The sequence below is a fragment of the Engystomops pustulosus genome, chromosome 7, assembly GCF_040894005.1.
Source record: "Engystomops pustulosus chromosome 7, aEngPut4.maternal, whole genome shotgun sequence".
Taxonomy (NCBI): domain Eukaryota; kingdom Metazoa; phylum Chordata; class Amphibia; order Anura; family Leptodactylidae; genus Engystomops; species Engystomops pustulosus.
Window position 1 is genome coordinate 118,121,351 of NC_092417.1, and position 144,179 is coordinate 118,265,529.

At 42.8% G+C, this 144,179-nt stretch overlaps 1 protein-coding gene across 3 annotated transcripts; it reads left to right on the plus strand.

The window, feature by feature from the left end:
* Nucleotides 1-40,031: 40,031 nt before the first annotated feature.
* CYLD (CYLD lysine 63 deubiquitinase) lies at nt 40,032-97,603 on the plus strand. Of its 3 annotated transcripts, XM_072117695.1 has the most exons (19): nt 40,032-40,297; nt 50,581-51,190; nt 52,615-52,917; nt 55,870-55,975; nt 63,179-63,277; nt 63,591-63,710; nt 64,564-64,623; nt 65,262-65,644; nt 66,933-67,098; nt 71,062-71,203; nt 71,293-71,415; nt 73,431-73,522; nt 74,999-75,065; nt 84,884-85,016; nt 85,941-86,049; nt 87,482-87,600; nt 92,233-92,449; nt 95,190-95,262; nt 97,085-97,225. In XM_072117695.1, the coding sequence occupies exons 2-18, from the start codon at nt 50,690-50,692 to the stop codon at nt 95,213-95,215; spliced, it is 2,766 nt and encodes a 921-aa protein (XP_071973796.1). In that variant the 5' UTR covers nt 40,032-40,297; nt 50,581-50,689; the 3' UTR covers nt 95,216-95,262; nt 97,085-97,225. The 3 variants fall into 3 exon arrangements, with proteins under 3 accessions (XP_071973796.1, XP_071973794.1, XP_071973795.1); XM_072117693.1 differs by lacking the exon at nt 95,190-95,262 and having other exon boundaries at nt 40,033-40,297; nt 97,085-97,603; XM_072117694.1 differs by lacking the exon at nt 95,190-95,262 and having other exon boundaries at nt 40,033-40,297; nt 63,594-63,710; nt 97,085-97,603.
* The last annotated feature ends 46,576 nt before the right edge of the window (nt 97,604-144,179 follow it).

Consider the following 144,179-nt stretch of genomic DNA (forward strand, 5'->3'; position numbering starts at 1 on the left):
CTGATACATGTAGAAACCCCCCAAAAGAGTGGAGAGAGTGTCGGCAGTAATTTTGCACCAACGTCACTGATCATTTTGCCCTTCTTTTCATCCGTCAGTGTTCACTTTCAATCGGTCATTAATCCATCAGTATTGCTAAAGCCAAAAACAAACAGGAGTGGATCCAGAACAGAGATGACCAGTAAATGCAATATTCGCATGTCCTTTGTGCTCTGTATCCACTCCTGATTTTGGCTTCTTAATCCTGAAGCTTTTCATTCCTTCTGACAGATGAAATGAAGGGGAAAACCAAACATAGTGGCAAAGTCATAGAGTGGTGGAGGGTGAAAACAGCATTATAAAAATCACAGTGTTCAGTTGGCAGCAGCATGAGTAGGTCGCAAAGTGGCTCAATGACACAGAGTGACACAATGAATTTGAAGTTTGAAATGAATTTGAAGCTGAAATTTTTAATTTAAAGTTGAAGATTAGAAATGCCACATGCATCATCCATTACAATTTCCTTGAAAATATTAAGTCTTTGCCTAAAAAAGAACTTCAAAGGTGGCAGTAGCAGTGGCAGCAGCAGCAGTGGCATAAGGTCAGAGAGTGGCACGCTGACAAATTCTTTAGGTGGCAGCAACATGGTAGGCCACAGTGTGGCACAATGAATTTGAAGTTTGAAGTGAATTTGAAGTTTGAAGTGAATTTGAAGTTGAAATTTTTTATTTAAATTTGAAGATTTGAGACGGCATATGTATCATCCATTACAATTTTCCTGAAAATATTATGTCTTTGCCAAAAATGAACTTAAAAGGTGGCAGTGGCAGCAGCGGCGGCATGAGGCCAGAGAGTGGCACGATGACAAATTGTTTAAGTGGCAGCAACAGGGTAGGCCACAGTGTGGCACAATGTTAGATCGTAGAGGCGGCAGTGGCAGCAGCAGCATGAGGTCAGAAAGTAGAACAGTGAAAAATTTAGGAGGTGGCGGCAACATGGTAGGCCACAGTTTAGCACAATGTTAGAGTGTGAAGGTGGCAGCAGCATGAGGTCAGAGAGTGGCACAATGAAAAATTCTGTAGGTGGCAGCAACATGGTAGGCCATAGTGTGGCACAATGAATTCGAAGTTTGAAGTGAATTCAAAGTTTGAAGTGAATTCAAAGTTTGAAGTGAATTCAAAGTTTGAAGTGAATTCAAAGTTTGAAGTGAATTCAAAGTTTGAAGTGAATTCAAAGTTGAGATTTATTATTTAAATTTGAAGATTTGAGATGGCACATGCATCATCCATTACAATTTCCCTGAAAATATTATTTTTGCCAAAAAAGAACTTAAAAGGTGGCAGTGGCAGCAGCGGCGGCATGAGGCCAGAGAGTGGCACAATGACAAATTGTTTAAGTGGCAGCATCAGGGTAGGCCACAGTGTGGCACAATGTTAGATTGTAGAGGCGGCAGCAGCAGCAGCAGCAGCATGAGGTCAGAGAGTGGCATAATGAAAAATTTCTAGGTGGAAGCAACATGGTAGGCCACAGTGTGGCACAATGTTAGATCGTAGAGGCGGCAGTGGCAGCAGCAGCATGAGGTCAGAAAGTACAACAGTGAAAAATTTGGGAGGTGGCGGCAACATGGTAGGCCACAGTTTGGCACAATGTTAGAGTGTGGAGGTGGCAGCAGCAGCAGCATGAGGTCAGAAAGTGGCACAATGAAAAATTTTGGAGGTGGCAGCAACATGGTAGGCCACAGTGTGGGACAATGTTAGAGCGTGGAGGCGGCAGCAGCAGCATGAGGTCAGGGAGTGGCACAATGAAAAATTCTGGAGGCAGCAGCAACATGGGAGGCCACAGTGTCGGACAATGTTAGAGCGTGGAGGCGCAGTGGCAGTAGCAGCAGCAGCATGAGGTCAAAGATTGGCACAATGAAAAATCCGGGAGGTGGCAGCAACACGGTAGGCCACAGTGTGGCATAATGTTAGAGCGTGAAGGTGGCAGAAGTAGCAGGAGGTCAGGGAGTGTCACAATGACAAATTCTGGAGATGGCAGCAACATGGTAGGCCACAGAATGACACAATGATAGAGCGTGAAGGTGCCAGCAGCATTAGGTCTTAAAGTGGTACAAGGACAGAGTGTGGAGGTGGGTGACAATTCCAGTTCCTGGTAAAGATGGTGGGAGGCAGATGGAGCAACAAGGAAGTATGGAAAAATGCATTATACAGATACCCCACAAGGGACACCCTATAATTGGAGCAAAAATCACTCTATAAACTACGTGGAATTGAAACTGATTTCTGCCTCTCAACTTTAGCAACAAAAAAGTATTGGAATTTACGTTATACAGATACCCCACAACGGACACCCTGTAATTGGAGCAAAAATCACTCTATGAACTACGTGGATTTGCCAGTGCCAATTATCGGCACGCTGGCCCTTTAAATCTCAGGATCTGAGAGGCAGGAGGCAATAGAAAGATACTTAAAGTCAAATGTGGGAGTTCTGGCTTAATAGATCAAAGTTAGAATAGTTCCTAAATAAAGATGTTATTTTAATATTGGTCTCTTTCTTTTTCTTATGGTATTTATGAAAACTGTCAACCATCAGTGGAAGGTAAGGATGGGGGTATTGAACAAACAAAAAGTTGTTCGATTTTATAAATTGATAATAAGGCTATTGTCAAGATAATTGTCATGTTTGTATATGTATTTTGCACTTTATTACAATAAAAGGCGGATACAAAGTCATTAAAGTGCCAGATTACATAGAAGCTTGATGAAAAAGTACTGTGTAAGGCTACATTCACATATATACGGCCGACATATATACGCCCTACATACACTTCTATGCGACACCATACCGCTCCATAGCCTGTAGAAAGGACATATCCTATCTTTCTACATAATACGGCACCGTGCACTGTGTATTCCTATGGAGAGGGGCGGGGGTGAGCAGCACTCATCCCCTGCTCCTCTCCACAGAGCCAATGTATGCTGCCATACTACGGTACAGCGGGCATACATCGTGTGAATGTAGCCGAAGAGTGAGTCACAGCAACTATGTCTTCGCGTCTGAGAAAACAGCAAATTACAGAAAGAAGCATCCAAGAGGAAAACTATTCAAAATGATAAAAACCTTTGTTTCTTTTTCATGTACACACACTGGACTAGTGATTTTTTTCAAAACTTTTCTTAGGTTACCTGTAGAGGTGATAGCCAAGGGGGTGTGAGTTTAAATTTTAACTAAAATCTCTTATTTTCATAGATTAGAGCACTAAAAATGAAACCTAAAGATCCTTCTAATACATTTGTTCCCAGTCTCACAGTGAAAACAATAAGCAGTTGAGACTTCCTGACATGTACCAGACTTCCTCTTTTGTGCCCTGAAATCTTATTCTGAATAACTGAAGTGAAACATGTGTAATAGGTATTGGCTAATAACTACAGGATTTCTAATATGCATATTTGATGCATGCATTTAAAGGGAACCTGTCACCAGGAGACCCATTTTTAGCACTCCCCCAGTCCCCACAGAGCATAGTACATACACTGCCAAAGTGTTTTTACAGAAAAAAAGATGTTATATTGTACCTTTCATTAGCATCTGCTGTGTGACTAGGCAGTTGCCAATTGGGAGGGGCTGGAAAGGAGCAGTCCCCCCCACCCTTGGGAAACATGTGACCTTTTCAAATATATGAATAACTCCCCTCACTCGGGATTGGCTGTAGAGGAGCAGGGGGCGTCGCTAAGCCCAGTGATGGGTGTTTTCATATATTTGCAAAGGTCACATGGAGAAGCTGTTCCCCAAGGGTGGGGGGGAATTGCTCCTTTCCAGCCCCTCCCAAAAGGCAACTGCCACAGCAGATGCTAAAGGTACAATATAACATATATTTTTTCTGTAAAACCAATTTTTAATACTAAAACACTTTGGCAATGTATGTACTATGCTCTGTGGGGACTGGGGGAGTGTTAAAAATGGGTCTCCTAGTGACAGGTTCCCTTTAAAAGTAAAAGTTTAGGTAGAAAAGCATTATTTAGAAGTGGTGTAGAAATATGTTTCTTAAAGTGTAACCGTCATTTCCAAAAACTTTTGATATGTTGTAGGGAAGGTAATTTTAAACCCTTTTGCAATTGGATTAGTTACCCGAATCTTGCTCCTTTCTCTTATATTCTGCAGACTTCCCCTAGATGGCGGTGATCTCTCATATGGCTGTTACTATGGACATTCCGTGTTCATAAAGAAGCTGAGACTACGGAGGAGGAGACACCCCCCCATCCCCCTCCCTGCTCACAGTTGATTACCTCATGGCTCAGTGTTGCAGCAGTCATGTGCAGAGAGAAACCCTCACTAATGTAGTAACCAAACACCTAAACCTAAACTCTCTCCCTCAGCTTCCCCTTCACTTGTGTATAAGCAAATAATCCACACAGACAGAAACTGCAGCCTCCCCTCCCCCCACACAAGGAAGTGGCAGGAGACAAGTCTGCAAGCTGTGCCCTCATGTACTGTACTGGAGTGTTAGATAGATAGATAGATAGATAGATATTACATAGATAGCTATGGTGTCACTGGTCGGCAGCAGGCGCTTGTGATGAGGTGTAGTTTTTTGAGAGCTGGAAACCCTGGTTGCTATAGGCCAAAAAAGGTACTAAATGAGGACCGAGAGGCAAAATACTTTGAGGAATGATTCCCAGGGACACCTGGAGCAGAATTATGTATTTTAGGATTTTTTTGTTCAGAATGACGGTTACACTTTAAATCCCGCACTCAGTCCAACGGCACTCCCCCGATTTCTAATGCATGAAAGCCTGCACCACAATCCGATTGCGTGCGACACAATCCCAGTGCAAACCCCTGTTAAATACCTGTCAAAGCTGCGCATATTCCGAAACCGCGATCCGCAACCCTTAGTAAATAAGCCCCAATATCTCTGGAAAAGCTTTACATAACAATTTTTACTTAGTTTTTTTCCATGACGTGCAACTTTAACTTGATAGGAAAGTTTTATTAATTACATTTTTTTTCATTATAAAATTTGTCAATAATTGACTACAGATGTGAAAAAATAAGCTTATCTATCATTTTTCCATTTAAAATTTTTTCAGTAGTGACAAGTAACTTTTACTAAAATATGTTATAAATATGTACAGCATTATTCCATCACCCTTTCCCAGGTTCAGCTACAGATGCGGAGGGTGAATGTACTTCTGCAAAGTGAAAGTGAAAGTCTCCTGCAGCTTCTTCTATATTCTGCCTTCAGCTGACAGCCTGGAGGGGGGCACACTTCAAACGCCTATATCTCCTGAACCCTGGCACAATTGATGTTTCATATTAAAGGGAAACTGTCACCAGGGACCTCATTTTCACTAAAGAGAGATTGTGAAAGGCCATGACAACTGCAGTGCAAAAATGCCTCCCTGCTTTTCTAAGCATTTTCATTACAATATAATTGTGTTATAACTTATTCTTGAATCCTAACAAAATCCTGGGGTAGTGACAGGGACTGGGCTTTGGTTTGGATGCATTTTAAAAAACAACATGTGACTTGTCTGAGCTGCAGGAGGCCTCCATCTTTGTGCTCCTGTACAGAATTATTTTATACTGGGGGGCAGGGCCGCATCTGCCATGAGGCGAGATGAAAATCTCGCCTCAGGCGGCAGAATGCGGGTCCATGTAAAGGGCGGCGAAATTTGCCACTCTAAAGTGGGCGATTCGGGCGTCCATTAACGCCCGAATCGCCCACCAGCTAAATAAATTGCGCCTGTCTCTTTAAGACACAGTCGCGATTTATATGCGGAGCGACGCAGCGCCTTTCCGGCAGCTGCGCGCTCCGTCCTAAGCAGTGACACAGGCGTCATGACGTCATGCGCCTGTGTCACTGTGTGGAGCCGTGGTTCACAGGAGAGCCGCGTGAAGACCGGAGCCGCGCGCCGAGGGAGCAGCTGCCTGCAGGTGAGTATGATTTTTTATTATTTTTTATGTACTTTAATTAAATGTGGGGAGGTTTCATGTTATGCTGGGAGGGGGGTACTATATAGGGCTAGAAAATGTTTAATACTGGGGGAAGGGGGGACGCTATAGATATCATATGGGGCCATAATTATTTTATACTAGGGGGGGGGATGCTATATGTATTATTTGGGGCCATAATTATTTTATACTAGGGGGGGGGATGCTATATATATTATTTGGGGCCATAATTATTTTATACTAGGGGGGGGGGGATGCTATATATATTATTTGGGGCCATAATTATTTTATACTAGGCGGGGGGGATGCTATATATATTATTTGGGGCCATAATTATTTTATACTAGGGGGGGGGGGATGCTATATATATTATTTGGGGCCATAATTATTTTATACTAGGGGGAGGGGATGCTATATTTTATTTGGGGATTTGGGGCTATAATTATTTTATACTGGGGGGGATGCTATATATTATATATCACTAAGCTGGGGGCTGTATATGGGATACAGTATATTACTAAGCTGGGGGGATGTATATGGGATACATATATTACTAAGCTGGGGGATGTATATGGGATACAGTATATTACTAAGCTGGGGGATGTATATGGGATACAGTATATTACTAAGCTGGGAGGCTGTATATGGGATACAGTATATTACTAAGCTGGGGGGCTGTATATGGGATACAGTATATTACTAAGCTGGGGGGGATGTATATGGGGTACAGTATATTACTAAGCTGGGGGGGATGTATATGGGATACAGTATATTACTAAGCTGGAGAGCTGTATATGGGGTACAGTCTATTACTAAGCTGGGGGGCTGTATATGGGATACAGTATATTACTAAGCTGGGGGGCTGTATATGGGATACAGTATATTACTAAGCTGGGGGATGTATATGGGATACAGTATATTACTAAGCTGGGAGGCTGTATATGGGATACAGTATATTACTAAGCTGGGGGGCTGTATATGGGATACAGTATATTACTAAGCTGGGGGGCTGTATATGGGGTACAGTATATTACTAGGGGGGGATGCAATATATATTATTTGGGGCCATAATTATTTTATACTAGGGGGGGGATGCTATATATATTATTTGGGGCCATAATTATTTTATACTAGGGGGGGGGGTGCTATATATATTATTTGGGGCCATAATTATTTTATACTAGGGGGGGGGATGCTATATATATTATTTGGGGCCATAATTATTTTATACTAGGGGGGGGATGCTATATATATTATTTGGGGCCATAATTATTTTATACTAGGGGGAGGGGATGCTATATTTTATTTGGGGAATTGGGGCTATAATTATTTTATACTGGGGGGGATGCTATATATTATATATCACTAAGCTGGGGTCTGTATATGGGATACAGTATATTACTAAGCTGGGGGATGTATATGGGATACAGTATATTACTAAGCTGGGAGGCTGTATATGGGATACAGTATATTACTAAGCTGGGGGGCTGTATATGGGATACAGTATATAACTAAGCTGGGGGGCTGTATATGGGGTACAGTATATTACTAAGCTGGAGAGCTGTATATGGGGTACAGTATATTACTAAGCTGGGGGGCTGTATATGGGATACAGTATATTACTAAGCTGGGGGGCTGTATATGGGATACAGTATATTACTAAGCTGGGGGATGTATATGGGATACAGTATATTACTAAGCTGGGGGATGTATATGGGATACAGTATATTACTAAGCTGGGAGGCTGTATATGGGATACAGTATATTACTAAGCTGGGGGGCTGTATATGGGATACAGTATATTACTAAGCTGGGGGGCTGTATATGGGGTACAGTATATTACTAAGCTGGGGGGGATGTATATGGGATACAGTATATTACTAAGCTGGAGAGCTGTATATGGGGTACAGTATATTACTAAGCTGGGGGGCTGTATATGGGATACAGTATATTACTAAGCTGGGGGGCTGTATATGGGATACAGTATATTACTAAGCTGGGGGATGTATATGGGATACAGTATATTACTAAGCTGGGAGGCTGTATATGGGATACAGTATATTACTACGCTGGGGGGCTGTATATGGGATACAGTATATTACTAAGCTGGGGGGCTGTATATGGGGTACAGTATATTACTAAGCTGGGGGGGATGTATATGGGATACAGTATATTACTAAGCTGGAGAGCTGTATATGGGGTACAGTATATTACTAAGCTGGGGGGCTGTATATGGGATACAGTATATTACTAAGCTGGGGGGCTGTATATGGGATACAGTATATTACTAAGCTGGGAGGGGCTGTATATGGGATACAGTATATTACTAAGCTGGGAGGGGCTGTATATGGGGTACAGTATATTACTAAGCTGGGGGGCTGTATATGGGGTACAGTATATTACTAAGCTGGGGGGCTGTATATGGGATACAGTATATTACAAAGCTGGGGGATGTATATGGGATACAGTATATTACTAAGCTGGGGGGCTGTATATGTGGGGCAAGATTTTATTTAAGCTGTGGGGGATCTGTATATGGGAGCTGTATATAATTTAATTGGGTGGTGAATAACGAGGCCTTTAAATATATGAGAGCAGGGGTAATGAAGGGATGTGTTATATGTGGGGAGAGTGCGGTCAGTTGTGTTGTGAGGGGTATATATTATTTAGGAGCACAGTGTTGTTATCCAGGAGACTTCATACTGTAAGTGACTGTGGTATTTTTAGGGACGCCGGGTGGAGATGCTGCACGGAGCTGAAGATATCCGGCCGTGAACTCAGCAGTGATACGTCATGGATTGGAGAACCCGGAATAAAGTCCTCCTGATGGAAGAGATTGTCATCTATAAGGTACTAGATGCCACTAATGCCTCTCAGAACCTGTAGTCAGTCACACAGTGTCAGGGAGCTTTCTGTAGGGTTGTTAATTGTTAGTAAAGTTTAAGGATTTACTTAACAGGGAGCGGGGGGGTGGGGGGGCAGCATTTTAATATTCGCCTCAGGCAGCAAATATGCTAGAATCGGCCCTGCTGGGGGGGTTGCTATATACACTCACCGGCCACTTTATTAGGTACACCTGTCCAACTGCTTGTTAACACTTAATTTCTAATCAGCCAATCACATGGCGGCAACTCAGTGCATTTAGGCATGTAGACATGGTCAAGACAATCTCCTGCAGTTCAGACCGAGCATCAGTATGGGGAAGAAAGGTGATTTGAGTGCCTTTGAACGTGGCATGGTTGTTGGTGACAGAAGGGCTTGTCTGAGTATTTCAGAAACTGTTGATCTACTGGGATTTTCACGCACAACCATCTCTAGGGTTTACAGAGAATGGTCCAAAAAAGAAAAAACATCCAGTGAGCGGCAGTTCTGTGGGCGGAAATGCCTTGTTGATGCCAGAGGTCAGAGGAGAATGGGCAGACTGGTTCGAGCTGATAGAAAGGCAACAGTGACTCAAATCGCCACCCGTTACAACCAAGGTAGGCAGAAGAGCATCTCTGAACACACAGTACGTCGAACTTTGAGGCAGATGGGCTACAGCAGCAGAAGACCACACCGGGTGCCACTCCTTTCAGCTAAGAACAGGAAACTGAGGCTACAATTTGCACAAGCTCATTGAAATTGGACAGTAGAAGATTGGAAAAATGTTGCCTGGTCTGATGAGTCTCGATTTCTGCTGCGACATTCGGATGATAGGGTCAGAATTTGGCGTCAACAACATGAAAGCATGGATCCATCCTGCCTTGTATCAACGGTTCAGGCTGGTGGTGGTGGTGTCATGGTGTGGGGAATATTTTCTTGGCACTCTTTGGGCCCCTTGGTACCAATTGAGCATCGTTGCAACGCCACAGCCTACCTGAGTATTGTTGCTGACCATGTCCATCCCTTTATGACCACAATGTACCCAACATCTGATGGCTACTTTCAGCAGGATAATGCACCATGTCATGAAGCTGGAATCATCTCAGACTGGTTTCTTGAACATGACAATGAGGTCACTGTACTCAAATGGCCTCCACAGTCAACAGATCTCAATCCAATAGAGCATCTTTGGGATGTGGTGGAACGGGAGATTCGCATCATGGATGTGCAGCCGACAAATCTGCGGCAACTGTGTGATGCCATCATGTCAATATGGACCAAAATCTGAGGAATGCTTCCAGCACCTTGTTGAATCTATGCCACGAAGAATTGAGGCAGTTCTGAAGGCAAAAGGGGGTCCAACCCGTTACTAGCATGGTGTACCTAATAAAGTGGCCGGTGAGTGTATGTATAGTATAAATTCATTAGGGGGTGCTACATATTTGATCAGGGGAGCACTGTATGTAAAATCATGTAACATAATAACGGTAGGATATATTGGATTTATTAGTTATAAGATACAATACATTACGTTGCATCATCTAAACCAAATGTTGGGGGGGGACTGTATTATATATATATTGTATATATATATATATTGAAGGGATGTTTATATGTGTGGATCATGTGGTCACTTGTGTTGTGAGAGGTATATATTATTTAGGAGCACAGTGTTGTTATCCAGGAGACCTTATACCGTAAGGGACTGTGGTATTTTTAAGGATGCCGGGTGGAGATGCTGCATGGAGATGAAGATAACCGGCTGTGAACTCAGCAGTGATACTTCATGGATTGTAGAACCCGGAATAAAGTCCTATTGATGGAAGAGATTGTCATCTATAAGGTACTACCTGCCACTAATGACTCCCAGAACCTGTAGTCAGTGTCAGTGCGTTGTCTGTAGGGATGTTAATTGTTAGTAAAGTTTCAGGACTTACTTAACAGGGAGCGGGGGGGGGGGGCAGCATTTTAATATTCGCCTCAGGCAACAAATATGCTAGAATCGGCCCTGATCGTACCGACCCAAGGAATAAAGTTGACATGTTATTTGGGGTGCACAGTGAAAGCCGTAAAATTCAAGCCACAAGAAAACGATGCAAATGCGTTTTTCACTGCATTTGGAATTTCCTGCTTCCTAGTACATTGCATGGAATATTCAATACTATCAATATGAAGTGCAATTTGTTTTGAAGAAAAAAAGCCGTCACAGAGCTCTTTATGTTGAAAAAATAAAAAAGTTATAGATTTTTGAAGGTGGGGAGTGAAAAATGGAAATGAAAAAACAAAAAAGGGCCTGGTCATTAAGGGGGAGAACCAGAGTTACTTAAAGTTACAATCGGGAATAGAAAGCTGTACATAAAAAGTATTTTTTTGTAGTACAACTTTAAAGAAGACCTGTCACCCTGAAATACGGCACTAGGAGCTGCTTACTAAAGTCCGCTTACTAAAGCTCGCTCCATAGCTCGGGGGCAGGGGCGAACTGGGAAGTGGCCCCATTCTATGGGCGGGGTGAAAACAAGTAGGCGTGATCATGTGATGTGGGTGGAGCTACTTAACTCCACACAAACTGTTGATAGATGGTCTAAATCAATTTGTACAGCACAGAGAAAGACTCACACTGCCTCCCTTATACAGGAATAACGCTTCTTTTTAAAAAGAACACAACTTAATACTGCCTTATATATACAAAAAAAACTACTACAATTTAACTCTGTTAAAAAAGAATATAATTACTATAATACTGCCCACTATGTACAAGAATATAACTACTATAATGAAATGGAAACAGGTATAAGCGCTCACAAACCTGGACATGTAGTCTGTAATCCAGTCTCCACTTCTCTAGGATGCAAGAGAGCCTAGTCCGCCAGTCACGGACACAAATAGTGAAAATTCAAATGCAAGGAATAGCTCAGCATCAGTAGTGAAAATCCATTCTTTATTTTATTTAGATTAAAAAGTCCATAGCAACTATAACTACTATAATAGTGCCCCCTATGTACAACACTATAACTACTATCATACTGCCCCATATACAGGAATATAACTACTATATATTGCCAGCCAGCCCCCCCCCCAGTAGACAGCCAGCCCCACAGTATATAGCCAGAAAGGCCCCTCCCCCCGCAGTATATGGCCAGCCAACCCCCCCAGTCTACAGTCAACCAGCCGCCCCAGTATGCAGCCAGCTCCCTGTGTATAGTCAGCCAGCCCCCCTGTGTATATAGCCAGCCAGCCCCACTGTACATAGCCAGCCCTCCTGTGTATAGCCAGCCAGCCCCCCCCTGTGTTTAGTCTGCCAGTACCCCTGTATACAGCCAGCCAGCCCCCCAGTATACAGCCAACCAGTTCCCACTGTATACAGCCAGCCACCCCCCATGTATACAGCCAGCCAGCCCCCATGTATACAGCCAGCCCCCATGTAGCATACAGCCAGCCAGCCCCCCCTGTATACAGCCAGCCCACCCAGTATACCACCAACCAGTTCCCACAGTATACAGCCAGCCCCCATGTAGTTTACAGCCAGCCAGCCCCCATGTATGCAGTCAGCCAGCCCCCATGTATACAGCCAGCCAGCCCCAATGTAGTATACAGCCAGCCTGCCGGCGAAAGTGCGGTCTGCGACCCTTAGTAAATAAGCCCAATTATGTATTGATATACAATGGAAATTCTCAAAGCAGAGTCAATAATTTAATTTTTTGCAGAAACTGAGACTTATGCAATATAAATATATTTTCTTAATTGTCATGCAGCTGTGCCACGCCAACCTGTTACAATATATGAAGTTGAATATATCATATTTATTTATTTGAAAATTATTTGGTGCCCTATGGGCGTGGCCAGAGGGAGAGCAGGATACTGACAATAAAGCTTTGAAGGAATATCCTGGGCAGGGAAACAAGTGAAGGTGAACCAAAACTCATGCTCATGGGTGCAGATTCTCAAGAATGGTATGTTTATTATATAGATGACCAGCCAGATGAGAGATGCCATTTGATGGGAATCAGTCATCACAATTTATCGCAAATCTACCTTCAAAATTAGGCATGATTAACCAAAGGCACTTACTCATACATCCAGGCACGGTGACTGTGGTAATCTTGTTATATGTGTTAGGCCATTTATGCTGTAGCTTCATAGGCTTTTACACTGAATAGGTACACTACCCCCCCCACCACACTTTGTGCTGAAACTTCCTCTGTGGGAGGGGGGGGGGGGGGAGCTGAGGGAGCAAGAAAGAGAAGGAGACGTGTACATCTGCAACACTGTGAATCTGCACCAGGGAGGGGATTTCTTTTAATGTCCCAGTTTAACAGGGCTATTCCCACACATGCCACGCAGCCGCTCTTTCTTTGTCAAAGGCTGAAGTGCTTTGGGTGCAGTTAGCTGGGCAGTGGGTCCACAGCAATAACAACATTTACCACTACACTTCCAGTACCTTCCCTCGTCCTTCCCCCCCTCAGATACATCACTCCTGGGTCCAGTGGGACATTTAGTTTTATAATATAGAATGTTAGTCTATAACCTTTAGTGCGTCGAAGTAGCTACTGAAGGTCCTAACCCACCAGTTTAAAGAAGACCAGGGGCGTCGCTAGGTCAAAAGATACGGGGCCCATGCCCCGGATCTTTTGTCCTGTGCCCCGGATGTCTGTGGATCAATAGGGCACTTCTGCTGTCTGGCACATTTCTACATTCTCAACTTTATTTGTACTCTCTGGACACAGACAGAGGTGAGTAGTCAGGGCCAGCATTAGGGACTAGGCTAATAACAGGGTCAAGGAGTGCATTTGTGCATCTTAGCAGCATGTGAAAGCCAGCGGCAGCAGCTTACTGCTTTCAGTGGAAGACGCTTTCACTTAGCAGCTGTGTGTAGCCTCTGTGCTGCACTGTTCTGCTATTAACTCCAGCTCCTTCTATATCTGTATACCCCCATCCCCCACCACTGCTCCATGTGCTATCCAGCCCCCACCACAGCATCAGCTAATCACTAGCCGGCACTTGCTGTGATTCATTATCAGATCGTCGGGACAGAGAGACTGGGGAGGATACATACAGCAAGTGTGAGTCTCCATGTCCTGCTTACTGATTCCTCTGAAGTTACAGGCTTACCATGCAAATGTGTTGTGTGAAGTATGAATAGAATCTTTTGCAATGTACATGGATAAACACATGCTATGAAAAGTGCTAAGGTGTGTTTATATGTATATTTGAGTTGGATGTTTACCTGTGTATATTGTACACTTTTACACTGACCATTAAGTTTCATGATTTTCTCAGTCAAGAAAAATCATAACTATTATTCATCTGTGAACTGACAAAAATCAGTAATAAATTCAAATATGCACTGAACATTGCACTTGAATTGATGCTGTGCTCACAATATCATTACTTCTATTGTTCTGATGCCTCAGATAATCACAACAGACATTGAAGTTAGGCTGCATTCACATTCACGTATGCTCGTATACAATGGCGCACTGGAGAGTAGAAGGGGTGAGCAGCTCTCCATAGGAAATGGAGCACCCCAGCCATATGCATGGGGAGAGATAGAGGATGTTCTATCTTTTTCCCATGTACAGTACCACTGCCGGGTTACCATAGCTGTCTATAGGGACGAATATCCAGCCGCATAACTGTGAATGCAGCCTTTCTTTCAGGACCAGGTTTTTACAGGATTTAGCATTTTTGTCCTTTACTACATATTTTTTTAGATTTTTCTGTATACATAACTCTATGAGGGCTTGTTATCTGTTGGACACATTATACTCTACTGAAATCATTTATATTCTATGTCGTACTGGGAACTGGAAAAACAATACAGGAAAAAAAGGTTTGTTTACACTGTACGGTCCAGATGACATCTCCCTTTCATTCATTGACTTAGTACAATCACAGAGATATTACATTTATATAGTTTTGTTACGTCTTACCACCTATGACATTCACATTTTCATGGGTGGGAAAATGGTGAAGAAGTGCCAATTTGGAAATTTATTCTTCTTTTCTGTCCCAGCATTCATATTGTGGGATAATTATTTTTATATTTTGATAGATCAGGTTTTTTTAAAACACAGTGATACCTGTCATGTTCATGATTTTATTTTTATTTGTGTTATATGGAAAAAGGATTTTTTAAAAACTTTTTCTTTTAACTTTTATTTCAGACCCCCGTAGGTAGGAGTAGTCAGTACTTAAAATATTAAAATAAAAATAAAGAGTTGCCTTCTGCCATCCGCTCCGTACCCCACTAGAGTGCACAGGAAACTGGGTGACATCACTGCATCGCATCTCCTGATTCCTGCAGCTCAGTACAGTGGCCAGGTGCAGGAGACGTGGTATAATCATATCAACGCACCTTCTCCTTTAATGAAGAGAGGTATGTGACTGGCATGGGGCCATAACTTGTGTGGGGTTGTTACCTGGTTGGTGACATTACTAGTGTGGAGCATTACTAGGATGGGAGCATTACTGGCCTTATAGCATAATTATTGTGAGGGTATTACTGGCGTGGTGGCATTGTGGCACAATTAGTGTGGGTCATTACAGGTTTTAAGCATTAATAGGTGGGTGTCACCCTAATTAGTGAGGGTCATATTGAAGGGATATTCAAGGGGAATTTGCATTTATAGTATTCAACTCTAATTGAGGGGCTATTAGGTGGTTGACACTTTGAGGCGCCAGAGGAAATAGGTAGCAATCTCACTTGTGGTTTCTGTAGCTGTATATGTACAGGTACTGTTGTTATTAGCCCAAGCACATGTGAATTGGGGCCCGTGCCCCGAATCTTTTATGACCCTAGCAACGCCCCTGAAGAAGACAATAAATAACTGATGGATGTTTCAGAGTGCAAAGTTTTTTTCAATGTGATGTACACTTCATACATATATCTAAATATAAATAAGCTCAGGTTGACTTGATTCTGAATGTCACAGACAATAGTGAGAGATAATACTTGAACTGTTCTGTACTCTGTTCTATGCATGGCATAAACACCCACATACACTGGTATATTTGGAAACAAAATAATGTGCCCTTTGTTTTGCCTTGCTGTAAATTGAATATGTGCCATGTAAGTCTTATAATTGCCAGTGTTCTGATTCTTGGTGGTCCTATGATTGTTCTTTCTTTTATTAACTCAATATGCATTTCTTCTACAGGGATCTGAACAGCCCAACTGTACCAAATATTTCTCTCTCCATATAGAACACAGCAACAAATGCTTTGAAATCTAACCATTAGAAGTATATCAATGTGCTGAGTAGTAACATGCTGTACACTTACTGGCATGATGGCTCCCATCTCTGAGTTTTGTTTAGCAGCTTCAAGCCAGACTTGTGACTATGTACTTAGACTATGTGACATGGGGGAAACACGGAGGGGACATCCCAGCACGATTCTTTTCCCCTCTAATATTATCATTATTTTGGATTATTATTATGATTTCCCGAACTGACCAATCACATATGCTGCAAATAATCAGTGTCTAAGTATGCTGCACATGGTTTTCAGGTACTGTGACTAGAGATGAGCGAGCACTAAAATGCTCGGGTACTCGTTATTCGAGACGAACTTTTCCCGATGCTCGAGTGCTCGTCTCGAATAACGAGCCCCATTGAAGTCAATGGGAGACTCGAGCATTTTTCAAGGGGACCAAGGCTCTGCACAGGGAAGCTTGGCCAAACACCTGGGAACCTCAGAAAAGGATGGAAACACCACGGAAATGGACAGGAAACAGCAGGGGCAGCATGCATGGATGCCTCTGAGGCTGCATAATCGCACCATAATGCCAAAATTATGGGCAACAGCATGGCCATGACAGAGTGACAGAATGAAGCTAGATAGCATCTAAAACATCCAATAATTGACCCTGACACTATAGGGGACGGCATGCAGAGGCAGCGGCAGCAGGCTAGAGAGTGGCATGGCGACATACCCTAAATGGACTCAGGCTTCAAACCAATGGGTGGCAGAGAGGAACCAAAGGAGGTGAGCAAGAAGCGCTCAAATAATATCGGTACATGATAAAAGTTTGCCAGTATATTTTGTGGATTACACAGCAGGGTGGCGACAAAGTTAACATGGAAGCCATGAAAACAACCCAAAATTCTGCCTGACACAGCTCGTTTGATAAGGGGACCATGTATGGAGTTAGTGAACTAGTAGTAGATTAAAGGTGCTGCAGTTAAAACTATGTTAGTTGGATCTTGGCATGGAGCTGGCGCTCCGCTGCCAGGCGAGCTTTCGCCAATCCAAGCCCCTGTCTCTAGGCTACTCCCCAAACAGCACTTCTAAGAACCTTTTGTATAAGATCAAGTGTAGTAGCGTTCTTATAAGTTTAGGATATGGCGGGTGAGGGGAATGTAAACAGATGCGCAAGAAGCGCTGAAATAATATCGGTAAATGATAAAAGTTTGCCAGTATTTTTTGTGGATTACACAGCAGGGTGGCGACAAAGTTAACAAGTTTGTTGTGGAAGCCATGAAAACAACCCAAAATTCTGCCTGACACAGCTCGTTTGATAAGGGGACCATGTATGCTTACAGTTCATGCCAGTCGCTGCACTGGCTGCCAGTCTCCTTTCGAATACAGTTTAAAATAATAACCCTCATCCATAAAGCTCTGTATAATGCTGCACCCCCCTACCTCTCCTCTCTTATCTCAGTCTATCGCCCAACCCGTGCTCTTAGATCCGCCAGTGATCTTAGATTAACCTCTACCCTAGTGCGGACCTCCCACTCGCGTCTCCAAGACTTCTCTAGAGCTGCACCAATTCTATGGAATGCTCTGCCCCGGACTATCAGACTAATACCTAACCTCCAAAGTTTCAAACGTGCTCTTAAAACCCATTTCTTTAGGCAAGCCTATAACACTCATTAACTGCATGAAGTTTTAACTCTTCTACTAACCCGTCCTGTGTCGTCCTCCCATCTGTTATCCAGCAACCAACAGGCACCAGACTTCTCTGCAGTCCCATTCACCCTGGACCTGGTATATAAGATGACGGCTGAGTGGTTCAAGCGACAGCAATTCCATTTATTATATTTTGTTCTATTCCCTAAGAAGAATGGCTTGACCATTAAATATTCTTTTACCTCGTGTTACCCCATCATCTTCATAAACCGTAAGCTCTGGCGAGCAGGGACCTCACTCCTGTTGTTCCATACAAATGTTGTGCTCTGTTACATTACATTTGTATTTGTTTCCTATGATTTGTAAAGTGCTACGGAATATGATGGCGCTATATAAATAAAGATTATTATTATTATTATTATGGAGGCAGTGAACTAGTAGTAGATTAAAGGTGCTGCAGTTAAAACTATGTTAGTTGGATCTTGGGATGGAGCTGGCGCTCCGCAGCCAGGCGAGCTTTCGCCAATCCAAGCCCCTGTCTCTAGGCTACTCCCCAAACAGCACTTCTAAGAACCTTTTGTATAAGATCAAGTGTAGTAGCGTTCTTATAAGTTTGGGATATGGCGGGTGAGGGGAATGTAAACAGATGCGCAAGAAGCGCTGAAATAATATCGGTAAATGATAAAAGTTTGCCAGTATATTTTGTGGATTACACAGCAGGGTGGCGACAAAGTTAACAAGTTTGATGTGGAATGCCCTGTAATAGCTCTTGGGCGGTGTGCCTTTTATCGCCTAGGCTCAGCAGTTTGAGCACCGCCTGCTGTCGCTTAGCGACGGCACTGCTGCTGTGCCTAGAGCTACCGACTGATGGCGCCATGGCCACGGATGGTAATTCAGAGGAGGAGGTGGAGGAGGGGTGGGAGGAGGAGGAGGTATAGTAGGCCTTTGAGACCTGGACCGAGGTAGGCCCCGCAATCCTCGGCGTCGGCAGTATATGACCAGCCCCAGGGTCAGACTCGGTCCCAGCCTGCACCAAGTTAAGTGTAGTAGCGTTCTTATAAGTTTGGGATATGGCGGGTGAGGGGAATGTAAACAGATGCGCAAGAAGCGCTGAAATAATATCGGTTAATCATAAAAGTTTGCCAGTATATTTTGTGGATAACACAGCAGGGTGGCGACAAAGTTAACAACTTTGATGTGGAATCCATGAAAACAACCCAAATTTCTGCCTGACACACCTCGTTTGATAAGGGGACGATGTATGGAGGCAGCTATATGGACGACTTTTGGAGATAGCAATGGAGACAACGTGTGGAGGCTGCTATGGAGACAATTTAATTTGGATAGTGCCTGTATGTGGCAGTCCAAAAAAGTTTTCAAACCAGAGGAGCAGGTAGGTGGCCCTCCAGAAAAATGGAATAGATTGAGTGCCTGTATGTGGCAGTCCAAAAAAGTTTTCAAACCAGAGGAGCAGGTAGGTGGCCCTCCAGAAAAATGGAATAGATTGAGTGCCTGTATGTGGCAGTCCAAAAAAGTTTTCAAACCAGAGGAGCAGGTAGGTGGCCCTCCAGAAAAATGGAATAGATTGAGTGCCTGTATGTGGCAGTCCAAAAAAGTTTTCAAACCAGAGGAGCAGGTAGGTGGCCCTCCAGAAAATTTGAATAGATTGAGTGCCTGTATGTGGCACTCCCAAAAATTGTTTAAAACAGAGGACCGGGTAGGTGGCCCTCCAGAAAAATTAAATGCATAAAGTACTATAGCTAGAGCCAGTGGGCCCTGTCAAAAAATAGCCAGTTTCCTCTGCTTTAGTGTACAAAGAGGAGGAGAAGGAGGAAAATGAGGAGGAGGAGGAGGAGGAGTGCATAAATTATTCAGGTTGAGCTTCCTTCACCTGGTGGAGATTGGAAATTATGAGAAATCCAGGCTTTATTCATCTTAATAAGCGTCAGCCTGTCAGCGCTGTCAGTCGACAGGCGTGTACGCTTATCGGTGATGATGCCACCAGCTGCACTGAAAACCCGCTCGGACAAGACGCTAGCGGCAGGGCAGGCAAGAACCTCCAAGGCGTACAGCGCCAGTTCGTGCCACATGTCCAGCTTTGAAACCCAGTAGTTGTAGGGAGCTGTGTGATCATTTAGGACGATGGTATGGTCAGCTACGTAATCCCTCACCATCTTTCTGTAAAGATCAGCCCTACTCTGCCGAGACTGGGGACAGGTGACAGTGTCTTGCTGGGGTGACATAAAGCTGGCAAAAGCCTTGTAAAGTGTACCCTTGCCAGTGCTGGACAAGCTGCCTGCTCACCTACTCTCCCTTGCTACTTGTCCCGCAGAACTACGCACTCTGCCGCTAGCGCTGTCAGAAGGGAAATACTGTTTCAGCTTGTGCACCAGGGCCTGCTGGTATTCATGCATTCTCACACTCCTTTCCTCTCCAGGGATGAGAGTGGAAAGATTTTGCTTGTACCGTGGGTCCAGGAGAGTGAATACCCAGTAATCGGAGCTGGAATAAATTCTTTGAACGCGAGGGTCACGGGATAGGCAGCCTAGCATGAAATCTGCCATATGCGCCAGAGTCCCAACGCGCAAGAATTCACTCCCCTCACTGGCCTGACTGCCCATTTCCTCCTCCTCCAACTCCTCCAACTCCTCTTCTTCTGCCCATACACGCTGAACAGTGAAGGTCTGAGCAATGCTCCCCTCTTGTGTCTCGCCAACATTCTCCTCCTCTTCCTCCTCATCCTCCTCCACCTCCTCCGATATGCGCTGAGAAACAGACCTGAGGGTGCTTTGGCTATCAACAAGGGAATCTTCTTCCCCCGTCTCTTGTGACGAGCGCAAAGCTTCCGACTTCATGCTGATCAGAGAGTTTTTCAACAGGCCAAGCAGCGGGATGGTGAGGCTGATGATGGCGGCATCGCCACTGACCATCTGTGTTGACTCCTCAAAGTTACTCAGCACCTGACAGATATCAGACATCCACGTCCACTCCTCATTGTAGACTTGAGGAAGCTGACTGACCTGACTACCAGTTCTGGTGGAAGTTGACATCTGGCAGTCTACAATGGCTCGGCGCTGCTGGTAAACTCTGGATAACATGGTTAATGTTGAATTCCACCTCGTGGGCACGTCGCACAACAGTCGGTGAGCGGGCAGTTGGAGGCGGCGCTGCGCTGCCCTGAGAGTGGCAGCATCTGTGCTGGACTTCCTGAAATGCGCACAGATGCGGCGCACCTTCGTGAGCAAATCTGACAGATTGGGGTATGTCTTGAGGAAACGCTGAACTATCAGATTTAACACATGGGCCAGGCATGGCACATGTGTCAGTCTGCCGAGTTGCAGAGCCGCCACCAGGTTACGGCCGTTGTCACACACAACCATGCCTGGCTTCAGGTTCAGCGGTGCCAGCCACAGATCAGTTTGCGCCGTGATGCCCTGTAATAGTTCTTGGGCGGTGTGCCTTTTATCGCCTAGGCTCAGCAGTTTGAGCACCGCCTGCTGTCGCTTAGCGACGGCACTGCTGCTGTGCCTAGAGCTAGCGACTGATGGCGCCATGCCCACGGATGGTAGTTCGGAGGAGGAGGTGGAGGAGGGGTGGGAGGAGGAGGAGGCATAGTAGGCCTTTGAGACCTGGACCGAGGTTGGCCCCGCAATCCTCGGCGTCGGCAGTATATGACCAGCCCCAGGGTCAGACTCGGTCCCAGCCTCCACCAAGTTAACCCAATGTGCCGTCAGCGATATATAGTGGCCCTGCCCGGCAGCACTCGTCCACGTGTCCGTGGTCAGGTGGACCTTGTCAGAAACGGCTTTGGTCAGGGCACGGATGATGTTGTCTGACACGTGCTGGTGCAGGGCTGGGACGGCACATCGGGAAAAGTAGTGGCGGCTGGGGACCGAATACCGAGGGGCGGCCGCCGCCATGAGGTTGCGAAAGGCCTCGGTCTCTACTAGCCTATAGGGCAGCATCTCCAGGCTAAGCAATCTGGAGATGTGGACATTAAGGGCTTGGGCGTGCGGGTGGGTTGCACTATATTTTCTTTTCTGCTCCAGCGTCTGGGGTATGGAGAGCTGAACGCTGGTGGATGCTGTGGAGGATCGTGGAGGCGACGATGGGGTTTTTGTGCCAGGGTCCTGGGCAGGGGGCTGACTATCAGCTGACACAGGGGAAGGAGCAGTGGTGTGCACGGCCGGAGGTGAACGGGCTTGGTGCCACTGATTCGGGTGTTTAGCATTCATATGCCTGCGCATACTGGTGGTAGTTAAGCTAGTAGTGGTGGAACCCCTGCTGATCCTGGTTTGGCAAAGGTTGCACACCACAGTCCGTCGGTCATCCGGTGTTTCCTTAAAGAACCTCCAGACTTCTGAAAATCTAGCCTTCGCCGCGGGAGCCCTCGCCACGGGAGCTTCACTACGTGACACATTTGGCGCTGATGCACCTGCTCTGGCCCTGCCTCTCCGTCTGGCCCCACCACTGCCTCTTCCAACCTGTTCTGCTATAGGACTCTCCTCCGTCTCAGAAGCACTGTGTTCACCCGGCCTCACAACCCAGCTTGGGTCTGTCACCTCATCATCCTCCGATCCCTCAGTCTGCTCCCCCCTCGGACTTCCTGCCCTGACAACAACTTCACCACTGTCTGACAACCGTGTCTCCTCATCGTCGGACACCTCTTTACACACTTCTTCCACTACGTCAAGAAGGTCATCATCACCCACAGACTGCGACTGGTGGAAAACCTGGGCATCGGAAAATTGCTCAGCAGCAACCGGACAAGTGGTTTGTGACTGTGGGAAGGGTCCAGAAAACAGTTCCTCAGAGTATGCCGGTTCAAATGCCAAATTTTCCTGGGAAAGGGCAGGCTGGGGGGGAGGAGGCTGAGGTGCAGGAGCTGGAGGAGTGCCGATTTCGGTGACATGGGTGGACTGCGTGGAAGACTGACTGGTGGACAAATTGCTCGAAGCATTGTCGGCAATCCACGACATCACCTGTTCGCACTGTTCTGGCCTCAACAGTGCTCTACCACGAGTCCCAGTAACTTCAGACATGAACCTAGGGAGTGTAGCTCTGCGGCGTTCCCCTGCTCCCTCATCAGCAGGTGGTGTCTCACCCCACCCAGGACCACGGCCTCTGACCCCTGCAGTAGATGGACGCCCACGTCCCCGCCCTCGTCCTCGTCCTCTACCCCTAGCCCTCGGGTTAAACATTTTGAAAATGAAAGTTATATAACTTTAATTTTTTTTTTACTTTTTTTTGTGTTTTTTTGTGTTTTTTAGTTTTTTTTTGTGTTTTTTAGTTTTTAAAACTAAACAATGCTATCCTATTGCTATGGCTATTTTCTAGCCAAGTATGAAAGCACACTGATGAGATGACGCTGAGTTATGAAAAAATAAAAGGAAAATAAAAAGGAAATGGCAGACTGTGCCTAATTGAAATCCAACCCCTAATAAATTTTCCCACTTCGGTCTTTGCGATGGATATGTGCGTCACTAAGCGCTAAACACAGCGGTCGCAAGTCTCACTCCAAATTCCTCACAATTGGCTAGTATATGCACTGCAGCAAGGACAGCCACCAGCAGATCAACCAGAAATAAAATATATATAACGCTATTGTAGGCGTAAGTAAGCCGTTTGGATTCTCCTTTGGCTATTTTCTAGCCAAGTATGAAAGCACACTGATGAGATGACGCTGAGTTATGAAAAAATAAAAGGAAAATAAAAAGGAAATGGCAGACTGTGCCTAATTGAAATCCAACCCCTAATAAATTTTCCCACTTTGGTGTTTGAGGTGGATATGTGTGTCACTAAGAGCTAAACACAACGGTAGCAAGTCCCCCTGCAAATTCCTCACAATATGGTACTAGCTGCACTACTAGTGCCAGCAAGCCCAGCCACAAGCAAACAAAAAAAAAAAAAGTATAACGTTATTGTAGCCCTAAGAAGGGCTGTTGGGTTCTTGTTGAATCACTCCCGCCTAACAGTAATCTACTAGCACCCTAACGCTGTCCCTGACCAGCAGCATCTCTCTCCCTAGCGGCATCCAGACACAGAATGATCCGAGCAGCGCGGGCAGCGGCTAGTCTATCCCAGGGTCACCTGATCTGGCCAGCCAACCACTGCTATCGACGTGTAAGGGTACCACGTCATGCTGGGTGGAGTGCAGAGTCTCCTGGCTTGTGATTGGCTCTGTTTCTGGCCGCCAAAAAGCAAAACGGCGGGAGCTGCCATTTTCTCGAGCGGGCGAAGTATTCGTCCGAGCAACGAGCAGTTTCGAGTACGCTAATGCTCGAACGAGCATCAAGCTCGGACGAGTATGTTCGCTCATCTCTAACTGTGACCCATAATATCTAATTTCACTGTGTAACTTGAAGAAACTTTGTACTCTCCTGTAGATAAATCATATGTTTTTGTTCCATTTTCTCTATTACCTGAATTCATTTTGGGAATGCTTAGTGATAAACAAAACCATACTATCCTCCAGCTTCCATAGAGTCCAGCCTAGCAACTGTTCAGGTATACTGGAAGGACTTGAATGTCTACATGATGTAATAGATTTACCTTTCAGGAAACTCAGAAACCTTGGTGACAAATCATATGTGATGTTTATTAGTAACTGTAATAGCTATTACCAAGCCATTCAGTAACTGGAATGGCATTTATGACAGAGAGGACAGACAACTTCAAAACCTAGAAAGCCTCCAGTTATAACTTCCACCATTATGTGTCTGAAAGGCCGGCCAGCATTCTGCGAGATAATATTTCTCAGCAGTTTTTGACTTTGCAGATGATGATTTTGTTGTGCTGTTCTGGCCTGAGCAGAGATGAAGCCTCTCATGTCATATTTAGATCTGGACACAAGCATTGCCATTTATATTTCATTAGTCAGTGAAACGGGAGATCAAGAAGAAAAGAAAATAGACTATGAATCATTCATGGGACACACGCATCTGTAGTGATTGTACCTCCACAGTTACTTGAGAGTGAGTTTCAGACCCTAGTCTTGATCACCAAAGTAATCTTCTTACACTAGAATTTGCTAGGGAACTTGTAGAGAATATTTTGTTCGATAACAATAAAGTGCAGTCAGCTGTAAATGTTTCTATTAAACTTTGTATAAAAGCACAGAAATACATTATACAAATTTTATTATGTTCTTATTTAAATGTCTAACATGTTAAATCTTTAGAGGACCTGTCAACCATAGCAAAAGCACAAGGAGCTTCTTGCTAAAGTAAGCAGCTCCTAGCACTATCTCCGATGCAGCAGTGTTACCCTGCTAGCATTATCGCCACCCTCCGATAACGCTAAAAACCGCTGCTGCGAAGTACAATAGGAACCCGGACCACGCTCAAAGCAGTCCGGCATATTCATGAGGGCGTGGTTCGAGGCGCTGCCTCTTCCCTAGACCGCCCCGCCCACTCCATAGGCCGCACTGCAGTCACCGCCCCTAGCCCTGCTCCATCATGAATACGCCTGACCGATACCGGTTCCGATAACGCTAGCAGGGTAACACTGCTGCATCGCAGATAGGGCTAGGAGCTGCTTTCTTTAGAGACATGGTCAAGCTTGGGCTAAAAGACAACCCTGCATTCCAATGCCTTATACTATTAGGGATAATTTTTATTTTATGTTTTATATTTATTCTATATATATTAAGCTATAGTTTTTATGGTATCCATTAAATTGTGTATGATGTTTACTTCATTTAGTACATTGCTACAGTTACACTACTAAATTTACATACTTTTTTCCTACTTTGTTTAAAATAAAAATCTTTATTCTATTCTGTTGTCTGTTATAACAACCATTATTTATGTTTTTTACAAAAATAGAAATAGCTTTATAACAGATTGTTTGCAGGATACCGTTTTAATTACTTTGCCAGTAGTAGTACTTTATTTTCACCATAACAAAACATTGGCCAACATTTAGTGTTTGCACCAGTTTTCTGTCCAACAAGACAGAAAAAATGTGCACCTAAAGGTGGTGTGTTAGTGCATAGTCGGACCGTGCACCAAAATTCTGCAGCGTGAACAAAGTGCACAAAATAAAAAATATAGTGCACATTTTCAGAGCAGTGCAGGAGGTGCCAGATTCATGAAGAATGTGCACCATAATTCATGAATCTGGCGCACCCTGTATACTTCACAAGCAACTTACACATAGTTTTTGATCATTGCGGGCCATTTAGTAATGACAAACGTTTTGAAAAGTTTTTATTTTTTTATATTAACTGTTATGAAAACTGTTTTTGTACACTTTATCTGATTTGATTAGTTTCCCGTCTCGTATGTTGATCCTGAGATTGGCTGTAAAATTCATAGAAGAAACAGCTCATGAGTTCACAGAATCCCTGCACCATACATCTTCAGCACTGTACTACATTCAGGCAGTACTATAAACAAGTTAGAGATTATCGGAACATGTGATACATTATGTTAAAGGTGCACCCAAAAAATGTGAGAGCAGTGCAGGGGGCTGCAGATTTATGAAGAACGTGCAACACAAACTGCACACAGCTCAGTTTTCACTATTTTTGATAAATGTGGGCCATAGTCTGCTATAGGCCTAGATTTCTCTTTAGATCCCTTAGAATCCTTTTAAGTGTAAACTGCTTGCACGTGTATTTAAGAAGTGTCCAAGACACACGTCACGCATTTGTGTCACGGCTGCACTATACCTGACGCAACACAAAATGCACATAAAGGGGTGTTCCTGTGCACAGTTTGACCGTGTGCCACATTTATCGTGCAGCATTAACAGAGTAACTCCAATGCCAGCTCGATATCAGCTGTTAGCCAAGAAACGTGTGCACGGCAGTCTCACTGGAGAGGCGGTCACATAGAAACACGGAAAAGGAATCCTCCAGCACTTTGTCTCTTGCGAATGATTAGTACTTTATTGGAGCCATAAAATCCACATATAAGTCACATAACAGAGTGACGCGTTTCGAGCTAACCGCTCTTAGTCATAGTCATAGACCAGGGGTCCCTAAACTTTATACATAGAGGGCCTGTCCCTCTCAGACCATTGGAGGGCCGGACTAAAGTTTAAAAATAAATAGCGGTACATGTGACCACATCCGTAATACACTGGGCCCCCCCCTCAATTAATTATTGAATATACTGGGACCCCTCTCCATTAATTATTGAATATACTGGGACCCCTCTCCATTAATTATTGAATATGCTGCCCTCCCCCCATTAATTACTATACTGGCCCTCATAATTAATTATTTCCTATGCTGCCCCTCCACCATTAATTATTTCCTATGCTTCCCCCCACCATTAATTATTTCATATGCTGCCTCCCACCATAAATTATTTCCTATGCTGCCCCCACCTACTCAGTCTCCCGCCGTGCGTCTTCTATCTTCTTGCCGCATCCTAGTTCATGGTGTGATGTGTGCCGGGGTTGTCTTCTGGCCACATCGCTCCAGTAATAGTGCTCGAGCGGCCATTTCCAGCCGCATCGAGCACTATACAGTGACGGGCAGGAGCTTCCTGATCGGACGGACGGAGGCTCCTGCCCGACTGCTGAAGGCCGCAGGGACCTGGCCCTGGCGTGCAAAGCGACGGGGGCCGAATAGAAACGGTCCGCGGGCCGCATATGGCCCGCGAGCCGTAGTTTGGGGGCCCACGTCATAGACTAAGAGCGGTTAGCTCGAAGCGCGTCTGTTATGAGACTTTTATGTCTGTTATGTGAATTTTATGGCTCCAATAAAGTACCAAACATTCACATTTATCATGCAGTGTCATACAGAATTGTGTCACATGCCCTATGTTAAAGGTTAAATCCAAAAAAACAGTGCAGGGGGCACCAGATTCATGAAGCATGAGTTCCACAATTCATGAATATGGTGCACCCTGCACACTCCACAGGCAAACTGCACATAGTACAGACTGCACTGTATCTGATAAATGTGGGCTAATGTATTGACTGGTAACATCATGCAGAGTCATTTGAAGTCAGTCCATAATCCCAAATATAGTAATACGCTTCTCTCAGAGATGTAATTCCAGACTTTGTTCAGAAATTGTTTATAGAGTGACATCACCAGTTCAGACATGTCATACAAATTCCTAAGTTACACTAAATGTTTATTTTTAAGGCTGCTGACAAATTGTATTGGATTTAAACAATATTCAAACAAATGTAGTTAGATATAGATTCTTTAATTATTGTATCTTCTGCCTGAGAAGCATAAGCAGAGCAGGTCCTATTCCTTCTCGTGTTTGAATCCAAGCCAGTCTTTTTCAATTGTCATTGGCACATGTTTACCTTTTGTAGAAAAATGGGAAATGGACCGTGAGTCAGGAAAGCTTATAAAGTGCCCTGCATATTTCTAGGTTTAGCTCATGAACTGTTAAATTTATATTTATTTTGCATTAATTGAAGAAAATATCTTTCCACATGTCAAGAAAAATTATTCCATATAGGCTATATATTATTTTATGATCCTGTCAAGGAGGAAAGAAGGTTTAAATGGGCGGCTGTTCCCTGTTTCTCATGTTTCCAATGTTTCGATCCATCATGACCTTCCTTTGCAGTATTGCTCAGTGGCTCACAGAATTTTTCAGTGACTTGCTGGTGTAGACTGACTAGATTTTTATACCTTTTTCTATTCTGGGTAAGATCATTGTGTTAGTACGTATATTAATAAAACATACGGGTGAGTAGAAAATGTTGAAGCCTTGTCCTATAGATTTTTTTTGTAATATTTCCCTGCACTGTCTAGTGTTGCTGCTGAAAACCCCTAATCATGTTAGCTGACATTTTCAGTAATACTTTGCATTGATTTGCTGTTATGTTACCTAATCAATAATGCATTACAATAATGTATAACTAATGCAGAAATTGGATGTTCATCTGCATGATTGTTGACTTCGTTTAATCTCAATTGGTCTTCTCTGGCAATTGTATGGTCTGGGGCTGAAATCAGTGTTTCTTCACTTCTCCTTTTTCTGTTATACATCTACAATAGATGAGCGATCACTAAAATGCTCGAGTGCTCGTTACTCGATTCGAACTTTTCCCGATGCTCGAGTGCTCGTATCAAATAACGAACTCCATTGAAGTCAATGGGAGACTCGAGCATTTTTCACTGAAAGAACACTGAAGAACACATTGCAGATGTTCTTCACTTAAATGTATTCTTTACTGTTCTTCACTGTGTTTCCTTAAGTAAATGCTCGATCTCGAGCAGGTGAGATACTCGTCCGAGCAACGAGCCGTTTCGAGTACGATAATACTCGAACGAGCATCAAGCTCAGATGAGTATACTCGCTCATCTCTAATCTACAATACTACAGGGTAATTTAAGCAAAAGCTTTGTTGGAATACTAAAGTTGATGGAAGGGTCTGGAAAATGTTTTCTGAAAGCATTTCTGCTTTGTTATGCTATCTTAGTTTTTCCTTAAATATTAAAGGAATGGGTCCTTTTTTCGATGCTTGAATGGGGCGTAGCTACTGAGGCCTCTGGACAGCTAAGCAGTGACATGAAACATGAACATGATACCACTGCTGGTTTGCCAGGGACCAGAAGTAATGTAGGACTAGACACACAGCGACAGATAGGCACAATACTGAAATGGAAGGCCTATTGAATATGGGTAATCATTTTTCTGTCTGTCAAGATTTGAAAAAGCTCAGAAACTACCAACCCCATAATGACGCAGCCCTTTTCCATTTTTGCATTTCCATTTTCCTCCCCTCCTTCCAAAAGCTATTACTTCTTAAAGTTTCATTTGAAGAGCCATATTAGGGCTTTTTTTCCTGTGGGATAAATTCTTATTCCTACTGTCACTATTTAATATAAAATACTTAGTGGCACTTATCTGACTTTTATAACCGTACTTATGTGCTTATGTGCTACCCTTAACCCGTACTTATGTGCTACCCTTGACCCTTAAACACCGAAAAGGGAAAAAAAGGAATTATTTCGTAAAAATTGATATATAGGTGGGCACTAATAAGAATCGGTTCCAGATTTCTTAATATGTTAATTTTAATTTATATAATCCAATGACATACAAATAGATACATATATATATATATAGTAAAAAAGAATATAGCAGCACTCAAAAATAGAAAAAATATAACTGAGGTGCACGTTCCCAGAACCTGGATCACAGTTCATCCAACGTATAAAATAAGAAAAAATGGCAGCACTCCGAGATTCAATGTGGTCAAAAACGTACTCAAAAACGTTTTTGACCACATTGAATCTCGGAGTGCTGCCATTTTTTCTTATTATATATATATATATATATATATATATATATATATATATATAAAAGTTAGACCTACAGACGTCTGTAAAGAAAAATTGGTCTTTATAACAAAACAACAGCTAGCTAAAAATAAAATAAAATTTTTTTGATCTAATGATACGTCAAATATATGTATTATAAAAAGAAGGATTTTCTGTCATAAAAGTATGTCATATGAAAAAAGGTAGGTATCCAGGAGGTATTCTTTAAAACTGACAGGATATAGGGCCCTATACCTGCAGTATATGTAGCTAAAAATAGGATCGGCCCATAAAAATAGCAGATAACATTATAAATAGAGATGAGCGAGCACTAAAATGCTCGGGTACTCGTTATTCGAGACGAACTTTTCCCGATGCTCGAGTGCTCGTCTCGAATAACGAGCCCCATTGAAGTCAATGGGAGACTCGAGCATTTTTCAAGGGGACCAAGGATCTGCACAGGAAAGCTTGGCCAAGCACCTGGGAACCTCAGAAAAGGATGGAAACACCACGGAAATGGACAGGAAACAGCAGGGGCAGCATGCATGGATGCCTCTGAGGCTGCTTAATCGCACCATTATGCCAAAACTATGGGCAACAGCATGGCAATGACAGAGTGACCGAATGAGGCTAGATAGCATCTAAAACATCCAATAATTGACCCTGACACTATAGGGGACTATGCAGAGGCAGCGGCAGCAGCGGCAGGCTAGAGAGTGTCTTGGCAACATACCCCAAATGGACTCAGGCTTAAAACCAATGGGTGGCAGAGAGGAACCAAAGGAGGTGAGCAAGAAGCGCACAAATAATATCGGTAAATGATAAAAGTTTGCCAGTATATTTTGTGGATTACACAGCAGGGTGGCGACAAAGTTAACAAGTTTGATGAGGAAGCCATGAAAACAACCCAAAATTCTGCCTGACACAGCTCGTTTGATAAGGGGACCATGTATGGAGGCAGTGAACTAGTAGTAGATTAAAGGTGCTGCAGTTAAAACTATGTTAGTTGGATCTTGGGATGGAGCTGGCGCTCCGCTGCCAGGCGAGCTTTCGCCAATCCAAGCCCCTGTCTCTAGGCTACTCCCCAAACAGCACTTCTAAGAACCTTTTGTATAAGATCAAGTGTAGTAGCGTTCTTATAAGTTTGGGTTCTGGCGGGTGAGGGGAATGTAAACAGATGCGCAAGAAGCGCTGAAATAATATTGGTAAATGATAAAAGTTTGCCAGTATATTTTGTGGATTACACAGCAGGGTGGCGACAAAGTTAACATGGAAGCCATGAAAATAATCCAAAATTCTGCCTGACACAACTCGTTTGATAAGGGGACCATGTATGGAGGCAGCTATATGGACTACTTTTGGAGGCAGCTATGGCGATGACGTGTGGAGGTAGCAATGGAGACAACGTGTGAAGGCAGCTAAAAAGACGACATGTGGAGGCTGCTATGGAGACAATTTAATTTGGATAGTGCCTGTATGTGATAGTCCAAAAAAGTTTTCAAACCAGAGGAGCAGGTAGCTGGTCCTCCAGAAAAATTACATAGATTGAGTGCCTGTATGTGGCAGTCCAAAAAAGTTTTCAAACCAGAGGAGCAGGTAGCTGGTCCTCCAAAAAGATTAAATAAATTGAGTGCCTGTATGTGGCAGTCCAAAAAAGTTTTCAAACCAGAGGAGCAGGTAGCTGGTCCTCCAGAAAAATTACATAGATTGAGTGCCTGTATGTGGCACTCCCAAAAATTGTTTAAAACAGAGGACAGGGTAGTTGGCCCTCCAGAAAAATTAAATACATAGAGTACTATAGCCAGAGCCAGTTGGCCCTGGCAAAAAAATAGCCAGTTTCCTCTGCTTTAGTGTACAAAGAGGAGGAGAAGGAGGACAATGAGGAGGAGGAGTGCATACATTATTCAGGTTCAGCTTCTTTCACCTGGTGGAGAATGGAAATGCGGAGAAATCCAGGCTTTATTCATCTTGATAAGCGTCAGCCTGTCAGCGCTGTCAGTCGACAGGCGTGTACGCTTATCGGTGATGATGCCACCAGCTGCACTGAAAACCCGCTCGGACAACACGCTAGCGGCAGGGCAGGCAAGAACCTCCAAGGCGTACAGCGCCAGTTCGCGCCACATGTCCAGCTTTGAAACCCAGTAGTTTTAGGGAGCTGTGTGATCATTTAGGACGATGGTATGGTCAGCTACGTACTGCCTCACCATCTTTCTGTAAAGATCAGCCCTACTCTGCCGAGACTGGGGACAGGTGACAGTGTCTTGCTGGGGTGACATAAAGCTGGCAAAAGCCTTGTAAAGCGTACCCTTGCCAGTGCTGGACAAGCTGCCTGCTCGCCTACTCTCCCTCGCTACTTGTCCCGCAGAACTACGCACTCTGCCGCTAGCGCTGCCAGAAGGGAAATACTGTTTCAGCTTGTGCACCAGGGCCTGCTGGTATTCATGCATTCTTACACTCCTTTCCTCTCCAGGGATGAGAGTGGAAAGATTTTGCTTGTACCATGGGTCCAGGAGAGTGAATACCCAGTAATCGGTGCTGGAATAAATTCTTTGAACGCGAGGGTCACGGGATAGGCAGCCTAGCATGAAATCTGCCATATGCGCCAGAGTCCCAACGCGCAAGAATTCACTCCCCTCACTGGCCTGACTGTCCATTTCCTCCTCCTCCAACTCCTCTTCTTCTGCCCATACACGCTGAACAGTGAAGGTCTGAGCAATGCTCCCCTCTTGTGTCTCGCCAACATTCTCCTCCTCTTCCTCCTCATCCTCCTCCACCTCCTCCGATATGCGCTGAGAAACAGACCTGAGGGTGCTTTGGCTATCAACAAGGGAATCTTCTTCCCCCGTCTCTTGTGACGAGCGCAAAGCTTCCGACTTCATGCTGATCAGAGAGGTTTTCATCAGGCCAAGCAGCGGGATGGTGAGGCTGATGATGGCGGCATCGCCACTGACCATCTGTGTTGACTCCTCAAAGTTACTCAGCACCTGACAGATATCAGACATCCACGTCCACTCCTCATTGTAGACTTGAGGAAGCTGACTGACCTGACTACCAGTTCTGGTGGAAGTTGACATCTGGCAGTCTACAATCGCTCGGCGCTGCTGGTAAACTCTGGATAACATGGTCAGTGTTGAATTCCACCTCGTGGGCACGTCGCACAACAGTCGGTGAGCGGGCAGTTGGAGGCGGCGCTGCGCTGCCCTGAGAGTGGCAGCATCTGTGCTGGACTTCCTGAAATGCGCACAGATGCGGCGCACCTTCGTGAGCAAATCAGACAGATTGGGGTATGTCTTGAGGAAACGCTGAACTATCAGATTTAACACATGGGCCAGGCATGGCACATGTGTCAGTCTGCTGAGTTGCAGAGCCGCCACCAGGTTACGGCCGTTGTCACACACAACCATGCCTGGCTTTAGGTTCAGCGGTGCCAGCCACAGATCAGTCTGCGCCGTGATGCCCTGTAATAGCTCTTGGGCGGTGTGCCTTTTATCGCCTAGGCTCAGCAGTTTGAGCACCGCCTGCTGTCGCTTAGCGACGGCACTGCTGCTGTGCCTAGAGCTACCGACTGATGGCGCCGTGCCCACGGATGGTAGTTCGGAGGAGGAGGTGGAGGAGGGGTGGGAGGAGGAGGAGGCATAGTAGGCCTGAAACACCTGGACCGAGGTAGGCCCCGCAATCCTCGGCGTCGGCAGTATATGACCAGCCGCAGGGTCAGACTCGCTCCCAGCCTCCACCAAGTTAACCCAATGTGCCGTCAGCGATATATAGTGGCCCTGCCCGGCAGCACTCGTCCACGTGTCCGTGGTCAGGTGGACCTTGTCAGAAACGGCGTTGGTCAGGGCACGGATGATGTTGTCTGACACGTGCTGGTGCAGGGCTGGGACGGCACATCGGGAAAAGTAGTGGCGGCTGGGGACCGAATACCGAGGGGCGGCCGCCGCCATGAGGTTGCGAAAGGCCTCGGTCTCTACTAGCCTATAGGGCAGCATCTCCAGGCTAAGCAATCTGGAGATGTGGACATTAAGGGCTTGGGCGTGCGGGTGGGTTGCACTTTTCTTTTCCGCTCCAGCGTCTGGGGTATGGAGAGCTGAACGCTGATGGATGCTGTGGAGGATCGTGGAGGCGACGATGGGGTTTTTGTGCCAGGGTCCTGGGCAGGGGGCTGACTATCAGCTGACACAGGGGAAGGAGCAGTGGTGTGCACGGCCGGAGGTGAACGGGCTTGGTGCCACTGATTCGGGTGTTTAGCATTCATATGCCTGCGCATACTGGTGGTAGTTAAGCTAGTAGTGGTGGAACCCCTGCTGATCCTGGTTTGGCAAAGGTTGCACACCACAGTCCGTCGGTCATCCGGTGTTTCCTTAAAGAACCTCCAGACTTCTGAAAATCTAGCCCTCGCCGCGGGAGCCCTCGCCACGGGAGCTTCACTACGTGACACATTAGGCGCTGATGCACCTGCTCTGGCCCTGCCTCTCTGTCTGGCCCCACCACTGCCTCTTCCAACCTGTTCTGCTATAGGACTCTCCTCCGTCTCAGAAGCACTGTGTTCACCCGGCCTCTCAACCCAGCTTGGGTCTGTCACCTCATCATCCTCCGATCCCTCAGTCTGCTCCCCCCTCGGACTTCCTGCCCTGACAACAACTTCACCACTGTCTGACAACCGTGTCTCCTCATCGTCGGACACCTCTTTACACACTTCTGCCACTACGTCAAGAAGGTCATCATCACCCACAGACTGCGACTGGTGGAAAACCTGGGCATCGGAAAATTGCTCAGCAGCAACCGGACAAGTGGTTTGTGACTGTGGGAAGGGTCCAGAAAACAGTTCCTCAGAGTATGCCGGTTCAAATGCCAAATTTTCCTGGGAGGGGGCAGACTGGGGGGGAGGAGGCTGAGGTGCAGGAGCTGGAGGAGTGGCGATTTCGGTGACATGGGTGGACTGCGTGGAAGACTGACTGGTGGACAAATTGCTCGAAGCATTGTCAGCAATCCACGACATCACCTGTTCGCACTGTTCTGGCCTCAACAGTGCTCTACCACGAGTCCCAGTAACTTGAGACATGATGAACCTAGGGAGTGTAGCTCTGCGGCGTTCCCCTGCTCCCTCATCAGCAGGTGGTGTCTCACCCCACCCAGGACCACGGCCTCTGACCCCTGCAGTAGATGGACGCCCACGTCCCCGCCCTCGTCCTCGTCCTCTACCCCTAGCCCTCGGGTTAAACATTTTGAAAATGAAAGTTATATAACTTTAATTTTTTTTTTAACTTTTTTTTGTGTTTTTTTGTGTTTTTTAGTTTTTTTTTGTGTTTTTTAGTTTTTAAAACCAAACAATGCAATCCTATTGCTATGGCTATTTTCTAGCCAAGTATGAAAGCACACTGCTATGCCAGATGAGATGACGCTGAGTTATGAAAAAATAAACGTAAAATAAAAAGGAAATGGCAGACTGTGCCTAATTGAAATCCAACCCCTAATAAATTATCCCACTTCGGTCTTTGCGATGGATATGTGCGTCACTAAGCGCTAAACACAGCGGTCGCAAGTCTCACTCCAAATTCCTCACAATTGGCTAGTATATGCACTGCAGCAAGGACAGCCACCAGCAGATCAACCAGAAATAAAATATATATAACGCTATTGTAGGCGTAAGTAAGCCGTTTGGATTCTCCTTTGGCTATTTTCTAGCCAAGTATGAAAGCACACTGATGAGATGACGCTGAGTTATGAAAAAATAAACGTAAAATAAAAAGGAAATGGCAGACTGTGCCTAATTGAAATCCAACCCCTAATAAATTTTCCCACTTCGGTCTTTGCGATGGATATGTGCGTCACTAAGCGCTAAACACAGCGGTCGCAAGTCTCACTCCAAATTCCTCACAATTGGCTAGTATATGCACTGCAGCAAGGACAGCCACCAGCAGATCAACCAGAAATAAAATATATATAACGCTATTGTAGGCGTAAGTAAGCCGTTTGGATTCTCCTTTGGCTATTTTCTAACCAAGTATGAAAGCACACTGATGAGATGACGCTGAGTTATGAAAAAATAAACGTAAAATAAAAAGAAACTGCCAGACTGTGCCTAATTGAAATCCAACCCCTAATAAATTATCCCACTTCGGTGTTTGCGATGGATATGTGCGTCACTAAGCGCTAAACACAGCGGTCGCAAGTCTCACTCCAAATTCCTCACAATTGGCTAGTATATGCACTGCAGCAAGGACAGCCACCAGCAGATCAACCAGAAATAAAATATATATAACGCTATTGTAGGCGTAAGTAAGCCGTTTGGATTCTCCTTTGGCTATTTTCTAACCAAGTATGAAAGCACACTGATGAGATGACGCTGAGTTATGAAAAAATAAACGTAAAATAAAAAGAAACTGCCAGACTGTGCCTAATTGAAATCCAACCCCTAATAAATTATCCCACTTCGGTGTTTGCGATGGATATGTGCGTCACTAAGCGCTAAACACAGCGGTCGCAAGTCTCACTCCAAATTCCTCACAATTGGCTAGTATATGCACTGCAGCAAGGACAGCCACCAGCAGATCAACCAGAAATAAAATATATATAACGCTATTGTAGGCGTAAGTAAGCCGTTTGGATTCTCCTTTGGCTATTTTCTAGCCAAGTATGAAAGCACACTGATGAGATGACGCTGAGTTATGAAAAAATAAACGTAAAATAAAAAGAAACTGCCAGACTGTGCCTAATTGAAATCAAACCCCTAATAAATTTTCCCACTTTGGTGTTTGAGGTGGATATGTGTATCACTAAGAGCTAAACACAACGGTAGCAAGTCCCCCTGCAAATTCCTCACAATATGGTACTAGCTGCACTACTAGTGCCAGCAAGCCCAGCCACAAGCAAACAAAAAAAAAAAAAGTATAACGTTATTGTAGCCCTAAGAAGGGCTGTTGGGTTCTTGGAGAATCACTCCTGCCTAACAGTAATCTACCTGCACACTAAGGCCCCTTCTCCACTGGCGTTTTTCACACGCGAGTTCTGCGCGTGCATTTGACGCTCAGAACTCGCATTGCACTCTGTCCCATTGTATTCAATGAGTCTTTCTCCATTAGCGTGGTTTTTAACGCGCGTGCTTGCGTTCGTTTGCACGCGCGTCAAAATCGCAGCATGCTCTATTTTTGCGGGTCACGCGCGTTTTTCACGCCCCATTCAAGTCTATGGAGATGCATCAAGAACGCATTGCACTCGCAATCATTGCAAGTGCAATGCGAGTGCAATGCCTTTTAAACGTAAGGGTTGCTAGGTGACCAGAATAACATTATTTCCCCTGCTCGCGATCGAGCATTTAATTAAAAAAACACAATGAAGAACAGTGAAGAATAGAATAAAAACATTGAACACAGTGACCACAGGATCATTTAAGATAAAAACACAGTGCAGAACACAGTGAAGAATAGATTACAGATGTTCGGCACATCTGCTTACTTGTCGGGAGATACGCGCGGAACGGCGCGAACAAAATAGCATGTGAAGAACAATATATATGTGTGAAGAACACATTGCAGATGTATTTAAACATCTGCAATGTGTTCTTCACACACATATATATTGTTCTTCACATGCTATTTTGTTCGCGCCGTTCCGCGCGTATCTCCCGACAAGTAAGCAGATGTGCCGAACATCTGTAATCTATTCTGCACTGTGTTCTGCACTGTGTTTTTATCTTAAATGATCCTGTGTTCACTGTGTACAATGTTTTTATTCTATTCTTCACTGTTCTTCACATCTGCTAAATTGTCGGGAGATAATATACGCGCGGAACAGTGAAGAATAGATCGCCGATGTTTGCAAATTATCAGAAGACATTATTTTTCAATTAAATAACACATTTTAATCCCAAACCATGGTCCCTTTGAAATATGCTCGAGTCTCCCATTGAATCGCGCGTCAAAAATGCACCGAAAACGCAAAAAAAACGCAAATTACTCCAAGGAAAAATGGAACAAAAACGCAGCCAAAACGTCAGTTTTTCACGCATTGCACCCTGACGTGAAACGCAACGCTAGTGTGCAAGAGGCCTCACGCTAACCCTGACCAGCAGCAGCTCTCTCCCTAGCGGCATCCAGACACAGAATGATCCGAGCAGCGCGGGCAGCGGCTAGTCTATCCCAGGGTCACCTGATCTGGCCAGCCAACCACTGCTATCGACGTGTAAGGGTACCACGTCATGCTGGGTGGAGTGCAGAGTCTCCTGGCTTGTGATTGGCTCTGTTTCTGGCCGCCAAAAAGCAAAACGGCGGGAGCTGCCATTTTCTCGAGCGGGCGAAGTATTCGTCCGAGCAACGAGCAGTTTCGAGTACGCTAATGCTCGAACGAGCATCAAGCTCGGACGAGCATGTTCGCTCATCTCTAATTATAAAGTCAGGCACTCACGGTTTGTCGGTTCTGGCTTATTCTTGTATTATACCAAAATTTCTCCGTGTCGGAGGACAACAAAAGGTTTTGTAAGTTATGTTTGCTCTGTCTTCTCCACCGCCACGTGTGTTGCGCAATGGCGTTCAAGATGCCTGCCTTGGCGCGAGTCCTGCGCCAGATGACAAGGTTTCTCCGTTTGGCCGTCCCGTCTCCTCTCCTCGCAGGCTGATGGCTCCTTTCACGTTAAGTCACGGTAAGTGTTTGTTACAGACAGCGGGATGCGTCCATCCCTTGGCGATGGAGTTTGCGGCAAAGAATAGTTTCGTTGCAGGTTTCTTGTTGTGAGAGCTATCTTTTCAGTCGCTTGTGAGCGCTTTCTTCGTGAGTGGCAGTCAAATGGGTCTCGATCCTGTAGTTTGTGGCTATTATGGCTAGACGCGGTTTTTTTTTATATACCTTTAAAAAAATTACTATATCACCACATTCTTTACTTTTCCTGTACATCATTTCCAACAATTTAGAAACTACCACATTTTTCCAGTTGACTTTCCAATGTAAGAAGCAGGGATTCTGCTAAAATGTGATATTGAACGTACACTCATTACGGATATGTGTCCAGTATGATAGGCAGTTATTAAGAAATTGCAATGTTTTATTTTGTTCTAATTTGCTATAATGTGTGATTTTTTTAATGTCAGAATGCACCGTTTCTGTACCATCCATACAAATGCTCTATGCTATTTTAACCATGCCTTTGGATACATGGGTGGGTGGTGTATTAAATGCACATGCTGACCGTGAGATAATAATTATAGCTTTGATAATAACTATCTTTTTTTGTGAGAAAATAGTCACTTTCCTTTGTTATAGTGCTGACAGCATATAATGTTGGATAAAATGTGGGGGCTGGCTTTCTTATTTGAACTCACGTTTTTCCAAAGTCATTAGTATTAGGTGAAACCCATAAGCTATTGTGTGTATAAGATCCTCCCAATACAGTGATAACATAACTTTTGGATTAATGTTTTCTCAGATAAATTGGCCCAGCATGAACAAGGTGCACCAGAAAAAAAAAAAAAATGATGCCCAAACCCAGAGCAGTGCAGAGCGCACCATATTTATAAAGACTGTGCGCCAGCAGGGGGTGGTTGGGGCGGTTGAGCGGGCTTCTACTGTGCCTCCCTGTAGAGGGATTAGCGGGTGGGTCAGGGAGGTAGCTGATGGGTGGGCGATCCAGGAGAGAGGTGGGCAGTAGCCGGGAGCACGATCCGGCAGTGCATCCCCGGACCACTTACCATGGGCCGTGGCAAAGCTCTGCAGGGACCGTGCACCCACGGGCCGCTGAACCTCATGGGCCCAGCAGCAGCCGCTACGGCAGTAGTTACGCCACTGATAACACACAATTATATTGTAAAGCAAATTCTTAGAGAAAGCAGAGAGGCGGATTTGCACTGCAGCTGTAATTGGCTTTTGCAACCTGTCTTTAGTGGAAATGAGATCCCCGGTGACAGGTTTCCTTTAAGGGGTTAATATACACAGCTTTGCTCACCACATAGTACACAATACACACATTCAGTGACATCATTGCGCGATGCATACACCGCATTACTACATAGAATAGTGATGACACAGACAGCTCTGCTATGTCCACACTCCGCAGAGAACAGCCCTCTGTGCTTATATGGTTGTAGCTCTGTAAACAAGTACTGTGACACACCCCTGCCATCACTCCGCCCACATGATCATGTGACCAATCATATGATCATGACATCATCGAAGGTCCTTCGGCTTCCTAGGACTTGGCTGGCATCTAACGTCGATCCGCAGCGATCTGCACCGGGCAGCTGTACTGTGATCACCGGAGCTCGGAGTGCGTCTCCTTCCGGAGCCCTGAGCCCATCCCCGGGCTGTGCCACTCCGGAGCCATCAGCTGTTCATCGTGATGTGCTGCTGTCTCATGTAATGCAGCCTGCTGTCCTCCCCCAGCCATTACTGAGGAGAAGTGCTGCCAGGCGCAGGGTGAGTACAGGGGCAGATGGATGAGGGGGTCACATGATACCTCCAGGTATGATCAGTACAGATACCCCACCTGTAACCACAGAGTCTGTGATGTCCTTATACACAGATCAGCTTGTGCTTCCTTATACAACTCCCCTGAACAATGTCTAACATATTGTATACATGTCTCATGTACCTAATGGCTTTCACTTTCATATCTATAAATCCTCATATGCATAGAACCATAAGTTCTCCGACAATCTCTTCTACTTTGTGTTCCAGTTCTTTACCAACAGAAAGTGTTGTCTGCTGATCAAAGGAAGTTCTGGTATATTTGTGTATGTATGTGTGTATATATATATATATATATATATGTATGTGTGTATATATATATATATATATATATGTGTGTGTATATATATATATATATATATATATATGTATGTATATATATATATATATATATATATATATATATATATATATATATATATATATATATAATATACGTCCTGTGGACATTGGAAGTACACTAATGCAGGTCAATCCTCTGTGAGTGGTAATAAAATTTTTATCACACTTGTACTGCACTGATGCATTGTAGCAGATCTTCAGGAGAGGAGAGATTTGTCGTGACTCCTGAGTTTAGTTCACAGTGGATTGTTTAAGCTTTAACAGGAGTAGTTTTTCTCACTCTGGTTTAGGACTGTTTTCATTCACTGACAGCAAGTCGAGATCTTGAAAGTTATGTGGACCTGAAGCACAATATGTAGGAAGTTCAGAAGCTGCAGCATTTTGAGGTTACACAAATAAAACTGGGAATCCCCTCTGTGTTCCTGTCACCTTTTCTTGTAGATTGGTTTTATTCTCCCTCTCAGACTTGTTGTGCTGCTTCCATCCCATGTACTAGATGTACAAGTTATTTTTTTTCGACAGTCCTTCTACTTTTTGCAGTCCTGCTTCCAATATCACCATCACCACCCCTGTCCTCCAACACACAGAGCTGGGAGAATACATTCCTCCAAGCACCGGTGCAACAGGTGGATTGTGGCAGGAAGGAAAGATGACATAAACCATGTTTTTGACAACAGGGCACATAGTTGGATTGCAGACAGGACAATTAGGACAGAGCTTTATAAACCAATTGTTTCCTATAATCTGGCCTTGGTGTTAAAGACGGGGATTTTGGTTCACAACAGAACTGGCCTGCAAGTTACAGGAAGACACCTGGTGGCTGGTACTTTTGATATTTTTTCATTCAGAAAACCTAATTTTCCATAAATTGAGCAAAAGACATTGAATGACATTACCGATTTAGGCATCACAAACATTATATAGCCCTGATGTATGGAAATGTTTCCAGAAATACCATTACCATTCTGTACTGCTCTTCAAGGGGTTTCCAAGGATCAGAATATTGATGGCCCCCATTAAATGGTTGGGGGTCCCATGCTGCTATATTTTTTGAATAGGACAAAGCTGTCTTACCCTGGACTTCCGCTATTGAGAAGAAAGACATGTGAACAATGTAGAGACTGCTGCTTCTCATCATCAGCTATCAGTATTCTGATCTCTGCAAACCACTTTATGTGGCATCATTTCAGCTGTAGAGGAGATAAGGCTTGTGTCATTTACTTTTTAGCTGTTGTCATGACCTGCATTGCCCCCAACACTGTCATTGAATAGAAGTGCCAATAGGATGTGTACGGATCGTACAGGTTTAATGCTGGATTGCAAGGAAATCTTGATTTACACTGAAATTCCTTTCCATCTGCATCATGGACCGTTCTGAGCCTGGAGACCAAGCAGAGAGCACTAATAAGGTCTGATGCTACACTGGTATTCAATTTCAGCATTCATTTTTCCATATATTTCTTCTTGATGGCTTAAATTCAGTTAATACCCTTTTAATTTAATTATAGCTGAGAAAATAACGCATCATTTACACTGAGGAGGGAGGGCAACTGCAGCCTCACAGATACAATGGGACATGCAGTAATAAAGAAGTTTTCACTGTGAACTTGTAACAGATCATTGCATTTAAAGGGACACCTTTACACAGCCTTTACACCACAACAATACCCGCACCAACCGGTAGGGTATGATATACACTCACTGGCCACTTTATTAGGTACACCATGCTAGTAACGGGTTGGACCCCCTTTTGCCTTCAGAACTGCCTCAATTCTTCGTGGCATAGATTCAACAAGGTGCTGGAAGCATTCCTCAGAGATTTTGGTCCATATTGACATGATGGAATCACACAGTTGCCGCAGATTTGTTGGCTGCACATCCATGATGCGAATCTCCCGTTCCACCTCATCCCAAAGATGCTCTATTGGATTGAGATCTGGTGACTGTGGAGGCCATTTGAGTACAGTGAACTCATTGTCATGTTCAAGAAACCAGTCTGAGATGATTCCAGCTTTATGACATGGCGCATTATCCTGCTGAAAGTAGCCATCAGATGTTGGGTACATTGTGGTCATAAAGGGATGGACATGGTCAGTAACAATACTCAGATAGGCTGTGGCATTGCAACGATGCTCAATTGGTACCAAGGGGCCCAAAGAGTGCCAAGAAAATATTCCCCACACCATGACACCACCACCACCAGCCTGAACCGTTGATACAAGGCAGGATGGATCCATGCTTTCATGTTGTTGACGCCAAATTCTGACCCTACCATCCGAATGTTGCAGCAGAAATCGAGACTCAGACCAGGCAACGTTTTTCCAATCTTCTACTGTCCAATTTCGATGAGCTTGTGCAAATTGTAGCCTCAGTTTCCTGTACTTAGCTGAAAGGAGTGGCACCCGGTGTGGTCTTCTGCTGCTGTAGCCCATCTGCCTCAAAGTTCGACATACTGTGCGTTCAGAAATGCTCTTCTGCCTACCTTGGTTGTAACAGGTGGCGATTTGAGTCACTGTTGCCTTTCTATCAGCTCGAACCAGTCTGCCCATTCTCCTCTGGCATCAACAAGGCATTTCCGCCCACAGAACTGCCGCTCACTGGATGTTTTTTCTTTTTCGGACCATTCTCTGTAAACCCTAGAGATGGTTGTGCGTGAAAATCCCAGTAGATCAGCAGTTTCTGAAATACTCAGACCAGCCCTTCTGGCACCAACAACCATGCCACGTTCAAAGGCACTCAAATCACCTTTCTTCCCCATACTGATGCTCGGTTTGAACTGCAGGAGATTGTATTGACCATGTCTACATGCCTAAATGCACTGAGTTGCCGCCATGTGATTGGCTGATTAGAAATTAAGTGTTAACGAGCAGTTGGACAGGTGTACCTAATAAAGTGGCCGGTGAGTGTATGTTTTCTAGAACCCCCTCTTTATGTATAAAAAAAAATCACCTCCATTTTATAACCTACCTGTGAGGGCTGGTAGTTTGGTGGGGTAAAAGCTGGTGATAGTGTCCCTATTTTGTGTTTTTACAGAGACATATTGTGGCTTGTTTTCTGCATTACAAATTGTATTTCCTAGTGGAACCATTTTTATGAGATACCTAATTAATTTAGGGTTTTATTATGTTTTAATACATTTAAAGGGAACCTGTCTCCACATATTCACATACAGACAGGTTCTAATAGAGTCCTATTAACTAATGGATCCTCTTCTTTTAGCTAAAAATGGTTTCCCTTACATCCAGTTAAATAACCTTTTATCTTATATTACCTGGCAGGAGGGGGGGGGGGGGGGGGGGGGCGTGATGGGAATTACGGCTCTTCTTAGTGAGCTGGCTCATTAAGCTCCACTCACTAAGAAGAGCTGGCTCCTGAATGTCTCCCTATTTAATATATAATAGGAAGCCGCATGCCAGTCAGTCACCCCACACCACTTTTAACCTGATTTTATTGGGTTAAAGGGGACATTGTGCGCTTTTTGTGCCATCTTGTTCATTAACGACCCATCACTAGCTGCTGTGATTTTATTTGATCATGCTCACTTTTGTCGGACTTTTCACCTTTTTCACGGCTTGGACAGGTATTTTAAAGGTGTCTGTGCTGGGACTGTGCCGCATGCGATCCATTTTTGTTGCGGCTGCGCTGGCTTCCATCCGACACAAATAAGGGGATGTGCCGTCGGAAGATCTGACTGATTTGGACTGAGCGCAGGATTTAACTCTCAAATTGTGTCGCAAGCTAATGCACTTACATACACCACTTAAAAGATGGTGAACTCTGTTGGACCTGAGCGGGAAAGCGACACATGCAGGATATTGGGCACACAATCTTAGTGATTCACGGCACAGGGCATTATTGTTAAGCAACACACTTTTGGTGAACTCCAGTGGACAGGTAAGTAAATGTGCCCCATGGTGTACAGTTTGCTATTGTTAGAAGGCTAAAGGACCTGCAATTATGTCACTCTTGTCACATGACATGAATGTAATACAAGGTACTGTGTAAAAAAATTGACACAATGGGGGTCATTTACTAAGGGCCCGAATCGCTATGTCTCATCAGGTTTCCGGAAAATTACCGTTTTGCGCCGAATTTCGTGGGTTTTTGGAGCACGCGATCGGATTGTGGCGCATCGGCGCCGGCCTGCACTTGACGGAAATCGGGGGCGTGGCCGTCGGAAAACCCGACGGATTTGGAAAAACTGCGGAATTTTTTTAAAAAAAAGTGTCGCTTAACACGCACTTACCTGCACCCAAGATAGGACGGTGAACTCCGACGGACTTCAGCGCAGCAGCGACACCTGGTGGACATCGGGCGCACTACCTTAGTGAATCGCCGGAAGACCCGAATCCTCGACTGAGAACGCGCCGCTGGATCGCGAATGGACCGGGGAAGTAAATCTGCCCCAGTATTTCCTATAAGTAAATAGAGCTTTATATGTCTGTAGTTGAATATTAGCAGACAGTCCCTAAGTACAAGTTGGCAGAACAATGGTTTGAAGAGACAAAGAGCTGACAGTCAAAATAATGGGGTGTGGTTCAGTGGCAGAATGAGAGAGAGAAGAGTCAGGCCCGTTCCACACTTGCGAGTGTGATGCGATGAACTCGCATCATACTCGCAACGCAAGCTGCCGGGAACGCACGGCCCGAACGCTGCACCGCGGGAGTGAACTGACATGCTGAGTTTACTCCCGCGGTGCAGTTTTCGGGCCGTGCGTTCCCGGCAGCTTGCGTTGCGAGTGTGATGCGAGTTCATCGCATCACACTCGCAAGTGTGGAACGGGCCTCAGAGATACCAGACATGTGTCAGAAAAGCTCATTTGCATATCAGAAAACCGTCTGTAATTAAGGTACAGTGCCCCACTGGCTGCTAAGTTTAGGAGATACGGGGAGGACTTGTAACCCTTTATCGGCAGGCATTGTTAGTCAGGGGGGAAAAAATCTGGTGACAGGTCCGTTTTAAAGGAAATATACCTTCAGATTTCCTGATAGTGGATAATTATTATTCATCTCCCCGTCCTGTCCCCCTTTGCAGTAATCTGATTTCATTATAGACATGAACGGGCGCATAAGAAAAAAAAAGTTTTTAAAATATTTAAATGAGCCTGAGGTGCTCTGCAGAGCACCTCCTATCTTGTTTGTCTTTATTCACTGCTTTGCTCTTGCAGAGAGAGGGGACATTTGCTCTCTGCACTAATGCAGGTGGGATGAAGCGAGAGGTAAGATGAGAGCAGTGAAAAAATTAGAAGCTCATTTGAATTTGTTACATAACTTTTTTACTTCCTAATGTAGTCGTTTCTGTCTATACTGAAATCAGACTACCGCAAGGGGGACAGGGCGGGGAGATGAGTCATAATCATCTACCATCATGGAATGTCTCCTTTTAAAAGAAAGAAAAATCTTTTGTTGAAAAAAAAATATTTCTTTGTTTCAATATTCTGATACTTTTTCGTGCATCAGTGCAAGGCGATGTCTAAGGTATCCTTTTCTTTTCTTTGGGAAGAGCTGATGTTTTTTTTATTGATCCCGTTTTGGGGACTGTGTGACCTTTTGTTCGCTTTTTATGTGTTATGAAATGGTGAAAATGTTGCGATCTGGATGTTATTTTCGTAAATAGCCCCATAGCAGAAATCTGAAGCCCCCATCTCATAGTGATCACCTGTAATGCTGAAAGGCTTCTAACGTCTGTTATTTTTTCTAATTTGTATGCACATATAGACCCTCATACAGTTACATTTATAGACTCGTATGTGGATATTTATACACGCCTCAATACACATACTGTATACACTCATAGATTCATGCACACAACTGCAATGAGGGCCTTAAAGGGAACCTACCACCACGAATCTACCTATAAAGGTAGATCGGGTGGTAGGTGGATGTATGGGACGTGAGGATAGCTCTTTTTAGAGCTAATCCTCACGTCCCCGCTAGCGTAGTATAAACTTTATTGCCCTAATATGTTAATTTAATTAAGCGGCTACCGGGGCGTGGAGTAGCCGAGCACGAGGCTACACAGCGCGGCTACTCCACGCCCCAGTAGCTGCTTTCCCCCGCCTACCCTGTGATCTTCGGCGCGCAGCTCCTGGCAGCTGCGCGCCCTCGTCCGAGAAGCCGGAGTTCTGCGCATGCGCAGTAACTCCGGCCTCGTTCCCGAGATCGCGCATCTTGACCGGAGTTACTGCGCATGCGCAGAACTCCGGCTTCTCGGACGAGGGCGCGCAGCTGCCAGGAGCTGCGCGCCGAAGATCACAGGGTAGGCGGGTGAAAGCAGCTACTGGGGCGTGGAGTAGCCGCGCTGTGTAGCCTCGTGCTCGGCTACTCCACGCCCCGGTAGCCGCTTAATTAAATTAACATATTAGGGCAATAAAGTTTATACTACGCTAGCGGGGACGTGAGGATTAGCTCTAAAAAGGGCTATCCTCACGTCCCATACATCCACCTACCACCCGATCTACCTTTATAGGTAGATTCGTGGTGGTAGGTTCCCTTTAATCTGGTCACACAATTTGTGGCCAGATCACAGTCCCCATAAAGGATCTATGGCTCCTGGTCACGCTGAGCGCTTGGATTTCTATGAAGGGGTGAGGATTGGTTCAAACCAGAAATTTACATACACTATATAAAAAGACACATGCCGGTATACATGCCTTTCTCACTTTCTGACATGAAATCATAATAAACCTTTTCCGTTTTAGGTCAATTAGGATTACCAAAATTATTTATATTTGCCAAATGCCAGAAAAATGATAAAGTATTTTTAAGGCATTTTGTCACTTTCTGCAAAGTCAATATTTACATTCATTTCATTATTATTTGGTACCATTTCCCTTATACTGTATGATTGGATCAAACTTTTTGGATATCCTTCCACAAGGTTCTCACAATAGTTGGTAGGTATTTGGGGCCCACTAAGCCATGTTTGTATGCCGCCTTGCTTGCACCTACCTTTTCAGTTTTGCCTATAAATTTTCAATAGGATGGAGCTCAGAGCTTTGTGATGGCCACTCTAAACACTTTAACAGTATGGCAGTAGCTTCCAGTCATTGTCTATTTGCCCATTTGCTCCCAAGCTGTAATAATAATACAAATTCTTTATTTATATAGCGCACACAGATTACGAAGTCTCCCCAATAGGGCTAATCTAACCTGCCAGTATGTTTTTGGAGTGTTGGAGGAAACCGGAGAAAATTTACGCAAACACAGAGAGAACATAAACACACCTTTCAGATGTTGACCTGGATGGGACCTGAACCCAGGACCCCAGCACTGAGATGTATCTTCCTCGCCGATGTCTTGAGTTGCTTGAGTTTGTCACAAAATGTTCTTTCCTTATGATGCATTTATTTTGCGAAGTTCACCAATCCCAACCACACAACATTCTCCGTTTCTCCCCCAAACATAACAATGATCATTTTGGCCAAACACTCAATTATAGATTTGGCAGACTACAGAACATGTTTCCAAAAAATTAAGATATTTTTCCTGTGTGCATTTGCAAACATTGATCTGTCTTGTTGTGTTTCTTTTGGAGTACCGTGATTGCTTCTTCCTGGCAGAGTGGTCTTTCAGCCCATGTAGATACAGAACTTGTTGCACTGTGTATAATGACACTCTTACCAGCTTCAGCCAGCATCTTCTCAAGGTCTTCTGCTTGTGTTTTTGGGTTGATAAGCACATTTCAGTCTAAAGCGGACTTGTACTTGCATTTAATTCTTTGTACAGATGAACAAGGGACCTTCATGTATCTAGAAATTGCACATAGCATGTCCACAATACAGAGCTGAGTTACAGACGCTGCTTAAATATGGAAGAAAGGCAGGGGGAAAAGGACATAGGAACATATTTCTTAAAAAAAATTGATATATTTCAAAATTGCAACTCAAAAAATTGTTTAAACTTTCAGCGCATCAATGCTCAGCCTAGATCCATTTTGCAGATAGACTATTACGTTGGTAAAGTCTCTACAGCTTTGAATGACTGACGATAACAGGGAAATTTGGAGACCAGTTCCCTATTATTTCCTGGTTTACCAGTTGCATAATGCTATTCTGTTGCTGGTTGCTCCCCTACTATTGTTAGCATGTGTGCAATTTCTCTGCAGTGCCAGGAAATGAAGTATTACCCAGCAATGTCCGTGACTTGTGTAGTATACCGTATTTTTCGGATTTGAGGCGCACCATCAATACATGCCTACTAAAACATCTGGGCTCATATATAAGGCGCACCTGATTATAAGGAGGAATGACCAGCAGGTGGCAGACCTGTGCACAGTTCAAGGCAGCTGTTGTCTGTAAGTACGGTTCATATATAAGGTGCACTGGACTATAGGGCACTCCTTTGATTTCCGGGAAAATCAAAGGATTTTTTTGTGCGCCTTATAGTCTGAAAAATACGTTAAGTATGTATTGGGTCAGTCTGATAGACAGAAACTATAAGTAGCTACTTTTTGCCTCTGTTATTAACCGGTTCACGACTGCCCGCCAGTCCCGGTGAATGGAGAGGGCTCACGGGCTGAGCCCTCTCCCTAGCCGGTAAGTCTTTGCTGCATATTGCTATTGTTATCCCAGCGATCACTGCCGGCAGCTTAAAAAAAGATGGTGGCGCATGGGCCCCGGCATCTTGCCTAGGATCGTCGCTCCCCGTGACGTCATCGAGGAGTGGCGATCCATGACAGCCTCAGGTCTTCCGAAGACCCGAGGCTGTCTCGTTTTAATCCCTTCATTACAATGTGCCATCAGCACATTATGATGAATGAGGAGGAAAATCCCCATATACTGCCATACTGTAGTATGGCAGTATATGATCGGATCGATCAGACAACCTAGGGTTAAAGTACCCTAGGGAGTCTGAAAAATAGTAAAAATAAAAAAATATATAGTAAAAAACCTAAAAATTCAAATCACCCCCCTGTCCCTAGAACTGATATAAATATAAATAAACAGTAAATATCATAAGCACATTAGGTATCAACGCGTCCGAAAATGCCCGATCTTTCAAAATATTTCACTGCATTTAACCCATAACAGAATATAGCGGCCAAAGTCGAAAATGGCACTTTCTTGCCATTTTGAAAAATATTTAAAAAATCTATAAAAAGTGATCAAAAGGTTGTACAGTCCTAAAAATGATATAATTGAAGATATTATCAAATGTTACAAAAAAATGACACCACCCACATCTCTGTAAAACAAAGTATAAAAAAGTTATTAGCGCCAGAAGATGGCAAAATCAAAAGAAAAAAAATTGTACAGGTGGTTTTAATTTATGTAAATGTATGAAAACATTATAAACCTATACAAATTTAGTATCCCCGTGATCGTACCGACCGAAAGAATAAAGTAGACATGTCATTTGAGGGGCACAGTGAAAGCTGCAAAATACATACCTCTCCAAAGGGGCCCTGAAGGCTCCAGTTCCTGGTTTCCAACGTCACATCCGAATGAATGGGCACAACAATCACATGCAGAATGGCCATGACATGAGCACTGGAGACCGATGGCTAACAATGGAGTTGCAGATTTTAAAGTAACCCTGTCCCTTTCATAAAAGCAGAAAACCCCTTTAAAATGCCAGTGTTCCTTGGGTTTGCAATTTTACTTTCCCATGCTCCTGAGTGTAATATAAAGTGCTACCCACCCAACCTTACTCCTATATTGCAGCATACAATGCTCAGTTACATTTAGGGTTGCAGACAAGTAATAAAGTGGTCTGCCCCTTAACAGGTGATATTTTTTATTTTTTAGAGTGAAATGCTGGTTTATTGTAATATTATAGTCCTATGTGTTGCAAACTGACTCTTTATTGAACAGCAATGACTAAATTGACAATAAAACATTTCCAGACATTCTTTCTAATGCTCATATACTATGTTAATGTTCCTTCTAGACTGGCTACTCATTCATCCTCTTGGATCATGGATTTACAGTATTGGACATATAACAACATCTAAGCCAAGAAACGTCTTAACTCCTGCATTGAATCCTGCCTTGTCACAATGAGTTCCAATCTCTGGGGTCAAGAGAAAAGCAGCTCCTCCTATTGGGAAGAACGGATTTTTTACCTACTGGTCCAGGAGTGCAGTTTACTTGACAAGCAGACCCAAAAACAGATAAAGGTTCCCCGGGGGAGTATTGGACAGTTTGTCCAGGAGCGGTCGGCGCACAGCAGGAGCATCCCATCCAAGAGCAAGAAAGTACAGATTGCCCTGAAGATCTTGGATCAGACCCATACACTTGTCTTTGTGGATGACAAAGATGTGATTGAGATTACGGAGAAGTTGGCTGAATTGCTGCTGGCTATTACAAACTGTGAGGAGCGATATAGTCTATTCCGAAATAAAGCCAGGCTCTCCAGGGCCTTACAGATTGAGACTGGGTCCGCAGTAAGGGTTTTCCTCAGGCCTGGAGATGGACATTACCCTGGCGTTGTGCGATATAGAGGACCATTGTTACCAGAAAGATCTCTCACTGGAATTTTCTTTGGGGTGGAGTTATTGGTAAGGTTACTTTTGCATTAAATTTTCCTGTATTTTCAACAGCATAGTGTATTTTCTGCCAATTTTTGAATGTTTTGTTATTTCTTCTGGAAATGCCTTGTATTTTACAGCTTACATTGCCTTCTGCACAATGCCCTATAATATGGCCAGTTACTCTGTGTCAGTCGGGAAAACGTGAGATGAGTAGTTATTGGCGGCACTGGGTTCTGACATTTTAGAGTGGACTGTGTTCCATATTAGCCATGTGATATTGGATAATGCAGGACACGCTTCCCTGTGCTAGAATCTGGATTAGATTGACCCCTATTTATATAAATATAAGGACTAAATAATACTGCCCTGGTACACCACCATACTGTACCGAACAACTCCACCAGGCCATGATTTCATTATCCTCTTTGTGTCAGTGGGTTATTGGTGCCTGAATGTCTGGGTCAATTTTTGCAGTTCTGCTCTTAATTGACAATATCTTTGGAACAGCTTCACATATCATAACAAAGTTACCTTGTTTTTTTACATGACATGAGACTAACTTGATAGAATCATTTTATTAATGGTAGATTTTTTTTCATATAATTAGCAAATAATGGAAAATGTGAAAAAAATGCCTTGTCATTTTTACGCATTACAATTTCATTAATAAGCTGTTAAATTGTTTAAAGTTTTACCAAAATATGTTATAAATATGTACAGTGTCAATTTCCAGTTTCAGAGAGAAGGCAGAGGGTGCGTGTACCTAGTGTATCTTCTGCAGTTCCTTATGTTTTCTGCCTCCCGCTGACTGGTTGGATGGTGGATTACTTCAAATGGTCATATGTCCTGGTGCTATGGTTCAGAAGATATGACTGTTTAAATTTAAATACAGGCGGTCCCCTACTTAAGAACACTCGACTTACATACAACCCCTAGTTACAAACGGACCTCTGGATATTGGTAATTTATTGTACTTTAGTCCTAGTCTACAATAAACAGCTGAAACAGTTATCACAGGTGTCTGTAATGAAGCTTTATTGTTAATCCTGGTTCTCATGACAACCCAACATTTTTAAAATCCAATTGTCACAGAGACCAAAAAAGTTCTGGCTGGGATTACAATGATAAAATATATAGTTCCAACTTGCATACAAATTCAACTTAAGAACAAACCTACAGACCCTATCTTGTATGTAACCCGGGGACTGCCTGTACTGTAATGGCCTGTATATACATGTTATCTGCAAGGGGCAGGTGCAAATAGGATGTATATATCCATATGGCAGTCATGAAGGGGCTAAAGGGGAATTCCAAGAGATGCCTTGAGCATAATATTTCTATAGTCATTGGGGAATGTCCTAACAATATAAAACAGAACTTTGCAGGAGGCCTATAGTAACTATAATAGTCAGTAGGTAACTTTTGGATGCTTTATTTTTGTCACACATCAGGAAGACGGCCGTGGTCAGGGATTCACAGAAGGATCCTACCAGGGAAAGCAGTTATTCCGCTGCGATGAGGAATGCGGTGTCTTTGTAGCTCTTGACAAATTAGAACTGTGCGAGGAAGATGATGATGAACTAGAAAGCGACTATGCATCTCCAGTAGATACCAACACCACAGAAATCCCTCCTTTGGAGATAAACTCGAGAGTCTCCCTAAAAATTGGCGAAAGTATGGAATTTGGAACTGTTATTTTCTGCGATGTGTTACCTGGGAAAGAAAGTCTTGGGTATTTTGTAGGTGTAGATATGGTAAGTTTTATTTTTTAAATCTATGATTGGTATTGTTTATTTGCACTTAAAGGGAACCTACCACCACAAATCTACCTATTGAGATAGATCGGGTGGTAGGTGGATCTGTAGGACGCACTTTTTTGATAACTTTTATTAACAGAATATGTAAATTTTCTAAAGCATCTAATGGGGCATGGAGTAGCCGGAGCTGAGGCTGCACGGCGCGGCTACTCCACGCCCCAGTAGCCTCTTTGTTCCTCCTACCCAAAATCTTTGGCGCGCAGCTCCTCGTAGCTGCCCATTTTCATCTGACAAACCTGCTGTCTGCGCATGCGCAGGGTATTTTGTAGGGCCTGCTGTTCTGCGCATGCGCAGACAGCAGGTTTGTCGGACGAGGATGCGAAGCTGTGAGGAGCTGCTCGCCGAAGATTTCGGGTAGGAGGAACAGAGAGGCTACTGGGGCGTGGAGTAGCCGCGCCAAGTAGCCTCAGCTCTCCATGCCCCAGTAGCTGCTTTAGAAAATTTACATATTCTGTTAATAAAAGTTATCAAAAAAGTGCTATCCTCACGTCCCATAGATCCACCTACCACTTGATCTACCTTTTTATAGGTAGATTCGTGGTGGTAGATTTCCTTTAATTCAGTATGTACCTGATAATTTTATGCTATTTTCAAAAGCATTGTCTCCCTTAAATGGCTTTTACTATGAATTTTTGTTATCCTTTATCCACAATCTAATAGTGACTACTACTGATCACAAGAACTGTTCTTACTAATTAATTTAGGCAGCAGGTCAAGTGTTCTGCTGCTATGGCTAGTATTGAATGGAGCAGCAGGACATATGCTTGACCTGCTGCCTAATTTTATTGGTAAGATCAGGACCCAGATTCTTGCGATGGGCGGGGGTCCCAGTAGTTGGACTACACTGTTCAGATTACTATCATGTGGAAAAAGGATAATAATATCTTGTAATAACTCCTCAGTCTCTCAGTACAGTATATAATATTTTATATTTTACATATTATTCAACACTCTAGAAAGATATAATTTCCTGTCCTTTGCATTGAAAGTGTTGCAAACTGTGCCCCCCTGGTATTGTTGAACCCAATTCACATGATGGGTGCAAGTCCTTTTTCTATGTGCTTGGCTCTATTCAGGACTTTCATAGAAGTCAACAGAGATGCAGATCATGACATAAGAATGACATTCATCACCAGGCAGGATAGGGGATCAAGGGATAAATGTGGGTCCCAGAAGTTTGACCTGAGCACATCAGACACTTTATACTAGGATGAATATATAAAACTAACTATACCTGCTCATATACCAGTTGCTATTGCAGTAAAGATGATGGGCTTTACTTGCTAATGATTTTTCATTCCATGTTTTCGCCATTGAAGTCGAATCCACTAGGCATTCTAATATAAGAGCGGGAATATGTTAGTCATCTGGTGACTGAGCAAAACTACTGAAGCTGTGAAAATGGGATATGTGATATACTTGTAGTATATGCACTGTGTATTCTCTAGAACAGTGGTGGCGAATCTATGGCACTGGTGCCAGAGGCGGCACTCGGAGCCCTCTCTGTGGGCACCCAGGCCATCACCCCAGCATGAAGTTCAATAGACAGAACTCACAGAATCTTCCTGCAGAATCTTCCTACAATGATAGATGAATTTGCCCTCCTCCTTTCAACTGCATTGGTGTCCTTAGGAGGCTGAACGATTGAAAGTTGTCAAAGAACAAGGAGAAATAAATTACTGCTTAAATTGCTGCGCTGGCACTTTGCAATAAATAAGTGGCTTTTGGTTGAAGTTTGGGCACTCCGGCTCTAAAAGGTTCGACATCACTGCTCTAGAATAAGCCCATCCGAATATAAGCCAAGGAACTTAATTTTACCACAAAAAACTTCGCCCAGTATATGACTAACCAACCCACCCATGCCCCCACTATGTAGCCGGCCGGCCCACGGCCCAGTATGTAGCCATTCTGCCTGAGCTCACCAGGCCCCCCAAGCACATAAAAAAAATAAACTCACCACTCACCTTTCTGACACCCCTGTGCAGGTTCTTTTCATTCTTTCATTTTTTTTTTTATAGAATCAAAATGACTCGTATGACTAGTATAAGCGCTGTGTAATTTTTTTCAGCACATTTTTTGTGCTGAAAACTCTGGTAAAATATTGCGGTATTCAACTTAGCTGCTGGTGTCCTAATCAGATACTGCGTGCACCCAATGCACCCATCATTGACAGCCAACTTTCCAGATTTAACGTATTGAACGCTGCACTGGGTCAGCATGTGAGCCTGTCTTCCATTTATCTGGTACTTTGGGGACAATTATAGAACCTAGTTTGGATATCCAGCAGTAGGACACTTTGCCCTTATTCTCTGAGCAGGGAGAAGTTGATATAATGCCATGGTTGGCCATTTCTGACTTGAATCTACCAGAACTGATATTGGTTGGTGTTACCAGCTTCCCACTGTGGCTTTTACAGGAGAACCCCCCTCCTTGATGTCCATATACCCTGACGGATATTGGCTGTATTCCCATTAATGCACTGCTCTACTTGAAGCTAGCCCCTTACATTTTTGCACATCCAAAGTACAGAAATGTATACTGTAAATGTTCTACGTATGTTGCTTTTTTCATAGCCACTTGTGTGCGATGTTTTTTGTTACTTTGCCATGAGCTATTTTAGTTGCCCAGTTTGTCTGCAAAATTATAGCTGCATCAGTGTTACTTTAGTCCCAGCTCCCAGTGGAAATGTTTATTCTAGGTGGTGTCACGGAAGTGTGGTTGACCGAAAATGAGCAGTTCTGAAACTTTCTTGTTTATAACCAGGTAGTAGGGAGTGAGCACAGTGCAGCTGCCTCATACTATGAGACTGGATACTACTTACAACTGACAGGCTGGGACAATAGCTATAATGGGATTTCGCTAGAAATGGATTTTGTTTTTCCTTCCTAGGACAATCCAATTGGAAATTGGGATGGCCGATATAATGGAATCCAGCTGTGTAGCTTTGCTAGTGTGGAAAGTACTCTCCTTCTGCATATCAATGATATCATCCCAGGTAGGAATATTTTGGAAACCTTGCTTCCTTTTTCCACACTAGTGCTTTCTTATAATAGGTCTTGGAGTAATTTGGGAGATCAGTGATGCTCTAAATAACAGTAAAGATACATTAAATTCGGGCTTGTGTTTTTTATTTTATCTTGTATGTTTTTGACACATTACATAATAACATGTGTAGTGTTCTACTATACCTTTACTATACATGTGCAGGCTCAGAATAAGTTAATAACATAAAAAGGAATAGCAAAAAACCTCCACAGATTCTTGTTGGTTCCAATTCTATTGTGGGTCCCAACCTCAGTCACTCTAAATGCAGGAACCCATGGTAACCTGCTTTGATTGGCAGACATGTGGTAAGCAGCAGGACCTCGGTACAGATTACAGGTAGAATTGTGTTTATTGATCTAGTGTAAAACTGAAGCTCTCCCTGGTGGCCAACAGTGGGAAATGCCAATAAAAATACTCCCAAAATCCATTACATTTACCAATTTTGTTTAAAGTGGTTGTCCACTATACTTCTTTTAAAAAAAATGTGGGCATTATGTATAAAATATATGTAAAGAACATATTTGAGATATTTAAAAAAAAAAACAAGTGTCTAAATGTCAAGACATTGTCTATTTCCAAGACTCAATGACTATAAACATTAAAAGTTAAAGGGAACTTGTCACCAGGAGACCCATTTTAGCTCAGCCCCACTCCTCATATAGCATAGCACATACACTGCAAGAGTTTTTACAGAAAAAAAGATGTTGTATAGTGCTTTTCAATTCAATATGCCCTGTGACTAAGCCATTCATCACCTGGGAGTGTCTATAGAGGAGTGGTTCCCCCTCCCTCAGGAAGCTGCTCTATCATGTGTCCTTTACAAATATATAAAACGCCCATCACCTAGCTTAGCGACGCCCCCTGTAGTATCCTACTTGCAGACACCATCAATCAATGTTCCGTTCATTGTCATCAACCCTAGCTGACCGGGTTAGGCTTTCTCACACCTGCGCAATCAGCATGCCTAGCAAGCGGCGTCGTATAGTATTGCACAAGCAAATGAATGTGGAGACCGTGCGCCCCGGCTCTGCTTTATCTGGGCTTGTCTGGACATTCTGAAGGATGCTGAACACGCATCACCACCATTAATCTTAAACATTTTAGTTCTAAAAATTTGGGTTTTTGCAACAGCTATTTCAGTTTGATATATCAAATAACTGATGGACACAGTAATATTTCGGGATTGAAATGTACTGGATTGTTTATTGTACTAACAGAAATATGCAATAAAACAAAATTTGACAGGTGCAAAAGTATGGGCACCTCAACAGAAAAGTGACATTAATATTTAGTAGATCCTCCTTTTGCCTCTAGTCGCTTCCTGTAGCTTTTAATGAGATCCTGGATCCCGGATGAAGGTATTTTTTTTACCATTGCTCTCTACCAAAACCATTCCAGTTCAGTTTGATGGTCCCCGAGCATGGACAGTCCGCTTCACATCATTCCACAGATGTTCAATGATATTCACGTCTGGGGACTGGGATGGCCATTCCAGAACACTGTAATTGTTCCTCTGCATGGATGCCTGGGTAGATTTGGAGCGGTGTTTTGGATCATTGTCTTGCTGAAATATCCATCCCCGGCGTAACTTCAACTTTGTCACTGATTCTTGATCATTATTCTCAAGAATCTGCTGATACTGAGAGGAGTCCATGCGACCCTCAACTTAAACAAGATTCTCGGTGCCAGCATTGGCCACACAGCCCCAAAGCATGATGGAACCTCCACCAAATTTTACAGTGGGCAGCAAGTGTTTTTCTTGGAATGTTGTGTTTTTTGGCCGCCATGCTTAACGCCTTTTTGTATGACCAAACAACTCAATCTTTGTTACATCAGTCCACAGGACCTTCTTCCAAAATGTACCATGTGAAATTGTACTTCTAAGCTTCAAATACCGAGCACCAGCTCAGCACCATGCACATGACTGTACCACCGTGCGCCGAAGCTGCTTCACATATAAAGATTACAAAAGTGTTTAAACTGCTATACATCGGTTTATGAGAATAACGGAAATATGCTCCGGCAACAGCTTTACCTGAGCTGGTGCTCAGTATTTGAAGCTTAGAGCAATTTCACATGGTAGGTTTCCTTTAAGGACGCAGACATTTTACAGCTTAAGGCTCAGCCCCATTTTTTGGATTCTGACTTGCGTCGCTTTTTTATGGTTATAACTTTTGAACACTGTTACTCATCAAAGCGATTCTGAGATTTTTTTCCCCACATGTTATCCAACATTTACCACTAAAATGAAGTAGAAGTTTTGCGTTTATGAATGATGAATTTTTGGAAAAATTTGCCATTTTCGAAATTCAAAATCACCGCGTTTTCAGGCAGATAGATTTACTACCTAAATAAGTTGCTGAATAACATTTCCCATATGTCTACTTTACATTTTCATAATTCTTGAAGTGTCTGGATAACTTATTTTGATGTAACGCGGCTTACAAATCGAATATCGATTTTCTGTATTTTCAGAATTGACCATTTTGGGGATAAATACAGTTTTGAATGAAATTTAACATCAAACCTCCCCCATCCTGTATAATCAACCAATTTTCCAATCTGCACCTCTCAAACTATCAGAAACCGCTTTTAGGAAGATCCATTAACCCCTTGAGATCTTCATTGTAATTGAATCAAAATGGACGTGAAATTTAGAATGGTCAAATTGTGCCGGTTATACGTTCATTTAGCCCTAAAATTTCCAAAAGATAAAAAGAGAATCCCCACCATACAATTTGTTCTATAATTTCTACAGAGTACAGAACCCCCCCTCATGTGGCCGTTACTTGTTTTATGGGGCACATCGAGGTGCAGAAGGGAAGGAGCACCCTGCAGCTGCCAGGATTATAGTTTTCTCGTTGCCTCCTTTTGTATGCTATAAAATTTTCGCTTTTTCGTTATTTGGGCCATGTGATGGCATTTTTTTTTTGCGGGGTGAGAAGCTTTTTTCAGTGTTTCCATTTTGGGGTTGGTATCACCTATTGTTGAAAATTTAGGAACTCATTTTTGAGGACAGGAGTAGAAAAGCATCAATACTGTACTTGATTTTTGACTTTTTTTTTTTTTTCATGTTCACCGTTTAGCCTAATAATCATGTTATCTTTATTCTATGGGTCGATACGATTACGGAGATACCAGACTTGAATATATTTTGTTACGTTTTACTAAATTTGTCAAATAAAACCCTAATGTGGGAAAAAATCTATCATTTTTGCATTGCCGTCTTCCAAGTGGCATAACATTGTTACTTTTTTGGCTACAGAGCTGGTTGATGGCTTGTTTTTTGCGGGACATGTACTTTGCACCAGGATCATTCTGGAGTATATATGTTTTTTTGATCACTTCTTATTGCATTTTTTGTAAGATTAAATATGTAAAAATGATAATTTTTGGCAGGTTTTTAATTTTTTAACAGCATTCATCCGTCAGGTTCAATAATGATTTACTGTTATTCTACGGGTTATTACGGATGCAGTGATACTATATATGTGGGGTTTGTGTTATGATTTAGCCTTTTTTGGGGGGTTAATGTCTCTTTATATGTTATGGGGCTTATGGGCATTTTTATCGATTTACTACTTAATTTTTTATTGAATAACTTTTTTTTTTACTTTTTCACTGTTCCCAACATGGGTCATGAACAAGCAATCATCTGATTGCTTGTTCATGATAATACTCTGCAATAGTTTCATAGTTTATAGTTTATACGGTTGAAAAAAGACACTTGTCCATCAAGTTCAACCAAGGAAGGGAAGGGATTGGATGAGGAAGGGATTTAGGGGAAACAATCCTATATAACATAACCATCAATGTTATTTAGGTGTAAAAAGGCATCTAGACCCTTCTTGAAGCTCTCTGCTGTCCCTGCTGTGACCAGCGCCTGAGGCAGGCTATTCCACAGATTGACAGTTCTCATAGTAAAAAAGCCCTGTCGCTTCTGGTGATTAAACCTTGTTTTCTCCAAACGGAGACAGTGCCCCCTCGTCTTTTGATTTGATCTAATCTGAAACAACTTACCACCATATTTTTTGTATGGACCATTCATATATTTAAATAAATTAATCATGTCCCCTCGCAGTCGTCTCTTTTCCAGACTAAATAAATCTAGTTGTTTTAATCTTTCCTCATAACTAAGACCCTCCATACCCCTTATCATTTTTGTGGCTCTACGTTGAACCCTCTCCAGCTCCAGGGCATCCTTTTTATGGACCGGTGCCCAGAACTGAACAGCATATTCCAGGTGTGGCCGAACCAATGCTTTGTATAGTGGTAATATTACATCCCAATCACGAGAGTCCATTCCACTTTTGATACATGACAAGATCCTACTAGCTTTAGAGGCAGCTGATTGACATTGCATGCTGTTATTCAATTTATGATCTACTAGTACCCCCAGGTCCCTCTCAACAAGGGACTCTCCCAGATTTACTCCCCCAAGGACATATTTTGCCTTTGGATTATTGGCCCCCAGGTGCATAACCTTACATTTATCCACATTAAACCTCATTTGCCAAGTGGATGACCAAACATTCAGTCTGTCCAAGTCACCCTGCAGCCTATGAGCATCCTCCATAGACTGTATTACAATACTCATGTATTGCAGGATATTAGCAGTGTCAGCCTATGCACATGCATAGGTTGACACTATTCCCGAAAGAGGACGTCACAGGCGCCATCTTTCAGGCACTGCCAGCAGGCACCTCTGATATTTGGGGTCCTGATCAGACCCCAGAGTCGCCATAGCAGCAATAGCCCCCTCCCCCCCCCCCCCCCGAAAACGGCACAGGGGTGCCGATCGTGGGGGAAAGACCCCCCCAAAGGCATGTTAAAACACCCGCGATCGGGGCCCCCTTCGACTGAGGGTGTTACACTGGGGTCTCGGCTATGTGTCGGCACCCCGTGTTTGCCAATGGCATCATGTCAGCGGAGCGGGAAGGGGTTAAATACCTTTTCTCATGATTGGATACATCTGGCTATGAAGTTCAAAGCGGTTACCAAACCAATTAAGTGTTTCAGTAAGTCAGTAAAAAGCACATTTTCTGTTAGTACAATAAACCTCATTTCAAACATTGAAATATTATTGTGTCCATCAGTAATTTGATATATCAAACTGAAATAGCTGAAAAAACCCAAATTTTGATAACCAAAAATGATTAAGATTAATACGGGTGCACAAACTTTTTCATATGACTGAATATAGCCAGGGTCTGCCCCCTTATTATATAGCCAGCACCGCCCTATGCTCAGCCTATTAAAAACAAAAAAACCCCTCTGTACTCACATTTCCAACGCCCCCCCCCCCCCCCATCTCCACACAGGTCATTTACTGTCTTCTGAAGCTCTATCTCCGGGTCCCCACACTCTGCCATAGCATATACCATGATCAGGGGCGGATTAAGGTTGGTGGGGGCCCCTGGGCGCAGAATATGGTGGGGGGCCCCCATTTAATGTAGTCCAGACAGGGAACAGCAACCGCTGCACACAGCTCCCCCAGCAACCGCTGCACACAGCTCCCCCAGCAACAAATATACAGTCCCCCCTATATTAACTATATACAGCCTCCCTATAATAAAATTGTTCTCTCCTTCCATCGTTCCCCCGATGCGTGACGTCCTCCTCCTCCATCGCGGTGTCAAGGTGGATGTAAACAAAGATGGCGGCACCGTGATGTTGCGGCATTGTGACATCACACGCTGCCGCGGCAGGAAGCCGCCGTCTTTGCTGAAGTCGGATCATATATGGCAGAGCAAGGAACTTATTGTTCCCTCGCTCTGCCATAAACTAAAGCAAGGACACCGGCGGGCATTCGGCCCGCCGCCTAGGCCAGATAAACAGCTGGCGATTCGGCCGGTCATGCGACCCGGGTGCTCATGCTCGCGACCCGGGAGCCCCCCTTATGATCCGGCCCTGACCATGATGTCAGCTGCTTGGCAGCGCACACACTATGATGTCGGCAAGCGGCTAACATCATGGTGTGTGCAAAGCAGCATGGACCAGAAGACGGTGGTAGAGCTTCAGAAGACCGAAGAGGACCTGCGGGGGACGTTGAAAGGTGAGTACAGAGTGTGTTTTTTCACAGACTCGAGTATAAGCCGATTAACCCCTAACAAACCTGGTCCTTTTTTGTTTTTTCATTTCCATTTTTCACTTCCAACCTTCAAAAATCTAACTTTTTTATTTTTACACTTAAAGAGCTCTGTGACGGCTTTTGTTTTCTGCTTAGCAAATTGCACTTCATAGTGCAATATACCATGCCGTTTACTGGGAAGCGGGGAAAAAAAATTCCAAATACAGTGAAAATGGTGAAAGGGTGCTTGGATTTTACAGCTTTCACTGTGCGCCACAAATGACATGTCTACTTTATTCTTTGGGTGTGTACGATTACGGGGATACCAAATTTGTATAGGTTTTATAATGTTTTCATACATTCACAAAAATTAAAACCACCTGTGCAAAATAGTTTTTTTTTTTTGACAATGATGTCAGGTGGAGCAAGGATCGGCACCAAAATGGGCGCCGCCATCTTTTTGAAGCAGACGATCGATGGGATAACACAAGGGATCGGTGCTAGCACTTATCGGTGTTACGGGAAAGTCTTTGCTGCAATATGCCCGTGAGCCCTCTCCATATACCCGCACCGACATGCCCCATACTATTAGGGTGTGCTTCGGGAATGTGTTAAGGGTTTTTCAGCATATTTTTTGTGCTGAAAAACTCAGGTTCTATTCGAGTATATACCATATTTGAAAAGGACACACGGAGGAGCAGTTTCCCGAGGTAGAGGGATAAACCGCTCCTCTATTAAGCACTCCCAGGTGACAAGTGCCTAGCCACAGAGCATATGGAATTTAAAGTTACTATATAACATATTTTTTTTTATAAAACCTATTTTTTATACAAAAACTATTTGGCAGTATGCTATATGGTAACTAGGGGTGTGCTAAAAATGAGTCTCCTGGTGACAGGTTCCCTTTAAGTTTTAACAATAGTCCAGGTATGGACTGTACTTTATTTGCCTTTGGCAATTTCTGAGAATAATATTTCTGAAAATAATAAAGGCCCTGCTGTTACTTTAGTCCTATGTTTTGGTGTTCTGATTATCAGTTGGAAGCACTGGTACATTTTATCATATTTTATATTTCCATTGCAGAATCTGTAAACCAGGAGAGAAGGCCTTTAAAACTTGCCTTTACGTCAAGATGTGGAAGTGAGAAGAGCCTATCCAACCACAGCAAACCAAAGGCCTCAGGTAGCATGTAATTGTCCTTTGGGATTTTGTCAGCAACAAAATAAAAACGCTAAGATCCAGAGTTATAGTGAAAAAACACAAATCAACACAATATATCTTGTCACTTGTGGAGTGTAGCCTTGTTTTTCTGTCAGGTAGAATAGTATAGGCCCCTAAATTTGTTATTACTCACACATTTTTTCATACACGCTCATGTTCCTCAGTCTTATCCAAAACCAGAATTTGGGTGCAATCTCTATGTAACCTTTGTCAATTTGTCGTGATCACACCAATTGGTCCTGAAACTGATTTTTTTTCCTTTTTTATTTTGCAGCAGGATCTACCTCTGAATTGGGAAGCAGGTCCCGTTCTGAATTTTTTTACACTTTAAATGGCAGCTCTGTTGAATCCCAACACCAGTCGAAAAATAAGAACAGCTGGTACATGGATGAAGGTACATATCGTGTTTGCGTATATGAAAATTTTTTAATTTTTTTTGTGGCCATGACATTATATACTCTTTATTATATAGATGGTGTGGGGAGGGGTCCATCAAGCCATCAAACCTTACATTTACCTACATTAAACCTTATTTGCCATTTGTCAGCCCTGGCCTCCAGTTTTCATAGATTTCTCTGCAATATTTTAATATCCTCCTATGTATTAATTACTTTACAAAGCTTAGTATCATCTACTGATATTGAAACTCTATAATATAAACCCTCTACGATGTCATTAATAAAAATATAAAAAAGCATTGGGCCCAATACTGACTCCTGTGCACCCCCACTGGTAACTTCAACCCAATCTGAGAATGTGCCATTAATGACAACCCTGTGTTTCAATTTCACAGGGATTTTCCTATAGCCGAGCAGTCTCATTTTATGTAACTATCTTTTATGCATCAAATCCCTTGGAAAAGTACAGATAAACAATACCCACAGCCTCAACCAGGTCCAGACTAGAACTTACCACCTCATACAAAATGGATATAACAATGGAATAACAAGTATATCTATCAATCCTTTCTGGCGCATCCTGCTATTTGCTGCTACCACCAGTGGATCAGTCAGATTGTCCTCCCTTTCATGTCCTGTGCATGCTCTTACACTGAGCAGGGCATGCTGGGACATGTAGTCTAAGCATAGGCAGTTATGGTTGTCATTTTAAACTATGGAAATAAATGGCTGCCCAGGAGCTGCTCTATTATCTGTATTGTGATTATTTCTTTAAAATGTAAATGATTTCACAAGATGCAACAGCTTCCTCTGACTGTCAACATGTTCCCCGTGTCTCTGTCCCCACAGCCCGAGAGAGACAGTCACGAGGAGGAAGTTCTGGTATCCAAGAGAGCAACCGCTGTGACGGTATGTACTACATATATAAGAGTGTAAGGTCCACATCTAGGGTTGCCTTACGTTTTAGACTTTGCCTTGTGTTTATAAACAATACCTACAGCATTAATTGTCAGATACAGCTTCCTCTTGGTCAACTTCCTTGATAAAAATGTTTTTTTTTTGCCAAATAAATAGACTTTATTTAATCAATTTACTGTCCAGTTTGTACATCTTACATTGTATGTGCATCTTAAAGTGCACCTACATATATTATAGTACAGGAGGTTGCAATCACTTTCTAAATCACAAATGTGGTGATGCTCAAACATGTAAAGAATCTGTTTTTCATTTCCAAGTGCCATCCAAGTGGGCATCTGAATGAGCCCTAAATATAGTGGCCCCTTTGTGTTGTTTTCTGCTTCTTCTTTCTCCCTCTTCTTTCTCCCTCAATGAGCAGTGTAACTGAAGTCCTATACACAATATAAAGACAGAGGGAGTTAATCGTTAGCCTCTTTACCTAGAGAATAATTCCCATGATGATTCAGCCCTCTAAAGAGATTATAATGTCCAGGGACTCTCCGTTAAGGCTTGTTTTCTGTGTAACATTTATGAAGTATTATGAACTATTATATATTTTATAATACTTAGATATTTTTGTATTATTGCAGCTGTTGACGACTCAGCAAAATCTCTAACAGAGACATCCCCATCATCATTTGGACACTGTTCTCCCCCTCTGCAGCCTACAGCAAGCAGCTGCTCCCCTGCAGAGAACAGATTCCATTCTCTACCATTCAGCCTTTCCAAGATGTCCAGCACTAATGGCACAATGGGGCATACCCCTCTCTCTTTGTCAGTACAGTCAGTCATTGGCGAATTAAACCACACATCCCTGCAGGACAGTCCACCTGGGCCACCATATCTGTCTAATATGCACGGCCTGGAGGTGGGCTCGCTAGCAGAAGTTAAAGAGAACCCCCCTTTTTATGGCGTCATCCGTTGGATTGGGCAGCCTCCTGGAGTCGGTGAAATGTTAGCTGGACTAGAGCTGGTAATGCTAAAGAATTACTAACATTTACCCACTTGTATTACTGATTTATGGTAGTTATTTTATTTTAGTTTTACTTTTCAGGTCTTAAAACCTAAATATCCTGTGCATTTGGCCCCTTAGATGGTACAGTCAATAGAGACTGTGCCACTTGTGAGGTTTAAGAGGGAGACGTGTCCTGCAGTGAAATCTAAGTACATCCATGATCTGTGGTGCATCAGCGTCACTACATGGTTAAAGGGAACCTGTCACCAGGGACCTCATTTTTCACTAAAGACAGATTGTAAAAGCCCATGACACCTGCAGTGCAAACATGCCTCTCTGCCTTTTCTAAGCATTTGTATTACAATATAATTGTGTGTTATAACTTACTCTTGCATCCTAACAAATTCCTGGGGTAGTGACAGGGGCTGGACTTTGGTTTGCATGCATTTCAAAAAACAACATGTGACCTGTTTGAGCTGCAGGCTGTCTCCATGTTTCTGCTCCTGTACAGCTTGTCCCTCCCCCACTGATTTCAGGTTGACCAGGCTGTAACCTCTGAGAAGAAGCAGGAGGAGGAGCTGTACAGGAGCACAAAGGTGGGGGCCAAGCTCTGAGGAGTTAGTAACACAGACAAGCCACATGTTGTTTTTTGAAATGCATCCAAACCAAAGCCCAGCCCCTGGGACTACCCCAGAATTTTGTCAGGGAGCAAGAGTAAGTTATAACACACAATTATACTGTAATGCAAATGCTTAGAAAAGGCAGAAAGGCAGATTTGCACTGCTGGTGTGAAGGGCTTCTGCAACCTGTCTTTAGTGAAAATGAGGTCCCTGGTGACAGGTCCGCTTTAAATGGGGAAAAATGAATTTGGTTAAATGAATGCCTCCACCTCCAGGTCTGCCACCAGTGAATGCATTTTAGGTCAGGTCAGGGGTGTAGCCTAATAGAGTTGCTAAAAGTCTTCATTGTGTTATACATCATTCTACATAAGCCAGATGATCACATGTCCCCTTGTGGAGAACAAGGGGACACTGTGTTAAAAAGTGTCAGATGTTTTGTACAGAAAATAAAAGAAATAAAACTGTTCCCCTCTCCAAAAGCAATGAAAAGCAGTTTCTAATCTGACACATAGCTGTTATTACTGCATCTATAAAGCGCTGGGCTCATGAACGAGTCCCTGTGTTGGCCATGTTCATGTAGCACATCTCAGCAATGCTGGTAAGATGGCAGTGGACTTGATACGGGTATAATGTAGATTACAGAAATAAAATGTGATGTTTGTGTTCTTTCCCCTTGATCACTTTAGGAAGATGAATGTGCAGGATGCACAGATGGCACTTTCAAAGGGACAAGATTTTTCACCTGTGCACCAAAAAAAGCACTTTTCGTGAAGCTGAAGAGCTGCAGGCCAGACTCTAGGTTCGCATCACTACAGCCTGTCTCCAACCAAATAGAACGGTGTAATTCTCTAGGTAATGACAGATCCTCGTGGGCAGGGAAAGAAATCCTTTGTTTTCTTAAATGTGTATTTTTCAATTCTACAAATACTAATTGATGGGACCTATTATTCTTCCTTTCAAAGAAAAAGGAAGTAAAAGTCCAACAATGTAGCACAACTTAAAACAGAAAGAGACTAGTGATGTCAAAAATATAAATACTTTATTTTGATCAAATAACAAACACTGGTTAAAAAATGATTCTGCCCCAGAGGGGACACAAGACAATGTTGCACACCAGACAACAGATCATAGGGAAAAAGTTGGGTACCAGTGGCCATATCTGGTATTGATGGGAAGCATAAGCCGATTACAGATACATCCAAAACAGTAGTCATTAAAAGTAGATGAAGTATAGCTTTACCCATATTGAAATGATCGTTGCCTGGAATGACAACAGCCTACTAATTGATACAAAGTTGGGCCTCGTGCACAAGAATGTATGCTCAACCAGTCAAGTGTACAGCCGGTACAGGAGAGACGTGGGGTGAACGCTTCTCACCCTCCCCTCTCCATTGAAAGCAGCTTTATTGCTGTAATATGGCATAACAAAGGACATGTTCTACGCTATGCACAGCGGCCGCCTGGCTTGAGTCACTGTTCGATAAGGCTCTGAGTGCTTGCCGCACTATAACAGGGTGCCATAGACTTCTATGTGTGCCGTGATTGTGGCCGGATCACAGACCCCCATACATTTATGTGCATGAGGCCTTAGTCTAATGACAGGTGTTATTGGTAAGGGGAACCCTCTTGTGTTTAGTGCTCCTGTATGCGACTTTCCTAGTGGAGTCCCACCTATCCTAACTTGCCACACTTGAATATTTCCATTTAGCAACGTTCTCCTTTTCAGTAACCATGCTTTTTATTACATATAATATGTATACTGGAGCACATCTAGTCCAGTCCATGGTACTGATAAATACAATAGACCATATATATAGCTAGGTTTTGCTCTAAATGGACACTCTCAAGTTTTTATCCACTAGCCACAGAATAGCAACTAACAATCTGATCCAACTGCTAGGACCCATGCAGTTCGCAATGCCTGGAGGTCCCATTCTCAAGGATTAAATGAATTTAAAGAGGCTGTTCCCATTTTAGTAATTTAAATGTTATTGTATGTATGAAGAAAGGTTATACAATTTACCTATATGCTTTCTGTATCAATTCCTCATGGTTTTCTAGATCTCTGCTTGCTTTCATTCTTTAGAAATCTTCTATGTTTACTTCCAGAGGATAGAAATTGTCCATGATCATGTGATGTCACACAGGTGCACAGCTTGTTATATCACAGGGAGCAATCATAGCTGTCTTGTGCACTTGTGTGACAACACATTGAGAGATTTTTATTCAATGGAAGTAAACATAGAAGCTTTCAATAGAATGCAGCAAGCAGAAATGTAGAAAACCATGAGAGATTGTATATTGGAAAATTCAATAACTTTTCATTATATAAACAATAACATTTATGTATTCACCCCTATGTGCGCATGGGCTTAATAGTACGACCCTGCGGGAAGATACTTCCTGCACCAGAACGTTCTATTACGCCCAGTTTCTGGCACCTGCTCACTTTTGGAGCCGGTACGTCAGCTGTATATTAGAGCTTGCACAGCGCTCTACCAATGCATTAGTATTGTAGAGCAGTGTATTGGATCACCAATCAGAGCGTCCCTGGTTCAAGTTTGTATACAGTAAAAAATGTTTAAAAAATTTGAAAAAAAAAAAATATATAAGCCCCTAAAATGTCACTTTCACACAAACAAAATTCTCTAAAAAGTGATAAAAAAGTCAGCAGCTCCAAAAAAAGGACACAACTCTTATTGCAAAAAATAAGCCCTTAACCAGATTTGTCAGCCAAGAATGCCTCTGAAAAGATGGCAATTATAAATTTTTCTCCAAATTCGTTTTAATTCAGTAAAGTTGGGAAAAAAATATAAAAGCCATGTAAATGAGGTAATTCCGTAATCATGTCGACCTATAGAATAAAAATAACATATCATAGCAAAATAATCTTACCAAAGTTTTATGATTTTCATTTCCTCCACCTTAAAAAAAAAAAAAAAAAAAAAAATTATAGCCTGTACAAATTGACAATGCAAATCTGCTCTGAATGGCATGGCTTCTATTCTATGTACTCCAGGGAAATTGGGTATCAAATGTCGTGGAGCTTTTTTTCATTTAATCCATTGTGAATGTTTAATTTTCCGCCCAAAATGAATGTATTGTCCAAAAATATTACAATTTGTAGACTGCACCTCCATTTTGTTTTAACCCCTATAAAACCCTTAAAGGTTTAACAAACCTCTTAAAAGTGCTTTTTCATACATTGAGGTGTGTAGATTCCTTAATGGGGTAATTTACTAGTCTTGCTATTATTAAGGCCTCTCACAGTCAATTAAAAGTTGAGCAGGTCCATCTAAATACAGGTACCTTTAACCCCTTACCACCAACGCTTGTTTTCAGCTCAATGACCAGACTCGATTTTTCGAATCTGACACGTCTCACAATAATTGGTTATAACTTTGGAACGCTTTAACATATACAGGTGGTTTTGAGATTGTTTGCTCAAGACACATTGTACTTCATGATAATGGTAAAATTTAAGTGATAAGTTTTGCGGTTCATTCTGGAGAAAAATGAAAATTTGGCAAAAGTTCGGAAAATATCTTCAAAGTTTGAAATGTTCTGCATTCCAGACAGGAAGTAAAACTACCCAAAAGCTAGATAACTACCATTTCCTGAATGTCTGCTTTATGTTGGGATGATATTTTATGCTTCCGGTCATTTTTCTAGGATGTTATGAGCCTTAGAACTTTAGGTGCGATTTTTAAAATTTTCATGAAAATCCCCAAAACTCACATTTTGAGGGACAACTCAGCTTCCAAGTGACTTTGAAAGGCCTAAATTATTGTGAAACCCCATAAATTACCCCACTCATCCTCAAGCAAAATGGAAGTGCGATTTAGAAACTTTTGACCTTTTTTTGGAAAATACATTCATTTTGGCCAAATCTGACACTTTCATAATGACTAAAATGATGAAATGCTCTGCAAAATTTGATGCCAATTTCTCCCGAGTGTACTGATACCCCATATGTGGTGGTAAACTGCTGTATGGGCGCACGGCCAGGGATAGAATGAAAGCAGCGCCATTCACAGCAGATTTGTATTGTCACATTGTAACATTTTAATTTTTTTGGTAATGTGAACATATGAGGCTTATTATTTGCGAGGTGTGATCCAAAATTAATTATCTATACATTGTAAGGGTCTATAGCTTATTCATGAGATTTTATTAACTATTTCAATGGGGATACAAACAAAATTATCCATTTTTTTTTCCCCGCTCGCCCTAACATAAAAATAATATTTTATCTTTACTCTCTGGTTCACTCATAGATTGATATGGGCGCAGTGATACCCAATATGTACTTATTTTTGTGTTTTTTGTTTTATATACTTCATTTGGTTTTTTTTATTTCGATCCCGGTTGTTAGTGCTGGGTCTGGGCTCTGACATCACAGTCTGACACCGGCATCAGATTGACCCGATGTCCCGGAAATCATCTTCTGACGCAGCGTCTCAGACTGCCCCCTCATGAATACGTCAGACAGCTTTGCGAGCAGTCCAGCGTTTACATTGTACTCCGCCGCAGTGTTAGTGTTATCAGAGGTTTCCGGTAACGCTATCCTTCTAACACTGAAGTACAATATATCACTAGAAAATACTCAAATATCCCTGGATATGTTATAGTTTTTCAAAGCTCTAAAAACTTATAGTGACACAGGGCAGATTTGAAAAATGGGGCTGTATCCTAGAGGCCACAATAGGCCAAAATAGAGTCCTGAAGGGGTTAATCTATACATATGTATGCATTAGAATTGTCTTTGAAGAGTGTTGGTAATGTCTGACATGATAACCCTGTTTTTTTTCCAAGCTTTCGGAGGTTATTTGAGTGAAGTTGTGGAGGGGAACACTCCTCCCAGAACAGAGAAGGAAGGCTTAGAAGTCATGATTGGAAAAAAGAAAGGGATCCAGGGGCACTACAACTCCTGCTATCTCGATTCTACCTTATTTTGGTGAGTAGTTTGATATCCTTTCGTTGGACGGTAACTTCTGGGCCAGTCTACTCTGTTATCAGAAAGAAATGTTTTTTCTTCCCATACAGCTTATTTTCATTCAGTTCTGTCCTGGATTCTGTCCTGTTGAGGCCGAAAGAAAAAACGGATGTAGAGTATTACAGTGAAACACAAGCACTACTTAGGACGGAGATTGTGAACCCATTGAGAATGTAAGTGATACTACAGCTGACATGGTCACTTGTGCAGTTTGTGCATCTGATAACTTATAGCAGCCAATCTGAATTGATCCTTATTTTCCTTTCTGCACTTACTGCTTTTGTAGCCTTCAGGTTCATAGTTGGCTAACCCGATGAACAGTACAGCCACACTGCGCTTCACAAATTCATCTTTTCTACGTCTGTATTCATGAATAGAAGAATGACCTGTGTTTCAATATCAGTTATCAGAAATGTATCCCCAGCATACTGGACTTGTCTGGGCCTGCAGGATTTATATAGTACACGTCCATATAATCTGGCATTATAGGTTTACATGTTCCTTATGTAACAAGAGAGGGCAAGCAATAGCCAGATTACTTGGAGATAAAAAAAAGTCCCACCCGCTCAGTGTTAAGGGGTTTGTGTATTCAACAAGTATAAAGATTGAATGTAGCCAGTCTTAGGTGGAGATGATATTGCTTTCTACAATTCGCCTTGTATCTATTTATGTCATGCATGTAATTAACTAAGTAGAATCCTAAATGAAGGAGGATTACAGTAAACTAATCCTAATCTTTAATTACAAAACATAAATAGCCCTTGTGGATAGCAGCGGTAATCCTCTGCGGACACTTAAGACATTTATTTATATTAATGATATCAAAGTTCACAAGATGCCCCATCTATGTCACAGTTGTCTACATGCGGTACTGTCCTGTAACTTTGACCTGCTCTCGTACTTTATTGTAAGATGCTCAGATATGAACGGGTCTTGGCACATCCAGACACATTTAGTGTAACCAAGGGAACGTATTGCCATAAATTCACTGTTTAAAAGGCTTCTCCAGTGCTGCAATAGCGGCACCGGCCCACTACAGAATGTTCAGAGCCATCTCTAAAATGTGCTGGTATCAGATGACTGTTCTTTCCTAGGGATAGGGCAATGGGGAATCCCTTTAAGATCACCTGGTGTCCTTGTGCACGGGTAATTATTTGAAGTCTTTAAAAAATTAGCAAAGTAAGTGTTACTAGAGCGCCCCCATCTGAAAAAATCAATTATTCCACCGTGCCTATTTAGATAAATCTGCTGTACTGCAGGACAGATCCTGCCAAACTTTAAAAACTGGTGAATATCATAAACATAGTTTTGGTGTAACTTAAAAGATTAAATATTCAAGCTATCACACTGTAGCACACAGTGCACAGAGGTTTTTTTTCTGGCTTTGCTGTGTAGACTAATGAGAGACAGCAAAGGTTTGGTATGTAGTGAGAACGCCTATAAAAAACACACACATTATACTTTGTATAAGCATTCCTCTTTGTGGCGTAGGAACTGTGTGTCTTTTTTGGGCTTTTAAAATAGAAATTTAATTAAAAAAGTTCTTGAAGGGGTTTATTTTTAGTCAGTATTTTATATTGCTATGTTCTGGCATGTGGCAATGGATTAAAGGGAAAAAGTGGAGCTACATTGATTTCAGGTTCAACCAATGTTTGATCACAAAATCATTTTATTCAACAAAGTATCAATTAATGAACTTTTATGTAATGGCATGACATGACATTGAGGGCTGAAGAGGTTACATGGCTGGCTCCATCATAGTCTGTGGCTGTCCATGTACACTTTAGAAAAAGCCTAGCCTCTTCATATATTTTATAATCTGTTCTTTTCCATCCGTTTCTTATACGCTACCGCTGAAAAGTTTGGGGTCACCCAGGGTTTTCAAGGGTTTTTTAAACATCCATTAGTTTTCTTACACAGTTAGCAAACACAATGTACACACAGGAGAAGATTACTACATTGTAAATACATATCTATCTTTTCTTTAATATTTCCTCTGTGTTTTGGATCCATCTATGCATTAAAAAAACCTGCATGTGTGACATTAGCCTAATAGATGCTTGTATAGGATTGTGGGGGATGTGATGGTTAGCTGTAGTCATTCTTATATTATTACTTTCATTATTTGCCTTGTGCTAAAGGAAGAAAATGTAAAGAATCATTAAAATTCATTTTTTTTATCTTTCAGATATGGATATGTATGTGCAACAAAAATAATGAAATTAAGGAAAATCTTAGAGAAAGTAGAAGCTGCTTCTGGGTTTACATCAGAAGAAAAAGGTTTGTAGATTTTTGGTGTAAGTGTTGTCATAAAGGCACTGGAGTAGAGAAAAAATCTGTACCTGAAAAATTCTTTTGGCTGCAGATTTGTAGTCCTCAGCATATTTGTGACCTGTCAGAGGTTTTCATATCCTGGGTGTTAGTGCCAGGGCTGGGCTGTGACAACACAACACAGCCTACCCGGAGCAGCTGCAGGACCCAGAAGATTCAGAAGAAGGACCCTTCGTATCAGAAGTACACTTAAAAGGGTGTACCCACGAAAGAAAGTTCTCAAATCTTAATCCCCTTAATCCAAAAACCTTACAACATCATCTTTATTGTTTCTGTACACACCTTCAAGTCTTTCTGCCAGAAACCCCATGGCAATTATGTTAGGATAAATATAGGTCAACCTCCTGCTGCCTTTTGTTTCTGCAGTAGAACTTCTTGATGATGGGGGTCAGGTCGGGGGGCCAGCGGATGGGGAAGAAGGAGTAGTAAGGGGCTGAGAGGTGCTGCTGGTGGGGCGCAGCAGCGGCCCTGGCTCTATGTTTTGCCTCTTTTCGCCTGCCACTCATTTGCTCTCTCACCACAGTCAGGAGGAGTCTATGGTCCTATCCATGGAAAACCATTTTACACATATGTAACTAGTTTTTATTTAATGTTTTGCTCCCCTTAGAAGAAAAATGTTAAGGAAAACACTATGATGGAGAATTAAAATGCTACTAGCCCTTTAATCAGTCCGGTGACTTTCCCTGTGGAGGAGATCATCTCAGTGGGTAATGTGCAGTGATGGCAGTTACACACATCATTACTATGGTAACAGAGCAAGAAAGTTTTTATATCATCACTGGGACCAGAGCATAAGAGGGAGGAGCTGTTACTGAGAACTAAAGGATCATGGGAGTTGAAGGTTTAGATAGTGGCCATATTTGAGATAGCTCCACCTACTTCAGAAAGCCCATAATATTTTTGTGAATTATTAAACAATTTAAGCCCAGTTTTGTGAGTAATGACATTGAGTTTTGTTATATTCATTTATTTAGACGTTCATATTCCCAGAATACCTGTAGTTCAGTATAGCATACAGCAAATTGTACTTGGATAAGGGTTTTAAGTACATCTATAAATTCTATATGCTATTAAACAATTCCACACAACCAACATGATAAAAGCCCTATACAGTTGATGATAGAATGTTAAAAAAGTTTTGGCTTTTGAAAAGTAGGAGTGAAAAGTGCTTGGATATCCTGGTCCAAAACAGGCTGTTCACTAAAGGGTTAAACCAAATTGTACTTAAAAGTTATGTACTTGAGGAGAAAACATAGTAGCATGCTTTATTTCTAGGACCTGTTAGGGCTGAGTATAGATTATAGTCTTGCCTTCAGTTACTGTGTGCTGGCTCCATCTGCTGGTAGTAAAGAATAACAACATCATAATTTCATATTTTTCTGATTCAAACTTTTACCTTATTTTTTTTTTCCTTTCTTTAAACAGATCCAGAAGAATTCTTGAATATATTGTTCCATCATATTTTAAGAGTAGATCCCCTGTTAAAAATAAGGTAATCCAGTCTAATGATTACTTATGAAACGTATGTTACAATTGGTTTTATCTGTGTCATGATCTTCTAATAGTCAGCTAATCTAGGTATATACTGCATCAATCATGGGTTGACCTCCACTCCCAAATATATTAGATGTTTCTGTTCTTATTAAGATTTTTCTCATATGAAATTGAATTGTCCAATTATACAAATCTTTGTAATCTAGTTTTCCCTCTTTCACCATGACATCAACGGAGAGAGGGGTCTGCCCCGTCACAGGAATCCCTTAAAGCTTCGTACCTCTTACCATTCCTCAGTGGCTTCCTCAGTGAGGCTCTCAGAAGCACCGTCAGGTGAAAGAGGGCATTAGTCTTGCCCACCTTAAAGGGAACCTGTCCCCAGGAGACCCATTTTTAGCACTCCCCCAGTCCCCATAGAGCATAGTACATACACTGCCAAAGTGTTTTTATATTAAAAATTGGTTTTACAGAAAAAGATATGTTATATTGTGAAAAAGGTAACTGATCCAGCTCACCTCCAGCCTCGTATACCATGGAAATGGCACGGACTCCACCTTGTTTGTCAAGGTTGAAACAATGTGAAAAAACTTTCAATGATCCAGCCAGGTTCCAATGAAACTTCAGACTTTATTTTGTCAAGATCCACAGTATGATTTCATTACTCCCCTTCAACCAACGCGTTTCAAACGGTCAAGCCGTTCTTAATCATGGTATATCTGAAGTGAAAACGTGCACTCGGCTTTATGCTCTCAAAAATGAATTCACCTGTGAGAAGGTGTGGTGGCCCGACGTGTGCACCAGGGCCGGCGCTATGGGTAGGCAAAGTGGGCAATTGCCCAGGGCCCCCTGAAAGGAGAGAACCTCTTTATTCAAATGATTCTTGAATTTTGTTTCTAGGTGCCATGGATCCAGAGATATTCAGGTTTAAAGTGAGAATATCAGGTGCCATTTATATATATATATAAATCACTCCCGATGGCAGTTTAACAGTTAATAGCTCCGTTTTCCTGACACTTAGAAACATAAATATAGATTCATATGAAAGGAGAGATTCTCTTCTTTCATAGGAAGAAAGAAGTGAGGTTCTATGTGTCACAGAGCCAAAGATACAGCCCTCTGAAGTGTGTCCCCCCTCCAGATTCTTAGCCATCAGGCTACAGGGAAAATTTGCTGCACACAGGAGCTGCTGCACCTCACAGATAATGGAAATATTCACTTTATATGTTACTACATTCTGATAAGGAATAATATCAACTAATATTCATGTTTTTAACCCTTCTCTATGTAGAACTATCTAAGAACACCCTTTCTCTCTTATTGCCTTTTATTTCATAAGAAGATATCTAGTTATTACAGTTTTAGTGATATTTTGTGGATTTATTTATGTGAACATATGAATATTGCACATTTGTGAACTCTACACATGTTCATTTATTACATTTAGGAGATGTGAAGGTAAATATTTTCTGTTTGGAGTAAATTTTTTGCCATCAAAGTAAAATTTTAAGGATTTTTTATAAAAAGTCTCAGTTTGAATCAAAATTGCATGAATTTAGCTGTAATTTTGATTTTATTTTTAAACGTCAAAATTGTAAAAATTGCTCCTAACGCAACATCTCCTGTCTATATATCTATCTGTCTAGTTATCTATTTCCTATAATCTAACCATTTATAAATCTCACTTTTTCTCTATTTATCAATCTTCTATTTCTCTTCTACTGTATTTATCTCTCATATCATCTACTTTATATTCTGTATCTAGAAATCTCTATCATCTTTCATATTTATCTTCTATCATAATAATTATAATTAATAATTATTTATATAGCGCACACAGATTACGCATCGCTGCACAGAGCTTGTCACATCAGTCCCTGTCCCTAATGGGGCTCACAATCTATTCAACCTACCAGTCATTTTTTGGAGTGTGGGAGAAAACTGGAGGACCCGGAGGAAACCCACGCAAACACATACAAGCAGATGTTGATCAGCGCTGCAAGGCTGTAGTGCTAACCACTGAGCCAAGGTGCTGCCCATCAATCTCCAATCTATCTCCTATAAAATCCTCCCATATTACAGATTGTTTTACCATACTAAAGGGAGCCTCTTTCTGACTGTGATTGGTAATAAAATAGTTTTATTTTGGGGCCCCACTTTTAGTTTTGCCCAGGGCCCCACTTTGTCTAGAACCGGCCCTGGTGTGCACGTATGCCTTTCAGATACTCCGTACTTCAAAAGTTTCCACATGTCTTTTTACAATAGTTTTAAAATACATAACTTTATTATATTACACTATAAACAATAAAATACTGTTTGGTATAAGAAAGGAACCTTTCATGTTTCCCGTTGTTCAAGTTAGACCTCCGATGCTTCCCATCTCCAGGGCAACGGAGGCGTCTCTTATGCCGTTTTTTTGTACATATTTGCATGGGATGCAACGATTTGTTCCACATTTGAAAAAGCCTTTATAAGAAAGCCAAGTTGGTTTGGGTAGTGTACAGTGAGGGTGACAGAAGATTTCCTAAGGTCTGTCCTACTACTGGGGGGAAATGGCTCCTTTCCAGCCCCTCCCATTGGGCAACTGCCTAGTCACACAGCAGATGCTAATGAAAGGTACAATATAACATATCTTTTTTTCTGTAAAACCAGTTTTTTAGACAAACACACTTTGGCAGTGCATGTACTATGCTCTGTGGGGACTGGGGGAGTGCTAAAAATGGGTCTCCTGGCGACAGGTTCCCTTTAAAGGCCCAAGTCTCCTGGGCAGCAGGGCTTACCGCGAAATGGTATGCAGGGATGTGGAGCAGGTCCTGGGGCTGGGCTCAATGGAGGATGGGCCCCAGCTCCCTTGACAGATACATCACGGAAGGATGCTACTGCGGGGTTATACTGAGTGTACCACGTGACCGGTTGCTGGTTCTGAACCTCAGTGTGCAGCCTTTGCTGATTACAGCCACCTATCTCCCCCTCCCTGTCCGCTTCAGTCATGAGTTTGGAGGAAGAAAGGGACTTATTGGGCACTCCTGAGGACACCTCTAGAAGGATGACTGGGTCCCAAGCCTCCCTGTCTACTTCAAGAAAGTAAGATATTTTGGAAGGTGAAGCTGACTGGCATTATCTTGGATTCAGAGGAGGAAGACCAGTGAGAAAGAGCCCTCTTTCCATTGAGAAAATGGACCATTTAATTAAGTAAGGGCCACGATAGAATGGCCACATGGAAAAGCAACAGCTGTCAATACAAGATATCATCATGTCTCAGGGTCTAGGTGAAAAAAGGAAAAACATAGTCCCTCATAAAATCAGAGTGAAAAGGCCACATGAAGTGCTTGTGCCCAGAGCCGCTAAGCGGAAATAAATGTTTGCAAATTATGATGTGGAACACTGGGATAAAGCTCCTAAGGTGGACATAGCCATTTATAAGAAGGCAGCACTTCCACTGGAATATTTCGGAGTACTGAAAGATGCAATGGATAAGAGGGCTGACAGTTTCCTCCATAAGGCATGGGAGGTCTCCTCTTCAGTCTTTAACCGGTTAAAGACCAGGCCCTTTTGTTTTTTCATTTGCGGTTTTCACTCCCCACCTTCAAAAATCTATAAGTTTTTTTTTTTTATTTTTACACATAAAGAGCTGTGTGATGGGTTTTTTTCTGCGAAACAAATTGCACTTCATATTGATGGTATTGAATATTCCATGCAGTGTACTGGGAAGCAGGGAAAAAAGTTCCAAATGCAGTGAAAAAAATGTTGAAAAAAACCGCATTCGCAACATTTTCATTTGGGCTTGGATATTACGGATTTCACTGTGCGCCACAAATGACAGGTCTACTTTATTCTTTGGGTCGGTACAATTACCAAATTTGTATAGGTTTTATGTTTTCATACATTTACAAAAATGTAAAAAAAAATTTTTTCTTAATTTTGCCATCTTCTGGCGCTAAAAACGTTTTCATACTTTTGTTCTATGGAGCTGTGGGTGGTGTCATTTTTTGCAACTTTTGATGATGTTTTCAATTATATCATTTTTACGACTGTACGACCTTTTGATCACTTTTTATCGGTCATTTTCGGATGCGACGATACCTAATGTGTTTATGATTTGAATTTTTAGGTTTTATTTATTTTTACTTTTTTTAAACTTTTTTTTTTTTTCTTTTTACTATTTTTCAGACTCCCTAGGTTACTTTAACCCTAGGTTGTCTAATTGATCTTATCATATATTGCCATACTACAGTATGACAGTATATGGGGATTTTCCTCCTATTCATTACAATGTGCTGATTGTGCACATTGTAATGAAAGGATTAAAATGAGACCGCCTCGAGTCCTCAAAAGACCGATGACGTCACGGGGAGCGTCTATCCTCAGCAAGATGACGCCCTAGCACCGACCACGGGTGGTACCGATAAGTTTTTGCTTCGATATGCAGCAAAGACTTACTGGCTATGAAGAGGGCTCAGTCCCTGGGACCCGACGCATGCCGTGAATACACGGTGGTCGGTCACGAACCAGTTAAACCAAACTACCTGTGTATCCAGGTCTATGTTATTGTTCCAAGAGACCAACTCCTAGTGGACATCACAACAGCCCAAAAGGCCTCAGCTTTTATAGTGGACGCCCTCAGATTGTGGGCCAGGTCATCAGCTCTTTTCAGTTTGGCCAGAAGGGCGCTGTGGCTCAAAGGGTGGACTGGGGATTTAGCGTAAAAAAATAAAATCACCTTTGTAACATTGCCCTGTGAGGGTGAATTCTTGTTTGGATCCACACTGGAGAAAGCCGTAGACCAGAAAAGAGGTTCCCCAAGTACCATCTGTAAGGAAAAAAAAATTTTTGCCCCTCCCATCATCCAGACTCCCTCTTCTCCAGTGTTCTTTGGAGAATCAACAAGAGAGGCTTCATTTTTGGTCACTCCTCAGACTAAAAATGAAAAAAAGTATGCCAGAAGTCCTATGGAGGGGGAAGGCTCTTGAGGTGCATAAAAGAATAGAAAAAGATCTTAGGGAGCAGATGGGGGAACCAAGTCAATATTCAAATCCATTCCCCCACCTTGTTTCAAGATCACCTCAGTCTCCGGAGAAAGAACCCAGGAATCCATGGAGATAGCATCTCTATTAACCAAAATTTGTTGAGCGGAATCCCTTCACAAGAGGAGGGCTTGTGGTTCTACTTAACCCTGTTTCATGCAAAGAAACCAGATCGTTCCTTAAGAAAGATAATAAATTTAAAACCTCTAAACCGGTTTCTCAAGATTCAAGTTGGAATATCTCAGGACAACTGTAAACCTGCTCTACAGGGATTGCTATATGGCAGTGATGGCAAACCTTTTAGAGACCGAGTGCCCAAACTACAACAAAGACCCACTTATTTATTCCAAAGTGCCAACACAGAAATTTAATTTGTGATTTATACTCCCTTCTCTATCACAGTTTTCATTGATACCAGCACCTGAGGACACCAATAAAGCAGAAAATAGTCCCAGGTCGAGCTGTCACTTTAAAACACCTCTGTGCACAGCAAGTCCTGGGCTGTCTGGGACTGCAGGAAGATACCTGGAGTCATCTCTGGTGATGGCCTGAGTGCCCACAGAAAGGGCTCCGAGTGCCACCTCTGGCACCAGTGCCATAGGTTCGCCATCACTGCTATATGGCATCAAAAGACCTTTCAGATACCTACTATCATGTTCATATCCACCCTGAATCCCTGAAGTATCTAAGATTAGCAATATTGATAAAGGGAACCTTAATCCATCTTCAGTTTCAAACCTTTCCGTTTGGAGTAGCAGTGCATCTGGGGAGTCAAGTCGCCTGAGTCGCCATCAGTTAAAACAAGGGGAGGGGTAGTGTTCAGGGATGATAACCCGCCTTCAGGCGGAAGGCAAAAAATTCTGTTCTCTGAATCTGTAAGATCGGCCATGGGCCCTAGATGCTCCATCGGTGACATGGAGATTCAGCCGGGCATATGCTTTCCCTCCTCTGATATTGACCTCGAGGATTCTGAAGAAAATAAGACCGGATCGGACCAGAATAATCTTCATAGCTCCCTTTTGGTCAGACAGGCCTGGTTCTCGACTTTGAGGGAGTTGACAATCTTAGACTTGTGGATCCTTCCGGAGATCCCGGACCTGCTATATCAAGGGTCCAATATTCCATCCAGATGTCAGTCACCTACATCTAACTGCCTGGAATTTGAGAGGCTAATATTTCTTTAAAAAGGGTCTTTCTGGAAATGTAATTTCTATAATACAAAAAAGTAGGAAAGTAGTAACCTCTGGAAGGATTTTTTCAGTTTTTGCCAGGTCCAGGATTCAGATCTAGAACAACCTACTAAGACTGTAGATTCTTTTTACAGGCCGGATTAGAAGAGCGTCTCAAGCCGCCAACACTTAAAGTCCAGGTTTCTCCATTGAGTTCCCTAGCCATTCATCCCTGGATAGTGGGATTCACTAGCAGCTTCACATTTGACAACTTTTAAAAGATCCTCAGCACCTCCCTGGTACCTCAAGTTGGTCCTAAATTTTCTGATTAAGGGTCCCTTTGAACTTCTGGAAGAAGTTTCAGATAGATGTCTATCTATTAACCCCTTCCCGACATTTGACGTAATAGTACTGCATGGCGGGAGGTGCGTTCCCGCAAAATGCAGTACTCTTACGTCAAGCTTCTGGCCCCGGTTCCTAAACGGAGCCGGGGCCAGAAGCTGCGGGTGTCGGCTATATATTATAGCTGACACCCGCGATCGGAGATTTCTCCGATTGCGGGTGCTAACCCCTAACACACCGCGGTCGCGCTGACCGCGGCGTGCAACGGGCATTTGAGAAGAATTGGACCCCCCGCGGCGCTTACCGGGGGGTCCGCTGTTGCGATCGCAGCCCCGGGACTGCCGGTGCCCGGGGCTGCGCAATCCTCCTTCCGTGAGCCGGGTCCGGCCTTCTGGCAGGACCCGACTAACACACTGAACAGTGTAACACACTGTGTAAGGTGAAGAATAGCTTGAACAAGTGATCAGTGGATCGCTTGTTCAAGCTTACCTGTAAAAGTGATAAAACACAGTTAAAAATATTTAATAAAAACATTTTTTTTTATAAAAAGAATTAATTAAATACAGTTAGTCCCCTAAACACAAACATTCCCTATACGCATGCAATATAATGAAAAAAAAACCCCACAAAAATCGCCAAAAAAACCCACATATTTGGTATTGTCGCGTCCATAACAATCCGTACAATAACTCATAAACATTATTGGGCCTGCTCGGTGAACGCCGTAAAAACAAAACCCGAAAAACTCGTAAAAAATTTAAATTTTTCATAAAATCTCTTCACAAAAATGTTCTAAAAAGTGATCAAAGAAAGTTATGTGCGCCAAAATGGTATCAATTGAAAGGACAACTCAACACTTAAAAAAATAAGCCCTAAACTAGCTCTATCAACAAAAAAATATTAAAGTTACATCTCCGAAAAGATGGCGATGCAAAAACAAATGAAATTTCCTCTATATTAGTTTTTTTCTAGTAAAATTGTAAAATTAAATGAAAAACTATAAATGAGGTATCACCGTAATCGTAGTGACCTATAGAATAAAGATAATATAGTATTTTTAGTGTATGGTGTACGACCCCCAAAAAATACAAAAAGAAAGGAAACCAATTTTCTTTTCACCCATGCATTCAAGAGTTAATAAAATCTCATCAATAAGCTAATGACCCACTAAAATGATGTATTTGTAAAGTGCATCTCATGTCGCAAAAAATAAGCCCTTATGTCCAAATTGCCAAAAAAATAAAGGATTGTATAGCCAATAAAAAGTGAGAATGCATAATCTGCTCTGAATGGCGCAGCTTCCCTTTGATGCCCATACAGCAGGTTACCACCACACATGGGGGATTGTTATATGCAGGAGGGATTGGGTATCAAATTTTGTGGAGCGTTTTGGTATTTTATCAACTGAGAATTTGTACATTTTTTGAAAAACACATTAATTTAGCCAAAAAAAATTTACTTTCAAAATTGTATCCGATTTAGTTTTAACCCCTGTAAAACAATTAAAGGGTTAACAAACTTCATAAAAGTTGTTTTATGTACATTGAGGGGTGTAGTTTCTATAATGGGGTAATTTATGGGGTTTTCTTTTATTTAGGCCTCTCAAAGTGACTTCAAACCTGAGCAGGTCCCTCAATAGCAGGATTTTGTGGTTTTTATGAAAATGTGAAAAATCGCACCTAACGTTCAAAGGCCCATAACATCCTACAAAAATAACAGTATGCATAAAAAACCATGTCCACATAAAGAAGACATCCGGTGAATGTTAGTTATTAAGTTTTTTTGCTGTTATGACTGTGTGGAAAAAGTAGAACATTTTGAAGTTCGAAAATCAAGAATTTCTCCAAATTTTCACCAAATATCTGATTTTCTCATAAATAAATGCAAAACATACCACCAAAATTTGTCAACTAACATGAAGTACAATGTGTCACGAGAAAACAATTCTAAAATCACTTGGATATGTTAAAGCGTTTCAAAGTTATAACCATTTATAGTGACACAGGGCGGATTTGAAAAAATGGGCCATGTCAGGAAGGTGAAAAGTGGCTTTGGCATTAAGGGGTTAAACAGTATTTTGAGTTGCTTCAGCTAGGAGGATAGGTGAGAGATATCTTCCTTGTCCTGTTAAGATCATGGATGATATAATAGTGTTGCTCACTGATCCAGCTTTCCTTCCAAAGGTAGCTACAAAATTTTATAGGTCCCAGGAGATCAGATTACCATCTTTTTGTGATAATCAGTCTCTGATAGGGAGAAGGAGTTTCACAAATAAGATGCCATAAGAACTATGATAGCCTGCCTGGATCGGAGGGAAGATTGGAGGAAGTCGGAAAGCATATTTGTGGCATATGGAGAAAAGAATAGGGGTAGGAAAGCCTCTCCAGCTTCTATTTCCAGGTGGATCAAGATGGCCATCACATCGGCTTATTCAGCAAATGACTATCAGGGCTAGAATATACAGGGCAGTTTCCACCTCTTGGGCCGAGTATAGAGAGGTGTCATTGAGTCAAATATGCCACACACCTTCTGTAGGAACCATTGATTAGATGTGTCACGTGCACATGAATTGACCTTTGGCCGCAGGGTACTTTCATCAGTGATCCCTCTCCATTTCTTCTGTTATTCTCTTCAGTCATGGTTCTGTTGTGGCGAAAGGGGGAAATCCATAATCACTTACTGGTAATTGTATTTCCTGGAACTGTGACAGCCCCCTGTGATTACCCTCCCCCAGTTTTTTCTCTTCCTGGTGATGTTTTCTTTTTTCTCACCTTATTCTTCAGTCACGGAGGTAGCAAAAAAAAAAAAAAAAAAAGTTTGTAAATAGTTGTGTGTATGTGTGCTAATCAAACATTAAAGTCTCATACAGTCTATTAAAACCTCCGGTGGAGGTACTGTCGTGGTTCCAGGAAATACAATTAAGGGTAAGAAATTATTGATATCACTCAATAGAGTTGTCCAGCAAATGAACACAAGAATAAAGGTGATCTCTTAAATCTTTACTTTCTAGATCACAGGCTGCAAGCACAGCCGCCATAGCAGTAAATGAGAGCTGCGCTTGCCTGACCCTCACTGGTTAACTACGTATAGCCATATATAAGTTATTAGTATATGTCTCTGTCTATGATTTGAGATGCAAGTGTTCACTTAGGATTTACTGGCTGTATAGAGTGACACCTAGTGGCCAAATGACAAATAAAAGCTCAATTGTTTTTTGTTCAGTTTATAACGTTGTCAGTTTATAGTATCATACACTTAGATTTTTTTGCATGTTATATGTTCAGGTCTGCAGGACAGAAAGTGCAAGATTGTTACTTCTATCAGATCTTCATGGAGAAGAATGAGAACGTTGGCGTTCCCACCATACAGCAGCTACTTGAGTGGTCGTTCATTAACAGCAGCTTAAAGTTTGCAGAGGTAAAACATGGTGCCATGACTGGTGATTCGCTGTACATGCACCAGGGTTTCCATATAGAATTTGGAACCTTGATTGTTTCCTCTCTTGATGGTCTTTCATCCATATGCCATTCTGTATTAGTTTGATATAAGACTGAATTTTTAGGACTACCTTACTTTACACTAAGCATTTCTCCGTGTAATGGTATTAGGTACTCAATACATTACTAACACTATCTAGTAAAAGGGACGTGCAACAATAAACACTTATCCCTATCCTCACTATGGGATCAGAAGTCTCCTGAGGATCCCATATCAATTGAAACATACTGTAGATGTACATGTGTTTCTGTGCTGCATCCAGTATGGGTAACTTCAGGGTACATTATGGACTCCACAAGTGTCTATTGTGGCAGAACCTCTTTGATGTTAATTTATTAACCTCTTCATGACTGCCACAGGGCTACATTTCTCCTATTTGTGCATGCCCCGTGCAGATAGGAACGTATATATCTGTCATGAAGGTGGCACATAGAAGTGAGCCCCCTCCAGCCTGTGAGCTGAAGGTAGAAGGCACGAGAACCTAAAAGTCATATCTCCTAGAAACACAATACTGGTGTCCTATTAAATAGGAGAATTTCCCTGCGAGTTTCCAGAGATGTCCACTGTTAAAGTTGGAGTGAAAAAATTAGATTTTTAAATACAGATCTCAGTTGCCAACTGTAATTTTAACTACTGCGATTTTAAAAACTATCCGGATATGATGTTCTGGGGAGACTCTCCTCTTTTGATAGGACATCTGAATTGTGTTTCTAGGAGATATGACCATTTGAAGGAATGATATGTGACAATTGGTAAATAATTAGAAATAAAATGCAAATCTGAGTATTCCTGCTCTGAATCCAGACGATGCTTACTTGATAAATGAATTTTCTGTCTTCCTAGGCGCCATCATGTCTTATTATTCAGATGCCTCGATTTGGGAAAGACTTCAAGATGTTTAACAAAATATTCCCTTCCCTGGATTTGAATATCACTGATTTATTGGAAGACAGTAAGTTGTGCCAAGGAACTATAATGCATGGGGCATAAATACAGACCATGAAACCCACAATTGCTTGAACAAATGGCCTTTTACAGGCTTGGTCATCTCCAGGAAGATCTGCAGTATGTGAAGAAATAGTTGTAATTTCCCCTAGAAATCTGGTCTAGATGAGAGGGGTGTCTTTTTAACCGGTTAAGAACCGGGCCCTTTCCTGTTTTTTCATGTCCATTTTTCACTCCCCACCTTCAAAAATCTATAACTTTTTTATTTTTACACGTAAAGAGCTGTGTGATGGCTTGTTTTCTGCGTAACAAATTGCACTTCATAGTGATGGTATTAAATATCCCATGCCATGTACTCGGAAGCGGGAAAAAAAATCCAAATGCAGTGAAAATGGTGGAAAAATGCATTTGCGCCATTTTCTTGTGGGCTTGGATATTACGTCTTTCACTGAGCGCCCCAAATGACATGTCTACTTTATTCTTTGGGTCGGTACGATTAAGGGGATACCAAATTTGTATAGGTTTTATGTTTTCATACATTTACAAAAATTAAAACCTCCTGTACAAAAATTATTTTTTTGATTTTGCCAACTTCTGGCGCTAATAACTTTTTTATGCTTTGGTGTACGGAGCTGTGGGTGGTGTCATTGTTTGCGAAATTTGATAATATTTTCAATTATATAATTTTTAGGACTGTACGACCTTTTGATCACTTTTTATAGATTTTTTTTATATTTTTCAAAATGGCAAAAAAGTGCCATTTTCGACTTTGGGCGCTATTTTCCATTACGGGGTTAAACGCATTGAAAAACCGTTGTTATATTTTGATAGATCGGGCATTTTCGGACGCGTCGATACCTAATGTGTTTGTGATTTTTACTGTTTATTTATATTTGTCAGTTCTAGGGAAAGGGGGGTGATTTGAAATTTTAGTTTTTTTTATTATATTTTTTTTTTTTAAACTTTTTTTTATTTTTACTATTTTTCAGACTCCCTAGGTTGTCTGATCGATTGTATCATATACTGCCATACTACAGTATGGCAGTATATGGGGATTTTCCTCCTCATTCATTACAATGTGCTATCAGCACATTGTAATGAAGGGGTTAAAACGAAATGGCCTTCGGAAGACTCGAGGCTACCATGGAGATAGCGCCCATGCGCCGCTATCTTTTTGAGGCTGCCGGCAGCCATCGCTGTGAAAACATTGCGATCAGTGCTGGCACCTATCGCAGGTGTTACCGGTAAGCCTTTGCTGCACTGTGCAGCAAAGACTTACCGGCTATGGAGAGGGCTCAGCCCGCGAGCCTTCTCCATGCAGCGCGACCCGACCGCCGCCCTGAATGCACGGCGGGCGATCGCGAAGTGGTTAAAGAGGGGGCTTTTGGAGAAGTTTCAGTGCATTTGTAATCCTGCTATCTTCTCTTGTCTTTTTCCAGCCCCTCGACAATGCCGCATCTGTGGAGGACTTGCCATGTATGAATGCAGAGAATGCTATGATGACAGTGATATTTCTGCAGGGAAAATCAAGCAATTCTGTAAAACCTGCAATACACAGGTTAGTATATGTGTATCACATACAGAAGTTTCTTTTTTCTAATCATGAATACTGGGACCTGACCTTAAAGGGGTATTCTCACCTGGGCATTCACATTCAGTTTCACTTATCTTCCATATATAAACATTTCTTCAATTGGATGTTATTAAAAAAAATGTTCCTGTGTGAAGATAATTTCTATAAATGTAGTCATGTTGTCCCTTAGAAACGAGATAGCTTCCTCGGTTACGACCATGTCACACTCTGGCAGCGGTGGCCAGACATGCGCTATAGAGTCCTGCCTGACCACCAGGATTCAGTGATCATTACCACAGGACGGGTGCGGGACCTGCAGTAACTCCCAGGCATTTCATATACGGAAACCTTTTTGTTTATTTGTGCAATCTCTCAGGCAGAGGTGGCCGTATCCGAGGAAGCCATCTCGTTTCTAAGGGATAAAATGACTACATTTATGAGAAATTATCTTCACACAGGAACATTTTTTTTAATAACATCCAATTGAAGAAATGTTTATATATGGCAGATTAATCAAACTGAATGTGAGTGCCAGATGAGAATACCCCTTTAAGTCTACACCAATATATATTACTGTATAAAATCATGTGTAAGCCAAGTTTTTCAGCCCAAAGAATGTGCTGGAAAAAACCTATACTCAAGTTAAAAAAAAAAAGAAAAACACTGTATTGGCCTGACACAACCCGCAGGTCCCCTTCTTTCCTGCCCTTCTTTCCCTGCGCGCTGATGGCAGTGCACACACCATCACATACAATATCATGTTTTGTGCACACACACTTTAAACAGTAGAATTGTGTAATGGGATGGGGCAAAGTCTAAGAACTGGCCCATTTTAATAGTCCTGCTTTAGTCTTTGTGTGCGTGTATATACAGTATATATACGGTAGGTCCATTAGAAAAGATGTGCAATTTAACAGTGATCAGATTTTACACCTCACAACTTTGTCATTCCGAAAGCTGTAACCCTACAGAAATTCTAGTACCAAGTTGCACTTATACTCTGCAGACAGTCAGCATAAGGCTGCATGCACACAAACGTATGCTCTCCAGGCCGCAGCTGGGGGGGGGCATACATTCAGTCCCATGGAGAGTCGTCTCCATAGCAATGCATGACATACCGGCCATAATGTTGGGAAAGATAAGACAAGTCCTATCTTTTTCCTGTATATCCCTCCATGCGGCCATTGGAACTGTTGTTTGTGATAATTGTAAATTTTGTATTGGTGGAATGTTATAGGCATTTGTCTAATATACTTTATTAAAGCGTAACCGTAAAGTTACTGACAAAAATAGTTCTAGCACAGCTGGAGAGAGCCTTTGACAACAATTGTATCATACTGGTGGCGGCTTCTTATCCTGAGATATATCAGACTCGGTTATTCATGAAGTGGGTGGGCACTTCCTGGCTGTGACATTCACTCAGGGCACTGAACCAAGAACAGGACAGCATGTTTGCAATTGGCCGATCTGAAGCATGATGCTTGTGAAATCACTCAAGTTCCTACTGCCTTTCCCAACAAGTCTCCTATATTCTCTAGCTATTCTCTACTGTTTGCCATGGTTACCATAAAGCTTAACAAATGGAGATTTTCCTTGGGGGCAAGGTAAAACCTCTGTTACCAGCTAAACACTTGCAGATAGCTATTTAGAGTAAATTGGAGAATTGCTTATTTTTGCTCACTGCAGAGTTAGGCAAACGTTTTTATGCTTTATAGTTGTACTTTAAGGAATTTTTCTTAGCTGGTAAAAAAGCATCAGGTTACAGAGCTCTCTGTTTAGTAACCACTTTAATCTTTATATATATACATGTGCATTCTCGCCTGTATAGGTTGTGTCTATGAAGGCAGATTACATGCTTAGATCTGATCTCCCTGTGTTTGTTTATACAGCTCTGAGCAGTACAGATTGATAATTTATTCTATCTTTCTGGCTGTAATTTTCTATTCAATTTATTTTCTAACAAATATCCTATGAATCCCTGCCCAGACTTTATTTATTTATCAAGCTAAATATGAAACAGGGAGAAAAACAATTACAGTATTCTGAATTAGAGACGGGGAGAAAAACAATTATAGTATTCTATCAGCATTATGGGTAGAGAGCAAAAAGAGTTAAAGATGTTGATTTAAAAAAAATGCCTTTGCCGTGTATCTGAATAATTCCACAGATTTTAATTGTTTCTTAAACATTACCTGGTTTCCTGCCAGCAAGGTGCGGTGAGTCCTGGGGGTGCAGTTTAAATGAGAATTGCTTGTGGTAGTGAGTTGTAAGTGGGGAAAAGGAACAGGGGAGGGCAATGAAATTATTAAAAAGCAATGAAATTCTTCAGAAGCAACACAAAGGCATATTTGAAATCAAAATGCAACTTGTCATCATGTAAAAATGACCTTCCTAATGACAGGTTCCCTTTAAACTACTAACCCTCTCACAGGGCCGGCTCCAGGTTTTAGTGGGCCCCTGGGCGACAGAGCCCTAGTGGGGCCCCTTGATGGGCCGCCTTCCAGTAGTCACATTGCCCCCCAAACCCCATGTACACATTACTGCCCCCCCCCTGTATACACACTGCCCCTCCTCCCCCTGTATACACACTGCCTTACCTCCCGCAGTATACACACTGCCACCCCCCCTCCCCCTGTATACACACTGCCTCACCTCCCGCAGTATACACACTGCCTCACCTCCCGCAGTATACACACTGCCACCCCCCTCCCTCCCCCTGTATACACACTGTCCCCCAGTAAGTAATGTGCCCACACAGCCTCCCATGTGCTCCCCCCCTCCCTGGCCCCCGTCATGTCTCCCCCCTCACCTCACTAATGCAGCTCTCTGTGTGTTCGCTGCTTTCCCCCGGCAGGTCATGTGACCATTACATCATCAAAGGTCCTTCAGCCTCCGAGGCTGCAGCTCCTGCTGGGGAAAGCAGTGAGTGCAAATGTTCTCATCGCTATCTGTGTCCAAAGGACACAGATCGTGATGAGAGAGGGAAGGAATCTCCCGGGCAGTGGGACTGATGTCCTGCTGACCCGGGGAGATCCGGGGCACCGGCCAATTGTACCAGGGGCGTCGCTAGGTCAAAACCTAGCAACTCCCCTGGTACAATTGGTCCGGGGGCCCCTCCAGTACCCCGGCACTTGCCCGGGTTAGCCGGGTGCTGGCGCCGGGCCTGCCCTTTCAGGTACAGTATGAAATATCTGTTCTGTAATTGCTTCTTTTATTTGAAATGTTGTTGAAATCTCATCCAAAATGAGTTCAGGGATAGCCAAAGAAAGGGCCGTCTGATGTGACATTTCCCTGGTACCCTCTAAACTTTTCTCAGCTTAGCCAAAATATGACTCCTATCTAATTTAACTTAATTTGAAGGAGATTTTTTCTAGTTAAGATTACACGTAAAACCAGAGGCAGAACAAGGAGAAACAGCGCTCTATAGTAGACTTCATGTATAGTACACTCATATATACACACATTTATACACTCTTACACACATTTACATACATATGAAGCAAATACACATCACAGATTCAAACACATGTGCAGTATAATATGTATATAATTGTGTGCATCTTTCGTTTTTTAGTGTTAGGTCAGATGACGGGGACCCCATGGGGGCTGCTACCACTTTAGTTACGCCCCTGCCTAAAACAGAATTCTGTAAAGGACATTTCTTTTTTTGTTCATATCCTTTTATTATAAAAATAAGCAACTAGAACATACAAAATATTTCCAGCTTCCAAAAAAGGAGTGTAGAGGGGATCTTTTTATTATTACTGTTATTCACAAGTAAACATTTCTGCATGTGTACCAATAATTTTAATCCAGGCATTCCAATACAATACTAAGAAATGACATGAAGCATTACAAACAAGTTATTCTAACCATGTATATAGACATATCCTTAATATACAAGCCTTTGTTCTGCCAGCAACAGTTTAGCAGTCATTTTTCTAATGATTTCTAGAGACTTGATATTCCAGTAGATCACATCATTTCTGTATCCAAAATTACAGACGGTTCACAGGTTTTGTACAAGGCTTGTTTTTAAGTTTAATTTTTATGTTAGTCTAAAGGGGTATATTTAATAATCGTGGCTTCAAACTAATAGTTATTTAAGTCCAAGTGACAATTGGATTTTTTTTGCTCTTACGGGAACAAGGATTATCCATAAAACTTAATTATAGACACCTTACAGCTGATCATTACAGCCTGGGACTAAAGTAAAGCATCCAGAGATCTTCACCAGGGGTTACATCGGGCAGAGAGGTATGTCTAAGTCAGGGACCACTTGTAAATATATATGGATCTAATCTTTATATAACCTGGTATATTGTTTCCATATTTTAATAATTTCTTCCCAATATCTGGAAATCTTAGGACACCTCCATAGCAAGTGAATTAGATCAGCATCCTCCCTTTGTCCTCAGGACATTTCTCACCCTACCTTTGGGTGCTAGTAGTTTAATGGGGTAAAATTTTCTCTTGAAATAATTTTAAATCCCTATGTGGGTGAAATGTGTAGAAGATTTTACAGTTAATATTTTATGCCTCTTCCATGCGTCTGCATTCATTTTCCTGGTCATCCTTTTTTATCTTTTTTTAAATTTCTGACTTTCCTTTTTAAAGGTTCACCTCCACCCAAAAAGACAGCATCATAAGTTCAACCCAGTGTCTCTGCCCAAAGAGCTTCCAGACTGGGACTGGAGACATGGCTGCATACCATACCAGAAAATGGACTTGTTTGCAGTTTTATGCATTGAGACCAGTCATTATGTGGCTTTTGTGAAGTATGGCAGAGATGACTCAGCATGGGTATTTTTTGACAGCATGGCAGATCGTGATGGTATGTATTTAATTTATGTTGTTCCCTTTCAAAATTTGGTGTAAAAGCTGTAAATGCAGCTATTGAATGGGCACAGCACCCCAGACAAATTTGGCAAGTCACGCATACAGCCTGCCTGAAGTCATTACTTGCGCATGAAGCTGTATATGAAAATTAGCGCACTATGTGGGTATATTGTTAAAGCAGTATCTTCCTAGACAGGTACACAATCTGGTGTAGTACATATTTAATCATGTCAGTAAATAATGGATCCTTTTAATTCACCCTTTCAGTAAATTCTCCCTTTCTTCCCAGGGAAGGTGTTTAACCATAGCACCACAACCCAAATCATAGGAGAGAAGGTTGAAGGCAGATCCGTTAAGAGAGGGAGGCAATAGACCCAATAAGCCTGAGGCCAATTGGAAAAAGTCCTTCCTGACTTCAAATATGATCATTTCTCAGACGAACATCTTTTCACAAATTTTACTGAATTTTTACTTTCACAAAAGTTATTATTCGGGCCAATCTTTAGCTTATTGTGTGTCTCTGCATCCTGTGGCAGTGATTTTAAAAGTCTCATTTTTAGGGTGGTCTCACTTTGCCATTTTTTTAATTTCACATCAGTGTTTTTCATTGAGCCCAGTTTGGCCTATGGACACATACATATTAGTTTTCTCTTCCTGGCTTCAGTGATTTGTCACTGATACCTTACTGACCCATTCTTTTCAATGGGCCTTTTCAAACTGATCTAATGCTGCAAGCGAACACAAAAAGATCAGGTTCTAAAGTGACCACTGATCAGTGATAAAAACTGAAGTGTAAAAATGCCCAGTGAAAAGAATGGCTCAGTGAAGCATCCCTGAAAAATCATTGAAGCCAAGAAGAGAAAACCAATCTGTACTTGTCCGTAATCCGAAATGGGTTCTGGGAAAAATTACCAATATTGTCCTGTGAAGGTAATTTTCCCAAATGAATAACCCATTAGATTAACTCTTCTTTGCACCTACTGTAGTTTAGATATTTTGTCGTCTTTCAGCTCTATTTTACCTAATATTTTACCGTATATACTCGAGTATAAGCCGAGACCCCTAATTTTACCACCAAAAACTGGGAAAAACTACTGACTCGAGTATAAGCCGAGGGTGGGAAATGCATTGGTCAAACCCACCCAGTAGTATACAGCCTGCCAGCCCCCAGTAGTATACAGCAAGCCCATAGTAGTATACAGCAGCCCCCCTGTAGTATACAGCAGCCCCCCTGTAGTATACAGCAGCCCCCCTGTAGTATACAGCAGCCCCCCTGTAGTATACAGCAGCCCCCCAGTAGTATACAGCAGCCCCCAGTAGTATACAGCCTGCCCCCAGTAGTATACAGCCTGCCCCCAGTAGTATACAGCCTGCCCCCAGTAGTATACAGCCTGCCCCCAGTAGTATACAGCCTGCCCCCAGTAGTATACAGCCTGCCCCCAGTAGTATACAGCCTGCCCCCAGTAGTATACAGCCTGCCCCCAGTAGTATACAGCCTGCCCCCAGTAGTATACAGCCTGCCCCCAGTAGTATACAGCCTGCCCCCAGTAGTATACAGCCTTCCCCCAGTAGTATACAGCCTTCCCCCAGTAGTATACAGCCTGCCCCTAGTAGTATACAGCCTGCCCCTAGTAGTATACAGCCTGCCCCCAGTAGTATACAGCCTGCCCCCACGGCCCTTAAAAAAATAAACTTAAATACTCACCCTCCGATGTCAGCGCGGCTCCCCGATGTCGGCGCGACTTACCGATGTCCCCGATGTCAGCGCGTCCCGTCTTCTTTCTTCTCCGCGGCTCCTCTTCACTCTTCCCGCGCCCATGTTTTCTTCTAGCAGGCGCATACTATGACGCGGCCGCTGCTGACGTCATAGTATGCGCGGCCATGAAGAAAACATGGCCGCTTCGATGATAGAAGAGAGAAGAGGAGCCGCGGAGAAGAAAGAAGACGGGACACGCTGACATCGGGGACATCGGGGAGCCGCGCTGACATCGGAGGGTGAGTATTTAAGTTTATTTTTTTAAGTGGGTAATTTTTTTGGGGTAATAGACTCGTGTATAAGCCAAGGGGACGTTTTTCAGCACATTTTTTGTGCTGAAAAACTCTGCTTATACGTGAGTATATACGGTAATTGTTAAAAAAAATAATTAATAAAATGTAAAAATTGCAAATCCAATAAATTACACATTTTAAAGCTCAAGTATGAAAAGTTATCTGTATCATAATTTAAAAAAAAATATCGCAATTGTGTTTCATGTACATTTCTAACACATTTGCAGTTTTTTTCCAGCTTTCTTGTACATTGCATTAAATATTTAATGGTGCCGTCATAAAAATTATGGCTTTTGGAAGGGGGGGGGGGGGAGTAAAAAAAACAAACACAAAACTTGAAAAAGTCCTGTAAAAGTTAATGTATCCCAAAGATAGCCGGTAGCACTGAGTATCAGAAAAGGATTGTCCGGTTTCAATGAATAAATCTTATTCACTTAAAATATACTTAAAATCTTCCACGATACTATTTAAATGGATTCCTTGTGGTTTTCTTAACCTCTGCTGGCTGACATTCTATAGAAAGCTTCATTGCTTGTCCATTGTCATGTGATGTCACACAGGTCAGTAATTAGAGCCGTACGATATAATTTGCTGTACACCTGTGTGACCCCACATGACCATGGATATAACGCACTGTGCGCCTGTGTGACATCACATGACCATGAACACATTTTTTTTATCCACAGGTAGTAAACATAGAAGCTTTCTCTAGAATGACAGTAAACAGAGATCTAGAAAACCATGAGCAACTGAAACAAAGTATGTTGTAGAACACTTCATTATACAAACAAATCATTTATTTGCTGAAACTGGACACCCCCATCACAGTAGAGAAGGCAGTGATTCTCAGTGAGGCTGAGTTAACCTCTGCATGAGGGTTGCGGTTATATTCTCATTTGTTTTGTTTTTAAAGAACAATGCTAAACTGAAATGGCAAGTTCATTTTTACATATCCGTTATTTCAGTTATGTTATTTGTTTACATTTCTATTAATATGAATAAAGGATGAAAAACATTTAAAATACAGGACTTTAATGTTGTTAAAAAAAAATCTTGCCTTCTATTATTCATATAATTGAGAGGAGATAAATGGAATGAGAATCAAAATGGTCATGTGAACTGACCTTTAAAGCATAACTGTAAAGCTATAGTGATTTTACCAAATTATTAGATGTGATCCCCCTTTGCTTGTCCTTTTCTTTCCAAATGTATGGCTTTTTCTGTCCTTAAAGTGTTTGACAAAAATCTCTCCCACCTGAGGTGAAGTGGGCGGAGACAAATATCTGTCAATCTATGCCCTCAGGCTGAGGCCAGTTAGCTTGCCAACAGATCCCATGATGCCTTGTGATCTCTCTTAAAGTAATTTAACATTACAGTTATTTAGTTTCCCACAAGTAAATCCAGTGAACACTGCACAGTGCACATACAAGATGAATATGGTGACTAGCCTGGCAGCTTCTATCACATGGAGGAGCAGGGGACATGTAATAATTGGTAGAAATCATTAGTACACCAGTTACAAAGCTGATACTGCCGATGACAAGGTGGGGGACGTGAGCAGAGAGAAGAGCAGAGACAGAGAGACTTCTGTAAAATCACAGACTGGGATGGAGGGACTGATAGGGAAGATCTTGTACCTCTTTATTCTGTGGAGGAGACATCTGTATACACTGCTTTCACTGTTACATGACCTTCTCTGTGAGTAGGGAGCAGCAGCTCATCCCCTCCCTTGAATCCCTAGTTTGTTTCCGCTTTGTTTCTCTGACGGATACCAGGGCTTATCAGCACATGGAGAGAAGGCAGCCATTGCAGCACTAAGGTAATCTAAGGGCTATTGCAAGGAAACTAATGCATATAGGTAATAAAGATAATAGGCAAAGTTGTTTTACATCCCAAGAGCTATTGATTTGTGGAAAACAAAAAACCTTTACAGTTACTCTTGAGGTCCTATCATTTTAGGGCTAAATTAACGTATAACCAATAAAACTTAACCCCTTGAGATCTTTATAGTAATTATATCAAAATGGAGGTGAAATTTAGAATGGTTAACAATCTTCCTAAAAGCCGTTTCTGATAGTTTGAGGGGTGCAGATCTGAAAATGGGTTGCTTATATAGGTTAAATATGTAAAATTTCATTCAGTATTTAAACATTATTTATCCCCAAAATAGTAAATTCTGAAAATACGGAAAATCGATATTTGATTTGTAAGCCAGACATTTCAAAAATTATGAAAATGTAAAGTGTACATATGGGAAATGTTATTCAACAACTTATTTAGGTGTGAAAAACGCAATGATTTCGAATTTCGAAAATGGCAAAAAAAACGATCTCAGAATAACTTTGATAAGTAACAACCATATAAAGTCAGATTAGAAAAAATGTGGCTGAGCCTTACGCTATAAACTGGCTGCGTCCTAAAGGAGTTAAGGATAGGGTCTCCTATGTAGTGTGTTTATAGCTTTTTATACAATAACATGTTGGTTTATGTTTTTTGTGTGTATTATTTGGGAAGTAGAGAATCCTTTTAGGTAAAGCCATAGAATAGCCTTGAACTAACTAGCTATGATTTTTTCTTTCAGGTGGGCAAAATGGATTTAACATTCCACAGGTCACTCCATGCCCAGAAGTTGGGGAATATCTGAAAATGTCCCTGGAAGAACTTCATGCCTTAGACTCTCGAAACATTCAGGGTTGTGCGCGGCGGCTGCTGTGTGATGCCTACATGTGCATGTACCAGAGCCCCACTATGAGCTTGTACAAGTGAACAACTGTGTGTGTATGACATGGAGAGCACTAGAAAGGCCGCCTCTCACTCTGAAGCTGGTGGAGCCACAAGGATTTTTTTACAGAGTGGTGGAGGGAAAGAGTTTTTCATACACTCAAGTCCTTTAACCGATTTGCTGTCAACATCAATAACTTGTTAAACTGCATTTATGACTTTTTTGCACTTCAAGTGTTTTTTTTGTCTTTTAAGTTCTACTGAATGTATGTTAACGTGACAATTAAAACCGCTAAAGCTTTAAGTTATATTCTAATTTTTATGTGTTATTTTATTTTTGTTTGAGAAAGTATTAAATAGCACAAATGAAAATATTCAAGTGTTTGGATAATTCTTCCTTAACCCCTTTCTGACCAGAGTGTGTGAGCGAATTTTTATACTTAATGGTTTAAGGGACAATACCATGAAAATTTTTTCAGCATTTTTTTTTTTGGGAGTTTAAAGTTACAAAAGCTGAAGGGAAATATATTTTTTTATAATGTATAGTATATATTTTTTTCAGCTTTCAAATTCGCTTAAAATGACCATTATAAAATTCCCTAGTGTGATCTATAAGATGTATAGGGGATAGGGGGGCAACTATAGTGATGATTTTATAGTGTAGCATGTCTTTTTTTTTTTTTTTTTAATATTTATTTACATATCATATGTGTGTTTTTTAACTTTACATGTCGCCCATGATTTCATAGAAGACCTTCTGGGGGACACTTCCCCGCCCCCCCCCCCTTTTTTTTTTTTTTAAACTCTTCACCTGTAACTGGGGCATCTGTGCGATGCCGTGAGGAGTGGAGTGGAGATGAGAGAAGCATTACTAAAAAACCTCTCCCTTCTCCCTAGAATCTGTCGGCGACAGCCAGAGACCTGGTCCTACTCCATTTTTTAAAAAACCTTAAAGGGGTTATCCACTTTAACCCGTATTTGCTCACTCCGACCATGGATGTTACATTCGGATGCCACTGTATTCCGATGCCGTCCTAGTGTCCAATATATCGGACACAGAGCGTTAACTGATAAAAGTATATTGACAACAGTACTAAAAATATTCTCACACACCACCACAGATCACGAACACCCTATAACTGATACTACACATGCTGACACTTTCTCAAACATTAGCATTAGTCAGTGACCTAGACATTAGTGACATCTAGTGCCTTACAGGTGACTATTTGTTCCATCAGTAAGAGAACTTCATTACAATTTCTCCCATTGTTGACAATCACTGTTGAATTCACCGCCAGATATCTTAACATCCATGGAGCATCTCCACACTGTGCCCGTTAAAATACAACAATCACTTATAATATGTCACCTGGATGACAACACTCTTCTCCTAAGTACTATACACTCACCGGCCACTTTATTAGGTACACCATGCTAGTAACGAGTTGGACCCCCTTTTGCCTTCAGAACTGCCTCAATTCTTCGTGGCATAGATTCAACTAGGTGCTGGAAGCATTCCTCAGAGATTTTGGTCCATATTGACATGATGGCATCACACAGTTGCCGCAGATTTGTCGGCTGCACATCCATGATGCGAATCTCCCGTTCCACCACATCCCAAAGATGCTCTATTGGATTGAGATCTGGTGACTGTGGAGGCCATTTGAGTACAGTGAACTCATTGTCATGTTCAAGAAACCAGTCTGAGATGATTCCAGCTTTATGACATGGCGCATTATCCTGCTGAAAGTAGCCATCAGATGTTTGGTACATTGTGGTCATAAAGGGATGGACATGGTCAGCAACAATACTCAAGTAGGCTGTGGCGTTGCAACAATGCTAAATTGGTACCAAGGGGCCCAAAGAGTGCCAAGAAAATATTCCCCACACCATGACACCACCACCACCAGCCTGAACCGTTGATAAAAGGCAGGATGGATCCATGCTTTCATGTTGTTGACGCCAAATTCTGACCCTACCATCCGCATGTCGCAGCAGAAATCGAGACTCATCAGACCAACCAACGTTTTTCCAATCTTCTACTGTCCAATTTCGATGAGCTTGTGCAAATTGTAGCCTCAGTTTCCTGTTCTTAGCTGAAAGGAGTGGCACCCGGTGTGGTCTTCTACTGCTGTAGCTCATCTGCCTCAAAGTTAGACGTACTGTGCGTTCAGAGATGCTCTTCTGCCTACCTTGGTTGTAACGGGTGGTGATTTGAGTCACTGTTGCCTTTCTATCAGCTCGAACCAGTCTGCCCATTCTCCTCTGACCTGTGGCATCAACAAGGCATTTCCGCCAACAGAACTGCCGCTCACTGGATTTTTTTCTTTTTCGGACCATTCTCTGTAAACCCTAGAGATGGTTGTGCGTGAAAATCCCAGTAGGTCAGCAGTTTCTGAAATACTCAGACCAGCCCTTCTGGCACCAACAACCATGCCACGTTCAAAGGCACTCAAATCAACTTTCTTCCCCATACTGATGCTCGGTGGTTTGAACTGCAGGAGATTGTCTTGACCATGTCTACATGCCTAAATGCACTGAGTTGCCGCCATGTGATTGGCTGATTAGAAATTAAGTGTTAACGAGCAGTTGGACAGGTGTACCTAATAAAGTGGCCGGGGAGTATATATACCAAACTACACACTTCAATATATAGCCCTATAATAATTTGATAAATAGTGCCACCCTAATGAACTTCTGTATAGCCCCCAATTAAATTATATACAGAACCCCATATATAGCCCCCTGTAATTAAAATCTTCCCCTGTAGATGGAACCTCCCACTTCAATTACATACAGTATCCTATAACCGTTCTCCCCAAAAAAGCCCCCCTTTTATTTAAAATTTGACCCCCCCCCATATACAATCCACCCCATCATCCTATCCCCTAATTCAATTATTCATACCCTCCCCCCAAAAAAAGTCCCCTCCACCCCCAGTTTAGTACTTAAATACTTGGTTCCCCTATTTTAATCAAGGATACCATAGTGAGTCATCCCCCCAGGTTTTGTTGTATATATAGAGCCCAATAATCCCCGCCACCACCATTTATTTATTACTCGGCCTCAATATTTAAATCTCGCTTTCCTTTTTTTTATTATATGCAGCCCCCCACAAATCTAAAATGTGGGCAGTTTAAAAATACAACTTTTTCTTACTTCCTCCCACGCCAAGGTCCTCTCCTCTTGGCTCGTCTATATATATATATATATATATATATATATATATATATATATATATTAGAGAGAGCGAGAGAGATTAAGCCAAGAGGCTCATGATCACTCTGGAAGTACTGCAGAGATCTACAGCTGAGAGGGGAGAGTCTGTCCATTCCATTATACACTGCACAAATCTGGCCTTTGAGGAAGAGTGGCAAGAAAAAAAAGCTATTTCTCAAAGATATCCATAAAAAGTCTCATTTAAAGTTTGGCACAAGCCACCTGGGAAACACACCAAACATGTAATATGGTGGTCTGGTGAGATGAAGCCAAAATCAAACTTTTTGGCAACAATGCCAAATGATATGTTTGGCTTAAAAGCAACACAGTACATCACCCTGAACACATCATCCTCTCTAACAATCATGGTGGTGGCAGCATCATGGTTTGGGCCTGCTTATCTTCACCAGAGACAGGGAAGATGGGTACAATTGATGTTAACCGGTTAAGGACCGGGCCCTTTCCTGTTTTTTCATGTCCATTTTTCACTTCCCACCTTCAAAAATCTATAACTTTTTTTATTTTTACACATAAAGAGCTGTATGACGGCTTGTTTTCTGTGTAACAAATTGCACTTCATAGTGATGGTATTAAATATTCCATTCCATGTACTCGGAAGCGGGAAAAAATCCCAAATGCAGTGAAAATGGTGAAAAAACGCATTTGCTCCATTTTCTTGTGGGCTTGGATATTACGTCTTTCACTGAGCGCCCCAAATGACATGTCTACTTTATTCTTTGGGTCGGTACGATTAAGGGGATACCAAATTTGTATAGGTTTTATAATGTTTTCATACATTGACAAAAATTAAAACCTTCTGTACAAAAATTATTTTTTTGATTTTGCCAACTTCTGGCGCCAATAACTTTTTTACACTTTGGTGTTCGGAGCTGTGGGTGGTGTCATTTTTTGCAAAATTTGATAATATTTTCAATGAAATCATTTTTAGAACTGTACGATCTTTTGATCACTTTTTATAGATTTTTAAAATTTTTCAAAATGGCAAAAAAATGCCATTTTCGAATTTGGGCGCTATTTTCCGTTACGAGGTTAAACGCATTGAAAAACCGTTATCATATTTTGATAGATCGGGCATTTTCAGACTGGATACCTAATGTGTTTATGATTTTTACTGTTTATTTATATTTATGTCAATTCTAGGGAAAGGGGGGTGATTTTAAATTTTAGGTTTTTTTATTATAATTTTTTTTTTTAACTTTTTTTTTTATTTTTACTATTTTTCAGACTCCCTAGGGTACTTTAACCCTAGGTTGTCTAATCGATCCTATCATATACTGCCATACTACAGTATGGCAGTATATGGGGATTTTCCTCCTCATTCATTACAATGTGCTATCAGCACATTGTAATGAAGGGGTTAAAACTAAATAAGACCCGAGGCTATCATGGAGACGGATCCCAGGTAAGATGGCACAGCTATCTTTTTGAGGCTGCCGCCAGCTTTGCCGGCAGCCATCGCTGTGATAACACCCACGATCGGTGCTAGCACCGATTGCGGGTGTTACCGGTAAGCCTTTGCTGCCATATGCAGCAAAGACTTACCGGCTATGGAGAGGGCTCAGCCCGTGAGCCCTCTCCATGCAGCGCGACCCGACCGCCGCCCTGAATACACGGCGGGCGGTCGCAAACTGGTTAAGAGGGATGGAGCCAAATACCAGACCATTCTGGAAGAAAATCTGTTGGAGTATGCAAAACATCTGAGACTAGGACAGAGATTTGATATAACAGTAGATGGACGGCACTCTGCAGGTGTGCGGTGCTCCGGGTACGGCCTGGGCCTCAGTATCGTAGCAAAGAAGATCCCGGCACTCGCAAAATAAATGCAAATCATGTTTTAATAGTAAGATAAACTTACAGCATGATGTGCAGGGACACAAAAACAGGAACGCGTTTTCGGCTCGATACACGAGCCTTTGTCGCCCACTGACGTCACATCCTACCGGAAACGGGATCTCCGTGGTGTGACGTAGTGGCTTCAGGTATTTTCCTCGTTCTGATTGCGTTTCTAGAAGGAGAGATTGGGGACAGGAATCAAAGTGTTAATGCATCGCTATCATGTCAAGATTGAAGAATAAATAAAACAGAGATAAAGTTAGTGTAAACCTAAGAACATCTCAAATGAACTCTCACAGTACTATGAAAAATCTCTTAAATCGTAATCGCGATTTAACCCTCGTGGTTCCAAGGTCCCCAAGGTATGTATCCAATAGGCCTCGCGGCGACGAAGAAGAACCTTAATGTTGCCACCTCTACGGGGAACTTGGACCTGTTCGATCACTTGGAACCTGAGCTACAAATTAAGGGTGGATTCTGAAACTCCTCAACTTTAGGGAACGATGTTTGAAGTATGCGCCAGTGTTTCCTGACTATTGTGTCAATCCTGCTATTAAAGGGATGGTGTTGGTGGCTAAAGATTATCTTTTTTTCCGCTCGTACTTTAGGTCTAGTTGAGCCCATGGAAGCAGAACTTCTGGCCCCTTTAAAGAGGTGTTCGGGGTACCCTCTGTCTCGGAATCTGGATTCCATCTCATCCAGCCTATTCACCCTAGTACTCTCATCTGACACTATTCTATGAACTCTTTGGAACTGGGAATTAGGGACAGATTTTTTTATGGCATAAGGATGATTGCTGCGGTAGTGTAGAACACTATTCCTATCTGTATCCTTCCTATATAAGTCCGTACCTAGAGTCCCATCGGTCCTTTTGTATACCACTGTATCCAAGAAGCTGATGTTCACTTCGTTATACGTCATAGTGAACTTTATCTCTGTTTTATTTATTCTTCAATCTTGACATGATAGCGATGCATTAACACTGATTCTTGTCCCCAATCTCTCCTTCTAGAAACGCAATCAGAACGAGGAAAATACCTGAAGCCACTACGTCACACCACGGAGATCCCGTTTCCGGTAGGATGTGACGTCAGTGGGCGGGGTTTAGATCGCAACTTTGTATTAATGTGTGTGATGTTTAACTATACAGTGTGGTTGACAAAGGCTCGTGTATCGATGCCGAAAACGCGTTACTGTTTTTGTGTCCCTGCACATCATGCTGTAAGTTTATCTTACTATTAAAACACGATTTGCATTTATTTTGCGAGTGCCGGGATCTTCTTTGCTAGGACAGAGATTTGTCTTCTAATAAGACAATAATCCCAAACATGAAGCAAAATATAAAATGGAACAGTTCACAAATAAACATATCCAGGTATTTGAATGGCCAAGTCATAGTCCAGACCTGAATCCCATCAAGAATCTGTGGAAAGAGCTGAAAACTGCTGTTCAAAAAAAAAAACAAAAAAACTCTCCATCAAACCTTACTGAGCTCGAGCTGTTTTTTGTGCCCCACTTGTTGATTCTTCACCAAAAAATTCCAATTTTGTTTGAAGCCTGAAATGTGACAAAAGTCAAGGCACTGTATATATACTGTAGCACTTATTATCCTAAGCTGATCAAGTTTACGTCCCTCCAGAAGTTAATTATTTTCACTGAATAAATTAATGACGCTAAAAAATTACTTTTATAAGTATTGTTTAAAAAAATGCCAAAATAACCTTGTAAAAGGATCAAGAAAACAACTGGCCCTTAAGTGAGACCCATACACTTACTTTCTATTGGCCTCTCCTTTGAAGTTGTATTTATAATATCCAGTACGCCTATAGGGTAGGCTAACTGGTATTAAAGGCCAATAGTATTAATGGAGACCATTCTAGTCTATAGACCCTGATAACAACCCTATGTGTTTTGGCAAGTGTCACCTCCTCAGGGGTCTCAATTTCACTCACAGTTTCTTTATCTAAAAAATTTTTTCAGGTCAGACTAGATTGAATTAACAGTATATGACAAGAGAACGGACGATTAATGGTCATATGTTTCTTACATTCATAACCACTTCCTTCACTGTCGCTTACACAGGAGCCCACACTAAGACCATCTGCACCCAAATGTAGCCTATTCTGGCTATAGGTTCCTTTACATGTGATTTTTTTTTTTTTTTATTTGGAGCTCAATGTATCTTTGCAGCATCATCACATGTCCTTTAACCCCTTAAGGACGCAGCCTGTTTGCAGGTTAAGGCTCGCTACTTTTTTTTAAAATTTGACCAGTGTCTCTTCCTGTGGTAATAACTTTTCAACGCTTTAAGATATCTCTGTGATTTTGAGATTGTTTTCTCGTGAGACATTGTAGTTTATATAAGTAGTGTCATTTCGGTGATCCGTTCCTTTTTTGGGGGGTAAAAATTCAAAAAATTAGGAAAAATTTGACTATTTTCAAAGTTTCAAATGTTATACTTTTTAGACAAAAAGTGATACCAAATTTTTTTTGATAGAAACCTTTTGCCATTGGTCTTCTTTTTATATCCATAATTTGTTTTACGTTTCCATTATTTTTATGGATGTGAGAAGGTTTGAAGTTTCAGTAGCAACCTCTCAGATTTTCTTGAAATTTGAAAAATGCGAACTTTTTGGTGATCAATTCAGTTTGGAAGTGCTCTATAAAGGCTTATGTACTATATATCCCCACAAGTAACACCATTTTATGAATCTAACATCTCAACCTATTCAAATCAGCATTTAAGAAGTCTGTTAACCCTTTAATTATTTTTCCGGGAAGCATATGGAAATGGAGTGGAAATTTTGAAATTTCAATTTTTTTTTATTTCAATCTTTCCAATTTAGCCCTAAAATGGATACATTCAGACGGAATTTGAGGTAAATATATATCGCTAATTTTTTGCCCTGCTTCTTCCGAGTACGGCAATACCAGACATGTGGATGTCAGCTGCTGTTTCCTCGCACAGTGATGTCCAGAACAGAGTTAACGATACTGGGAATTTGGAAGGCCAATTTGGCTGCAAATATTTTGTAGTGCCACAGTGTAATTGAAGAGCCCCTCAAGTAAAAGTACAATAGAAAACCCCCCAAAATGTCACCATTTCGGAAACTAGTCCCCTCAAAGAATTTATCGGTGGTTGTGGTGAGCAGTTTAACCCCCAACACGCTGGTCAAAATTGAATGCAAAGTAAATGGTGCAGAGTAAAAATTGTGTTTTTATCTCAAAAAAGTCATTTTAGTGCCTCATATACTGTGCCCAACCCATGCCACTTTAGACAAACACCCCAAAAATCATTCTGCGGGTTGTCCTGAGTACAGCAATACCACACATGTGCCAATAATTTACAGACTGGGCACACAGAAGGGATGAGAACGGAAGGAATGAAATTTTGATTTTCCAGCTCCGTTTTCACACGTTTGGATTTGGAGTGCCATGTCATGTTGGCAGGGCCCGTGAGGTGCCAGTGCAATAGAAACCCCCAATAAATGATACCATTACGGAAACTAGACCCCTCAAAGAATTTAATCGGTGGTTGTGGTGAGCATTTTAACCCCCAACACGCTGGTCAAAATTGAATGCAAAGTAAATGGTGCAGAGTAAAAATTGCGTTTTTATCTCAAAAATGTCATTTTAGTGCCTCATATACTGTGCCCAACCCATGTCACTTTAGACAAACACCCCAAAAATCATTCTGCGGGTTGTCCAGAGTACAGCAATACCACACATGTGCCAATAATTTACAGACTGGGCACACAGAAGGGATGAGAACGGAAGGAGTGAAATTTTGATTTTCCAGCTCCGTTTTCACACGTTTGGATTTGGAGTGCCATGTCATGTTGGCAGGGCCCGTGAGGTGCCAGTGCAATAGAAACCCCCAATCAATCATTCTGTGGGTTACCCCGGTTAGGGCAATAATCTTTAGGATGGAGACACGGCAGGGCTCAAAAGGGAATAACTTGTTGGAGCACAGACATTGTACTTTTTTTTTTCTTTTTGGCATCATGAAAGATTTGTAGATGCCAATAGGGGCCAGTACAGTAGAAACCCCTAAGAACTGACCCTATTTTGGAAACTACACCCCTCCATGAATTAATCTAGGGGTATAGTTAGCATTTTAACCCCACAGGTGGACCCCTGAAAAAGTGCAAAATGGATAGTGCATAGTAAAAAATATCCATTATGTCATTTTGTGCCCAGCTGCTGCCATGGGAGACAAACACCCTAAAAATCATGATGCATGTTTTCCCGGGTAAAGCATACGGGACAGTAATCTACAGGCTGGGCACATGGCATGGCTTAGAAGGGAAGGTGCGGCATGCGGCATGATGTATAAGCTGTGCGTCAGGGTAACAACAGGGTACTCTAAAAATCCAGGGATGTATGATAAATTCGGAAGCAATCTTTATACATAACCCTGGTTTTTCTGGGCATGTCTCGCAGGGATGAATGGTGTCCTTCCGAATGCCATTTTTGGAGCACACCCTGCACCTCTTTTGTGACCTTCCCTTGCTGGCTGTTTGGGGAACTACTCCTGGAAAGTGCTGCCCTGGTACAATACGTGATGGGGCTTCACTTCCAGATGTGCTAGCACTCCCCCCTTCCTGGTCTCCAAAAAGAAAGTACTTTATTACCACCTCTTGAAATTCCAGGAAAGTTCCCCTCTGGCCGGCATATCGATGCAGCACATAAGCATTATACAATGCCATCTGCATGATGTGCACGGCCAGCTTCTTGTACCACACCCTCTACTTCCGCATGGCATTGTACGGCTGAAGCACCTGGTCAGACAAGTCCACCCCTCCCATGTATTTATTATAATCTAAAATACAGTCTGGCTTGGGGGTTTCTGTACTGGCACCTCGTACTGGGACAGGGGTGGTGCTGTGCTCATGTATTGTGGTTAATACAAGGACCTCTCTCTTGTCCTTGTACTTGACACACAATACAGAGTCGCTGCATAGTGCCCTGCTTTCGTGCCTTTTAAGTTTTTGCCCAAGCAGCGACTTAGGGAGACCTCTCTGATTTCTGCGTACAGTGCCGCATGCCGCAGTATTTCTGGAAGTGAGGCACTTGAACAGGGTGGTGCTGGTGTAGAAATTGTCCAGGTAGAGGTGGTAGCCCTGGTCCAGCAGTGGGTGCACTAAATCCCACACTATCTTCCCTGTAACACCCACACACAAAAAATAATGCGCACTAAACTACACGGACAAGCCGCACAGATAGCACACTAAAAAAAAGATAATGCACACCAAACCACACGGACCAGCCGCACAGATGGCACACACAAAAAATAGCTAAGTACGGGTACACCTACGGCGCTCTGGAAAAAAATATTACCAGGCACCGAAAAAAAACCTATGTGCACCGCGCAAAAAGGCACTACAAATGCACCTAGCTTGCCCTAAGACAAACTAGCTACCGCTAAGACTGCTAAAGATTCTGTGCAGCGCTATTCAGACGGCGCACTGAAAAGTGCGTCCAGTGCAGAACAACGCTAACACAGCGCACTGAAAAGTGCGTTTGGATTCAGAAGGGACAGACAGGGAAAAACGGAAGACACGTGGGATCACACAAGGCGATCACACAGGGAACACACAGGAAAAAACAGATAGGGATAGGGATTTGTAGGGAACAATAGGGATCCGATAAGGATCAGAACACTATTTATAGTGTAAAAGTGTATTTTGGTGCACACAGTAACGCTCTTTCCTCTCTCCAGCGATACCAAACCAAAATGGTGCCGCTGGAGGAAGAGGAAAGGGCTAAAACCACGTTTTTTAGCCTAAAATCGCTGTAATTGGCCAGTCAGGTTTGACTGGCCAATCACGGCGATCGGCGGGCGGGACCGATTTGATTGGTCAGGTGACGGAGACAGGAACTCCTCCTGCCTCTGTCACCCAAATCTCATCCCGATGTCACCACGTCTCGCGACGTGGTGACAATTCTAAAATAGTATGCGCTCGCGCAGTAGCTGTACTGCGCTGAGCGCCAATAGTGGGAAGCTGCGCAGTACAGCTACGGCGCGGAGCGCTAAGGGGTTAAGAATGGTCCAGCATGTGATATAATAACATCAGTGATTATAGGCCATTGTATTAAGGCTGAGAAACTGATCCAAGCTTTAAGGGTTTATTAATCACATACTCTACTAAGGTTACTTAATATTGGGTCATTATAATCACAGATTGCTCCATTGCAGTCAGGGATGTTGCTTACTGAAGGCTATAGATGGCTTATAAGAGCCACTTGCAGTGTCCATATGCATCCAGCCCCACACAAGAGCCACAACTTTCACTGCCCACACCGAATGCATATATTTAGTCTTTCCGCTACTGACGTGCCGATGACAGCTGCTGTACTGCTAGTTCTGGTATCACTGCTTGATCCAGAATCACTTAGGAGCCCCTGTAGCTTGAGATCTATTACACAGCCCATTCATTCTTTTCAGTCATTCCTCCCTTACTGACTGGCTAGGAATAGATTGATAGGCTTAGCTGGCTATCTAGAACCTACACACGTGTACATCACATTCTATACAGCATGCGGCCAATATTATGACATGCCTCCAGGCTAATGGTGTTGCTCCTTATAAGGATCCCCTTACAACACACCTCTTCCTGTCCTCCAATCAGGAGGTCGGTCCAAGCCTCTTTTCCGAGCACCAATAAGATACTGACAATCTCAGATGCTCCGCCCCCAGCTAGTCACATGAACCTGTACAGCTGGAATCCACATCATCAATGATGCCATCCCAGCCGGGTCACATGACCGCTGAGCCTTCCAAAGCATCTGGTCAGGTGACATAGAAGAAGTTTCCCTATACAATGTCAACAACAGTGAGTGAGGAAACAGAACACCGCCCATCTTTTCTGTTGGTCTGGATAGCTCAGCGTGTTACCCTTTGTGGAAGGAGCCATTGGGGGTCATTTACTAAGGGTCGATTCTCGTTTTCCCGACGTGTTACCCGAATATTTCCGATTTGCGGCGATTGTACTTGAATTGCCCCGGGATTTTGGCGCACGCGATCGGATTGTGGCGCATCGGCGCCGGCATGCATGCGACGGAAATCGGGGGGTGTGGCCGAACGAAAACCCGACGGATGTGTCGCGAAAATTTCACTCACCTTCATCCAGGATAGGCCGGTGTATTTTGAGGCATTCCAGCGGACTTCAGTGCAGCAGCACCACCTGGTGGACGGCGGAGGAACTACCATCATAAATCCCGTCCGGACCCGAATCCAGCACAGAGAACGCACCACTGGATCGCGAATGGGCCGGGTAAGTAAATCTGCCCCATAGTGTTACTGGGAATATCATGGTGTGCACAGTCATCTCACACCATGTCATAAAGAATGGAGAAACAATCATTAATCGATGATCTATAGACAGCCTACAGAATGCAGGAGGAAAAATGAAAAAAAAAGAAAATGTATTTCTCTTTATTCTGCTTGGGAAAACCTATAAAGAGAAAAGTTACCCAGTTGTTCTAATTATTCTTATGTAGATAATGCAATGATTCCATTAAATCAACACTTCATATGAGATAAAGGCATTAAGCCATTTAGGTTTCAAAGTGTCCAAAATGTAGGTCCAATGCGATTCTTTGCGCATGATGAGTTGTCCCAGTCCCCATCAAGCGTCGGGCGCTCGATGATCACTATCCCTTGGAACCACAATCCTCTTGCATTGCCATTGTTTATTGCCGTTTGTTATTACGAATGTCCCCTAGATGATCCTGAATTATTTTTTGAAAGAGCCTGAAGGTTTTGCCAACATAATTTGCTGGGCAAGGGCACGTAGACAAATAGACAACCCCCTCGGAACTACAATTTTTGAAGTCTCTGATTTTAAACTGTCTATTGCTTGTCACGATTCGTAGGGACGAACCGTCAGAGAGTCTATGGGCAGAGTCTGTGGACTCCTGGACCACCGCGGGGGATAACGATACTAGCCGCTACCCGGGAGTGTAGTCTAAGTGGACTCCTGGTCTCCGCCAGAGCCCACCGCAAAGCGGGATGGTCTTGCTGCGGTGGGGAGCCACCAGGTCGCTCCACGGGTAGGCAGGACCACGGGAAGGCAGGACCATTGGAAGGTAGGACCTCATAAGGATGGCTCTGGCAGGACCTTGGAAGGACGGCTGGCAGGACCTCGGAAGGACGGCTGGCAGGACATCGGAAGAGCACTGGGATATAGGACCACCACAGGATTACAGGACAGCCACAGGATTACAGGACAGCCACAGGATTACAGAACTGCCACAGGATTACACGACCTCCACAAGGGAACACCACAGGAACACGGGAACACCACGGGAACACCACAGGAACACGGAAACAACACCACAGGAACCAAAGAGGCGTCTGGAAACGCTCAGGAGGCTTTCACTTCAGTTAGAATGACTTGAAGATCCAGCAGGGGATGCTGGGAGCCGCTGGGCTATATAGCAGAGCGGGGAATACCAGCGCCAATTAGGAGGACGCTGGCCCTTTAAATTCTTGAAGAGTCAGCGCGCGCTCCCTAGTAATGGGGGCCGCAGCCTAGCCAGGAAGCAGACCCACGACCTGGACGGGACCACAGCGGAGCCATCAGGAGCCGGGAGAGGTGAGTACGGATCCAGAGCGGGGCAGCGGCAGGCACACAGCGGAGCACGGGTGTACCCGAGATCCGCAACATGGATCCCGAGTGCCATAGGTCCGCAATCTGAGACATGGATCGTGGGGTCACCCGTGACATTGCTGCTGACACTCATGAAGGTGCAGCCCGTTTGTGTGTGACTACATGCAGTACAGTGTCCACATCGAAATGTGCCACATGTCTTGACCCTGTCAAGCCAGGTGCCTTCCTGTTGGACCTCTGTGAGGTGGCTATGGACTAGATGATCTCTCAGGTTCATCCCCCTTTGGTATGTTATAGATGGAAATTCAGAGATTAACCCATTAATGACCTGGCCTTTTTTTGTTTTTTCATTTCTATTTTTCACTCCCCACCTTCAAAAATCTATAACTTTTTTATTTTTACGGCTTATTTTCTGCGTAACAAATTGCACTTCATTTAATATTCTATGCTGTGTACTGGCTTTCACTGTGTGCCCCAAAAAGGCCCCAAGTATCATCATAGTATCATAACACTACGGTTGAAAAAAGACACTTGTCCATCAACTTCCCAAGGAAGGGAAGGGATTGCATGAGGAAGGGATTTAGGGGAAACAATTCTATATAACATAGCCATCAATGTTATTTAGGTGTAAAAAGGCATCTAGAACCTTCTTGAAGCTCTCTGCTGTCCCTGCTGTGACCACAGCCTGAGGCAGGCTATTTCACAGATTGACAGTTCTCATAGTAAAAAAGCCCTGTTGCCACTGGTGATAAAACCTTGTTTTCTCCAGACGGAGACAGTGCCCCCTCATCTTTTGATTTGATTTAATTTGAAACAACTGACCACCATATTTTTTGTATGGACCATTCATATATTTATATAAATCAATCATGTCCCCTCATAGTCGTCTCTTTTCCTGACTAAATAAATCTAGTTGTTTTAATCTTTCCTCATAACTAAAACCCTCCATATCCCTTATCATTTTTTTGGCTTTTCTATTGCATCACAATGGAACACTGAGACCAGAGGTCACGCTAACATTTTTCCAGAAGGGTAATAGTACTCCTCTTACCATTTTTGGGGAGTATTTTTAGCCAAGGAAGAGTATGAAATTTTAAGCAATGCATATAGTTAACTCCTAGGCACTTACGATGTAAATATATAATGTGTTTTTCTGTGTTTAAATAGCCAAATCGGGCAATTATAGCTTTCTTAATGCATTAAACCAGACTATGGCTGACCCCAAAGACCCCCAGATCAATATTTTACTGGTTGCTATGTTGTATAAACTTACAGGGCTTTTTTAAAAATTTTTCATTAAACTACATTTTTTAATTTTCTATAGAGGGGACCTTAATATTAACTTTAATTATCTTTTTGTAATTGAATTTTTCTTTGGTTTTTAACATTTTTATTACCGGGAAAAAGCACAAAAAAACAAAAAACTGGGAAAAACTATTGACTCAAGTATAAGCCGAGGGTGGGAAATGCGTGGGTCACAGCCCCCCTAGTATATAGTCTGCCACCTCATGCCCCCAGTAGCCCCTTTCCCCTAGTATATGTCCATCAGCCCTGCCCCCACAATATATGGAGCCTGCTGCCCCTGCCCACGTAGTATATAGCCTTCAGCCCCTGCCCACCCCGTATACAGCCTGCAGCCCCTGCCCACCCAGTATATAGCCTGCAGCCCCTGCCCCCCAGTGTATAGCCATCAGCCCCTGCACCCCACCAGTATATAACCTGCAGCCCCTGCCCCTGCAGCAATGCTCCGGCATTGGCTCTGTGTCCCCGCGCAGTCCGTCGCACGCACCATGATGTCAGCTGCTCGTTGACATCATAGTGTGTGCCATAGATGGCTTTTTTTTTAATAGACTCCGGTATAAGCAAAGTTAGGAATTTTCAGCGCATTTTTTGTGCTGAAAAACCCTGCTAATACTCGAGTATATATATCTATTTTTAAACATCTTTTCCTATGTGATCCAAATAACAACTCAACTTTATTCGTTGGATCTGTACGATCACGTTGATACCAAATTAATATAGGTTTTATCATGTTTTAATACAAAAAAATGTAATCTTTTGTGAAAAAAAAAATTGCCAAATTCTGACAGCAATAACTTTTTCATACTATAGTGTACAGGGCTGTGTAAGGTCCCATTTTTTGCAGGACAAGCTGACATTTTCATTGATATCATTTTGGGGAATGTACAGCCTTTTGATCACTTTTTATTGAAATTGTTACATTTTTAGCCATTTGAATGCCATTTTCCGTTTAGAGGTTCACAGTTGGGAATAATGGTTTTTATGTTATTATAGATTGGACATTTTGGGATGTGGCGATACCTAACATGTGTATGATTTTCTCATTTTTTTATACTAAGCTGTGTAAATTAATAAATACTGAGGTCGATAGTTTAGCATTACAGAGGTATTTGTGGAAGCTGGAGGAGTGGGCAGAGAAAAGGTTAATGTAGATAAATGTAAAGTTATGCACTTGGGCCATGGAAACAAAAAGTATAATTATGTTCTACACAGTCAATTGTCACGGGTGGTCCAGCGACCCATATTGCGGGTCACGGGCTCACCCGTGCTCCCCGGGGCTCGCAGGCGCGGTGCCGGCGCGACTCACCTCTCCCCGCTCCGGAATCACTGCCAGGTTCCGGCCGCACGCGTCCCAGCCTCCTTGGGCGCGCGCGGTATCTTCAGGAATTTTAAAGGGCCAGTGCACCGCTAATTGGTGCACTGGCTGATCACTTCCCCTTTAAAAACCCTGCACCTTCCTCACACTCTTGCCGGATCTTTGTGCCTCACAGCCTGAGAGAAAGCTATTCTGCGATTTGCCTGCGTTTCCTGCGTTCCTGTGTCTTCTGCGTTCCTGTGTCTTCTGCGTTCCTGTGTCTTCTGCGTTCCTGTGTATTCTGCATTCCTGTGTCTCCTGTGTACCTGACCTCCTCCGTGTTCCAGTGTTACCTGACCTCCTCCGTGTTCCCGTGTACCAGTGTTCCTCTGTGCTGCTGTCGTGTGTGCTGTGTTCCCATACCCTCCTGCTTGGACATCCTGTTGCTGACTCTGGACCGGACTCTGACGTTGCACCTCTGCCGCCTGCCCTGACCTTGTGCCTGGACTTCGAGCATGAGATTGTAAGCCGTCTCTGTACTTCTACCTTGGCTGTCACTGCAGACAAGTCACGCCTGAGGAACGACCTGGTGGTACCACGCCGCAGCTTGTCTAACCCGGCTTGCGGCGGGCTCTGGTGAAAACCGGGTACCACTTAGACTCCGGTCCCAGGTAGTGGCTTGTGTCATCGTCTGCAGTGGTCCAGAGGATCCACACCTGCAAGCCTGACATCAATTACTTGGTAAAACTGCAGCTGAAAAAGATTTGGGGGTATTGGTGGATATTAAACTTCATTTTAGTGACCAGAGCCAGACGGCTGATGCTAAAGCAAATAAAATTATGGGATGTATCAAGAAAGGAATAGATTCTCATAATAAAGACATAGTTTTGCCCTTATACAAATCACTGGTCAGACCACACATGGAATATTGTGTACAGTTTTGGGCACCAGTGTATAAAAAGGACATAGTAAAACTGGAAAGAGTGCAGAGGAAAGCAACCAAGATTATTAGGGGAATCGGGGGACTAGAATATAATGACAGATTACAAAATTTGGGATTATTCAGTTTAGAAAAAAGACGACTGAGGGGAGACCTCAATACAATGTACAAATACCTGAACGGGGAGTACAAGGATCTCTCCAAAGATCTTTTTACCTAGGCCTGTGACCAGGACAAGGGGGCATCCTCTACGCCTAGAGGAGAGGCGGTTCTACCATCAACATAGACAAAGGTTCTTTACTGTAAGTACAGTGAGACTATGGAACTATGGAACTCTCTGCCGCGGGAGGTTGTTATGCCGGACTCTATGTACATGTGCAAGAGGGGCCTGGCTGACTTTCTGGAGATACAAAACATCACGGGTTATGTGGAAAAAATATTTATTGAATTGTTAAAGGTTGGACTTAATAGACATTTCCAGCCTTGTATACTATGACACGTGTTTTATTTTAAACTTTTGAAATCATTTTTTTCTATTATTTCAGACCTAAACCCTAGAGCAGTGGTTCTCAACCTTTCTAATGCTGTGACCCCGCAATACAGTTCCTCATGCTGTGGTGACCCCAAACCATGCAACTCGCAGTAAAAACACAGTAAAATTTCTGCTCCGATGGCTTTAGACGACCCCCGGTTTTGGTCGTTCGACCCCCGCTGGGGTCCTGACCCACAGGTTGAGAACCACTGCCCTAGAGTCTTTGATCACTGATACAATATAATGCAATACAATTACATTGTAGTATATTGTCAATATACTGCTTATTTATTAGAGTCTGTCTCTGATAGACTGTAATACAGATTAATGAATGACAGCCTTAAGCAGGCTCCCAGCTGTGATGACAACTAATCCATGCCCTTCCGATGGGCACCGATCAGCAATCCAAGATACCGGCGCCCATCGGAAGCACTGTTAGGTGCCGTTGTCGTTTTTGATGGTGGCACCTAACAAATTTACTGCGGTATCAGCACCGACCACGTCAGTTACTGGTGGGTGTCAGCTGTGTAATAATCAGCTTGTTAGCCCTTTCCATTTTCCCCTTCCTGCTGTATGACGTATATGGGTGTACAGTAGTAAGCAATTGGTTAAATACAACTTTTCAAACGGGGCACCATTTAGCAGGGGGCTGTTCTTGTATAGATTACATATAAGAGTGATCTTATGGTAATAGCCCTAGGATCACTGTTGAGTGATCTTTAGAAGGACATGCAGAAAGGATGCACATCACATCTTTTCTGCATGTCTATTAAACCCCTCTGCTCCAGGATGCCCTTCACACTACACTCAGTATGGGCTGCTCTGACAGGACTGAATATATCGGTGTCTTGTTAGAATATAGGATTGGCCTGTCACTGTGACAGCCTGATACTGCTGACAGCCCTATGTACAGATTAGAGCCAAATTTGATATTGTACAGTGCTCTATGAGGATTAGTTATGCGCAGAACAGATTGTATAATATTCTGTGCCATATAATGGGAAATACCCACATGTAATTGACAAAAAACACAGCTGCGCCATTTCCTTACTGTTTGTTATGTCTTTCTTTCACTGTGCATTAGATGCAGAACAAGTGAGGGTTGTTGCCTTTTTCAATTGTTTCAGTAGAAATGCATCTATGATCGGGCAAAGCCCTTCACCACTTCTTCTGAATTACATTTCAAAACACAATTTAGATGGTGTGTAAACGCAACCTTACTCTTCATGCCACAAATTAATCCCTGCTACTCCTGAAATTGATAAAACAAACTGTCCAGTAGTGCACACATTGCCCTACGTTTACTAATAGTTAACCTGCAGAGTGCTCCCGATTCATGAAGTGCCTAAACTGAGTGCATCAGTTTTTTTGTGGTGCACTCTGCTTAACAGGCCATAATGGCATGGCAATGGACCATTGTGACATCATGTTGCCAATTGCCCCATCACAATGCATGTAATGACATCACCCATTCTGACATAACATGTGAAAGTATGTTACATGGAATATATTGCTAGTACTTTGCAGTGGAGGATGGTTTGTTTGATTGTTAGCTCTTGATTATCTGTACAGTACATTGGTCTCCTCACAGCTGTTCTCCACCAAACCAGAAAAAATGCATAGTCCCTCAGATAGCACAATAGATGTTCTTTCTATAAATCATAGGGGCCAGTTACCCTGTTTCAGGTCTCTATGATCTCATTTAGAAGACCACCAGACATTGATTCTGTAGTAATGATGGTACTTTCGTTCATAATTTCTTTTTACTATAGATTTGCAGATTTGCATTCCGGTCAGACCAGTTTCTGTCACATTGAGCTTTCATTTTTTTTCAGTCTCTTGAATTGTACCTTTGTGTGTAATTGTCCCCATAATGATTGTGTTGTGCATACTCATAAGTTTTGGAAGTATTCAGCTGGAACCATTTGAACTGGAACACAAAGCTCAATGTGTCTTCATTCCTTAGCATGCAGAGCGATTTGTACTTTGGCAGCAAAAGTGATAAGCAGGCATAGATGCATTCTTGCCAATTCACCAGCTTCCCATACCAGTGTTTAATCTGCCACTAAGTAGGATATGACATCTTCCATTTGTACAGATGCAGACACTTGTTAAGCTTCAATGCTCGCCGAGCAGCGCAGAGGCATCATATAACCAGAGAATGAAGAATAACTCTTTTCAAGGAGATAGTGCTGTGATAAATAGGACTTCACTGGATTCCCCCTCTCGCACCCCTCTGCCTTACCCGTAACCCACTAAGCCTGGACTTTGTTTTGCTTTATGTCGCTTGATATTTGGGTGCGTTACATTGTAACAAGCACAAATGAGCCTGTAATGGCCCATCTGCTTTGATTTTATTTAGTGATCCCTCAAGGGCTGGGAACTGGAGTGAGAATAACAATACTTCAACCCATCTGCTTTTGTGGTAGGAGATCGAGTATGAATTATAACATGTTCTGAGTGGTTGGCATATGCTGTGACATAAAGCTACAGGGAAGTGTTGTCTGCCAGCTGTTGAGTAACTAATACTTTTTAGCCTGTCATTAACTTCAGCTCAATGGCCTCCGGGAAACTACAAAGAAGAAAAAAAATCGAATGTTTTTTTTGTAGCTGTAGTGAGGGCTGCAAGTGACTTGCTTGGATCAGAGACAAACCCAGCAGAGGCTGATTTGTACCGAGTGATGAAGTTCATTGTAGTTAAATGATTTACTCCATAAGTTCCACACATGTTCAAGAAGGCAATTGTATAGATAAAGATATTTTGGCTCAAAGAATTTATGGAATTGGTTTTACTGTACACAGGCACAAGGATATCCTATAAGGGAACAATAATATTAAATGCAAGGTCTCTAAAGAATATGTTACAGGACCAGTCAAGGAAGTATGTATAATATTACATTTTTTTGGGCAACTCAATATTCTAGAATGTAGAATAGTAGATGACAGAATAGTTAAATAGCATCTCACAGGTATATGAGCCCCTGACATCCATTTGTGATGTCACATAGCAACTACATCACACATATAAGGTAGTAATCCAGCTGGCTGCAATAGAATTTATTAATCTGCAATAAACATAATATTATCATATACAGTATACAGTATATTCATTCTATTTATAACCTATAAAACACAGATCACAGATTTATAAACATTACCACCTGTGCCCCATGTGCATATGTACAGTGGTGGCCAAAAGTATTGGCACCCCTGCACTTCTGTCAGATAATACTTGTACAGTGGTAGCCAAAAGTATTGGCACCCCTGCACTTCTGTCAGATAATACTTGTTTTTTTTCCAGAAAATAATTGCAATCACAAATTCTTTTGTATTAACATCTTAATTTATTTAGCTTGCAATCAAAAAACAAAAAAGAGAATGGAAAAAAAGTCAAATCATTGATCATTTTACACAAAACTCCTAAAATGGGCCGGACAGCCTAGACGGTACCCTCAGCCTAATACTTGGAAGCACAACCTTTAGACAAAATAACTGCGAACAACCGCTTCCGGTAACCATCAATGAGTTTCTTACATTGCTCTGCTGGAATTTTAGACCGTTCTTCTTTGGCAAACTGCTTCAGGTCCCTGAGATGTGAAGGGGCCTTCTCCAAACTGCCATTGTGAGATCTCTCCACAGCTGTTCTATGGGATTCTGGTCTGGACTCTTTGCTGGCCCCTTAGACATCTCCAGTGCTTTCTCTCAAACCATTTTCTAGTGCTTTTTGAAGTGTGTTTTGGGTCATTGTCCTGCTGGAAGACCCATGACCTCTGAGGGAGACCCAGCTTTCTCACACTGGGCCCTACATTATGCTGCAAAATGTGTTGATAGTCCTCAGACTTCATAATGCCATGCACACGGTCAAGCAGTACAGTGCCAGAGGCAGCAAAGCAACCCCAAATCATCAGGGAGCCTCCACCATGTTTGACTGTAGGGACCGTGTTCTTTTCTTTGAAGGCCTCTTTTTTTCCTGTAAACTCTATGTTGATGCCTTTTCCCAAAAAGCTCTACTTTTGTCTCATCTGACCAGAGAACATTCTCCCAAAATGTTTAGGCTTTCTCAGGTAAGTTTTGGCAAACTCCAGTCTGGCTTTTTTATGTTTCTGTGTAGGAAGTGGGGTCTTCCTGGGTATCCTTCCATACAGTGCCTTTTCATTCAGATGTCGACAGATAGTACGGCTTGACACTGTTGTACCCTTGGACTGCAGGGCAGCTTTAACTTGTTTGGATGTTAGTCGAGGTTCTTTATCCACCATCCACACAATCTTGGGGTAAAATCTCTCACCAATTTTTCTTTTCTTTCCACATCTAGGCAGTTTAGACACAGTGCCACAGGCTTTACACTTCTTGATGACACTGCGCACGGTAGACACAGGAACATTCAGGTCTTTGGAGATGGACTTGTAGCCTTGATATTGCTCATGCTTCCTCACAATTTTGATTCTCAAGTCCTCAGACAGTTCTTTGGTCTTCTTTCTTTTCTCCATGCTCAATGTGGTACACACAAGGACACAGGACGGAGTTTGAGTCAACTTTAATCCATTTCAGTGATTTAGTTATTGCCACCACCTGTTAGGCGCCACAGGTAAGTTACCGGTGCTGTTAATTACACAAATTAGGGAAGCGTCACATGATTTTTCAAACAGTGCCAATAGTTTTGTCCACCCCCTTTTTATCTTTGGTGTGGAATTATATCCAATTTGGCTTTTTGACACTTCTTTTTGTGGTTTTCCATTGAAGCCAAATTAAATGAAGAAAAGAATACCAAAGATTTCTGATTGCGATAATTTTTTGGAAAACAATTATCTGACAGAATTGCAGGGGTGCCAATACTTTTGGCCTCCACTATATATGTATAGTGAAACCGCTCCAAAAAAGACTTATTTGAAAAAAGCCCCGGGTATGGAAGTTATAATATATCACCCATATGTGTCCATGAGGAAGTAATACACCTATTCATAAACAGTGGATAAGTATGGAGTTATAATATATTTTCTTTATGAAAGTAATAGATTTTTAGGCATTTATAGATGTTTTACAAAATTCATAGAGTGTTTTGTTATTTATTGCACAAAATCATAGTCTAAGTCCCCTCTTAATAACTTGAATAACTTACGGTAAATAACTTGATAAAATGGCTTTTTAGTCCTTACTGTCCAAGTATTTGTTTTATCTTATCCAATAGCACAATTTTTTTTCCATTGTTTGTTCCAGTTTTAATATATCTGGCCCAATAACTTCTTGTAATGTCACAATTTTCAGAGCTTTATCTTGTGAATGGAATTACTTTTGGTATAATGATTTGTTTTTTTATTGGTAGAATTTTGGGGTACATGTAACTTTTTGACCATTTTTTATTTATTTATTTGTGTGAAGTGGAATGTGTTTTGGCATTGTGTTTTGATTTTTTAATACTTTAGTATGAATTGAATAATGCCATAACTTAATACCTTTATTTATGATGTGTACTTTTTTTCTTTCATTCTTTGAAATAATAAAATATTTTAATGGGGGCTTACATTTTTTTTATATTTTACCCTTTTTCCAAATATTCTTTTACCTGCAGTATATTTTTTAATTGCAGTTTATTATACTGTACCTGTTATACTTTGCCTTTGGGAGCCTGTAATAGCCCCTTAATAGTTTTCCTTAAATAGCAGAATTATGTACCATTGTTACACTCACCACTGTCATAAGAACCTACCATCTCACCCTCCGCCCTGCTCCCCCAGCACTTGTGTAGTGTGCACTACACAGGAGCAGGAGAGAGTGAAGCACTGTATTAGATGAAGAAGAGCTTGAACTAGCGATAAGAGCATGGCTTGTTCAAGCCAACCTGTAAAAAAAAATTAAAACACTTAATAAAGTCTGATTAATAAAATTAATTAATTCAATATTGTGAAAGTCCCCTAAACACCAACATTCCCTATAAACATTTAATAAAGTACAAAAAACACAAAATCCTGAAAAAAAACCACATATTTGGTATTGCCGCAACCGTAAGAATCTGTAAAATAAATCAGTGACATTATTGGACCCACTCATTGAAAAAAAAAATTCTAAAAACTTGCCAAAAATCCCTTACAAAAATGTTGCAAAAAGTGATCAAAAAAATTCTGTTCACCAAAGTGGTACCACTGAAAAGGACAACTAAACCCATAAAAATTAAGCCCTAAACCAGCTCTGTCAAACAAGAAACATTAAAGTTATGTCTCTGAAAAGATGGCAATAGAGTTTTTCTCTATATTAGTTTTTTCAGTAAAATTGTAGAAATATATAAAAAATATATATTTAAGTGAGGTATAACGGTAATTGTAGTGATCTATAGCATAAAGATAATATAGTATTTTTTTTTGTACGGTGTACGGCCACAAAAAAATACAAAAAGAAAGGAAACCAAAATCTTGCAGAAAATAAGCCCTTTTATGTCCAAATTGCCAAAAATATAAAGATTGTATAGCCATTAAAAAGTTATCTGCTCTGCTCTAAAATCTACTCTGAATGGCGCACCTTCCCTTTAACCCCTTAACGACCTGGCCCTTTTTTGTTTTTTCATTTCCATTTTTCACTCCCCACCTTCAAAAATCTATAACTTTTTTATTTTTACATGTAAAGAGCTCTGTGATGGCTTTTTTTCTGTGTAACAAATTGCACTTCATAGTAATGGTATTGAATATTCCCTGCTGTGTACTGGGAAGCAGGAAAAAAATCCAAATGCATTCAAGATGGTGAAAAAACGCATTTGCGCCGTTTTCTTGTGGGCTTGGATTTTACGGCTTTCACTGTGCGCCCCAAATTACGTGTCTACTTTATTCTTTGGGTTGGTACAATCACGGGGATACCAAATTTGTTTATAATGTTTTCATATATTTACAAAAATTAAAACCTCCTGTACAAGTTTTTGCCATCTTCCGGCACTAATAAGTTTTTCATATTTCAGTGTAAAGAGCTGTGGGTGGTGTCATTTTGTGCGAATTTTGATGATGTTTTGAATGCTACCATTTTTAGGACAGTACGACCTTTTGATCACTTTTTAATTTTTATTTTTTTATTTTTCAAAATGGAAAAAAAGTGGCATTTTCGCCTTGGGGCGCTATTTACCGCTTCGGTGTAAAACGCAGTAAAAAAACTTTATTATATTTTGATAGATCACTTTTAGATATCTAATCTGGTTATGATTTTTACAGTTTTTTACTTTTTTTTTTACTTTCACTATTTTTCAGATCCCCTTGGGTACTTTAACCCTAGGTTGTCTGATAGATCCTACCATATACTGCCATAGTATAGTATGGTAATATATGAGGATTTTATACCTCATTCATTAAAATGTGCAAATCACACATTGTAATGAATGGTTTAAAACGAGACAGATCCAGACTGCCAGACCAGACCAGACAGCCAGACCCAAGGCTGTCATGGCGAACCATCGCTGCTCCCCAATATGCAGCAAAGACTTACCAGCTATGGAAAGGGCTCAGTCTGTGAGCCATCTCAATGCCCCAGCACCCAACACACGTTGGGTAGGGGTTAATGCCAATGCATGTGCCCATACAGCGGTTTACTACCAAAATGGGATGTTGGAGTACTCTGGAGAATTTGGGGATTAAACTTTTTGGAGTATTTTGGTATTTTATCCACTGAGAATATGTACATTTTTTGAAAAATACCTTTTTCAAAATTGCATCCGATTTTGTTTTAACCCCTGTAAAACAAATAAAGGGTTAACAAACTTACCATAATACATTCATTGGTGTAGTTTCTATAATGGGGTAATTTACTGTTATTTGGCGTTTTACTATTATATAGGCCTCTCAAAGTGACTTGAAATCTGAGCAGGTTCCACAGTAGAAGGATTTTGCATTTTTTATGAAAATTTGAAAAAACGCACTTAAAGTTTAAAGCCTCATAACTAGAGATGAGCGAGCACTAAAATGCTCGGGTACTCGTTATTCGAGACGAACTTTTCCCGATGCTCGAGAGCTCGTCTCAAATAACGAGCCCCATTGAAGTTAATGGGAGACTCGAGCATTTTTCAAGGGGACCAAGGCTCTGCACAGGGAAGCTTGGCCAAACACCTGGGAACCTCAGAAAAGGATGGAAACACCACGGAAATGGACAGGAAACAGCAGGGGCAGCATGCATGGATGCCTCTGAGGCTGCTTAATCGCACCATTATGCCAAAATTATGGGCAACAGCATGGCCATGACAGAGTGACAGAATGAAGCTAGATAGCATCTAAAACATCCAATAATTGACCCTGACACTATAGGGGACGGCATGCAGAGGCAGCGGCAGCAGGCTAGAGAGTGTCATGGCGACATACCCTAAATGGACTCAGGCTTCAAACCAATGGGTGGCAGAGAGGAACCAAAGGAGGTGAGCAAGAAGCGCTCAAATAATATCGGTACATGATAAAAGTTTGCCAGTATATTTTGTGGATTACACAGCAGGGTGGCGACAAAGTTAACATGGAAGCCATGAAAACAACCCAAAATTCTGCCTGACACAGCTCGTTTGATAAGGGGACCATGTATGGAGGCAGTGAACTAGTAGTAGATTAAAGGTGCTGCAGTTAAAACTATGTTAGTTGGATCTTGGCATGGAGCTGGCGCTCCGCTGCCAGGCGAGCTTTCGCCAATCCAAGCCCCTGTCTCTAGGCTACTCCCCAAACAGCACTTCTAAGAACCTTTTGTATAAGATCAAGTGTAGTAGCGTTCTTATAAGTTTAGGATATGGCGGGTGAGGGGAATGTAAACAGATGCGCAAGAAGCGCTGAAATAATATCGGTAAATGATAAAAGTTTGCCAGTATTTTTTGTGGATTACACAGCAGGGTGGCGACAAAGTTAACAAGTTTGTTGTGGAAGCCATGAAAACAACCCAAAATTCTGCCTGACACAGCTCGTTTGATAAGGGGGCCATGTATGCTTACAGTTCATGCCAGTCGCTGCACTGGCTGCCAGTCTCCTTTCGAATAGTTTAAAATAATAACCCTCATCCATAAAGCTCTGTATAATGCTGCACCCCCCTACCTCTCCTCTCTTATCTCAGTCTATCGCCCAACCCGTGCTCTTAGATCCGCCAGTGATCTAAGATTAACCTCTACCCTAGTGCGGACCTCCCACTCGCGTCTCCAAGACTTCTCTAGAGCTGCACCAATTCTATGGAATGCTCTGCCCTGGACTATCAAACTAATACCTAACCTCCAAAGTTTCAAACGTGCTCTTAAAACCCATTTCTTTAGGCAAGCCTATAACACTCATTAACTGCATGAAGTTTTAACTCTTCTACTAACCCGTCCTGTGTCGTCCTCCCATCTGTTATCCAGCAACCAACAGGCACCAGACTTCTCTACAGTCCCATTCACCCTGGACCTGGTATATAAGATGACGGCTGAGTGGTTCAAGCGACAGCAATTCCATTTATTATATTTTGTTCTATTCCCTAAGAAGAATGGCTTGACCATTAAATATACTTTTACCTCGTGTTACCCCATCATCTTCATAAACCGTAAGCTCTGGCGAGCAGGGACCTCACTCCTGTTGTTCCATACAAATGTTGTGCTCTGTTACATTACATTTGTATTTGTTTCCTATGATTTGTAAAGCGCTACGGAATATGATGGCGCTATATAAATAAAGATTATTATTATTATTATGGAGGCAGTGAACTAGTAGTAGATTAAAGGTGCTGCAGTTAAAACTATGTTAGTTGGATCTTGGGATGGAGCTGGCGCTCCGCAGCCAGGCGAGCTTTCGCCAATCCAAGCCCCTGTCTCTAGGCTACTCCCCAAACAGCACTTCTAAGAACCTTTTGTATAAGATCAAGTGTAGTAGCGTTCTTATAAGTTTGGGATATGGCGGGTGAGGGGAATGTAAACAGATGCGCAAGAAGCGCTGAAATAATATTGGTAAATGATAAAAGTTTATTAGTATATTTTGTGGATAACACAGCTGGGTGGCGACAAAGTTAACAACTTTGATGTGGAATCCATGAAAACAACCCAAATTTCTGCCTGACACACCTCGTTTGATAAAGGGACGATGTATGGAGGCAGCTATATGGACGACTTTTGGAGGTAGCAACGGAGACAACGTGTGGAGGCTGCTATGGAGACAATTTAATTTGGATAGTGCCTGTATGTGGCAGTCCCAAAAATTTTTCAAACCAGAGGAGCAGGTAGGTGGCCCTCCAGAAAAATAGAATAGATTGAGTGCCTGTATGTGGCAGTCCCAAAAAGTTTTCAAACCAGAGGAGCAGGTAGGTGGCCCTCCAGAAAAATAGAATAGATTGAGTGCCTGTATGTGGCAGTCCCAAAAAGTTTTCAAACCAGAGGAGCAGGTAGGTGGCCCTCCAGAAAAATGGAATCGATTGAGTGCCTGTATGTGGCAGTCCCAAAAAGTTTTCAAACCAGAGGAGCAGGTAGGTGGCCCTCCAGAAAAATAGAATAGATTGAGTGCCTGTATGTGGCAGTCCCAAAAAGTTTTCAAACCAGAGGAGCAGGTAGGTGGCCCTCCAGAAAAATGGAATCGATTGAGTGCCTGTATGTGGCAGTCCCAAAAAGTTTTCAAACCAGAGGAGCAGGTAGGTGGCCCTCCAGAAAAATTGAATAGATTGAGTGCCTGTATGTGGCAGTCCCAAAAAGTTTTCAAACCAGAGGAGCAGGTAGGTGGCCCTCCAGAAAAATAGAATAGATTGAGTGCCTGTATGTGGCACTCCCAAAAATTGTTTAAAACAGAGGAACGGGTCGGTGGCCCTCCAGAAAAATTGAATAGATTGAGTGCCTGTATGTGGCACTCCCAAAAATTGTTTAAAACAGAGGACCGGGTAGGTGGCCCTCCAGAAAAATTAAATGCATAAAGTACTATAGCTAGAGCCAGTGGGCCCTGTCAAAAAATAGCCAGTTTCCTCTGCTTTACTGTACAAAGAGGAGGAGAAGGAGGAAAATGAGGAGGAGGAGGAGTGGATCAATTATTCAGGTTGAGCTTCCTTCACCTGGTGGAGATTGGAAATTATGAGAAATCCAGGCTTTATTCATCTTAATAAGCGTCAGCCTGTCAGCGCTGTCAGTCGACAGGCGTGTACGCTTATCGGTGATGATGCCACCAGCTGCACTGAAAACCCGCTCGGACAAGACGCTAGCGGCAGGGCAGGCAAGAACCTCCAAGGCGTACAGCGCCAGTTCGTGCCACATGTCCAGCTTTGAAACCCAGTAGTTGTAGGGAGCTGTGTGATCATTTAGGACGATGGTACGGTCAGCTACGTACTCCCTCACCATCTTTCTGTAAAGATCAGCCCTACTCTGCCGAGACTGGGGACAGGTGACAGTGTCTTGCTGGGGTGACATAAAGCTGGCAAAAGCCTTGTAAAGCGTACCCTTGCCAGTGCTGGACAAGCTGCCTGCTCGCCTACTCTCCCTCGCTACTTGTCCCGCAGAACTACGCACTCTGCCGCTAGCGCTGTCAGAAGGGAAATACTGTTTCAGCTTGTGCACCAGGGCCTGCTGGTATTCATGCATTCTCACACTCCTTTCCTCTGCAGGGATGAGAGTGGAAAGATTTTGCTTGTACCGTGGGTCCAGTAGAGTGAACACCCAGTAATCGGTGCTGGAATAAATTCTTTGAACGCGAGGGTCACGGGATAGGCAGCCTAGCATGAAATCTGCCATATGCGCCAGAGTACCAACGCGTAAGAATTCACTCCCCTCACTGGCCTGACTGTCCATTTCCTCCTCCTCCAACTCCTCCAACTCCTCTTCTTCTGCCCATACACGCTGAACAGTGAAGGACTCAACAATGGTCCCCTCTTGTGTCTCGCCAACATTCTCCTCCTCTTCCTCCTCATCCTCCTCCACCTCCACCTCCTCCGATATGCGCTGAGAAACAGACCTAAGGGTGCTTTGGCTATCAACAAGGGAATCTTCTTCCCCCGTCTTTTGTGACGAGCGCAAAGCTTCTGACTTCATGCTGACCAGAGAGTTTTTCAACAGGCCAAGCAGCGGGATGGTGAGGCTGATGATGGTGGCATCGCCACTGACCATCTGTGTTGACTCCTCAAAGTTACTCAGCACCTGACAGATATCAGACATCCACGTCCACTCCTCATTGTAGACTTGAGGAAGCTGACTGACCTGACTACCAGTTCTGGTGGAAGTTGACATCTGGCAGTCTACAATGGCTCGGCGCTGCTGGTAAACTCTGGATAACATGGTCAGTGTTGAATTCCACCTCATGGGCACGTCGCACAACAGTCGGTGAGCGGGCAGTTGGAGGCGGCGCTGCGCTGCCCTGAGAGTGGCAGCATCTGTGCTGGACTTCCTGAAATGCGCACAGATGCGGCGCACCTTCGTGAGCAAATCTGACAGATTGGGGTATGTCTTGAGGAAACGCTGAACTATCAGATTTAACACATGAGCCAGGCATGGCACATGTGTCAGTCTGCCGAGTTGCAGAGCCGCCACCAGGTTACGGCCGTTGTCACACACAACCATGCCTGGCTTCAGGTTCAGCGGTGCCAGCCACAGATCATTCTGCGCCTTGATGCCCTGTAATAGCTCTTGGGCGGTGTGCCTTTTATCGCCTAGGCTCAGCAGTTTGAGCACCGCCTGCTGTCGCTTAGCGACGGCACTGCTGCTGTGCCTAGAGCTACCGACTGATGGCGCCGTGCCCACGGATGGTAGTTCGGAGGAGGAGGTGGAGGAGGGGTGGGAGGAGGAGGAGGCATAGTAGGCCTGAAACACCTGGACCGAGGTAGGCCCCGCAATCCTCGGCGTCGGCAGTATATGACCAGCCCCAGGGTCAGACTCGGTCCCAGCCTCCACCAAGTTAACCCAATGTGCCGTCAGCGATATATAGTGGCCCTGCCCGGCAGCACTCATCCACGTGTCCGTGGTCAGGTGGACCTTGTCAGAAACGGCGTTGGTCAGGGCACGGGTGATGTTGTCTGACACGTGCTGGTGCAGGGCTGGGACGGCACACCTGGAAAAGTAGTGGCGGCTGGGGACCGAATACCGAGGGGCGGCCGCCGCCATGAGGTTGCGAAAGGCCTCGGTCTCTACTAGCCTATAGGGCAGCATCTCCAGGCTAAGCAATCTGGAGATGTGGACATTAAGGGCTTGGGCGTGCGGGTGGGTTGCACTATATTTGCGTTTCCGCTCCAGTGTCTGGGGTATGGAGAGCTGAACGCTGGTGGATGCTGTGGAGGATCGTGGAGGCAACGATGGGGTTTTTGTGGCAGGGTCCTGGGCAGGGGGCTGACTATCAGCTGACACAGGGGAAGGAGCAGTGGTGTGCACGGCCGGAGGTGAACGGGCTTGTTGCCACTGAGTGGGGTGTTTAGCATTCATATGCCTGCGCATACTGGTGGTAGTTAAGCTAGTAGTGGTGGAACCCCTGCTGATCCTGGTTTGGCAAATGTTGCACACCACAGTCCGTCGGTCATCCGGTGTTTCCTTAAAGAACCTCCAGACTTCTGAAAATCTAGCCCTCGCCGCAAGAGCCCTCGCCACGGGAGCTTCACTAGTTGACACATTTGGCGCTGATGCACCAGCTCTGGCCCTGCCTCTCCGTCTGGCCCCACCACTGCCTCTTCCAACCTGTTCTGGTCGAGGACTCTCCTCCGTCTCAGAAGCACTGTGTTCACCCGGCCTATCAACCCAGCTTGGGTCTGTCACCTCATCATCCTCCGATCCCTCAGTCTGCTCCCCCCTCGGACTTCCTGCCCTGACAACAACTTCCCCACTGTCTGACAACCGTGTCTCCTCATCGTCGGACACCTCTTTACACACTTCCACTACGTCAAGAAGGTCATCATCACCCACAGACTGTGACTGGTGGAAAACCTGGGCATCGGAAAATTGCTCAGCAGCAACCGGACAAGTGGTTTGTGACTGTGGGAAGGGTCCAGAAAACAGTTCCTCAGAGTATGCCGGTTCAAATGCCAAATTTTCCTGGGAGGGGGCAGACTGGGGGGGAGGAGGCTGAGGTGCAGGAGCTGGAGGAGTGGCGATTTCGGTGACATGGGTGGACTGCGTGGAAGACTGACTGGTGGACAAATTGCTCGAAGCATTGTCGGCAATCCACGACATCACCTGTTCGCACTGTTCTGGCCTCAACAGTGCTCTACCACGAGTCCCAGTAACTTCAGACATGAACCTAGGGAGTGTAGCTCTGCGGCGTTCCCCTGCTCCCTCATAAGCAGGTGGTGTCTCACCCCGGTCAGGACCACGGCCTCTGACCCCTGCAGTAGTTGGACGCCCACGTCCCCGCCCTCGTCCTCTACCCCTAGCCCTCGGGTTAAACATTTTTAAAATGAGAGTTATAACTTTAATTTTTTTTTAACTTTTTTTTGTGTTTTTTGTTTTTTTTTGAGTTTTTAAAACCAAACGATGCTATCCTATTGCTATGGCTATTTTCTAGCCATTTATGAAAGCACACTACTATGCCAGATGAGATGACGCAGAGTTATGAAACAAAATAAACGTAAAATAAAAAAGGAAAAATGGCAGACTGTGCCTAATTGAAATCCAACCCCTACTAAATTTTCCCACTTCGGTCTTTGCAATGGATATGTGCGTCACTAAGCGCAAAACACACCGGTCGCAAGTCTCACTACAAATTGCTCACAATTGGCTAGTAGATGCACTGCAGCAAGTACAGCCACCAGCAGATCAACCAGAAATCAAATATATATAACGCTACTGTAGGCGTAAGTAAGCCGTTTAGATTCTCCTATGGCTATTTTCTAGCCAAGTATGAAAGCACACTACTATGCCAGATGAGATGACGCAGAGTTATGAAACAAAATAAACGTAAAATAAAAAAGGAAAAATGGCAGACTGTGCCTAATTGAAATCCAACCCCTACTAAATTTTCCCACTTCGGTCTTTGCAATGGATATGTGCGTCACTAAGCGCAAAACACAGCGGTCGCAAGTCTCACTACAAATTGCTCACAATTTGCTAGTAGATGCACTGCAGCAAGTACAGCCACCAGCAGATCAACCAGAAATCAAATATATATAACGCTACTGTAGGCGTAAGTAAGCCGTTTAGATTCTCCTATGGCTATTTTCTAGCCAAGTATGAAAGCACACTACTATGCCAGATGAGATGACGCAGAGTTATGAAACAAAATAAACGTAAAATAAAAAAGGAAAAATGGCAGACTGTGCCTAATTGAAATCCAACCCCTACTAAATTTTCCCACTTCGGTCTTTGCAATGGATATGTACGTCACTAAGCGCAAAACACAGCGGTCGCAAGTCTCACTACAAATTGCTCACAATTTGCTAGTAGATGCACTGCAGCAAGTACAGCCACCAGCAGATCAACCAGAAATCAAATATATATAACGCTACTGTAGGCGTAAGTAAGCCGTTTAGATTCTCCTATGGCTATTTTCTAGCCAAGTATGAAAGCACACTACTATGCCAGATGAGATGACGCAGAGTTATGAAACAAAATAAACGTAAAATAAAAAAGGAAAAATGGCAGACTGTGCCTAATTGAAATCCAACCCCTACTAAATTTTCCCACTTCGGTCTTTGCAATGGATATGTGCGTCACTAAGCGCAAAACACAGCGGTCGCAAGTCTCACTACAAATTGCTCACAATTTGCTAGTAGATGCACTGCAGCAAGTACAGCCACCAGCAGATCAACCAGAAATCAAATATATATAACGCTACTGTAGGCGTAAGTAAGCCGTTTAGATTCTCCTATGGCTATTTTCTAGCCAAGTATGAAAGCACACTACTATGCCAGATGAGATGACGCAGAGTTATGAAACAAAATAAACGTAAAATAAAAAAGGAAAAATGGCAGACTGTGCCTAATTGAAATCCAACCCCTACTAAATTTTCCCACTTCGGTCTTTGCAATGGATATGTGCGTCACTAAGCGCAAAACACAGCGGTCGCAAGTCTCACTACAAATTGCTCACAATTTGCTAGTAGATGCACTGCAGCAAGTACAGCCACCAGCAGATCAACCAGAAATCAAATATATATAACGCTACTGTAGGCGTAAGTAAGCCGTTTAGATTCTCCTATGGCTATTTTCTAGCCAAGTATGAAAGCACACTACTATGCCAGATGAGATGACGCAGAGTTATGAAACAAAATAAACGTAAAATAAAAAAGGAAAAATGGCAGACTGTGCCTAATTGAAATCCAACCCCTACTAAATTTTCCCACTTCGGTCTTTGCAATGGATATGTGCGTCACTAAGCGCAAAACACAGCGGTCGCAAGTCTCACTACAAATTGCTCACAATTTGCTAGTAGATGCACTGCAGCAAGTACAGCCACCAGCAGATCAACCAGAAATCAAATATATATAACGCTACTGTAGGCGTAAGTAAGCCGTTTAGATTATCCTATGGCTATTTTCTAGCCAAGTATGAAAGCACACTACTATGCCAGATGAGATGACGCAGAGTTATGAAACAAAATAAACGTAAAATAAAAAAGGAAAAATGGCAGACTGTGCCTAATTGAAATCCAACCCCTACTAAATTTTCCCACTTCGGTCTTTGCAATGGATATGTGCGTCACTAAGCGCAAAACACAGCGGTCGCAAGTCTCACTACAAATTGCTCACAATTTGCTAGTAGATGCACTGCAGCAAGTACAGCCACCAGCAGATCAACCAGAAATCAAATATATATAACGCTACTGTAGGCGTAAGTAAGCTGTTTGGATTCTCCTATGGCTATTTTCTAGCCAAGTATGAAAGCACACTACTATGCCAGATGAGATGACACTGAGTTATTAAAAAAATAAACGTAAAATAAAAAGTAAATGGCAGACTGTGCCTAATTGAAATCAAACCCCTAATAAATTTTCCCACTTTGGTGTTTGAGGTGGATATGTGTGTCACTAAGAGCTAAACACAACGGTAGCAAGTCCCCCTGCAAATTCCTCACAATATGGTACTAGCTGCAAATAAAAAAAAAAAAGTAGAACGTTATTGTAGCCCTAAGAAGGGCTGTTGGGTTCTTGGAGAATCACTCCTGCCTAACAGTAAGCTAATAGAACACCCTAACGCTTTCCCTGACCAGCAGCAGCTCTCTCCCTAGCGGCATCCAGACACAGAATGATCCGAGCAGCGCGGGCAGCGGCTAGTCTATCCCAGGGTCACCTGATCTGGCCAGCCAACCACTGCTATCGACGTGTAAGGGTACCACGTCATGCTGGGTGGAGTGCAGAGTCTCCTGGCTTGTGATTGGCTCTGTTTCTGGCCGCCAAAAAGCAAAACGGCGGGAGCTGCCATTTTCTCGAGCGGGCGAAGTATTCGTCTGAGCAACGAGCAGTTTCGAGTACGCTAATGCTCGACCGAGCATCAAGCTCTGACGAGCATGTTCGCTCATCTCTACTCATAACCTCCTACAAAAATGAGAGGACGCTTAAAAAGCCATGTCAACATAAAGCAGACATTTGGTAAATGTTAGTTATGTTGCTGTTATGACTATGTGTTAAAAAAAGTAGAACATTTTGAATTTCGAAAATTGCACATTTTTCCAAATATTTACATATCTATTTTTTTCATAAATATACGCAAAACATACCACTAAAATATTTCATTTAACATGAAGTGCAAGAAAACTATTTCAAAATCACTTGGACTTGTTAAAGAGTTCCAAAGTTATAACCACTTATAGTGACATATGTCAGATGGTCTGTAAGGGGTTTATCAGTTATCAATGTGTAACTTTATGACATAAATGAATGTATTTGCCAAAGAAATTACAATTTCTAAATCGCATCTCCAATTTGTTTTGCCCCTGTGAGACACTGACTGGGCTGACAAACTTCCTAAACATGGTTTTGCTTATGTTGAGAGATACAGTTTCTATAATGGGTAATAATGGTGATTTATGGGGTTTTACTATAATTTTGACTTTGCAGTCACTTCATAATAATGTGGAAAACCACACACAAAGTTCTAAGCCTCCTAACATCCTGGAAAATGAAATGATTCTTAAAAAAATCATGCAACATAAAGTAGACATTTGGGAAATGTTAGTCAGCAGACTAACGTTGTTATGACCATCTGCCTGGAAAGCAGAACATATACAACTTTAAAATCTTTCAACTAACGCAAAGTACAATGGGGGGGATTTACTAATTGTGCAAGGACGGCTGTCGGCATTGGAGATCAGTCTCCAGCCAGATGTATTAAAGGGGTGCACGGCTGTTAGTAATTACTGGGTAGATGGAATTAATCAGTCGTACACCAGGAAAATGCAGACAGTAATGAAGTGTGCGCCAAAATCTTACATGGCCTGTGCCTTAATTTTGCTCTCAGACCAATTTTTTCCTGGTCTATCGTGTTGCAAAAATTGCACCTAAAAATGCCGACAAAATACACATAAATGTGGAGGATAATGTTGAAACGTTAGGCCACACCCACTCGCGGCAAAAAAGACGGAGGTGTCGGGATAGTCGGAAACATCTGTTCTTTCTGGCGCAAACTCCTTATAAATGATCCGCAACAGTTCTGCGCCAAAAAAACATTAAAATACCGTCATTTTTTTGGCGTAGATGCGATAATACTTGTGCCCCAATGTGTCAGGGATAAAAAACATCTCAAAATCATTTAGATAAGTGTTCCAATGTTATAACCACATATAGTGACACCTTGTTATGGGTGTCAAAATATGGTGATGCAAAAACATATTGTTTTGCAATGTTTTTAAAACATTTTTAAAATTATTTACACATTAAAAAAACGATATACATTTTGTATTTCTGTGATCCTGGACCACAAAGTGAACACCGTAACAACTAAGCCTGCTAGAAAATGTTGCAACTGTGTTCAATCGCAAATTAAGACAGGAAAGTGGCACAAACGCCTTATCAAATGTGGTCCAATTTGTGTGATACATTTTTTTTGAAGGGTTATTCAAATTTTGTGTGTTTTTTATTACTTTGCGCCACTAAGGAGACCTGACAGGAGATCACTTAATTTCTTTTATAATGCCGCCAAGTAGTGCAGTACATTATACTTCCATATGGCATGGCCATAGAAGGATATTACAGGCAGCCAAGGGGTCCCTCAGAGAAACTTAGGCTGCCTGTGACATCATCAGTACCCTGTATTCGCTGCAGGGTGCTAATGGGTGGCAGAGTGAGCATCATGGTGTCCACCCAGGATCAGAGCTATTAGGATCTGGGTTGTAAGCCGCAGCAGCATCAGGACCCAATGTCATGCAATCTTCTTTGTTGCACATACAAAGGCTTAAAATGTGGTTAATGACTACCTTGAGAAAAAAATTATATAGTGTTCATTACGGGGTTTATGACAAATTATGCACATGGGCACCATTAATAAATTTTATACAAGGCCCCCCCCAGAATAATTATATACTGTGCTCTATAAAAAATTATATTCACTGATCCCCACTCTCCAATTAACTATATACAGGCCCACCTAATAATTATATACAGGGACACACTGAATAAATGTTAACTGTGCCCCATAAAAAATAATATTAAATAATAGGTTAATTAGATTCTTCATAATTAATTTACAGTGGTCAGTCATATAATAACAAATTAAATTACTTGCAGGTCTGTGCCCTCTATCTCCACCTCACCTGCCCGGGTTCTGTCATCACTACACAGGCAGCATGATGATGATGTCATCAAACCATGCTGCATGTGTAAAGGAAGCCAAGGAGAGCGGTGGTGAGAAGAACTGCTGCGCTGGCACTGCAGATTTAATCAATGGTATCCTTGTCTTAAAGGCATGGATACCAATTAATTTTTGGCAATTTTAGGAGTGTAATAGTACTCAAGTGATGTAACTTACTACCAGTGAAATGCCAAAATAGTGAAAAAAAGGAGAACAAGTACTATACATATATATGGCTAGCTAAAAGAGAAATGCATATTCAATAGTGAATGTATAAATTAGCAATAAAAAGGAAATTGAAGACAGTGATAAATGATACTCATACATAGCTTGTGATAAAGCAATAGTTTGATTCTCTACCTATAGCCACGACTAATGAAGTGTAAACTATATTGGGCAGGATTTATCAAGACTTCTACCCCAGTTTTCTGTCGTACAAGCCTTGAAATAATCACAGTTCCTTGCAAACATCCAAAAAAATTGTGATTATTTCCCCATTTACAAGTCCGCACCTTCCAGTGGACCATATGGTGATAACACTCCATACTTGTATTCTTCTATATCTTGTATCCCAGATGTCAAATCTGGATGTGTATGAATCAAGGGTTTAACTAGGAGAGACTAGGCCCCATAGCAGAATACTGAACGGGGCCCCTCATCCCACTAAAAATAAAAAATATATATTAACACACTCATACATACACATTTACAGTCAACACATCTTCTCCATTGGTTCGATAACTGCATACCCTGTTTCCCCTAAAATAAGACATCCCCTGAAAATAAGACCTAGTACAATTTTGTTTAGACTTAGAAATCTAAGACATCCCCTGAAAATAAGACCTAGCGGCAGTCATTGCGCAGCTCCCCCCGCGCCATACATTAGTATTAGGAAATCTTTTAGATGCTGCAGAAGATTGTGACATGGGGAAGAATTCATGGAAGTAAATCACCGGCTGTTGTGCTGCAAATGTGATACCAACAGCTACCAGGATAAGAAGGCGTCATTTATGGAAAGTGCTTTTACTAAACATAAGAGATTGTGGCCAATGATTCTAAGAAATACAGCAAGAAATTCAGAATTTGGAGATTTATAGGAATGCTAGAGAAGTTGATTTTTTGTTCACCAATAAATGTAAATTCTTGTTCATGGAAAAATAAAACATCCCCTGAAAATAAGACCTAGTGTCTCTTAACACCTTAGCGCTCTGCGCCGTAGCTGTACTGCGCTGAGTCCCGCGATTAGCGCTCAGCGCAGTACAGCTACGGCGCAGAGACGATGCCGGTTCAGTGCTGTATAGCAGCCGAACCGGCATCGCTAGCCGCGGGATTTCAGCGGTAATCTACCGCTGACATCCCCGGCTAACACCCGAGGTCGGAGTGGGCTCCGATCGCGGGTGTTTAACCCGTTAAATGCCGCGGTCAACGCGACCGCGGCATTTAACATGCCTTCTGGGGTCTTTACCCCACGATCGGCCCCCCCGCACCGTTTTCGGCGGGGCCGATCGCTGTTTTGGCTCCTCTGGGGTCCGATCGGGACCCCAGAGAAGCCTGGAGGGTTTACCTTTAAGATGGCGTCTGTGACGTCATCTTAAAGGCAAAGTGTCAGCCTATGCATCTGCATAGGCTGGCACTGATAATACCCTGCAATACATTAGTATTGCAGAGTATTATCAAGAACAAGCAATCAGATGATTGCTTGTTCATATCCCATGGTGGATCAAGTAAAAAAATGTAAAAAAAAATGTTTTTCAATAAAAAATTACTTTATAAATCACTAAAAATGCCCATAAGCCCCAAAACATATAAAGAGACATATAACGCTCAAAAAAGTCTAAATCATAACACAAACCCCACATAAATAGTATCACCGCGTCCGTAACAATCCATAGAATAAAACTAAATAACTATTGAACCGATATGATGAACGCCGTAAAAAAAAACGTCAAAAACCTGCCAAAAATTATGATTTTTACCTATTATATCCCACTAAAAATGCAATAAAAAGTGATCAACAAAACATATGTACTCCAGAATGATAGTGTTGCAAAGAACAACATGTCCCGCAAAAAACAAGCCATCAACCAGCTCTGTAGCCAAAAACGTAACAATGTTATGCCACTTGGAAGACGGCGATGCAAAAATGATAGATTTTTCCCCACATTAGGGTTTTATTTGGCAAATTTAGTAAAACATAAGAAAATATATTCATGTCTGGTATCCCCGTAATCGTATCGACCCATAGAATAAAGATAACAGGATTATTAGGATATACGGTGAACACGGAAAAAAAAAAAGTAAAAAATCCAGTACAGAATTGATGCTTTTCTACTCATGACCTCAAAAAAAGTTCCAAAATTTTCAACAATAGGTGATACCAACCCCAAAATGGTAACACTGGAAAAAGCATCTCGTCCCGCAAAAAAAATGCCGTCACATGGCCCAAATAACGGAAAAGCGAAAATTTTATAGCCTTCAAAAGGGGGCAACCAGAAAACTAAAATCCTGGCAGCTGCAGGGTGCTCCTTCCCTTCTGCGCCTCGCTGTGCCCCCATAACACAAGTAACGGCCACGTGTGGGGGGTCGCTGCACTCAGGAGAAATTGTAGAACAAATTTTATGGTGGGTTTTCTCTTTTTATCTTTTGGAAATGTGTAAATTTTAGGGCTAAATGGACGTATAACCGACAAAATTTGACCATTCTAAATTTCACCGCCATTTTGATTCAATTACTATGAAGATCTCAAGGGGTTAACAATCTTTGTAAAAGCTGTTTCTGATAGTTTGAGGGGTGCAGATTTGAAAATGGGTTGGTTATATAGGGGGTTTTGTTGCTAAATATGTAATTTGATTTCAAACAGTATTTATCCCCAAAATAGTCAATTCCGAAAATACGGAAAATCGCTATTCGATTTGTAGGCCGCGTGACGTCAAAATAAATTATCCAAACATTTCAAAAATTATGAAAATGTAAAGTAGACAAATGGGAAATGTTATTCTGCAAGTTATTTAGGTGGTAAATCTATCTGCCTGAAAACGCGGTGATTTAGAATTTCGAAAATGGCAAATTTTTCTAAAAATTCATCATTTTTTTCTTTTTTTTGTAAATAAACGCAAAACTTATCAGCCAAAATTTACCACTAAAATGAAGTACAACATGTGGGGAAAAAACAATCTCAGAATCGCTTTGATAAGTAACAGCGTTCAAAAGTTATTACCCCTGAGGAAGCTGCGGTAGCGGCGGAACGCGTGGGGCGACTTCTCCCGAGCCGTCACTCTCATCCCACACTCTCTGGTAGTATTTTGACATCGGTCCATTTTTAGTGGCACGTGACTTTGGGTAACTTTTTCATTTCATTTCAGCAGAATCTTGCACTTTCCGTGCACAGTTCATTTTTCATTCTCTGCTGCTTGTGGATACCCCACTGCAGTTCACACATAGACACATCAAGCCACCGTGTATACATGCACTCTAGCCAGTGTGTTTGTGGGATGTTATTGTGGGGGGCTCGGGTCTGGAGAACCTGACATTATCAGGTGTCAGGCTCCAGGTGATTTTCCACCTATGGGTGCATTTGTGGGCACCCTTTTTAATTGTTTTTATTTTTTGCTCTTTGGATGTTTTTGTTCTATGTATTTGTTGGCTACTTAAATAAAATTAAATTGTGTTTTTTGGTTATATGACACATGCTTCTTCTTCATTATACAAAAGTTATTACTAGAGATGAGCGAACACTAAAATGCTCGGGTACTCGTTATTCGAGACGAACTTTTCCCGATGCTCGAGTGCTCGTCTCGAATAACGAACCCCATTGAAGTCAATGGGAGACTCGAGCATTTTTCAAGGGGACCAAGGCTCTGCACAGGGAAGCTTGGCCAAACACCTGGGAACCTCAGAAAAGGATGGAAACACCACGGAAATGGACAGGAAACAGCAGGGGCAGCATGCATGGATGCCTCTGAGGCTGCCTAATCGCACCATTATGCCAAAATTATGGGCAACAGCATGGCCATGACAGAGTGACAGAATGAAGCTAGATAGCATCTAAAACATCCAATAATTGACCCTGACACTATAGGGGACGGCATGCAGAGGCAGCGGCAGCAGGCTAGAGAGTGGCATGGCGACATACCCTAATTGGACTCAGGCTTCAAACCAATGGGTGTCAGAGAGGAACCAAAGGAGGTGAGCAAGAAGCGCTCAAATAATATCGGTACATGATAAAAGTTTGCCAGTATATTTTGTGGATTACACAGCAGGGTGGCGACAAAGTTAACATGGAAGCCATGAAAACAACCCAAAATTCTGCCTGACACAGCTCGTTTGATAAGGGGACCATGTATGCTTACAGTTCATGCCAGTCGCTGCACTGGCTGCCAGTCTCCTTTCGAATACAGTTTAAAATAATAATAACCCTCATCCATAAAGCTCTGTATAATGCTGCACCCCCCTACCTCTCCTCTCTTATCTCAGTCTATCGCCCAACCCGTGCTCTTAGATCCGCCAGTGATCTTAGATTAACCTCTACCCTAGTGCGGACCTCCCACTCGCGTCTCCAAGACTTCTCTAGAGCTGCACCAATTCTATGGAATGCTCTGCCCCGGACTATCAGACTAATACCTAACCTCCAAAGTTTCAAACGTGCTCTTAAAACCCATTTCTTTAGGCAAGCCTATAACACTCATTAACTGCATGAAGTTTTAACTCTTCTACTAACCCGTCCTGTGTCGTCCTCCCATCTGTTATCCAGCAACCAACAGGCACCAGACTTCTCTGCAGTCCCATTCACCCTGGATCTGGTATATAAGATGACGGCTGAGTGGTTCAAGCGACAGCAATTCCATTTATTATATTTTTTTCTATTCCCTAAGAAGAATGGCTTGACCATTAAATATTCTTTTACCTCGTGTTACCCCATCATCTTCATAAACCGTAAGCTCTGGCGAGCAGGGACCTCACTCCTGTTGTTCCATACAAATGTTGTGCTCTGTTACATTACATTTGTATTTGTTTCCTATGATTTGTAAAGCGCTACAGAATATGATGACGCTATATAAATAAAGATTATTATTATTATTATTATTATGGAGGCAGTGAACTAGTAGTAGATTAAAGGTGCTGCAACTATGTTAGTTGGATCTTGGGATGGAGCTGGCGCTCTGCAGCCAGGCGAGCTTTCGCCAATCCAAGCCCCTGTCTCTAGGCTACTCCCCAAACAGCACTTCTAAGAACCTTTTGTATAAGATCAAGTGTAGTAGCGTTCTTATAAGTTTAGGATATGGCGGGTGAGGGGAATGTAAACAGATGCGCAAGAAGCGCTGAAATAATATCCCTAAATGGTAAAAGTTTGCAAGTATATTTTGTGGATTACACAGCAGGGTGGCGACAAAGTTAACAACTTTGATGTGGAATGCCCTGTAATAGCTCTTGGGCGGTGTGCCTTTTATCGCCTAGGCTCAGCAGTTTCAGCACCGCCTGCTGTCGCTTAGCGACGGCACTGCTGCTGTGCCTAGAGCTACCGACTGATGGCGCCATGCCCACGGATGGTAATTCGGAGGAGGAGGAGGTGGAGGAGGGGTGGGAGGAGGTATAGTAGGCCTTTGAGACCTGGACCGAGGTAGGCCCCGCAATTCTCTGCGTCGGCAGTATATGACCAGCCCCAGGGTCAGACTCGGTCCCAGCCTGCACCAAGTTAAGTGTAGTAGCGTTCTTATAAGTTTGGGATATGGCGGGTGAGGGGAATGTAAACAGATGCGCAAGAAGCGCATGATGCGCATGGAGCTGGCGCTCCGCTGCCAGGCGAGCTTTCGCCAATCCAAGCCCCTGTCTCTAGGCTACTCCCCAAACAGCACTTCTAAGAACCTTTTGTATAAGATCAAGTGTAGTAGCGTTCTTATAAGTTTAGGATATGCCGGGTGAGGGGAATGTAAACAGATGCGCAAGAAGCGCTGAAATAATATCCCTAAATGGTAAAAGTTTGCCAGTATATTTTGTGGATAACACAGCAGGGTGGCGACAAAGTTAACAACTTTGATGTGGAATCCATGAAAACAACCCAAATTTCTGCCTGACACACCTCGTTTGATAAAGGGACGATGTATGGAGGCAGCTATATGGACGACTTTTGGAGGTAGCAATGGAGACAACGTGTGGAGGCTGCTATGGAGACAATTTAATTTGGATAGTGCCTGTATGTGGCAGTCCCAAACATTTTTCAAACCAGAGGAGCAGGTAGGTGGCCCTCCAGTAAAATGGAATAGATTGAGTGCCTGTATGTGGCAGTCCCAAAAATGTTTCAAACCAGAGGAGCAGGTAGGTGGCCCTGCAGTAAAATGGAATAGATTGAGTGCCTGTATGTGGCAGTCCCAAAAATGTTTCAAACCAGAGGAGCAGGTAGGTGGCCCTGCAGTAAAATGGAATAGATTGAGTGCCTGTATGTGGCAGTCCCAAACATTTTTCAAACCAGAGGAGCAGGTAGGTGGCCCTCCAGTAAAATGGAATAGATTGAGTGCCTGTATGTGGCAGTCCCAAACATTTTTCAAACCAGAGGAGCAGGTAGGTGGCCCTCCAGTAAAATGGAATAGATTGAGTGCCTGTATGTGGCAGTCCCAAAAATTTTTTAAAACAGAGGACCGGGTAGGTGGCCCTCCAGAAAAATGGAATAGATTGAGTGCCTGTATGTGGCACTCACAAAAACTGTTTCAAACAGAGGACCGGGTAGGTGGCCCTCCAGAAAAATTAAATGCATGAAGTACTATAGCAAGAGCCAGTGGGCCCTGTCAAAAAATAGCCATTTTCCTCTGCTTTACTGTACAAAGAGGAGGAGAAGGAGGAAAATGAGGAGGAGGAGGAGTGGATCAATTATTCAGGTTGAGCTTCCTTCACCTGGTGGAGATTGGAAATTCTGAGAAATCCAACCTTTATTCATTTTAATAAGCGTCAGCCTGTCAGCGCTGTCAGTCGACAGGCGTGTACGCTTATCGGTGATGATGCCACCAGCTGCACTGAAAACCCGCTCGGACAAGACGCTAGCGGCAGGGCAGGCAAGAACCTCCAAGGCGTACAGCGCCAGTTCGTGCCACATGTCCAGCTTTGAAACCCAGTAGTTGTAGGGAGCTGTGTGATCATTTAGGACGATGGTATGGTCAGCTACGTACTCCCTCACCATCTTTCTGTAAAGATCAGCCCTACTCTGCCGAGACTGGGGACAGGTGACAGTGTCTTGCTGGGGTGACATAAAGCTGGCAAAAGCCTTGTAAAGCGTACCCTTGCCAGTGCTGGACAAGCTGCCTGCTCGCCTACTCTCCCTCGCTACTTGTCCCGCAGAACTACGCACTCTGCCGCTAGCGCTGTCAGAAGGGAAATACTGTTTCAGCTTGTGCACCAGGGCCTGCTGGTATTCATGCATTCTCACACTCCTTTCCTCTGCAGGGATGAGAGTGGAAAGATTTTGCTTGTACCGTGGGTCCAGGAGAGTGAACACCCAGTAATCGGTGCTGGAATAAATTCTTTGAACGCGAGGGTCACGGGATAGGCAGCCTAGCATGAAATCTGCCATATGCGCCAGAGTACCAACGCGTAAGAATTCACTCCCCTCACTGGCCTGACTGTCCATTTCCTCCTCCTCCAACTCCTCCAACTCCTCTTCTTCTGCCCATACACGCTGAACAGTGAAGGACTCAACAATGGTCCCCTCTTGTGTCTCGCCAACATTCTCCTCCTCTTCCTCCTCATCCTCCTCCACCTCCACCTCCTCCGATATGCGCTGAGAAACAGACCTGAGGGTGCTTTGGCTATCAACAAGGGAATATTCTTCCCCTGTCTCTTGTGACGAGCGCAAAGCTTCCGACTTCATGCTGACCAGAGAGTTTTTCAACAGGCCAAGCAGCGGGATGGTGAGGCTGATGATGGCGGCATCGCCACTGACCATCTGTGTTGACTCCTCAAAGTTACTCAGCACCTGACAGATATCAGACATCCACGTCCACTCCTCATTGTAGACTTGAGGAAGCTGACTGACCTGACTACCAGTTCTGGTGGAAGTTGACATCTGGCAGTCTACAATCGCTCTGCGCTGCTGGTAAACTCTGGATAACATGGTCAGTGTTGAATTCCACCTCGTGGGCACGTCGCACAACAGTCGGTGAGCGGGCAGTTGGAGGCGGCGCTGCGCTGCCCTGAGAGTGGCAGCATCTGGGCTGGACTTCCTGAAATGCGCACAGATGCGGCGCACCTTCGTGAGCAAATCAGACAGATTGGGGTATGTCTTGAGGAAACGCTGAACTATCAGATTTAACACATGGGCCAGGCATGGCACATGTGTCAGTCTGCCGAGTTGCAGAGCCGCCACCAGGTTACGGCCGTTGTCACACACAACCATTCCCGGCTTGAGGTTCAGCGGTGCCAGCCACAGATCAGTCTGCGCCGTGATGCCCTGTAATAGCTCTTGGGCGGTGTGCCTTTTGTCGCCTAGGCTCAGCAGTTTGAGCACCGCCTGCTGTCGCTTAGCGACGGCACTGCTGCTGTGCCTAGAGCTACCGACTGATGGCGCCGTGCCCACGGATGGTAGTTCGGAGGAGGAGGTGGAGGAGGGGTGGGAGGAGGAGGAGGCATAGTAGGCCTGAAACACCTGGACCAAGGTAGGCCCCGCAATCCTCGGCGTCGGCAGTATATGAGCAGCCCCAGGGTCAGACTCGGTCCCAGCCTCCACCAAGTTAACCCAATGTGCCGTCAGCGATATATAGTGGCCCTGCCCGGCAGCACTCGTCCACGTGTCCGTGGTCAGGTGGACCTTGTCAGAAACGGCGTTGGTCAGGGCACGGATGATGTTGTCTGACACGTGCTGGTGCAGGGCTGGGACGGCACATCGGGAAAAGTAGTGGCGGCTGGGGACCGAATACCGAGGGGCGGCCGCCGCCATGAGGTTGCGAAAGGCCTCGGTCTCTACTAGCCTATAGGGCAGCATCTCCAGGCTAAGCAATCTGGAGATGTGCACATTAAGGGCTTGGGCGTGCGGGTGGGTTGCACTATATTTGCGTTTCCGCTCCAGCGTCTGGGGTATGGAGAGCTGAACGCTGGTGGATGCTGTGGAGGATCGTGGAGGCGACGATGGGGTTTTTGTGGCAGGGTCCTGGGCAGGGGGCTGACTATCAGCTGACACAGGGGAAGGAGCAGTGGTGTGCACGGCCGGAGGTGAACGGGCTTGTTGCCACTGAGTGGGGTGTTTAGCATTCATATGCCTGCGCATACTTGTGGTAGTTAAGCTAGTAGTGGTGGAACCCCTGCTGAGCCTGGTTTGGCAAATGTTGCACACCACAGTCCGTCGGTCATCCGGTGTTTCCTTAAAGAACCTCCAGACTTCTGAAGATCTAGCCCTCGCCGCAAGAGCCCTCGCCACGGGAGCTTCACTAGTTGACACATTTGGCGCTGATGCACCAGCTCTGGCCCTGCCTCTCCGTCTGGCCCCACCACTGCCTCTTCCAACCTGTTCTGGTCGAGGACTCTCCTCCGTCTCAGAAGCACTGTGTTCACCCGGCCTCTCAACCCAGCTTGGGTCTGTCAC

Excerpts from the sequence above, each read along its gene's own strand:
- CYLD (XM_072117693.1), top strand. The coding sequence starts at position 50,690 with ATGAGTTCCAATCTCTGGGGTCAAGAGAAAAGCAGCTCCTCCTATTGG. Across the intron at positions 65,645-66,932 it reads TGTTAGCTGGACTAGAGCTG|GAAGATGAATGTGCAGGATG; the intron begins GTAATGCTAAAG and ends TGATCACTTTAG. Across the intron at positions 92,450-97,084 it reads CAGCATGGCAGATCGTGATG|GTGGGCAAAATGGATTTAAC; the intron begins GTATGTATTTAA and ends TTTTTCTTTCAG.